The 144,179-nt window shown below is 33.7% G+C and overlaps 9 protein-coding genes across 17 annotated transcripts; 4 read left to right on the top strand and 5 right to left on the bottom strand.

Moving 5' to 3' along the window:
- Nucleotides 1–9,452: 9,452 nt before the first annotated feature.
- LOC129900895 (40S ribosomal protein S2-3-like) lies at nt 9,453–11,468 on the top strand. The gene is made up of 2 exons (XM_055975981.1): nt 9,453–10,254; nt 11,117–11,468. The coding sequence occupies exons 1-2, from the start codon at nt 9,592–9,594 to the stop codon at nt 11,288–11,290; spliced, it is 837 nt and encodes a 278-aa protein (XP_055831956.1). The 5' UTR covers nt 9,453–9,591; the 3' UTR covers nt 11,291–11,468.
- A 10,122-nt stretch (nt 11,469–21,590) lies between these two features.
- LOC129900879 (uncharacterized) lies at nt 21,591–25,104 on the top strand. Its single transcript, XM_055975960.1, has 5 exons — nt 21,591–22,036; nt 22,271–22,781; nt 22,886–23,087; nt 23,759–24,235; nt 24,345–25,104. Exons 1-5 carry the CDS (start codon nt 21,664–21,666, stop codon nt 24,771–24,773), a joined length of 1,992 nt encoding a protein of 663 aa, XP_055831935.1. The 5' UTR covers nt 21,591–21,663; the 3' UTR covers nt 24,774–25,104.
- An 81-nt stretch (nt 25,105–25,185) lies between these two features.
- On the bottom strand, nt 25,186–43,248 carry LOC129900887 (O-fucosyltransferase 38). The gene is made up of 11 exons (XM_055975972.1): nt 42,913–43,248; nt 42,357–42,435; nt 41,874–41,941; nt 34,725–34,813; nt 32,264–32,441; nt 30,056–30,184; nt 29,565–29,701; nt 28,086–28,299; nt 27,794–27,978; nt 26,851–26,943; nt 25,186–25,641 (listed from the first exon to the last, which is right to left on the bottom strand). The coding sequence occupies exons 1-11, from the start codon at nt 43,096–43,098 to the stop codon at nt 25,506–25,508; spliced, it is 1,494 nt and encodes a 497-aa protein (XP_055831947.1). The 5' UTR covers nt 43,099–43,248; the 3' UTR covers nt 25,186–25,505.
- A 29,420-nt stretch (nt 43,249–72,668) lies between these two features.
- Nucleotides 72,669–77,122, bottom strand: LOC129900872 (NADH dehydrogenase [ubiquinone] iron-sulfur protein 5-B). The gene is made up of 2 exons (XM_055975948.1): nt 76,889–77,122; nt 72,669–73,013 (listed from the first exon to the last, which is right to left on the bottom strand). Exons 1-2 carry the CDS (start codon nt 77,036–77,038, stop codon nt 72,915–72,917), a joined length of 249 nt encoding a protein of 82 aa, XP_055831923.1. The 5' UTR covers nt 77,039–77,122; the 3' UTR covers nt 72,669–72,914.
- An 899-nt stretch (nt 77,123–78,021) lies between these two features.
- LOC129885532 (chitinase 2-like) lies at nt 78,022–79,331 on the bottom strand. Its single transcript, XM_055959837.1, has 2 exons — nt 79,072–79,331; nt 78,022–78,571 (listed from the first exon to the last, which is right to left on the bottom strand). The coding sequence occupies exons 1-2, from the start codon at nt 79,329–79,331 to the stop codon at nt 78,022–78,024; spliced, it is 810 nt and encodes a 269-aa protein (XP_055815812.1).
- A 6,195-nt stretch (nt 79,332–85,526) lies between these two features.
- LOC129900859 (guanylate kinase 2, chloroplastic/mitochondrial) lies at nt 85,527–86,998 on the bottom strand. The gene has a single exon (XM_055975941.1). The coding sequence runs from the start codon at nt 86,661–86,663 to the stop codon at nt 85,749–85,751; it is 915 nt and encodes a 304-aa protein (XP_055831916.1). The 5' UTR covers nt 86,664–86,998; the 3' UTR covers nt 85,527–85,748.
- Nucleotides 86,999–89,880: 2,882 nt separating this feature from the next.
- LOC129900847 (phosphatidylinositol 4-kinase beta 1-like) lies at nt 89,881–114,415 on the top strand. 2 transcript variants are annotated; one of them, XM_055975928.1, is made up of 16 exons: nt 89,883–92,063; nt 95,443–95,631; nt 95,727–95,775; nt 99,350–99,482; nt 99,592–100,054; nt 101,116–101,196; nt 101,276–101,398; nt 103,403–103,472; nt 104,908–105,005; nt 105,093–105,197; nt 107,049–107,102; nt 108,928–109,071; nt 109,184–109,237; nt 109,326–109,400; nt 113,455–113,538; nt 113,619–114,415. In XM_055975928.1, the coding sequence occupies exons 1-16, from the start codon at nt 90,483–90,485 to the stop codon at nt 113,718–113,720; spliced, it is 3,405 nt and encodes a 1,134-aa protein (XP_055831903.1). In that variant the 5' UTR covers nt 89,883–90,482; the 3' UTR covers nt 113,721–114,415. The 2 variants fall into 2 exon arrangements, 1 of the variants encoding a protein (XP_055831903.1); XR_008769711.1 differs by lacking the exons at nt 108,928–109,071; nt 109,184–109,237; nt 109,326–109,400; nt 113,455–113,538; nt 113,619–114,415 and having other exon boundaries at nt 89,881–92,063; nt 104,919–105,005; nt 107,049–107,067.
- Nucleotides 114,416–116,304: 1,889 nt separating this feature from the next.
- LOC129900826 (NAC domain-containing protein 82-like) lies at nt 116,305–122,442 on the top strand. Of its 3 annotated transcripts, none has more exons than XM_055975918.1 (7): nt 116,305–116,459; nt 117,241–117,674; nt 118,274–118,551; nt 119,629–120,201; nt 120,795–121,217; nt 121,307–121,415; nt 121,808–122,442. In XM_055975918.1, exons 2-7 carry the CDS (start codon nt 117,524–117,526, stop codon nt 122,425–122,427), a joined length of 2,154 nt encoding a protein of 717 aa, XP_055831893.1. In that variant the 5' UTR covers nt 116,305–116,459; nt 117,241–117,523; the 3' UTR covers nt 122,428–122,442. The 3 variants fall into 3 exon arrangements, with proteins under 3 accessions (XP_055831893.1, XP_055831878.1, XP_055831884.1); XM_055975903.1 differs by having other exon boundaries at nt 120,792–121,217; XM_055975909.1 differs by having other exon boundaries at nt 116,309–116,459; nt 117,261–117,674; nt 120,792–121,217.
- Nucleotides 122,443–129,807: 7,365 nt separating this feature from the next.
- Nucleotides 129,808–139,343, bottom strand: LOC129900797 (pentatricopeptide repeat-containing protein At4g19440, chloroplastic). Of its 6 annotated transcripts, none has more exons than XM_055975858.1 (5): nt 136,477–139,343; nt 135,694–135,796; nt 133,797–133,926; nt 130,396–130,742; nt 129,810–130,199 (listed from the first exon to the last, which is right to left on the bottom strand). In XM_055975858.1, the coding sequence occupies exon 1, from the start codon at nt 139,171–139,173 to the stop codon at nt 136,654–136,656; it is 2,520 nt and encodes an 839-aa protein (XP_055831833.1). In that variant the 5' UTR covers nt 139,174–139,343; the 3' UTR covers nt 129,810–130,199; nt 130,396–130,742; nt 133,797–133,926; nt 135,694–135,796; nt 136,477–136,653. The 6 variants fall into 6 exon arrangements, with proteins under 6 accessions (XP_055831865.1, XP_055831857.1, XP_055831833.1 ...); XM_055975874.1 differs by having other exon boundaries at nt 130,543–130,742; nt 136,623–139,343; XM_055975851.1 differs by having other exon boundaries at nt 129,811–130,199; nt 136,623–139,343.
- Between the last annotated feature and the right edge of the window lie 4,836 nt (nt 139,344–144,179).

Genomic DNA, 144,179 nt, shown 5'->3' with positions numbered 1-144,179 from the left:
TTTTTATAAAAGCTAATTATTTCAAAAATGTTCAAAATTCAAAGAAACTCGATAGCTAATTTGCGTTGTGGAATAAAAGAGAGAGGTGTGTTTCTCAACTAATAAGTGATAGTTTAGGTATGAAACTCACACTTCCAATAATTTAGGTATGAAACTCAAAAAAGAGGGATAATTTAAGTGTGTTTTTGACACTTATCTCTTATTATTACTATTATGTTAGCTAGCATTACTCTATTCTTTAATTTATTATTATTTCATTTAAATTGACAAAAACTCAATATTCACTGGCACTACCATTATTAGGGGAACCACAACTTATAAAGTACCTTTACCCAAATAATTTACAAAAACAAAGTCAATTACTTGTTAATTATTAGATCATAATTCAATTGACTTATAATCAAATATTTAAACTCCAATCCCTTGATTAACTTGATTAAATTTAAGAACAATATTCTTCATTAGGTGATTCACTAAGATGAGTACGTAAGTTTAGTCGACAATTTACTAAGATTTTCCCAATATTCTTATGCAAATATGCAATTGCCTTAACATAAAAAGGTGAAAATTGAAATTCAAAAGTAATCTAATGGAGCTATCAAATTTGTATATGACATAGTTTCATTAATTCAAGACCTACGAGCTAATTGGCAAGTATATAACAAATATGTTTCATACGTTTGTAGTCAAAGTAAAATCACTATTAAAAAAAATTAGATACGAACTTTATCCCTGATTTTTTGATAATTCATTAACAACGAATTCTTTTATTTACCTATAGAATTTGTCGACTAAACGATGTTCTTTTAGTAGTGAATATAGTCCCAAACAAACCGATAAATAAATCTAATTATGAACAAATCTTCATTGTTAATGGAATTCGATATAGTTTGTTCCTTCATTCATTGTTTCTGAAGAACTAAATAATCAAATTCTAGAAGTAAGATGCGAATTAAATACCAAATTAACGCAAAAGATTGCTCAAACTAAATAGACAAACACAAGATTTAATCAATCATATAAAACCATATATTGCTAGTGCAATAAATCAATCAAACTAACACTTCAATTCAAGATAAAACTGAAATAAACTACATAATATAAAATTACTATATCTATTCCTATTCCTATTCGAGCATATATACTCGTAGTACTACGTAGGATTAATAATAAATTCTATAAAATCATATCTAGTAGCATGTAGCTGAAGTAACAGACATAGGATATTTGTAGGTATTGGCATATGTAAAAGAGATGACTTGTCCAGATTTCATTGGCGCGCCATTATTGACAAGGCAATCGTTCACAGCAAGTCTCTTAAAAGTCTGAGGATTTATAAATTTTGTGGTGGCGAATTCACCACAGGAGAGGTGAATGCCACTACAAATTGACTCACACTCGTTAACAATGGTGACACTATACTCTGGAATTCCACCAATTGTCCCTATAGCACCTTGGGTTATTTGGATTCTTGATTTTGGGCATGGTGTGACCATCTTCTCACTTGACATCGATACGCTTTTTTCGTCGTTGACACCTTACATTCCTAGCCTCATTGCATGATTAGTTTGCATCACTGCATATAGTACCATTAAAACATATTAGTTTGGGCACGTCTAGATGATATTTTATTATGTACCTACGTTTTGATAAAAAGAATTAATCTTTATTAAAAAAAAAAGAGAATGAAAAAAAGAGAGTAAATATACCAGAGAATGAAACAAACAGGAAAATCACAAAAACCATGAAAAAGCTCTTCATTGTCAATTCTTAATTATTTGAGAATTGTATTCTTCAATAATAAGAACAGAAAAAAAACACTTTGGTTGAGGGTACGTATAACTTTAATAGGGCTTAATTTATAGTTTTCAATCACCCCACTTAAAAGGTAATTCTCTATAGAAACATTAATTGGTAACTTTTAATAGGAAAATATTCGGTTGGTCAAAATATACTAATAATATAATAAGGAAGTTTTTACTTAAAATTATAAGAAAATTGCAATTGGCACGTAATTGGTAACATTGGAAAAATGGAAAAAGAATCGTCTATATATATAGCAGGTCAAAAAATATTGATATTGTATATAATATAAGGAAATTTTAACTTGTTTATTAATAATGAAGAGGCTCAATTAATCATTAAGAACCAAATAATGTCGTATTTCTTGTATTTCCTTTCTCGTTAAAAAAATTATTCGCACCAGATGTTTATATCAAAATTTACCATAATTAAGTAATTCATGAAGTAAAAATGTATAGTATTAAATAATTATAGTTAAGTGATAATTGTACATATTTAAACATATATCATGCATCAATTAATTTAGATTTAAGTTAAAGCACCTGGGGTGTCAATGTTACGGCTTTGAAAGATTATTTATAAAGTTTATCACCATACCAATTTCCTGGAAATTTTATTTTGTTTTAACAAAAAATAGGGTTTTTAAAAACGTCATATCATCTCAATTTCTCTCCGGTTACATTACGGTTCTGCAAATTTTCAAAACATTTCCATTAGTGGTACGATTTAGGCGATTGTTTGATTCGATACAGAATATGAAAAAAGAAAAAATACATTTTGACTTGTAATCAAACATTTATCATTGCCATATTAATCTTATAATATATACTGGCAAAATTCATCGATAATCTATTAAAATTAACACGATTTTTCACTTAGATACCACAAGTAAACCTGTTACATTTTGAACATTTGTATCACTAGACAGTGTGTCATATGCTGGAAAATCTGGAAAGCTCGGTGCTCAAACTGATATGGTAACGTTAAAGTGTCTTATTCTCAGTTATGGTCTGTACATTTGATTCATCACTTAATTTACCTTCAGACACATGCAGGTTGATATAGGTTGTGTTGCAGTGTGGACTGTTTTACTCTTAATAAGAGATTTCAGGTTTAAACTTTGGATATGGAAAAAAAAAATTGTTGGGAACGCCACCCACGAATGAGTCCTGCACTATGTGATTCAGATTTAATTGGGGCTTCAATGTAGGCTCCAGACATGGAGGAAACCATAAGAAATAATTTTGTATAATATTATTTATTATGTGTATAATATTGTATATCAAGTGTTTAACCATTATTGTAAAAAATAAAATATGAATTTTTTGTATATTATTGTATATCGAATATATAATGTTATATACTGAATTTTGTTTTGGGTTAAAGATTTGTAATGTAAGTTTTGGGGTATATTTTTACGATGTAAGCTAGGTAATGGAATTACTTGGGTGAGTACTTTTTAATAAATAATTACTGATTTTAGCGATACCTTTATTTATTACCATTTATAGCAATACTATGATGAATCTGCTATGTATTAAAAGTGAATTATGCATACAATATAAATGTATATATATAAGTGTTTTAAAATATATTATACTGGTTTGGTAAGAAATTGACACAATGTATTATGAGTGTATTAAAGTGTGTGATAAATGTATTATCCATGAATAAAACTTGTATTAAATGTGTTTTATAAATTGTTTTCGGTAATATGTATTAAAACTGTATTATAAATGTATTATAAGTGTTCAATAAAAAAAATGTTATTGCTATAAATGATAAATATTTTCTTAATATATCATATCTATTTTTCCTTAGGTATTTGTACATTTCCGAAATGTTTCTATTAAAAAAAATGAAGAACTTATATTGTGACTTTCGTTACTTATTCATTTTTTTCTTGATTGTGTAATAATTTTTAAACATAAAAGATCGAATTATAGAGTTAATGCTCATTATTTTTTCCTTTTTTTTATTATTTCTCAATTTCAACCCGCTCTTCTCTTCGCTATATTATACGTTTTGCTCAAATATTTTTCATTGCATTTAGTAAGATCGAATTGAGTCGATCTGATCTTGGGTTTCAGGTCAAGGGTGGAATCGAGTCTTTAGTCACGGTCAGGGCTCAAATCTTAAGTCTCGAGTCTAGTCTTGAATCAAATTTGGGGTCTGAGACATATTTGCATCTCATGTTAGGATTGGATCTCGGATCCCAAGTTTCGAATCAATCTCAAATATCGGGATCAACTTGAATCTCCTCTCAAGGTCAAGTCTTGGATCTTAAGCTAATATCGAGTCTTGGGTCCTCGATTTTGGGTATGCAATTGGAGTTAGACTCGAATATCGGGTATGACTCATGTATTGTGTTAGGGTCAAGTCTCGAGTCGAAGTTGGGTCTCGATGTGGTCGAGTTTAAATTCTTGGGTCCCTAATTGGGATCGGATCTTGATACTTTGGTCGAGGTCGACTCAAAGGTTAAGTCTTAAATCTCGGGTCTGGGTTGATATCGGGTTTTTAAATCGAGTTTGGGTTTAAGGTCTCGGGTCTTGGGTTTTCGATCTTGGGACTTTGGTCAAGGGTCACAAGTTAGGGTCAAGTCAAGGATCACAGGTCTCTTATTTTTTGACTTTTCTTTCAACAAAATTGATCTCTTTTTCATTTATGAATTGCATTAGTATGTCAATATTGTTTAGATTAAGCGGGTCAAATTTGACGGGTTATGATCCAACTCAATTTTTAGCTAAATTTAGTTAAGAGTAAATTTAAGGAAAAATTACCTAAATGTACAGTATTCAAAAAATATTTACCATACAGAGCAACATAATTATTTTAACCATATATAGCAAATTGTTTGAATGAAATTAACTCTCACTCCCTATTTTCTCTTCCCCTGTTTCTCTCCAACTTTCCTACACCAATATTCTCTCCAATCTTCTCACCCATAATTTTCTCCAAAATTAGGGCAATACTTAGCTTCATAGCTTCTTAACCACAACTTTCTACAACATTTGTACTCCAATTTTAGAATTAAGTAACGTGTATTCAATGGAATCTCACTTCTCAGAAGAAAACTTTTTGTTCTCCATAGCCAAAAAGAGGAAGAAGCAAACATGAGCAACAAATAGTATGATATTCAACAATATTCATGTGAAATTTTATCCAAAAATTTTTATTTTTATTACCAATTTTCATTTTTTTGATTGCAGCGATTACTTGTTCAAACTATTGTTAATCGGCGATTTTTCTGTCGACAAATCCTGTCTTCTTCTCAGATTCGTCATATGTTCATCTATATAACTTTGATCTCCTATGTTTACAGTTTAATTCAAGTTTAATGTGTGTGTAATTTCTTTGTTGTTCAACTTTAATTTATTTTTGTGGCCTCACAGATCACTGAAGGATGGTTTTGTTAGCGACATGTTTCATTCGTGTCTAATACTCTCTTAATTCAAGTTTAATTTATTTTTGTGGCTTACAGAGAAGGCTGGTTTCATTAGCTACAGGTTTCAGTCGTCTCTAATTCTCTTTTAATTCAAGTTTAATGTGAGTTTAATTCATTTGTTGTTCAATTTTAATTCATTTTTGTGGTCTACAGATCACTGAAGGATGGTTTTGTTAGATACATGTTTCATTCGTGTCTAATACTCTTCTAATTCAAGTTTAATTCATTTTTGTGGCTTATAGAGAAGGCTGGTTTCATTAGCTACAGGTTTCAATCGTCTCTAATTCTCGTTTAATTCAAGTTTAATGTGAGTTTAATTCCTTTTTTATTCAATTTTAATTCAATTTTGTGGACTCACAGATCACTGAAGGTTGGTTTTGTTAGCTACATATTTTATTCGTGTCTAATTCTATTCTAATTCAAGTTTAATTCATTTTTGTGCTTTACAGAGAAGGCTGGTTTCATTAGCTACAGGTTTCAATCGCCTCTAATTCTCTTTTAATTCAAGTTTAATGTGTGTGTAATTCCTTTGTTGTTCAACTTTAATTAATATAGTGTGGAGAGGCAGGCCACTTTGCTAGGGAATGCACTAGTCAATCCGTAACTGCCTTCATAGTGGTGATCGACTGCCTTTTTCGAGGTTGCTCAACTAACGTTTCCGATTATCCATTCGAGCTGAAACTTTTTGGGCTCTGCAATTTTTGGAGTTGCTGTAATCCTATAAAATTTGGAGCATTTTTTGTGATAGGTGATGCAATTTGTTGAGGGCTGTTGGTTGTTGTTCAGTTTGTGTGTTGCTTATGGCTGTGATATTGTTGCAGTCCTGCAATTTATAGGTACTGCAGTTCTGCCTTTGTACCTGCACAAACAACTAAACCCAAGGAATCCCCAAGATTGTTTGGTATTGTTGAATATTGCAATGCTCCATAATTGCTGGAATTAGTTTAGCTCTGTGAAACCTGCACAAACTAGTAAGCAACCACAAGCAAAAGAGGGTGATGGATTACTGGTACAGATCTGTATTGGATGATGTATTTAATTGCTATGGTTGGATTGTTTGGTGTAGGAGGTTACTTTCAGCAAGGATCCCTGCATTGTGATCCACCATTCCATTTTATGCTCCATGTATTGGAACTGTTGCTGCACAGCCAAACTCAAAACCACACTAAAGGTTAGTTGCTGCTTGCAAGCTGATAGTGCTTTCATGTGCTGCAGTTCAAAGTGTGCCTGCATAATAAGAAAAGAATGAAGTCAGGGGAAAGAAAAGAACTCCAGAAGAAGTCCCATAGATGGTTGAACATGTATGTTGTTCACTCTTGGAGCTATGCTACTTGCTGCAGTTATGGTGTTGCAGTTTCCAGGGGTGCTGCATGTTGCATTTGTTACAACCTCAAGCTTGCTTGTTGAGTGTTCCTGCAAAACTCTGTACCTGTATCTCCAAGACTGTTGCACAACAGCAACATTGGAAAGCCATTGCATTGTGCATGTTTTTCCTTCCAGATTGCAAGATATATTGCAATTTTGAAAGTTTCTTGGTAGTCCAATCAACTTTAGTGTGTATGTAATTCATTTTTGTGTTTTTATAGATCACTGAATGCTTTTTCATTAGCCACACTTTTCATTCGTGTCTAATTCTATTCTAATTCAACTTTAATATGTATGTAATTTATTTTTTATTCAAGTTTAATTCAGTTTTTATTCAAGTTTAATTCATAATGCAGGTTTCAGTTTGATAAAACTACTGAAACACATCACTGAAGACTTTTTCATTACCTACAATTTTCATTCGTGTCTAATTCTCTTCTAATTCAACTTTAGTGTGTATGTAATTCATTTTTGTGTTTCTATATATTACTGAAGGCTTTTTCATTAGTCACACTTTTCATTCGTGTCTAATTCTATTCTAATTCAACTTTAATATGTATGTAATTTATTTTTTATTCAAGTTTAATTCATTTTTCATTCAAATTTAATTCATAATGCAGATTTTAGTTTGATAACACTACTGAAACACTTTAACATTAACGTAGCTATGTATTGCATTATAAAAAAAGAAGATATATTTTACATGAACAAAAAACTATATTAAAATTGTATTTTACGTATACAAAAATTATCTTAAAAAGGATAGCACAAAACAATCTTCAAAACCTAACTTATACATCAGCTATAAACTGTTTTTAGACAACATAGTTTTCATATACATTTTAACTAATATAACTACATTTCTTTATTTATGTGGTCTTTCATCTTTACTTTGAAGGTTACTCTTTTGCTTCTTCACTGCATATTCCCATAGTAGAGCCTCAAACTTCTTTCAGAGACTGTCTGCACTTAGTTGTTGATTTACAATATTCTGGCCATTGCTCACTAACTCCGCAAATGCAGCCACAAAAACTTCACATTCCCTATAAAATTTAAAATATAAAATCATTATAAAAATACTATTGAGTTTAATAAGACAAATACAAAAGATAATATTTATTTGATAAACAATTAAATTTACGATCCTGCATATAAATAATTTCAATCTATCACTATAGATAATTATATCTTAACATGAACCCTAAAATAGGACTTAAAAGATATGTGAGATTTCAAAGAAAGAAGAGTAGCTTTATCAGTGCTAATATTAGCTAGTGAAGAAGAATGGTAATGAAGCATAATGAAAACTGCAAGAGAAAACAGAAGATTGCAAATTCTACCCATCACTGTTTTTATATTGGAATGTCTTTTATATGACAATAATTGATAATACATAGCAATGATCTTAGAAGATCTATTTATTGCTATCAAATCTTCCTTTGGTCTTAAGCTCAACAATAAGATAAATACAAAAGATTAAGGGATTATGAATCTAACGTAAGAAGTGATTTCAAAATAGAGAAACTGAAACCTTTTTTCATTAGCTATAGGTTTCATTCGTCTCTAATTCCCTTCTAATTCAACTTTAATGTGTGTAATACACAATTTCATTCAAGTTTAATTCATTTTTGTGATGTACAGATAACTGAAAACTTTTTTCAATTAACTACAGATTTCATTCATCTCTTATTCTCTTCTAATTCAACTTTAATGTATGTGTAATACATTTTAATTCAAAGTTTAATTCATTTATATTTATTTATTTAAATAAAAAAATTGCAACACAAAAGATCTAACAATTCATGACAAAACTCCCAACAATCACTAATATAATAAACTTGAGCAAATAAATTTAGACTATAATAAAAGTATCAAATACACAAATTTTTCTTCAACATCTAGCACACAAGTTCAAAACAACAACAAACTAAGAAAATACACATAAACAGATTGAAAATGCTATCAGTTAAATAATGTGTTGGTAGAATGACATACCAGATATAAACTCTCCGGTAGAATCGTATTTTTGCACAATCGATTTCGAATTTTTTGATTCTTCTCCTGAGCAACTGTAGGTTTCACTTTCTTTGACTGAAATTGAGGAGGTAATCCTCAAAATCATCATCACTGTCAATAAATTTCTTAGATGCCGATGCAACATCAACTCGTTTTCTTTTCGATTTAGAACTCAATTCATTGGTTTTTTTCTTACTTCTACCCCCTTTTTCTTCACATGTAATGCTTGGAAATTTTGATTAACCTCACCACCAGCTTCTTCTGGAGATTGATTTGCAGAAATTTCCAAAGCAAAATTTGGACCGACATTCACTTCACCACTGCCGGTTGAATCAACAATTCGAATTCTTGGGCTTCTTCTAGGAGATTTCTGACCTTTCATTACAATTATGCACCTAAAACCTATAAATTCCGTCTGAAATAAACAAGAAGATGAAGGAATAATGGAAGAATGAAGAAGAGATGAAGGAAGAAGAGAGAGACGCACAAACCTTAGAGAAACCTTAGAGAGAGAAAACCCTTTCCTCTTTCTTAAATAAAAAGGGAATATAATGTTTCTTTAATTAAAATATTGCTATTAATTGTTAAAAATGGTAATAAAATAAAAGTATATTTAAAAATGATAAATATTTTTTAAAACACAGTCAATTAAGTAATTTTACCTAAATTTAAGCGGACAATGACCCAACTCGATTTTTAATTCAGCCCAATACCTCTAGTTATTTCCATGATATGGGCCTAATTTTATTTATTGTTAATTGATTTCGTATATATTTTGTAAGATCTCTACTGCTACTGATCTGGGCCAAATTAGCCTCTATGGACTGATCTGTTTCCCTGAAGCCCAATTCTACGAAACCCTAACCCTTATAAGCCAACCCCTCATCCTTCATCTTCATACTTCCTGCTCACTCGCTCTCTCTAAACCCTAGCCGTAAACCTAACCCCTGAAACCAGCAACCATGGCGGAGAGAGGAGGAGACCGAGGTGGCTTCGGCCGTGGCTTCGGAGGACGAGGTGGAAGAGGAGACCGCGGTGGACGGGGACGTGGCGGCCGTCGTCCACGTCGTGAAACAGAGGAGGAGAAATGGGTTCCGGTCACAAAGCTAGGAAGGCTCGTGAAAGATGGCAAAATCCGCTCACTTGAGCAAATCTACCTTCACTCACTCCCAATCAAGGAGTTTCAAATCATCGATACCCTCATCGGACCATCTCTCAAGGACGAGGTGATGAAAATCATGCCGGTTCAGAAGCAAACCCGTGCCGGACAGAGAACCAGGTTCAAGGCGTTTGTTGTCGTCGGTGACGGGAATGGTCACGTTGGTTTGGGTGTCAAGTGCTCGAAGGAAGTCGCCACTGCTATTCGTGGAGCAATTATATTGGCTAAGCTATCTGTGATTCCAGTGAGGAGAGGTTACTGGGGTAACAAGATTGGGAAGCCACACACTGTGCCTTGCAAGGTTACAGGGAAATGTGGGTCTGTTACTGTCAGGATGGTGCCTGCTCCTCGTGGTGCTGGTATTGTGGCTGCTCGTGTCCCCAAGAAGGTCCTTCAGTTTGCTGGTATTGAAGATGTCTTCACATCTTCTCGTGGATCCACCAAAACCCTTGGCAACTTCGTTAAGGTTTGATCGATCTTGCAAATATCATTATGATTGTGTGACGATTTTGTTACATATATGGCTTAGTCTGTTGTATGTTTATATGTTGAGTATATCTACTGATACTATAACATAAGAATTGTTTATTGAACATTGTAATTGAACCATAATATGCATTTTGTTTAAAATGAATTTCAACACTGTGCATCAAAGGATGTGGAGATGATTAAATGTGAAGTATGTACGTTGAAATGATTTGTAAATAGCCTTTAACTTTTGTAGTGTACTTTTACATAAAAAAGACCTTTTCGGTATGATTATATATCGATATTATACAAGAAACCATTGTTCATCTTCATGTTTGAACCTAATTAAACTGCTTCCTGCTTTTGAGTCTGCATTGATGGCCAATATGTCAACTTAAAATATGCAATTATTTAGGGTGATCCTTTTATTTGGAGTGTATAGAAATAGCATCTATTGTTAAGTTTTAGTTGCAAAAGTTTGGATGTATTGATAGTAACTGTTAATTTGGGATTGAATGTATGCAATCAAGTTCTTATCAGTTCCTACAATGCTTGTGTTTGTTTTCTTTCTTTCTAGGGTTGGTTACATTCAATTCATATTCATGAATGTAGACGAGCTTCAATGTGTGAAAAGCCCTTTGTTTTTAGGAAATTTGAAAAGAAAGCTAACATGATTCTAGTTAGACTTTTGTTTAGAAGAAGAGACTGTAGTTTAACTGAAGATTCTGCTGTAAACAGCTATTGTTTTTATCCAAATTGGGGATTATGGGTTTTATAGCATATACTTTCATCTCTTGTTCTATATTTTCTCATCTGCAATAATTTATAGCATAAACTTTCATCTCTTACTCTTTATGCAGGCTACCTTTGATTGTTTAATGAAGACTTATGGGTTCCTGACCCCAGACTTCTGGAAAGAGACTCGCTTTACCAAATCTCCATTCCAAGAGTACTTTGATATCTTGGCAAAACCTGCCAATAAGGTTATTGTCTACGCCACTGAGGAGGCAGCTCCTGAGAGAGTTGAGGCTTGATTCATTAGATGTTATGTGCTCGGTTGATTTGTTCTTGAAGTTTTCTTATTATGAAATGTTAGTATTCTAAATTTTGACTTCTGTTCTTGAGAGATATTTTCTGCAGACTTGCAAAAGATAATGTTTCCTTTTTTGTTCTTTTCTTTTCATCAATATATATGAAGTTTCTGCCTGCTTACCTGATCTCTATCATTTGCTGGAACAGTTCTCTTATCAGCTGCAAGGTACTAGCCTATTTTCTACCCTTTGATGGAAAAAGAGATGTTATTTCTTGTTGAAATTATGCTTCCGTCTGCTGTAGATTTTGAAGTCGAAATTTGAAACATGAAAATCTGATCCTATTTCATGGCTAAATAGATATTTGAATATAATTATTTGAAATTTACTTTCAAAATCTATAGCCAAACGCTAACTTCAGTTTTGCAAGGCTTATAATTTCACCTTTCTTGTTCATTGGTAGTAATGTTTGTTTAGTTCAACTGATGTTAAATAAGTTCTTTTGATGTGTTTTTGTTCACTAGCCCAATTACCTTTGATCTGTTTACGTATTTTTTGACCTATGCATCTCTTTTATTTTTTGACATGATAACATGTTTCATTATACCAGAAAAATGATTGCTTTTTTTTTTTGTTGGTTTAAAGGAAACCATCTTATATAAATAATGACGTAGTAAATGGTAGTCCACGACCATGTTAATTCTCTGGGAGAAATGATAAAGATATAGGGAGATAGAGGATCCATTCTTCTTGTTGGAAGGAAAAAGGAAGTCAATTGAGTAAGTAGATACGCAAAGACAATATAAGATTTGTAAGCTATGAATTCTATAACAAATAATCACCCATCAATATAACAGAAAAACTATGTGATTTTAAATTCGGAATGCTATGTCTATTGTACCCTATGCGCATCCTACTAATTTACCTGTTATTATTACTTTATTAAGATCGTAAACATGCACAATGTAATCACTTACTTCAAATACGATCAATGACTATAAAACATCTCATTAAGGATAAATTATGAAATATTTAAAGTTTATTATTATTAAATATAAAAATATAATAATTTTAGAAAACATATATCTATTAATTAAATTCGAAAGTATATCACATGAATTGATTCCGAAGCAAAAACATACAATAGGACCATATAAGATGCAACTTGTAGAATGTTAACATGTGCTTGAAGGACATCCATAACGTATAATGACAATACAAGCCACTAACTTAAATATAGCAAGAATTTTCTCAACTTTTTATACTCATATTTTTGGAACACTATTTATATGCAGTGCCAACCTTAGTGTGCAGCAAAGGCTTTAGGCTTTTTATTTTTGGGGTCTCATTTTTCTAGTAATAATAGATTTATAAATTATTTTTTAAAAAATAAGTATTTTATAGTTAAAAAATGAGTAATTTTTAATATATTTTTTTTTACAAAAATTTAAAATTAATTTGAACAATACAAAGCGTATGAAAAATATTTTTAATTAATATTTTTCATTTAGTGGTAAAAAAAACAAATCACAAGGTGAAGAGATAAACAAACATGTTTTAATCACGAAAATTTCTTAACATAATGTTACTCAGATATTGATAGTTTAGACTAATTTTATAATTACAATTAGGAAAAAGGGATTGATATATCCTTCAACTTTACGATTTGGAACTGATTTCCATAAAACTATTAATTAGGAATTACTAATAAAACAATTTAATTACGAGTGGTAATAGATCTGAATTAAAAAAAAATTCAACTTTAATGAGTTACTATCTTTAATATGTCATTTATTAACTACTGTATTTTTCTCTCTAGTAATTTATAATCCTTACTATATTAGTGTGATTTCTTTTATCATATTAGGCTTAATTTAAGGAAGGAAGATAAGGATAGTTATTCAAGATATCTATTAAATGGGCTAAAATTTAGGAACATTGATGAGCACATTTTATTCTTCTCTCTTTAATTATATACAAAATTACATTATTCTCTCTCCAAATATTTCTTCTTCCTACACAATCTCTCCAAATAAATTTGATATTCAATTTGTTACTCTCTATCGATGAATTAAAACACACACATATATATATATATAATTTTACAATTTTTTAATTATTAGTCAATTTATTTATTTATCAAACGAAAGTTACATGTAAAGGTCGAACTAATTAACAACCTCATATGAGATTAAAAAAGAAGTAAACTAGTCAACCATCATAGATTCATTTAACGGAAAAGGGTCAAAATTACCCCTGAACTTTGAAAAATAGTTTATTCATGCCCTTCGTTATACTTTAGGGCCAATTATACCCTTATTGTTATACTTTGGGCCAAATATGCCCTTGAGTATAACATAGTGCCACGTGTCGGCCTCTCAGTGGCCAACTTATTTTTCCTTTTAAATATGTTTTTTTATTTATTTTTAAATCTATTTTTTATTTGTTTTTAAATCTGTTTTTTAAAATTTATTTTTTTAAATCTATTTTTTAAAATATGTTAATTTTAAAAAACAGATTTTTTTTAAAAAAAGATAAAAAACAGATTTTAAAAAAAAGATTTTTTTAAAAAAAGATAAAACAGATTTTTTTAAAAAAAGATTAAAAAACAGATTTTAAAATAAAAAGATTTTAAATCTGTTTTTAAAATTTATATTTTTAAATCTATTTTTTAAAATATGTTTTTTTATTTGTTTTTAAAATCTTTCTTTTTTTTAAATCTTTTTTTCATCTTTTTAAAAAAAAATCTGTTTTTTTAAAATTAACATATTTAAAAAAATAGATTTAAAAAAATAAATTTTAAAAACATATTTAAAAACAAATAAAAAATAGATTTAAAAACAAATAAAAAAACACATTTAAAAAGGAAAATAATTTGTCCACTGAGAGGCCAACACGTGGCACTCTGTTATACTCAAGGGCATATTTGGCCCAAAGTATAATAAGGGTATAATTGGCCCTAAAGTATAGCGAATGGCATGAATAAACTATTTTTCAAAGTTCAGGGGTAATTTTGACCCTTTTCCGTTCATTTAAAAATAAATAAGTGAATTATTAAAGTAGTATTTTTCTATTTTATAGCCTAATATGAATTATTAAAGTCGTATTTATCTATTTTATAGCCTAATATGAATTATTTAAGTAGTATTTTTCTGATAAAGCTATCACTGATTCATTTAAAGATAAAAAAGTTTATTGAGAAAAAATATTGTAATATACTTGAATTATGTTTTGTTAATATAATCTAAATATTATTATTTTTAAATAAGATGTTATTACGTTGATTTGACCTTTCTTCACTTTTTTCAAAAATTCAATATGCGTCATTGGTTTGGGACAAGGGTTGTTAATGTTGGAGAAGAAAAAAAACGAACATTTTAATGGTGTTGTACAAGTGGATGTGATTTCCACTTTTTTCTTCGGCCTTTTCTTTTCACCAAAATTTGTCCCCCCATTTTATTTTTCAATTTACTATCCTTCTTCATTTGATGTGGTTATAAATAACCATTGTTGTTATTTAATTATAAATATATATAGAATCCTCTCAATTCTCCCTCTTTCTCTTACTATCTCCCTTTCTTATTAATTTGCTAAGTTTAGTTTGTTTCATAACACGTTATCAGCACGAGATTCCATCACTTTGGACTATTTTAAAAAGATAACAAAATAATAAGAATTTTATTTTCTTAAAATGTTGAATATCTCTAGACTTGAATTTGTTGCTCTTGATATATTTGGAAAAGGTTACTCATCATGAACAATAGATGTCGAAATACACTTAGAATCGATGAGTCTGACAGACACCATCAAAGATAACAATATGATATCTAGTCAAGACCGTGCCAAAGCCATGATATTTCTTCACCACCATCTTGACGAGAGGTTAAAATTACAGTACCTCACATTAAAAGACCCCCTTAAAACTGTGGAAGAATCTAAAAGAAAGATATGATCACCTGAAGTTGGTCATCCTTCCACAGACACGTCATGATTGGCTCAATCTGAGATTAGTGGATTTTAAAAATATAACTGAATATAATTCTGCCTTGTTTAGAATTATAACACAGTTAAATTTATGCGGAGAAGAAATCACTGAGCAAGACAAACTTGAAAAAACATACTCCACATTTCCACCCGCGAATATGCTCCTGCAGCAGCAATATCGCTAAAAGGGTTTTAAAAAATATTCTGAATTACTTTCTCACCTTCTTATTGTTGAACGCTATAACGAACTGTTAATGAAAAATTATGATAGTTGGCCCGTTGGTTCTTTGTCACTCTCTCAAGTGAATCAGACAAACTATAATCAACGAGAAAGAGGTCATGACCCAGTTGTGGTCATTGTCGAAGAAGAAATTATAATCATTATGTTCGGCTGACACTGAAAAATGATCAACAATATAAAAAGAAGAGTGAAAAGCAAGATGTTATACCAAAGAAAAATTCAAAAAGTATATGTCATAGATGTGGAGGTATGGGGCATTGGTCACGAACCTGCCTGTCATCAAAACGCCTGGTTCAGCTATATCAGACATCCTTGAAGAGGACAGAAAATAATCCAGAGATAAACTTTATCTCTGAAGATAATATTGAGCCTATGCATCTCGATGTAACTGATTTCTTTAATTTTCCAGAAAAAAATATAAATATTGATAATCCTGATAATATTTAAATAATTTTCTTTTTATTTGTCTGTACTAAATAATATGTTTATAATTTTCTAATTCATGTAAATAAATAAAATTTGTATGATGAGTCATGTTTTAATTATAACGTTTACCTTATTTCTTTTTGAAGAAAAATATGAATATGCCTCAAATTTTATTTGGATCAATAATCATCATGAGGATATTTGTGTAATTGATAGTGGAACGACTCATGCTATTTTTAAAGACGAGAAATATTTTTTCTACTTGCTTAGAAGAAAAACAAATGTTACTACAATTTCTGGTAATTCAAAAATTATTGAAGGCTCCGAAAGAGCTACTATATTTCTACCTAAGGGGACAAAGATTGTAATAGAAGATGCACCGTTCTCTTCTAAATCCCCAAGAAACTTGTTAAGTTTTAAAGATATTCGCAGAAATGGATAACATGTTGAGTTTGAGACACTAAATGAAATGAATACTGAATACCTTGATATAACCAAGAGTGTCTCAGGCCAGAAATATATTTTGAAAAAATTACCAACTTTGTCGTCCGGACTATATTATGCAAAAATTAATGTAATTGAAGCACATTTGATCGTAAACTAGAAGTTTACTGATCTAAATACATTTGTGCTATGGCATGATCGAATAGGTCATCCTCGATCAATAACCTGAAGATTCTGATGAATTTTCATGAGCTGTTTGTTATCAAGGCAAATTAATTGCTAGACCATCAACCCTGGAGGTTGGCATCGAATCTCCTAGCTTTTTAGAGCGTATACATGGGGATATATGTGGACCTATTCATCCACTTAGTGAATTGTTTAAATATTTTATGGTTCTAATAGATGCATCATCAAGATGATCTCATGTGTACCTGTTATCATCTTGCAACCTGACGTTTGCGAAGTTGTTGGCACAAATAATAAGATTAAGGGCGCAATTTGCAAATTATCCAATTAAGGCTATTCCCTTGATAATGCTGGAGAATTTACATCTCAAGCCTTTGATGATTATTGCTTATCAATTGGAATAAAAATTGAACATCCTGTTGCTTATGTTCATACTCAAAATGGCCTCACAAAGTCATTTATTAAGCACCTACAATTGATAACAAGACCTCTACTTATGAAAATAAAATTGCCGATTACTGTTTGGGGTCATGCTATCTTACATGCAGCAATACTTGTACGTCTTAGACCGATGAATTATAATAAAGACTCTCTGTCACAATTAGTATTTGATCATGAACCAAATATAGCTCATATACGAATTTTTGATTGTGCGGTATATGTGCTTGTAGTACCACTGCAACATACAAAGATGGGCCCTCAACGAAGGTTGGGCATATATGTTGTTTCAAGAAGCGCAAATCTTCTATGTATCATGTTGCCGCCAATGGTCTAGCTGAAGCATTCAATAAGACTCTATGCAATATATTGAAGAAAGTCGTCCATAAGTCCAAGCGAGACTGGCATGAAAGAATGGAAGAAGCTTTGTGGGCATATGGGACGACATACCGCACACCAACTCAAGCAACCCCATATATATTCACTTACTTTCAGAGTTGAAGCAGTCCTACCACTTGAGTGTGAAAGACCTTCCTTAAGACTCACCATCCAAGAAAGGCTCTCTGAAGAAGATAATGCTCAACTACGTCTTGCCAAGCTAGAAGCACTTGATGAAAAGAGGTTGGAAGCTCAACAAAAGCTTGAATATTATCAAGACCGTTTGTCTCGTGCTTTCAACAAAAAGGTTCATTTGAGGTTCTTCCAAGTTGGAGACCAAGTCTTTGAAGTAAGGAGGCCTATTATCACTTCACACAAGTCTGGGGGCAAATTCACCTCGAAGTGCAATGGACCATATGTCGTACAAAATACATATTCAAATGGCGCTTACAAGCTTGTCAATGCTGATGGCATGAGGAACGGTCCTATTAATGCAAAATTCTTGAAGAGGTACCACCCTTTGAAGTGAGATGACACTCCTTAAGGTACGAGTATAAATTGCATGTTACTCTTGGCCGGCAAGAGTATAAACTGTTCACGGCACCCTAAAAAAATATCCGCTAGGTTAAAAATCTCAAAAGAGATGGCCTAGGCAAAAGTTAGGACACAATAAAAAATACTCTCCCAGAACTACATTGTGACTTGATCCTCTTCACTGAGGTACGTAATATCTAAGAATTACATTCTAGGTTCAGTTGCATGAATATCAAAAAATCACATGTTCCCACATTATTCGTGATAGTTAAGACTATGAGTACTCTCTAAAACTTCAGACTTGCACCAAATAATGGTGACTCAATGGAGGCAAATCCCTAAGAAATATGAGATTCCCCAAAAAAATTTAAAGTCTTCAAATCAACTAAGTATGTGAGTTAGTCTTCAAATTTTTCAAGTTTGAAAGTTGGAGCTTCAAACTCTTCAAGTTTGCAAGTCGAAATCTCAAATCAACCAAGTTTGCAAGTTGAATTCTTCAAAACCACTAAGTGTGCGAACTTCAAGAAAATCTTCAATGTTTACAAGTTGAAGTCTTTAAATCCTCCAAATCTGCGAGTCGAAGTTTTCAAGTTGAAGTTTTAGATTTACCATGTCTGCAAGTCAAATTCTTTAAAGTTGTTGAGTCTGAAAGTTGAGTATTTAAGCTTATACCTTCAAATTATCTTTCTTAGAGTAGGAACAAGTATCCATCCTTTTGCGTCATAAGAATACCATAAAATTACCTTTCTTAGGGTGGGGATGAGTATTCATCCCCTTTGCGCCATACGAATTATCTCTAAATTTTCATGCCTTAAGGTGGACAAAATTTGTCCTTTTACACCTTAAGCCAGTCTTTTCATGGGTTTATCCTTAAAAGAATCTCTGAATCTCCATGTCCTAAGGTGGACAATTTTTTTCCCTTTGCACCTTAACCTGGCCTTTCACGGATTTATCCTTAAAAGGGATCTCTAAATTTCCATGCCTTAAAGTGGACAAAAATTGTCCCTTTGCACCTTAAGCTGGCCTTTTCCCGAATTTATTATTAAAAAGATCTCTAAATTCCCATGCCTTAAGGTAAACAAAATTTGCCCCTTCACACCTTATGGTCAAGTATTCAGGATCTCATAAAACCTTAAATTTGTGATCTCAAGGCAGGGACGTTAAACACACCCCTTCACACCTTATGCTCAAATATTTGGGATCTCATAAAGCCTCAAAATTTGTGATTTCAAGGCGGAGACGTTAAACACATCCCTTCACACCTTATGCTCAAGTATTTGGGATCGCATAAAGACTCAAAATTTGTGATTTCAAGACGAGAACGTTAAACACATCCCTTCACATCTTAAGATCAAATTCTTGTGTCATGATAAAATTCTCCATTGTGTAGCCTCCACAAAAATATAATTATTGCTTTCATTGTTCTAAAAAAAAATGGCACAAAAGAAAAGAACCAATATAAAACATAATATATAGTGAGAGAGATGTTGAGGCGGCAGGAGTCAAAAAGATTGGGCATTAATGGCTAGTGAAGAAAAAGAAGTCAACCATTTCCTTTTTTTTTAAAATAATGCACGTTATTGCAAACAAATAATAATAATAATATAATTCAAAGTTCAAATATATCCCCATAATATACATTGGTCCCCTCTTTTTTTTTTTTTTTAACATTGTTGCAATTAAGGTATCAAATTAATACTTCAAGCTTAGTCTTCAAACGATGAAATATCTCAACAAGACTTCAAGTAGGAGGTATTTGTAATCATTTAAAATTTATCAAATATATATTTATATATGATTCGAATTATATTAAATTTAAAATATATTAGTTCAAATAAATATTGAGGATTAATATAATTGAATTAATTATTTAATTCAATAAATATAGATTTAATTAAAGTCCAACTCCATTGGGCTAATCCATTAATTTGGGCAACAAATGATGAGCCCACTTTACTAAACCCAATGTCATTTCATTCTAGAGGCCTAGTTTGGTATCACATGGCAAATGACGTGGCATGTCAAGTCAAACAAAGAAGCTAATAGGATCATGACATGTGTCAAAATGACATGGCATGCCTAGTCAAATCAAAGGCCAATAAAAATGTGTCACATGTCCAAGTGATGTATTCCGACCAATCAAATATTGTCATATCACTTAAATCTGATGGACCTAAGAAAGCCTGCTACTCTGTCATGTCACTCAAATCTGATTGGCTGGAGGAAAGCATATTCTCATCACAACTCCTCTATTTTACAACTATAATAGGGGTCCTCCTAAATCAGAAAAGACACCAGAATTCTAACAAGAAGCTAGAGAAAGCTCGTGGATCAAACACCATAGATTTCTCTACAAGCTACAAGTTCAAGAATTTTAGATCAAGTTCATCAAGTTCAAGAACAACTCAAGATCAAGACCACTAGATTCAAGAAGAAGCTCAAAATCCCTTGAATTGAAGTATAAGTCAAGATTAAATCCATCAAGTTCCACAAGATTCAAGATCAAGCTTATAATGCCCTTGAATTTATATTCGAAAAGACGAATCAGAAGATTAACAGAAATTGTAACGCTCATATCTTGAAATCAAATAGTACATTTATTGCGATATTTTTCAGTCTTGATTATTATTTTCTCGACTCGAATTTTATTGTCTACAACTTCAATTACTTTTATTATTTTTCTTCTAATTATGACTTCCACTTTGTTGGTTTTTAATCCATTATTACGCGTTGCGGCTAATTTGAGGCGCCATCCATTTGACCAAAATGGACGTTGGAAAAAAAAATTAACTTCTTCATCCCATAGATGTATATACTCTCATTGAAATATATATTTTTTACATAATTTATAATATTTTAAATTACTTGTAATTGGAAGTGAAGTCACATTGTATATATTTTCCACAAAATACATACTAAAAAAATCCACAGAATACACACTAAAAAAACATTTTGAGAATTGTAAATGATCACGACGAGGTCATTTTCTCCACAAAAAAAAAAGAAAAAAGAATTACACTAAAGGTTAAGTAAACTTTGTCCCTGTTAATTGTAATTGACCAATCAAAATTTTGTTGCTAGATTGAATTAAACAATACATGGTCAAAATTTTCGTACTAGTTTAAAAAATACTCTTACTTAGGGTGTGTTTGGTATGAAGAAAAATAGTTAATATTTCATGTTTGGTTGGTCAAAAGTTTTGGAAAATATGTTCCTGAAAAATTAGAAAAATGAATTTCCTAATAGAAGTAGAGAAAACAAATTTCATAAGTAACATCCTAAATTCATTGTCTCCCGGCGGCCACCCCTGAATCCCCCCCCCCCCGATCCCCATCCCCATCCCATTCCACCTCAGAGAAAATTGCTAGATCACATATAAATACTCTTAAAATATAATTACCGAACGTAAAAAAAAAATCACTTATATTTCAAAAATTATTTTCTTTCGTACCAAACGCATCCTTAATATATATATACACATATAATTTTAAATATTTTGCAGAATATAAAGTAACGTTTATATCCCCTAGTTTATCTCCTCAATCATCATTATCCCGCTAATTTTAATTGACCAACACAAATTAAATTATCTCCTCATCATAATTTCTCCTATAAATACCCTCCACTTTCCATCATCTCAAACACACACTAAATTATTATCCATTTTTATAATAATTATTCCTACCTCTAAAACCTTAGCCTATATTTCTTTTTTCTCCTCTTTAATTTTCTGTGTGCTTTTAACATGGATTTGGGGCAACTAATATTGAGGGAAACTCAAATAATAGACCACAATAATAAGGGAAAAAAGTACACTAGTATTGGAAGTAATATTAGTTCTAATTATAATAATTCTAGTGCTACTTCTTCAATTGCTTCACATGAAGATTTGAGGAGTAGAATTGAATCATTTCATTTGTTAGAAAAGTCTAATATTTCTAAGAGTGAATCTGCTGAAAAGAAACTTTCATGGCTGCGTTCTCAGATTATTGGTGAGAATGCCGATTTCGATACGCCATTTGGGAAACGTAGGCTAACTTATGCTGATCATACTGCCTCTGGAAGATGTCTTCACTACATCGAAAACTATATCATCAATAACGTCCTTCCTTTCTATGGTACGTTCGTTTTCCTTAATTTTATACTCTCACCGTTTCAAAAAAAAATGACGTATTTTCCTTTTTCGTCTATTTCAAAAAGAATAATTTTTTTTTTCTTTTTTTGACAACACTTTAATTTCAGTTTTCACGTGACATGTTTAAGACGACAAGATTAAAGGGCATTTTGAAATATTTGACATAACTTTAATTTAGGACCACAAGATTGAAAAGTCTTTCTTTTATTTGATACAGGTAATAGTCATACCAGTGATAGTCACGTGGGATACCAAACAACAAAAATAGTGCATGAAGCAGCAGCTTACGTGAAGAAATGCTTAGGAGGAGGAGAAGAAGATGCAATTATATTTTGTGGTTCTGGTTCTACTGCTGCCATTAAAAGGCTCCAAGAAATCATGGCCATTTCTGTCCCTTCAGTCCTAAGAGAAAAAGTACTCACAAAATGCTTTCGTAACGAAACCAAAGAGAGATGGGTTGTCTTTGTTGGACCTTATGAACATCACTCAAACATCCTTTCATGGAGACAAAGTTTAGCTGAGGTTGTGGAAATTGGATTAGACGAAAATGGCCTTGTCGACATGGAAGCTTTAAGGGTTCAGCTTGAGTTCTACAAGTCTACGAATAGACCAATGTTGGGTTCATTCTCAGCTTGTAGTAATGTTACTGGGACTTATTCTGATACAAGAGCCATCGCTCGTCTTCTTCATAAAAATGGAGCATTTGCTTGCTTTGACTTTGCAGCAAGGTATGCTAATTGAGTTTGACTTCTATATACTGATAATACTGAGTATATCAAGAAAATATATGACTAATTTTGTGTATCATTTTTAATTTGTTGTGATGTTGTAGTGCTCCATATGCAAAAATAGAGATGAGATCAGGAGAAATAGATGGATATGATGCTGTTTTTATTAGTCCTCATAAGTTTCTTGGAGGTCCAGGCACACCTGGAATTCTTGTAATGAATAAAGCACTCTATAGATTGAGGACTTCACCTCCATCTACTTGTGGGGGTGGTACTGTTGATTTTGTCAACCCCTTCAATGAAAAGGTAATGAATTTTGGATTTATAATGGAAGTATTTGTGTTGTCCTTTCTTTCCTATTCATCTTTGCTGTATTTGTGTCAATTGTGAAACTTTGTACTTTGCGCAATTTGTCCAAAGAGCTTGATGGATGACTTTGACTGCCATTTATTGATGTCACGGGGTTCTTGTCATTTTCCTTTTTTTAAAACCAACACATACTTGGGACAGATGATAAGCAGCCTAAATAAGTCAACAAAGAATTCAGACAGGCAAAATTCTTGTACTTACAATAATTTTTTTGATTCGACTTTAGATTTAGTGGCACCGTGACATGACTTCCAACAACCAAGTAAGCGCATGCTCTCTCTCTTCTTCCATTACAAGTCTAGATATTTAAAGGATAAATAAGTCATACACCAACATATCCGAAGAGTAAGATCTATGCAGACCTTACCCCTACCTTTGCGAGATAAAGAGATGGTTTCTAATAGACTCATAAAAGGATAAATACGTCATTTTAAAATAAATATTGGTTCAAGAAATTATAATTAAGTTTCTTTTGACTATAGTTGAGAAATTCAACTGCTTTTTAAAAGTTTCCATCCTTGTGTGTTTTAATTTTCTTTTAATCTTCTGCTTGGCTCTCATGATAATTCTGAAGCTAAAAGATTCTTGAAATATAATAAAATTACCAGGACACACTCTATGTGGAGAACATTGAAGAAAGGGAAGATGCTGGAACACCACCAATCATTCAGAAAGTGAGAACAGCACTTGCATTTTGGGTGAAAGAGTTCATAAGTCACAAAGTAATTGAAAGAATGGAGCACACCTACATTGAACTTGCACTACAAAGGCTTCTACCCAATCCTAACATATGGGTTTTGGGAAATGTAACAGCCAAGAGACAAGCTGTGCTTTCTTTTCTTATTTATACTACAACTTACTCTTCATCAAGAGATGACAATAGTGAAGACAATGAGTTTTACTTATGGAGAGAGACAGGGAACAAGAAAGATAAGCCCCTTCACGGTCCTTTTGTCGCTAAGCTGCTTAATGACCTATTTGGCATTCAAGCTAGAGGAGGGTGTGCTTGTGCAGGACCCTATGGGCATATCTTACTCAAGGTTGATGAACCTCGCTCTCTTGCGTTCAAAGATGCAATTGAGATGGTGAGTCTCCACATAATGTGGTTCACTAATTATGTTTTCTACATTCCATCCATGTTGGCAGTATAAATATTATTTGATAGTCTGACATGAGTTGTCTGTCTTTTAACAGGGCTATAGTGGAGTGAAGCCTGGATGGACAAGGGTCAGTTTCCCCTACTACATGTCCAAGGAAGAATTTGAGTTCATTCTAGCAGCATTGGAATTCATAGCCATTTACGGACAAAGGTTCCTTCCTATGTACCATTTCAATTGGAAGAGTGGTGCTTGGACTTTCCAGAAAAAAGCTTTCAAGGAGGCACTCATGGGAAGAGATCACAATTGCAATTTTTGTGGCTCACCAATGAAGGGGTTTAACCTAGGTTGCCACGACACTAAAGGGAACAACCATGGAGAAGGCGCTACAAAAGAAGGCCTCATTTGCAAGTATGTAAAGTACCTTGAGACAGCCAAGCGCATTGCTAGCGCCCTTCCCAAATTCCCAGCTCAACGGTCCATACCTGAACAAATAAACCCTAACCTAGTACCCTTCAGAGTCTGAAGATTGAACTTACACTTTTGGAAAGAGAATGCTCGTTCTCATTCTCCAATATGATCGTGCAGTTGTCTAATCTTTGGTTGGGCAAATACAAGGATTATTATATGTAATAAACTAGAAGGATATGATGTCATGAGTATACTACAATATTTTCTTTTTTCTTATGATTGTTATGAAATTCATGTTTAATCCATTAGAAACGGTATGTTCATTCTCATTGTTGGGAAAGATCATGCCATAAACTAGAAGGATATGATGGCATGAATATTGTATTAAACTAGGAAGAAGAGACTGGGGCTAACGCTCTCTTTTTTGTATCTTCTTGATGCCTTTAATGAATCATCCTCATAAATAAAAAAATTTAAAAAACTAGGAAGAAGAGATGATTTTGAAGATTTAGGTACCCCAGAAGCAATTTACCAGGACAATAAACAGGTTTGCTCATTAATTCCAATATACCATCATTTGTTTACAAAGATGAGTAATGAAAAAAGAATTGGTGGAAGAGAAACCGAGGAGTGGGTGAAAGATGGACAAGAGAATCATAATGCATATGTACCAAGATACTTAATCACTAGTTTAAAGAAAACAAAAGTTAGCTAAATTGGCCAACAAATAATTAGGAACAGAGAAACTGAAACCAAATAAGATGGTAGAAAATATATGATTTCAGAAATTTAGATGACTGAGAACAATAGAGACCTGCTGGCTGGAAGCTGACAAGCAGTACCCCTTTTATTTTCTTACTCTGGTTCTTGAACTGCATATACACTCTGGATAAGGATTTTGGTAAAATGACTCTTCTAGTCTTGACCTTGCTCGACCTTTGACACCCGTGGGAGCACCAGCTCTTTTTCTTGGAGCACCTTGCCTATAAATTGCAATATGCGTAATGATTTAATTAAAGGTCTGGAATTTATCAGTTATCAAGCAAACTTCAACATGGTTATAATTGTTGAGGCTTTACAATTCCCTCCAAAACAGTTTACAATAGGTTGTTTTTTACCAGTGACATATTCCCTCTATTCCATATTAAGTGAATTTGTGAGGCAATGCACACCCATTAAGAAAAACATTTCAGGACATAATTTAAACCATATTTTTCACTATTGCCTTTTGTTTTTTCCCAAGTAGTGCAATTTAATTCCTTGAAAATATAAACTTCATTAAAGGAAAAGGCAAATATGGAAAAAATTTCAAACATTTATCTTGAACTTTGAATAATTCAATTATTTTGAACAATGAAAAAATCCCCAAAAATTCACTTAATATTGAATAGAGGGAGTAACTTTCTAGAAACAGGTTGAAAAAAAAATTTAAATCAAGAAAGTTTTTGAAATGAGTATTGAACATTTTTCTTTGGAAATACTTTGACAAGATTTCTAGCTTTAGATTTAGATTTCTGCTGCCTGAATCAGAATGATCTAATATGTACTACCAGAATGCGAAGAAAATGTGGCATGACAAAATGTGAAAGAATATAGTATCCAAACCAAAATCTTAAAGAATAGGTAAATAATCCAAAATCATTTACAGATTTAAACATGTACTTAAGATTACTTATTTATTTTTAGATTTTCTTGTTTTACTCTCGACTAAATTTTAAGGATCTCACTAAGATTCAACAGCTGAAAGAGTGGACTTGGAATGAGAGACAAGTTCAAGAAAATAAGAATGGGGGTTTGAAACAGAGAGAGTAAGCTCAACAGACTGAGATGCTGGCATAAAGCTGGAGTTGGTAGCTCCAAAGCAATAAAACAAATATATAATAAACACTGACCAGAATGCAAAGAAAATGATTATGAGAAAGGACCAATACGTGATACTGTGAGAAAGAATCCCAGTTCTTTTTGTGTGTGTGTGCTGGGGGTGACCATATGACCCCCTTTAGAAGCCATGTACAATCGATGTGGGAGGTGATATATATCCAACATAAAATGGTTCGGTTCCTGCCAGTTATTACTCCTAGGGCTTATTGTTGCACCAAAGTAAGAAAACAGAGAGAATAAGCTTTCAACAGAAACAATTACGTCAGCAAGTGCAGCCGATAATGTGAGTAGCCATTACATATGTATATCACCTGTTCTTATGCAAATGCCTGACAAGATGTGAAAATGATGCTCCATCAAGCTGACCAACTTCCAGCTTATCAAATATTTCAACTAGGCCTTTCCTGCATGATTTAGCAAATAACTATGTTGCTATTAATATGTCGATGAAGAAGCCAAGGCCACAAAACTTAATCTACATTGCGCAATTTTAACCGTTCTAAAGACTTCTATATGACTCTTCCCTATGAGAATATTGAACTGTTTTCCAAACAACAGAAGGGGATCCAGAATTTAAGCTTAATGGGTTCAATATTTAAGGATTTTCAATTGAGCCCATCATTTGTTTAAGGTTATGGGTTCATGTCTACTATTTGTTGCAATTTTCATAAATTTTTACGCATAAATTTATATTCTGCATTGAAAGAACTGGATTCATATGAACCCGGTACTAATAGTCTCCATCCGCTTCTGCCAAACAGCACTTCTAACATGCCAGTCACGGTGGGGCCAACTTTCATGTTGTCATAGCACTTCCTCATTTCTAGGTGAACCTTTCAGCTATTTCTACCCCGTGTATTCATAGCCTCTTTGTGAAGCATTAAAATATGAAGGATAGTTGATTTGTGCTCTAAATGAAGGCGATTGTAACATCTCAAAAGAAAAATACCAAGCTTAGATTGAAAATTGACACTTCTAAAATTGAAAAAATCATGCTGAAAATTTTACCTCAAACCACACTCACTGAAACTCCATACCAACCAGAAGCAACTATGAACAATGACATACCCAATGTAATCCCATAAGTGGGATCTGGGAGGGTAGAGTGTACACAAACCTTAACCTTACCTCGGCTCAAGGAATTTTTTAAAAAAAATTTAAGCAGGTCGAAAAAAGAATTAACGGGAATGAACGGGAATGAAGAAGTTGGCAAATAAGAAACAACTTCGAAATTTTCATTAATTGCTTGAGTACCTGTCCGGAGTGATTGTTTTCCGATGGCCTAAGAATCTGCGGTGCCCCTCAACTGCTCTTGCCATATTACCTGAGTGTGATGGAATGAAAACATCACTCTCTACAGAGATTAGATAATCGAGTGCTGCAGTTTGTGAGGCATGATCTGCAAACCCTCTCAGTTCTTCTGGAGTTGCCAGCATTTCCTGACATAAATAAGACATTTGGTTTGGTAGGTAAAATACGCTATTGTTGTGAAGGAAATTAACTTCGAGCTGCAAGACAGACAGAATGATCAGGTGTAGGTACAAACCTTGAAAACAACATTTGGAAAGTGAGATTTGAGCTCTGAGAGACGAGTGTTACCACCATAAATTCCTCCGGCAGCAATATAAATCAATGTTGACGGAGGATAACCAAGAGCTTGAAGAAATAATCCAACCTCCTTTGGAGTGAGAGGGCAGAAACCACCAATTCTCTGTTCGGTTGAGTTGATAACCTTAATCTTCCAATGATTTGTATTCTCTCTAGTTAAGGATGAGTAACATTAGATATTTTACAACATATTTGGTATTACTCTAAAGATCATTGCAACAATAGAAGAAAAGTGAAAAGATCTAAGAAGAGTCTGCCCTATTACTAGAAATCATGGTATCAGATGAAATTGGAGCAGTTCTTTAATAACAACATACCCAGTATAGTCCCACAAATGGGGTCTGGGGAGGTTAGAGTGTATGCAGACCTTACCCCTACCTTGGCAAGTAGAGAGGTTGTTTCTAATAGACCCTCAGCTCAAAGAAAGCAAAAACACAACATATATCAAGACTTAGCAACAACAGCAGGATAGTAAGAAAATAGAGGCATAAGAGACAATAAATAGTAATAGAAAACTATGAATGAGAAATAAGGAAATAGTAGAATAATAAAAATGCCGAAAATAATACTAATACTACTAGCAGGAGAGACAGACGCGAAACTATTTACTACTAGCCGAACCCTCGACCTCCACACCCTCCTATCAAGGTTCATGTCTTCAGTAAGCTAAAGGTTAGTTATGTCTGATCACCTCTTTGCAATACTTCTTTGGCTACCTCTACCTCTCCTCGAGGCTCAAGCCCTCCAGCGTCAGCCTCTCACACCACACCTCCTTACTGGGACATTTTTGCATCTCCTCTTGACATGCCCGAATCATCTCAGTTTCGCCTCCCGCATCAAGTCCGCCATGGAAGCCACTTCCACCTTGGCAAGAATAACTTCATTTCTGACCATGTCTCTCCTAGTAAGCCCACACATTCATCTAAACATCCTCATTTCCACAACTTTCATCTTCTAAACATAAACACTCACCCACCCACCCCTATACAACAAAGCCGGTCTAACAACTACTCTATAGAACTTACCTTTAAGTCTTAAGTGACACCTTCTTATCACATAAGACACCAGATGCTTTAATGTTTTAAGAATACATAGATGACATCTTGACATGCATAGATTAGTATGTATTTCAAGGGTCTTTGTGTATGAATAAGTTGTACAGAAGAAGGGATTCTGAAGTTTCAGAACTCAATTTGAAGGCTCTAAATATCAGCCTGTATAAACTTGTGATCAAAGAATTTTTGGCCATTCCTAAATAACCTACAGACCATGAATGAGACAATAATTTCTCATTAGGCTCAGAAAAATAAATAGACTGAAGGTGGATTATCACTCCTTTATGCAGATAATACAGTGAGCACAATTGAAGACATATATAGCAAAATCGTGACAATATGATAGTGATGATGAGAGAGACCTCATCACCCAAAGCTCCTCTGCCTCTGCATCAGTAAGACCATAAGTACAACCAGTAAAAGACAGCATGTCCTTCTCATATCTCAAATGGAGTGCAACGTATCTTTTTGCTCTGGTTCGCAGCTTCTCCACGAGCTTCTGTGGTATCATCATCATGTTAGTAACAAACCCTAATTAATGAGAAATTATAGGTCTACTTTGCAAATGAGATCCAAAACATAAAATGATGTAGATGAACTTGTACTGCATAAACTGACATGGGAATCCTACACCTAATACATAATATTTATTTCATAATTTGAATGTCATTCTTAAACAAGGAAACTTGGACACCAGAAGATTAAGTGAAATGCCATAGCCAGCAAAAAAGATTCAGTGTAGTGTGACAATCCAAAAGGGAAGCTCAAAACTCCATAAGAGTCACTGGTGTTATCAGAATTACTAGTCCCGAATTGTTAACATATTTGTCAGATGATGGTGCCTAGTTCTAACCTTTCCAAGTCTCTCAATAGGAGGAGAGAAGCGGAGAGCATTATACAGAACACGGCATCTTAATCTCTGAATATCAAGAGGCAGTTCGTTGTTCGCAAGGCGAGAATCAGATTTAGCAACATGAATTACCTGCAATAATATGCAATAAGCCAACTTTCAATTTCAGACATATAATTTAGTAGATAAGGCAAGAGAAAAATGGGATCAAGTCCCACAAACAAAAGGAAATAGAAATAAAGCATCCCTTCTCATAATAGATTTTACTGATAATATCAACATCATAAACTGATAAAGTTAATAAAATGATAAATTAAATCCCCTTCAAGATTTCATATTTGGGATTAAATGTTATCTCTGCTTAAGTAGTTAAGAAATTTTAAAGGTCCTTAATAACTGACTAATGAAAAGAAAGATCAAAATTTTGTGGCTAATAAATTCCAATAGTGAATTATACCTTCCATGAATCCACGTACAACAAGGCTTCAACTGATTAATATTTGCAAGTTTTTGGTAGTAACTCATTGATATGTTTGCACCAGCTTGAGTCGAGCATTGGAGTGATACAATACACTTCAAGATTTTTAATTTATTTTCTGCTAATAGTTAGTGAAGATGTCCCTTATTCTCCACCAAATCGAGTAACATAATGAAAGTTACTTATCATATTACTTACAACTTTCATGTATTCAGAGTAGATTCACGAATGGCCACTCGAACTTTTATTTTATTGCACCAAAGTCACCAAACTATTTTTTGTACAAAAAAATCACTCAAGCAGTTGGTTAGGTGAAACACCCACTAAAGCAACTCTTTCCTGTTATCTACAGTATGACCCAACAGCAAAATGCCACTGTAGGAGAAGTTTGGATTGATAATGGCTGGAACCTGAGCTTCAGAAGACCCCTTAATGATTGGGAGATAGATAACTTGGCAGAATTCTACAACATCTCAATTTATTCAAGAGCCTTTCTGCCTCTGAAGACAGTATTGTATGCAGGTGGATAAAATAGGGAGATTCTCAGTCAAGTCAGCCTACAAGGAGTTTAATCACTCCAACAACCAGCTTAGTTGTTGGCCCTGGAAACTAATCTGGAAAGTTCAGAATTCCTCTCAAGGTTGCTAGTTTCACTTGGTTCGTGGCCAGGAAAGAAGTCCTAACTCATGAAAATCTGGCAAAAAAGGGCTTCCACCTATGCTCTAGATGTTATATGTACAGAGACAATCAACCATCTTTTTTTGCATTGCCAAGTTAACTGAACAACTTTGGAGGATTTTCCTTAATTTAAAGGGAATCATGTGGGTGATGCCAAGAGATACAGTTGGAGTGCTGGAACGGATACAGCATTCACTCAAAACAGAAAGAAAGATGGAAGATTGTCCCTACTTGCATTTGGTGGACAGTGCGGAAAGAGAGAAATCAAATGTGTCTTGAAGACAATACTAGCTCTATCCAGAAACTGAAGATGAAGCATTTAGCCCTTTCTTATTTTTGGTGTAAACATGAATATATGGAAGTTATAGAATCCTTAGTTGATGTTCTAGGATATCTGTAAGTAGTTTTCAGTTCAGAGCATCTTCCTATATTCCCTTTTTTAATTATGGATAGCTGCAGTTTTTATGTTGCAGCAAATAGTTATACAAAAAAAAAAAAAAAGATCACTCAACTTTGCTCAAGTATGACAAAAAGTCACTAAACTATTTTGCTTAACCAAAAAATCACTGAACTTTGACCAAGTATTACAGAAAGTCACTAAATGTAACCAAAAAGTCATTCAACTTTACCTAATTATCATATAAAATGTCTCTTTTGTTTTCTCCTAATGATTTTTTTGTGATACTTGGGCAAAGTTGAGACTTTTTTGTTACAAAAAATAGTTTAGTGAGTTTCGTGATACTTAAGTAAAGTTGAGTGATTTTTTTGTTACAAAATATAGTATAGTGATTTTAGTTTAATAATGAGAAAGTTGGGTGACCATTTATAAAATTAACCCTCAAATAAACATCAGAGGGTTTGTTGTGCAGATGCTGTTTGAAAAGAGAGAAATATTTTGAATGGTTGAGACCACCATGAACACTATTAACACGTTGTGCATAGATATATAATACAGTTCAACTTTCCATGACGGCAACATTTGGGGTCCATTGCAAGAGAGAGGTTAAGCTAATCTACCTTTAAAAAAAAGGTGATAGAAAGAAGATTTTACATGCCTGATGCTCCTTCCACAATTGAGTCATTTCTTCATAGTAACCCACTCCTGACCATGACGTAAAGTGCTTCCTAGCTCGAGGTAAAGATTCTATTTCTTTGGGAAGCTCTTTAATAATCATGAGGTCTCCTCGTAATGCTTTGATGAAATGGTTCTCATCAAATATATCTGAAAATGTACTGTACATTAGCCCATTAGAACAAACAAGAGTAAGTATGTTTAGATAAAGTTAAACTTTTTTTAAAAACGGAAGTTGGTAGAGATTAAAGCACTCATCAGACATTTTACAAGAAACAAGAAAAAAAGTCACAATCTCAACTTGTAAAGAAATGGATCTTGGGTCTAACTCAATCTCAAAAGCTAGTTCATGAGGGGAGGAATGCCCAAGTTCATATAAGGAGACCAGACATCTGGAGCGTGGCAATTTAATTTGTGGGCGGGTACGGCAGGTGTTTTAGGGTTGAGGAGGTTAGACGTGCTATTAGCAGGATGAGGAAGGGTAGAGCAACCGGGCCCGATGAGATTTCGATGGACTTTTAAAAGAGCACTAATAAGGCAGATTTGGAGTGGTTGACTAAGTTGTTTAATGTTATTTTGAAGACTGCTAAGATGCCTGATGAATGGAGATGGAGTACTATGATTTCATTGTACAAGAACAAGGGTGATATCCAAAACTGAAATAATTACAAGGATATCAAATTGATAAGCCACACTATGAAGATTTGGGAGAGAGTGGTGGAGATGAGGGTATAGAGAGGAGTGTCAACCTCAGAGAACCAGTTCAGATTCATGTCGGGGCACTGAAGCAATCTATCTTATGCAGAGACTGGTGGAGAAATTTAGAGAAAGAAAAAGGAATCTCCATATGATATTCATTGACCTTGAAAAGGCTTGTGACAAAGTTCTGAGGGATGTTCTCTGGAGGTGTCTGGAGGCTAAAGGTATCCCGATGGTGTATATTAGGGCGATAAAGGACATGTATGTTGGAGCCAAGACTCGGGTTAGGACGGTGGGAGGTGACTCAGAGCATTTTCCTGTTGAGATGGGACTACATCAAGGATCTGTGTTGAGTCTTTTTCTTTTTGCCTTAGTGATGGATGAGCTGACACAGTTTATTCAGGAGGAGGCTCCATGGTGTATGCTATGTGCAGACGACATAATTTTGATTGATGAGACTCGGAACAGAGTTAATGATTGGTTGGAGGTTAGGATACAAACGCTGGAGTCCAAAGGGTTCAGATTGAGCAGGACCAAAACAGAATACTTGGAGTGCAAATTTAGTATTGCGATGGAGGAAGAGGGCATGGAAGTGAGGTTTGCCACTCAACCTATCCCCAAGACAGAAAGCTTTAAATATCTTGGATCCATCATCCAGAGTAGTGGGGACATCGATGATGATGTCACACAACACATTGGGGAAGCGTAGATGAAATGGAGGCTTGCCTCTGGAGTCCAGTGTGATAAGAAAGTACCACATAAACTTAAAGGTAAGTTCTACAAAATGGTGGTTAGACCAACGTTGTTATATGGAGTGGAGTACTGCCAATAAAGAACTCTCATGTTCAGAAAATGCATGTTGCAGAGATGAGGATGCTGAGATGGATGTGTGGCCACACTAAGAGTGATAACATCAGGAATAAGGTTATTCAGGAGAAGGTGGAAGTGGCATTTGTGGCAGACAATATGAGAGAAGCGAGACTAAGATGGTTTGGGCATGAGCAGAAGAGAGGTATCGACGCCCCAGTTAGGAGGTGCGAACAGTTGGATTTGGGGGTTATGCGGAGGGGTAGGGGTAGACCGAAAAAGTATTAGAGAGAGGTGATTAGACAAGATATGGCGCTACTCCATATCACCAAGGACATGACCTTAGATAGAAAGGAGTGGAGGTCGCAAATTAGGGTAGAAGGCTAGTAGGGATAGAATGGTTTCTTACCGTGTGTCGGTTTAGGGGGTCGTAGGTCTAGGAGTGCTTTTATAGTTGTGTTGTTATTGCCTTTGATTATCACATTACTTTGCTATCGTTATTGTTCTTGTCTTGTAAAATTTGCATCGCTTTTTATTTTTTGTGTCATTATACTATATATATTGTTTCTCTCTTACTTGGAACTTGGGACTTAGGACTGTGACTTTTGAGCCGAGGGTCTTTCGAAAACAGCCCCTCTATCTCCATGAGGTAGTGGCAAGGTCTGCGTACATCCTACCCTCCACAGATCCCACTTGTGGGATTTCACTAGGTATGTTGTTGTTGTTGTTGTTGAACATTGGGTGTGATGGGTACTGCTCTGACACCGTGTAAAGAAATGAATATTGGAACCTAAAAATCTAGCTCATGTGAAGAGGATTGCCCAAGTCCACATAAGGAGACCACCCATCTAAGCAATACATTACATACATAAACACATTTCTGAAAGAATGATAAGCCATGTGAGTTGTAAGATATACACTACAGAACAAAATATGACCTTGAATCTTGCCAGAATGAACGCTTGTCCAATTGAGGAATTACCAAAGTTGCATTCATCACATGTGCCACTGCCACCATGTCAGCTATCTGTAAGCAAAAAGAAGCAAAATAACAAATTAAGACTGAAGGGGAAAGTACTTCATTAACTAATAAATATGTGGACATATTTGCTTAAAGACCATAATGACATTTCAATAATGAGACGTCACTACATCCAACAACATGATGATTCATGAGTCAGCACTTCAAGCAGTCATGGCATAATCATCTTTGATCTTACCAACGAAAAACCAAATTAGCAAAGCTTAGAAGCTTACTAAAATTAGCTCTTAGTAATTCAGCTATGACTACATCTTCAATAAAGTGTAAATCTTATATCATTTTCCAGTTGTACTTCTTCAATAAAAACTAGATTCTCTTGCCAATCATGCTACCCTTTTGTCTTATTTTTTAGTTCAGCTATTTTGCCAAAAACAGATAGACTTTTTTTGATAATTAGTACTATGGTATTCCTCAGCAATTAGGGACTGCTAGGCACCCTCAATTACTGTGCTCCTAGGAAATCAACCCAACTCTTCTATTTCCTCCATACAATTTTCTTTAACCAAAAAAATAAAGTCACTAAGCAATTCCATTTGACATCATGGATGGACTTAATCTTATCTTCAAAACATCTTTCATTCCTCTCTTTCCATATTGTTTACCAATGCATGAAGAAGGTATTATCCTCCATTTTTTCCTGGCTCTTGCCTCCCCCTCTTCTAATCCAACAGCTCATCAGGTCAGCTGTATGCTTCGGCATTGTCCATACAGTTTGCGCAAGACTGAAAAACAAATCCCACAATTGGGCAGTGAACTTGCAATGCAAAAAAAGATGGTTATTTGTCTCCCCAATTTCATTGCACAAAAAACATCTTGTCACCACTACTCTCTCCTTCTTTTGTAGAACTTCATGAGTAAGACATGCCCTCTTTACTACTAGCCCGGTGAAACATTTCACCTTGGTAGGTGCAATGCTTTTCTATACATTCCTCCATATCCTCAGACCTTCCTCTTGCATTACACTATTTTCCCACTTGTATAATCTGTTTGCTGAAAATCTTCCATCCACAGAATGTTTCCATATTAGGCGATCAGATAAAATTGTGGTACCACAGAAGGTATCCACTTCGTTAAGAAACTAGCAGCCCTCTCCACTTCCAGTCATTGAGGTGTCTTCTAAAGTTGAAATTCCATCCATGATTGGATCAGCATTCAGAGATTGTTACTTCAAGATTGATGCATAGCACCATAAGGTCAGGATAAATCTCTTGTAGAGGTATTTGACCTATCCAGGTATCCTTACAGAACCTGGTTTTTAAGCCATTCCCCATTTTTATTCAGGAATGTTCCAGCAGTTTTCTCCATAAGGCTCTGATTTCCCTCCACACAGCCATCCCATAAGTACAGATTACCTCTATGGAGCACTATGGACTTATTTGACCAAACTTATGTATGATTGCTTCGTTCCAGAGAGCTTTTTCACCTTCACCAAATCTCCACAACCACTTCATCAGAAGGCATCTATTTTGGATCTTCAAATTTCTGATTCCCAAACCTCCCCGACTTTTGCTTAACTAAGCCACCTCCTATTTCACCAGATTGTAACCCCCTTCCTTATTGCATTTGTCAATCTATTCAGTTTTTTCACCACACTAGCAGGAATGGGTAACAGAGACATCACAAAGGTGGGTAAGGAGTCCAACACTGAGTTTCTTAGTGTTACCCTCCCTTCCAACTTGGCCATTGCTTTAATTCTTGTGAAGTAAACCACTCTAGTGCTTCTCCATTTAAGCTTCGGCTGAAAAGTCGCATCAGTATTGCCTCATTCTTTCCAACTCCCATGAGTTGGTCACAGTAAGCCCTTAAATGAGCCAGGAACCTCCGCTAAAGGTATTAAATTTTGGCACCTTAGATCCTTCCAGATGGCCGCACAGATCTTTGTAACTTAAATCGACAATATCTGGGGAATAGTGAAACTCCTTCATCACCTTGGTGACCTTTTCTTTGATGTCACGCTCATTCTTCTCATTCCTGGCCCTCCACGCCTTTTCCTCGTAGTGACTGGGTTCAGGATGTGCGGTGAAGGAAGGATAAGACTGGTAATATAGGAACGTGGAAAGCAATTTTTAGTGGTAATGTTCGGGTGGCAAGAGGGTTTTACATGCTTGGGGTAGGAGTTTGATATGTGGGAGGGAGAGTTTGGGAATTGTTAGTATTTGGATATTGGGTAGGTAGAGGTAGGGTTTGATATAAGGAGCTAGCGTGATATAGGTTAGGGGTAGTTAGGTCGATGGTGGGAGGTATTGGAATTGAAGCGATGGGTGGAATATTTGGGAAGTGTTCTGATGTTGGTAGATTATGTAGATGGAAATGGAATGGAGGCCTCTCGTCGCCTTAAGTGGGAGGATTAGCCGCAATGGCCAGGTTGGTCAAATCCCTAATTTTTTGCATCTCACTCCTCATCTATACTATCATCTCTACAATTTGTTGTGCCAGTTACGCAATCAACTCGTTTTGTTCAGTTATGAGGGGATCCCTCGCGGTTATCTCGGTCAAACCGATGTCCTCATCATTTCTAGTCATTTTTCCCTTTCCTTTAAACAGACTTTGGTCGAGGAAGGAATCTTTGCTTGCTTTTGACCTTGTGAAATAGGGATGCTTGGACAATTTTTCAACATAGATTAGTTTCTATAATTACCTGGTAAATGAAAAACAACTCAAAAAGGTAACTATGTTCGACCCGGTTTATAACAGATAATGCAAAATATCAACCAGGAAATAAACACATAGGTGTCACTTGCTTTAAAGACAAGCTAATCCATTGGTGAAACAAAGATGAAACGGACAGAATTTTTTGTTGATTTGGGATTTGTATATCACGAAGGTTGACTTGCGTTGGGCCCTGGTCTTCTTGCATCTTCAACTATTGCATTCCCAAAATCCGTTGATGTAGTCATTATGCAATTCCCAGTCTCCTTGTATACTGGGGAAAACAAAGTTTTCAAAGATAGGGGTCGGGCTTTGGATAGACTGCCTACGTATCTCATCATAATTCGAACATACAAGGACTGATCTTTGATTTTTTCATTCATTCATTCAATACACAAGGGACAAAGTTCCATAAACTGAAACTTGTGCATCTCCCGAGGCTTCTTCTTAATGTTGGTTGGCTCTTCTCTTGATCTTCTGCTCTTCAGGGGTAACACGATGGAAACTCAAGATGGACCTTCCCAATGCTGACAAGGTGCTCCAAGTCGAGCTTGAACATGCAATATTTATCAATATCATGGCCTTTTGTGCCATGGTAAAGGCAAATCCCATCGCCGTCGGACCAAGCAGAGGAGGCTTTTTGTTTCTTCCTTTCCATCAAGATCAATATCTTGGCTTGAACCAACTTCGAGTAAATATCAAGATACAACTTTGTAATAGTGGTGAAGTCGTGCAATGAATTAGAATATCCTTAGTGACAAGAGGGCCTGGCTTGATCTGATCGCATGCGACAATAGTACGGAGACTCCACATGTGGTTGATTTGCCCTTTTTTACCATCCCATAAATTATGGTCCTCAATTCTACTCAATTATCGGTATTGTGGCCTCACTAGTTCTTATGCTAAGCACACTTTTTTTGTTTGTTTTCAGGATCAATGCTAGAACCTATTCCCTTAACGGAATGAAGAATTCCCATGGCTAGCAGAGCTTGGTAGATAGTGGAGCAAAGGATAGCTCTAGGGCTTAGAGCATAATTCCAAAAGTGGACTTTGAAAGATTCATCTTCGGCCCCATTCTGCGGGGCGCTTTGCTCAACAATCTCTTGATCATGTTCTTTCTCTGTCTCGTTCCATTTGGCCACAATCTCATCTATCTCTTCCACTGAATTAACAACAGAGGAATATCCCGAGAGCAAGCTCTTGGATATAGTCTTTTGCCACTTTAGGACTCCTCGCTCAAAGCTCTAACTATCATTTTGTCAACTTTGACTAGCATCTCTCTTGTGGCAGCAATCTTTGCTTCCACCTCATCAATCTTGATGAGTATGGCTTCTTTAGCCTGTTCCACCTTTCTGGTTTTCTGCTTAACCTCAGCGATCTCCCGATTGACCCTCTCCATTCTTCTCAATAGAGCCTCTCCAATTTCCTCAATTGTTGCATTCAAATCTCTCTCCATTTCAGGCGGCAAGTTCAACGTTTCCTGAAATGGAAGAGTAAGGCTTAGGAGTTTAAAAGAGTGGATGGATTTTCTGAGAGACTCAGGCAAGACTCGAGGATATTTGGTCGGACTTTGTTATTATCGGTTTATATATGCTTAAAAAGCTCTTAAAATAAGAGTGGAATAACTCTGAATAAAATAACGTATAATCACACAATACAATTATATCAAGTAGCACATAAATAGTTTATACTACACCCTACACTTGTAACCTTTTTGTGCCAAAGGTGGGCTTAGCGAATTGAAGGATGTATATATTTTTAAGCCAATCCATTATCCCCAAGAATATGCTTCCATTGATTAAATAAAAGATATGGGTTTTTTACATGATATAGCAAATGGGGATACAATTTAGTGAATGGGAAGAATACAGTGAAAAAGCAATCCCACGTAGGGGACAATAAATAGGCTTTAAATCATGATCATCACTTCATCAGTTCTTGCTCTCATGGCAGTGAATATTTCCCTGCTAAATGAAGTATCTACTCATCACCAAGTGAGCCCCGACTAGTCGACCCTTGTCTTCGAACCCAATCTTCTCTATGGTTTGAACATGCCGCTCCATGCGATCATCCCATTTAGTTATGTATTGCCTCGCACTTCTTAACTCTTGCCTAAGGTAGTTTATGATTCATGCATCATCCAAGTGTTGACATTGGTGTACCAACTCATTTTCTTGGTACTTATTTTGAAGCCAAAAGAGTAGGAATTAATGCTAGGACTCAACATCTTTGATGCAAGTGGGCACATTTGCCTAGGCTTGATAGTTCTGGCGAGGTCCTTTTTCAACCATTCTTTGTACATTCCACTGTATTTGGCATTGAACCTTTTTTGGACCGTATTACCACCTATCTTTTGAGTTTTCCACTCTCAAACAATCATTCTGGCAAATGCTACTCGGACATCCTCGTGGTCTGTTATGAACTTTTTCATCCCTCATGTTTTAAGGATAACTTGCTTGATCCCCTAATTGTCTAAGGATCGGGCACATACATAAGGTCGGGTTCCAATGAACACCAAGAAAGGGAGTTTATTGCCTTGAATTACGGTGTCACCCAAGATAAGATCGTCGATTGACCATTGTATGTTTTCATCTCTCAATCCATTGAATGTCTTGAATAAGAATTCTTGGGTATGCCTCGGCTTAAATTTTCTTAGGTACAACCACATATCATGAGAAGCAAATTGATCCGATCGAATTTTAGAATCTAGCTCTTTGGAATCATGAGTTTTCCACAAGTGTTTTATAATCCACCATTGGAGTATTAAATTGCAACCCTGCAATTTCGCATGAGAATCAATGAGTCAATTGGGCTCCATCTCCCGTTTGCATATCTCATGTTGGGCGTTAAAGTCCAATACATGTCTTTTGTGTCTGCCTTAAACAGTGCGAAAATGGAAGCTAAATATGTCCAAAGGCCAAAATTACATCAGCAGGAGCAAAAAATGGGCCAGGGCCCGTAATATTTCACGGCGGCAATAATAGAAAATTTAGAACAGATTTCCTTTTTCTTTGAGGCTAAGCCTGAAGATCATCTCGTAGTAGCAAAGATTGGGTCTCAGGAGCCCAATTTAAATTTAAATTTAAATTTCTCTTCTTCCTGATTTCATTGTATTGTATACTACCATTTCATTCTAACTTATGTGAATCCCCATTGAGTTGCTATGTTTTTTTATGTTTCCTCGTAACTTTATTCTTCTTAATTACTGAAGTTTTAAATTAATTCAGATTGTCTTGAGAGTTTCAAAAGAGTTCTTTTCAACCAATCCAAAAGAGCTTTTCTTTTCAACAAAATGTCAAAAAGAGCTTTTCCTTTCACTTATTAAAAATTCAAGAAGTTCTTCAATCAATTAAGTCAGTCAAATCATTGTTTAGTTAAATCGACGGATAACCGTGTGTTAATGGGTATTTCGAGTGCTTAAAACCTTCTCGAAATGTTAATAAGAACCCTTACTCAATCTTCGAAATTTGAAAAGATTTTTATGTTTGAATCTTTTTAAAAAAATTAAAGGTTTTCTTAATTTTCTTTAAAAATTAAGTGGCAACTCTGTTTTCAAAATAACTTGTTTTTTTTTGGCCAAGTTAGGGTTTTGAGGCTTTGAAGTTAGCTTTCAAAATTAACATCTAATTTTCTATGATGCCACAGAAACTGGAATGTTTATTTAACTTTCCATGAATAGAGGAGGAAATCAAGCTAATAAAATTGGGCGAGGTCAATCTTAACCACTAGACAGTAGATATGGTCCACATCCGCCATTTCTCTCCAAGACTATGCCCAGCTTACAATCACGCTTCATTCTGTTCTTGCTGGGAACAACGCTTTAGGTGTTTTAGAAATCTAACTCTCATCTCATATGACATGTTATTATTATTTTATGTGATAAAAAATATAAATGAGAAAAGTGCTTTTCTGTATCCCAAATATGTCTCAAATTTAAAGAATCTTCACAATGCTAGTGTATCATTAATCTATTTCCTTGCAGCAACACAACTTCGTAAGAGACTGCTTTTCTTGTTAACTTCCCCTCACCCCCCCCCCCCCTTTATCTATGAATGCTATTTCTTAACATAGAATTCATTCCAAACAGCGTATAGACTTTAAGGACCCACTTTTAATTTGTTTTACTTTAATATCTATTTCTAAGCTGAAGGTTTTAAAATGGCTCATCTTCAATCATGTCAACTTTTAAATGATACCCTAGGAATATGCAAGTAGAATTGTATACTACATGCCCACTAGCATTTCCATGTTTGAGCTGATCCATACGTTTAGCTCGTCTAACCATACCACGAATAGCAAGAAAGCAATTCCTTTGAAGTTTGTGGTTTAAAAACAAGAATGGTTATGTAGCATACAGAAAATGGAAATCAGAAATCTAAGGAAAGATCAAACTTACACCCGTCCTCATTTGATTTAATCCACCATTACTTTTTACAGTCAAGTAGCGATTCCATCCTAGAGCGGCTGGACAAGAAGGAAAAATTCTGCATAAGACTTTCCGCGTAAAAAGTTGCAGCATACAAAAGGTTCATATTGTGCATGAGTTGGTACATGTCAAAGAGATTGAGAGAGAGAAAACAGAAAAGGCATATTTTTTCTTTTTTAATGACTGAGAAATCAGTTGTTTCAGCTTTCAACCAACACAGGCATGAACCGATAGAACCATAAGAGAAGACATAAAGAAAATTGTTTTTAAAATAACAATGAATGCACACCCCACCCCCCACCCCTAAAATCTCAAATTGAAATCTTGAAAATCGAGTATTTCCCTTGTACAACATAAAAACCTATCAGTGCTCCCAAAAGGCAATGGAGATGTCTTTTCCATATTAACTTGCAGGTAGCAAAAGAAGCACAAGCTATAGTAGTAGAGTTTAACCTTTGTATTTTGCAGTTGGCTTGATACATGGATGTAAACCATCGCTCTTTGAAGTTTCCCAGACAGAATTGTCTTCATTCTGCAAAAATCAATAGAAGACGATCTCACTAACAGGAATCACTTAGTGTTTTTATCTCTACTGGGAATTGAACCTAAGACCTCATGATGCTCAACCCACTTCATTAACCACTAGGCCCATAGCAGAGCTAGCAAGAGTCGAGGGGTTCATCCGACCCCCCCTGCGGAAAATTACACCTTTTTATACATGGTTAAAGTAATTTTTTTCGTATATCTAGTAGGTGCTCAACCCGCTCTTAGTGAAAATTCTGACTGCGCTAGTGACTAACCACACCCTTGGGTGCAATAAGAAGGTAAATTCGCAGAAAGTTACAACTTATCCAGAAACTCTCTAGGCAACATACAAAGTTCAGCACAATCCATCAAATTCACAAACACCCATCAACAAATTATGCAAGATAAGCTAAACAAAACAATAGAAACACCCAAAAAATGAAAACTTTAAGCAATTTCAACAGAAAAATAAATAAATACCAACCTCTTCGGATTCAGGCTCTTTCTTCTCCGATGCTAAGACGTGCTTTTGTTCATCTTCTACGATATCTTTACTGTAGTAAAAGAATACGAACATTGAGAAAACAAAAAGGAGGAAAATGTAGAGAGTGATTGAGAAATTGGATGTTCTTCTTGTCGTCCTGTACTGAATATGGCCTCTGTTCCCCATTTCTTCTAATCTTTTCCAAATTTTTACAATTTTTGTTGCTTCAGAGTTCAGAGTGTCGAATTTTGGGAGAATTTGTTGGTTTGGAACTCAGATTCAGTGTTCATAGTTGGAAGACAAAGATCACATGATACTTTAAATTTGAGAAAATGGCATTTCACAACCCCTAGAGTTTTAGATTAGTACTTATATGGGTCGGATCTTTTACACCTTGTCCATCTTAGTTCTTCATTTTGGCTTATTGGCACTTATGCCCTTATTTTGTACTCCCTCCGTGTCAATTTGTTTGTCCTATTTTCGATGCCGTTTGGTCCCAAATAATTTTTGAAAAAAAATAAAAACTAGTGTTTGGCCATATAATTTCTCATTACTTGGCAAATATATTTGACAAATATTTCAAGTTTCCAAATTATAGAAAAAACTAAAACTTGGTTCAAGTTCTAATATTTAGGAAGTCTTAAAATTTTAAAAATTACTCCAAACGTTTATATTTTTATAAAAACACTCATCATTTATTAATTCAACTAATATTTATCTACTAACTTACTCTATTAACATAGTGAACCAACACCATTAAATAGCATCTTTATTTATTAATAAATTACTAGACTAGTCCCTCCTACAATTTGTTTTTAATGTCATTAATGTATTTTTATTGCCCATATTGTTATTTTATTGTTATTGATTATTATTATCAACTATGTTCTGAGGTATTTTTTTAACGGAACATGTTCATTATAAAATGATAATACAAACTTTGTGGGTATTTTTAATAATTTTTAAAACTTACTGGTATAAAATAATATTTTTTAAAACAGTCAAATATTCTTGAAAATTTTATGGTCAAACGCATGATGAAACTTCACCCAAAAATAACTTGCCAGGAATGTTTGGGAATTTGGGGTCAAACGCTAGCTTCGTTTTTGGTCGATTTAAAAAAGAATGATCTTTTTTTCATTTTTAACAATTACTTTCTAATTTTAATCTTAATATGGCATGTTTAAAAGTGCAAAATTAAACCACATTTTGGTACATTTGATATACTTAATTTAAGATTATAACTTATAAGATTTAAAAATCTTTTTAAATTTTTTTAAATTTTATGTCAAGTCGAAATAGAAGGAAGTATTGATCTTTAACTTATGCCACTTGTAATAAAAATACTCTTTTGCGAGGCATAAGTCATAACTATATATTTTTTTATCATAATAATCCTCAAATTATGTTCCCATGTTACTTCAATTTTTAAAGAATTTATGCTCCACTAAACATAAGATCGACTTCTAAAACCTACTGGTTATTGTACTAAGGGGTCGTTTGGTTACTGGATAAGCGCCAAGTTATTCAGAAATAAAATATTGTATAAGTTTTACCATGTTTGTTAGCATTTTTATATCATATATAAAATTCAATTCACATAATACAATGTTTGGTTGACATATTAGAATGCCACATAATTAATTCATGTATAACTTATAAGTCAATTTATGTATTATTTTATGAGGGCTAGAAGGTGAAATAACTTATACCTGAAGAACTAATACATTAATAAAAAAAGATAAAATGACTAAATTACCTTTATCACTCCCAATTAAATATACCTCTTTTTTCAAGGATACAACCAGATTAACTATTTACTTCTTCTTTTTCTTTTTTTTCTAGATCTAGAATTTCTTCATCTTCTTAGAGGCAAATATTGAAAAGTTGTTCAATTTATTATTATTTTGAAAAACTAAGTAGACATTCAAAGAGGATAGTGTCTATTGTTGAGGATAACACTGATGCCACATGAAGTCATTATCTGGAAACTTCCACTGGTTCTTGCCATGAGTTTTGTAAAGCATTAGTATGAAGTAAATTCATGGCATCCTTTATCAAAAAGAAAGAGCAAACTTCTTATAAGACCTCGTGAGTCGGAAAGTTAGAATCAAGGAGAAAAGTCTCAAAATTTCAAACTCATCCGTATGAACGAGTCCCTCTACGACTCATAGAACTTTCCACGGCTCATAAGGTTGGGTCGAAGAATGACCTTTCGAGCAAGAGTTGAAGTTTTCCTCAAGAGAGGTACTACGACCTTCCAAGATGAGTCGTCCTCGAGAAAACGGGTCATAGAAACCCCTCGTCAACCAGAATTCATATGTTTTGTTCAAAGTTTCCCAAAGGCCAAGATGATGACTTGACAAGACGGATCGTAGAAATAATGACGGGTCGTGAGAACCACCCATCCTAAAACTTCAGAGACTAGTATATTTGAAGGTTTTCAGACCTGCAGGATGATCCTTGAGAACGGACCGTTCCTGAGACGACGGGTAGTAAACAATGGTCGTTCATAAACTTCAGAGACTATGTTTTTAGGCCCTTAACTCAAACCTACAAGACGAGTCATTTAGACAACTCGTCGTTGCCAAGACGGTCCGTATATTAAGGTCTGTAGGGTCAATTTTCCATATTTAATGAAGGGCAATTGTATCTTTTTCAAAGTTTGGTTCAATGAACCTAGACACTTTTATGGCCAAGTTCCAAGTTTTTAAATACTCTATTCTTCAAAATCCCCTCCTATCCAATTTAGTCTCTTAAAATTCCTAAGGTAAGAACTCACAAGGTCTTTCAAGGATTCTCTCCAAATTCAAGCAAGGGTTTTCATATTTCATCAAGGTTCTTCTTCAATTCCTAGTGAATTCAAGCAAGATATGTGCAAATTGATTCATGAGTTCCTTTCACCCATGAAGTCCTGTGATGACCTTGAGAGTTATTTTTTAAAAATTTGAGTGAAATTACCATTTTACCCCATTTATTAGTGTCCCGGGTATTATTTGATTGGTTTGTGTAGTTGAAAGTGTCAAAATCTTAATGGTTTGTAAATTGTGCAAATTTTTGAGTTTTATAGAGTTAAGGGGTGAAAAAGCAATTTTTGGAACCAACCAGAGCTACAGGTCTCGGAACGGAATTTCGTCAATTCTAGCAGCTTTGAAATGTGGAAATTGGTCTATCAAAATTTACGAAATTAGTTTTGGAGTTGTAACAAAAAGTTGAGGTCTTAAGTTGAGAATTTAGGGAATTTTAGGCCAAGGTTTGACTTTGGTCAACTTTTAAAGTTTTGATACTCAGAATGGAATTCCGACGACTCCGTTGGATTTGGGGGATGGTTTTGGTCTAGTAGAAGTGTTGACTTAATTTTTAGAAGTCCCGAGCCCATTTTGGTATTTTGAAGGCCTAGTTGGTTTAGTTGCGACTTTTTAAGTTTCGGATCAAGGAGACCTCGAATTTGAATCTTGATGGTCCCATCAGCTCTGGAATGGCCAAATGAGGCTAGTAGCATTGTCTTCTTAACTATCGAGGCAATCGATACGAATTTGGGTCATTTGGCGCTTTTGACTTTGAAAGTTAGCCTATAGTTGACTTTGGTCAACATCCTTGAAAAATGTACTTGGATAAAAATTCTGACAGCGAGGTTAGTTTCAAAATATTGATTTTGGTCTAGAACGGCCCTTTGTTTGCTTCTCCAAGTTTTTGATCTAATCCCGAGGCCCATTGTGGAATTTGCCTTAAAATGACACTTTGATGTAGGATTTACTTTATATTAAATGATCTCGTATGATACTCCATTGAGTCTGTAATATCGAATTTAGTGAAATAGCATATCTGGTTTATTTTTATCGGGTTCTGAACGAATTCCGACGATCCGTTCGGAGACTTTAAATAATGCAAAACCAGAAAAATTTAGTGCAAAAGTGCAGATTTTGCACCAGATTTTTTAGAATTTTCTCTCAACTTGAAACCTCATTTCTTGAGTTTTTCAAGTCCAAATCTAGTGATTCAAGAGTCTATCTTTAAGAGATTTTCACGAAGAATCCATTGGTGAGCACAGAATCTTGATTAGAAGCCTTGTTTTAGATAAGATTTGATGTTTTAGATGTTCTCTCGACCATTTTCGGATTCAGATTTTTGTAAACTTTAGAAGATGATTTCTTGGTCATCTTAGATTTGAATTCAGTGATTCAAAGCTATAAATTGTGTAGTTTTTCTATAGAAATACAGTGGTCTAATCGGAAAGTGATGGAGAAGATTTGTTTGAGGTAAGATTCGCATTATAGTAGCTGCCCTTCCTATTTTCGAATTATATTTTTAATGAATTTTGAGATTTGATATCTTGAGCAATTTGGGTCTGTTTTCAGCGATTCTTGAGGCTAAATTGCTAAGTTTTTTTGTAAGGATCGTTGTGGTGTAATCAGTTTTAGCTGTAGAGACTTCATTTCTGGTAAATCATTGTTCAAAGTTGTTGTCTTTTTCCATTTTCAAAATGAAATTGTGGTGATTTTTGGAGGATTGTTTCTTGGTCATCTTATCTCCATTTTTAATAATTCTTCGGTCTAAATTATGAGTTTTCCGTAAGGACATCATGGTGAGATTATCCTTTACCAATTTCTGCAATTATTATCTTCCAAAACATCTTTAAATCAAGATTTCAAAGGTGGGTTGAGATTTTCTTCCAAGTTAAAAAATTATATTTTCATGATTTGGAATTCGATTCTTGCTCTCTTTTAATGAATTTTTTAGCCACGAACTCTACTCGGTGTGTAGAACATAATTTTCAAATAAAATTCCATATTTGACCCTTTTTAAAAATAATTAATTTTTGGACCATTTTACCCCTGATTCCGAAACCTATCAATATGTGTGTCATTGGACTCCTTGTGATGTGTATGTTTTATTGTTGATAGTGGTTTGTCACTCTGGGTGTTGAATTCGAGAGTTGTTTATTCGGTGGAGGTGCTCGAGTTCGGTTTCGACAATTAAGGTATGTTTGGCTATCCTTCTTTGAGACTGAGATGGGGTAATTAGTCATTCATATGTTATAGACTTTAGGATGGATTGTAGTATGAGTTGAGAATGTTATATATATATTGATGCTCATGTGGGGGCTTATTTACTAATGTATTATCGTATGGAGGCTTATTTATATTATATAGCCTGTGTGGGGCCTTATTTGTTATCCTATTTGCTTTGAGAGCATGTGATTAATGATTTGCCTGTGAGAAAGGCTTAAGAATATTATTTGACTTGTGATATCTGCCTGATGGGTTGAATTGGGGATTTTGAGCATGCCTAAGTATTGAAATATTGTTGATAAAGGGATGAACACTTGTATTAAAATACTTCCTTCCCATTGCTATTTATTGAGGGTGAGTATCAGGTGTAGGTTAAGTTTTGAGAACTTTGAGCCTTGTACTATATGTTGAGTTAAATATTGCTTCCATGCCATATGTGTTTTGATGCATTCATCCTCATTCATCATATCATGAAACATGGGATGTTGAGAAATATGAAAATTCTTTTTGAGAAAGAAAAATGAAATACCTTTAAACCTTTGTATCTTAAGTCCCTGACCGAGGCAGTTTTACGACAAAATAGTGAATGCATTGTGATCCCTTGACCACGAGGAGGTGGCAAGGATAATGAGATATGGTGATTGAGGTATATGGTCTGCGAGATCCCTATAGATCCTGCTTGGTAGCACAGCTCGACAAGTGTATACGACAGGTTGTGCGACAGTCTTGATTCCATCATACCACTACATCATTGCATCATCGTATTGTATTATATTGCATTGATATCTATACTGCTTGAATTATATGGTTAATTGCGATTATGAGCTGTTATTATGGGTTTACTTTATTCGCGCCATTATATATATAAACTAGCGGCACCAATGCCAAAATAAGATTTTTTTTGTATACAGGTAGAAGCGTTCCTTAGTTTATTTCATTAGTTTGATTAATTCCTTATACTCAGTCGGCTAAAACCTACTGAGTACATGTGAATTGTACTCACTCCTACTTCTGTGTCCCTTTTTGATGTAGATACTAGTCAAGGTACCTCACATGGCAGTTGATATTCTAGCAAATTATGTATTCTCAGATTAGTGGTGAGTTCCGGTCCCAGAATTTGGATCGTCACTAGTCTATCTTTATTTCTCAGTCTTTTATTTCATTCAGAGACTTATGTTGTATCTTCTGACTCAAACCTTGAATTAGATGCTCTTTATACTTATAACACCAGGTTTTGGATAATTTCTTCATTATCTTTCTTTTTATTTAAATCGTGGTATGACTTTCTCTTTGGGAGTCTCGTATGAGTTTTACTTTTAGGTTTACATAAAAGGTTGGATTTTGGGAGTTGTGCCATCATAACCTCATTTTTTAAATCGTGACAAGTCCCAAGGTTTTTCTCAAAGTTTTTTTTCAATTTATATTGATTATGAACCCTAGTTTTGATGCGTTACATTGGACTCATTTAATTCCATTTTTAGATGTTATCAATGATCATTATATACATATTTTCATATGAATTGCATGATTTTGAGTTGATTTATGAATGCCCATGCATGAGGCTATTTCCAAGTTAAGATTATAAAGTTAAAGATGATTTTCATGAATAAATTATGAGTTCAATGATCTTCAAGTAAAGTTTTCATGGGTTAAAGTTGAAATTATGATCTTATGATGGAAGTTATAATGATGATCAAAGTTAAAGATGGTTTTATGAGTTAATCATGAGTTAAATGATTTATAAATATAGTTTTCAACGAGTTACAACTGAGATCATGATTTTGAAGTTAAAGTTGAGATAATGATCAGAGTTAAGATCATTAGATGTTTAAAGATGGTGATAAGGACAATTCTCATCAAAGTTATATTTTTTTATGAATCACCAAGCTAGATGAGCTATTCCTAAATATTTTAAAGATGGATTGATAGGCAGTTACTATCATTCCTTACTATGTCATGAGTATATTTTATAAGTTTTTGTTGGAATATTGACTAAGCACCGAGAAGACTTCAAGATGGGGTTTGGTCGAATAACGCAGTTGGTTATCCAAGGGAATCCTATTAGCAATCTAAAGTCCCAAATTATGTTGCCCACGTAGGTTGTCTTCATGGTCTAGCTAGTGGATCCACATAGCCAGTTTAGTTGAGTTATCTTTGGATTATGCCCTAGCAAGGTAGCCTCCCCTGTTTTGATGTAAGAGTCATCAACCTGTCTCAATGCAGGAGTCATTAGATTTCATATAGTAGCTCGCATGGTCTTAAGTATCAGTTAAAGGTCCTATCCCACATAAGTTCAAGTTAAGCTTTAAGATGTCAAGTTATTAGTTGAAAGTTGAAGTTTTATGATATGCATTGACCAAGAGTTTCTTATGTTTCAAATTGCTTTTAAGTTATACTCATGCTCATTATGATTGGTCATGCATCTTAAGGCATATTGATCATGTTCTCTTACTTGTCACGTATACCTCACATACTTAGTACATTCAAATATACTAACGCATAATTTACCTACATTATCTCATAATATATGGACGGACGACACACTCGACTACCCCGCTCGTGGCTAAAGTTTTCTTTAGATTTTGACAAAGTTGGTGAGTCCTTATTCTACCGAGTATAAGACCTTTATTCATGTTTCTATTGCTTAGACCCCCGTCGAAGGTTAAACTAGAGGCATGTCTAGACGATTATTGGTGTTGTCCGGTTTGGACTTTTATAGAGTTGGGTTTTCCTAAGTCCCTTAACCCACTTATGATTACTTTCACTTATCTTTATATTGTTCTTTACCTTATGTATGCAATAAATGCTAAGACGGCTTATGGTCGGGGTCCCTTGCATTTCGATCACTTTGTTATGACTAGGCCCTAGGTAGAGTCATAAAAAATTTGGTATCAGAGCAAAAGGTTTAGAAGAATCCTAGGGAGTCTAACATGCCACGTTAAGTAGAGTCTTATTCATTGGTGTGAAGCACGCCACATCCATGAATATGAGGCTATGAAATATTTTAGAAAAAGTATCACTTCTTTTATGATCTATGTCGTGCGATAGAGTGGTTAAGTCTTTTCCATCTAATGCTTATTCTTTGAAATTTTCAGAAAATGCCTCCAAGAAGATAAGTTCCTCAAGCTATTGATCCTCTGAATGATCAAGTTTTCAATGCTGAGTTTCGTGTAGCTTTTCAAATACTTGCTCAGGACATTACGGCTCAAGTGAATCATGAGGTAGTTGCTCCTGTGAATCCAAATGTTAGTATGGTGGAAACGAGAGTTCGTGACTTTATGAGGATGATTCCTCTGGAGTTTTGGGACTCTAAAGTTGATGAGGATCCCCAAGAGTTTTTGAATAGCTTCCATAAGATTGTTGAGATCATGGGGCTAGCCCGATTGAAAGAAAGGAGTTGGCTATGTACCGATTGAGAGGTGTTGCACAAATTTGGTTTGATCAATGAAAAAGTGAGAGACCTAGAGAGGCGGAGCCCGTGACTTGGGATGAGTTCAAAGGGGTATTTCTTGATCGTTTCTTCCCACTAGGGTTGAGGAAGGCTAAGGTGCAAGAGTTCATTAACCTCAAGCAATGTGGTATGAATGTGAGGGAGTATGCCCTCAAGTTTTCTCAATTGTCAAAATATGCTCCATTCATGGTCGCCGACTCAAGATCTTGTATGAGCAAGTTTGTATCGAGTGTGTCGGATATGGTTGCAATGGAGTGCAAAACGGCTATGTTAATTCGAGAGATGTATATATCTAGACTCATGACCTATGCCGAGTAAGTAGAAAATGAGAAGTTAAAGTTGAAGAATAAAGAGTCTAAAAGGCCAAAGACCGATGATAGTGAATTCTCTCGTGCTAAATCCGAAAGTGGTAAACGTTCTAGTTTTTGCCAAAGGTACTCTGGCCAAGGGTTTTCTAATGCTACTACTCTAAGGTTTGACAAAGATAGGGTGCCCAACCCTAAACCTTAAGGAGGTGCTCCTATTAGCTAAGCTACTCCCGCATGCAAGAAGTGTGGTAGGAACCACAAGGGTGAATGCCTAGCCAGGTCAAATATGTGCTACCGGTGCGGTAAGCCAGGTCATCATGCTAAGAAATGTAAAGGTAATGATGTTCATCCCCAAGGCCAAGTTGCTCAAGGTGTCCAAGTGCAACAAAAGGGTGGTCAACGCAATAATAGGTTCTATGCTTTCCATGGTAGGCAAGAGGTGGAGGAATCGCCCGATGTTGTTACATATATGTTACGGGTCTTTCACTATGATATTTATGCTTTGCTAGATCCGGATATAAATTTATCTTTTATTTCCCCTTATGCGGCTATAAGATTTGATGTTAGTCTCAAGACATTGTTAGAGACTTTCTCCATTTATACTCTCGTAAGTGAGTCGTTTGTGGCTAAAAATATCTATAGAGGTTGTTCGATTACGGTTTTCCATAAAGTTACCTTATGTGATCTAGTTGAGCTTAAGATGAACGATTTTGATATCATTCTTGGGATGAATTGGCTATATGCATGTTATGCTTCTATTAATTGTAGAACTTGAGTGGTTAAGTTTCAATCCCCAAATGAGCTGGTCCTAGAACGGAAGGGTAGTAACTCCTTGTTAAAGGGTTAATTTATTTCATTCCTTAAGGCTCATAAGATGATTTCCAAGGGTTGTATTTATCATCTTATGATGGTTAGAGTTGAGAATTCTGAAGCCCCTATCTTAGAGTCAGTTCCTATTGTAAATGAGTTTAAAGATGTGCTTCTCGATGAATTACCCGGTTTCCCTATTGAAAGGGAGATTGATTTTGGTATAGACCTTCTTTTGGATACTTAACCTATTTTTATTCCTCCTTACTAGATGGCTCCGACAGAATTAAAGGAATTGAAGGATCAATTTAAAGACTTATTGGACAAAGGATTCATTTGGCCAAGTATTTCTCCATGGGGTGCTCCCGTATTATTTGTTAGAAAGAAGGATGGTTCACTAAGTATGTGCATTGATTACCAGCAATTGAATAAGGTAACCATCAAGAATAAGTACCCAATTCCGAGGATAGATGACTTGTTTGATCAATTAAAAGGGGCAAGTTACTTCTCTAAAATAGATCTTCGTTATGGTTATCACCAATTGAGGGTGATAGAGTGTGACATTCATAAAATGGCTTTTCAGAAAAGGTATGGCCATTATGAGTTTCTAGTCATGTCATTTGGATTGACCAATGCTCCTACGGCTTTCATGGACTTATTGAATAGGGTATTTGAGCAATACCTAGATATGTTTGTAATCGTATTCATTGACGACATTTTGGTTTACTCTTGAAATGAGGAGGAGCATACAAATCACTTGAGGATTGTATTGCAAACTCTAAGAGACAAACAATTATTTGCAAAGCTCAACACATGTGAGTTTTGGTTAAGGGAGGTGACTTTCCTTGATCACATTGTGTCTGGTGAAGGGATTATGGTTGATCCCAAGAAAACCGAAGCGGTTAAGAATTGGATCAGACCATTATCTTCATTGGATATTAGGAGTTTCTTGGGCTTAGCCGGATACTATAGGAGATTTGCTGAAGAATTTTCATCGATCTCATCTCGTCACCTTTGACCAAGTTGACTCAAAATAAGGTGAAGTTCCAATGATCGAAAGCATGTGAAAAGAGTTTCTAAGAGTTGAAGGATCGTCTTACTACAGCTCATATCTTGACCTCGTCGGAAGGTTCTGATGGTTTTATGGTATATTGTGATGCTTCAAGGGTTGGTCTTGGTTATGTATTGATACAACATGGTAAGGTAATAGCCTATGCTTCTAGGCAACTTAAGGTGCATGAACGGAACTATCCAACTCATGATCTTGAACTAGCTGCGGTTGTGTTTGCTTTGAAGATTTGGAGACACTATCTTTATGGTGACCATGTGGATATGTTCACCGACCAAAAGAGTCTACAATACATGTGTTATACCCCATTTTAACTCGAGGTCAAACGGTGTACAACATATTGATGATTCCTAAATTATTAAATTTTAAGGAGTCGCCAAGCTGTTATACCCCATTTTAACTCGAGGTCAAACGGGGTATAACAGCTTGGCGACTCCGCTGGGGAGATGGGAGGGGACAAGAATGGTTAGTTAATTTAAAAAATATTTTCTGAAAAAAAAAGAAAAGGGGGATGGAGGGGACAAGCATGGGTTAATTAATTTAAAGTGTTTTCTAGAAAAAAGAAAAAGGGGGATGGGAAGGGGCATGCGCGGATATACATATATATATATATATATATATATATATATATGGGGACGCGTGGTATAAATTAATATTATTTATTTTTATTTCATTAATTATTTATTTTAAAAATAAAATCATATTTGAATATATATATTTTGGAAAAGAGATATAATATTAATATGGGTATATGTGCAGGGGACAAGCGTGGAATAAAAAATGGTATAGAGATATGGGAAGGGGGACAAAGCATGTGTATAATAATATATATTTTATTTATATTTTTTATTTTAAAAAAATCGGATGAATTATTTATTATATATATTTTTTATTTTTATTTTTTAAAAAAAAATAAAAATTCGGATGAAAGAATACATATTTTTTATTTTTTATACATATTTTTTTATTTTTTAAATATTAATTCGGGTGAATAAATATATATATATATTTAAAATGGACAAAGAATGATGGGCGGGGCATTCGTGGATTAAAATAATATTAATGTTTTAATTTTTATTAAAAAGATAAATAAAAAATAATAATAAAAAAAATCGGATGAATAAAATATATATATATATATATTAAAATGGTACAAAAGTGCGGCGAAAAATATATATATATATATATATTATTATATTCATTTTTTAAAATTATTTGGATGAAAAGAAAACAATTATATATTTTATTATTATTTAATTTTATTATTATTTATTTTTTAAATAGGGGACAACGGGTGATGGGCATTATTAATATAGTATTAATATATGTATGGGTAGTAAATTAAAATATTTTTTTTTATTGTTATTATTATTATTATTATTTTTTACGGAATATTAACATTATTTAATTATTTATTTATTTATTATTATTTTAAAAGAGGGACAAAAAGGTGTGCAGAATATTATTATTTTATTTTTAATTATTTTTATTTTCGGATGAATAAATAATATATATATTTTTTAATTTCTTTATTTATTATTATTATTATTATTATTTATTTATTGATTTATTTATTTTTATTTTTTGACGAGGAGATGGCATATATATTATTTGCGTGTTGTAGTATTAATGGAAGAATAAAAATAATAGAAAAATTGTTAATTCAATATTAATTATTTGTTATTTAGGAGAAGTAATGAAAACGCAAAATTAATTGGTGAAATTGGTTATCAAATTAGACGAATTAATTTACGATCTTCTTAATTTTAACAAAAGTAAAATGATTAACCTTATTGTAACTAATTATTAATTTACGAAATAATTAATTATGGTAAATAATAATTTTCTTTTTATAAGTCAAATTTAAATATTACTAAGAGATAATGACTATATAACAAAAAAATGCATGTGTTATGAAGATAACAAATTATTTAAAATACACTTGAAAATATGCATGATTTTATAAAAGCCAATTATTTTAATTTAATTAAAATTGAAGAAGTCTAAAATTAAAATAAGATGAGTATGCATTAATTAATTAACAAACCTCTCATTTTTTACAAAGTAAATAATTAACTTCAGTTTAAATAAATTAACTTGAAATATGAGTCTATTAATTAAAATCCAACTAATTAACAGAGCTATTTATTTTAAAAATAAAAATCTTTTGAAACAATTTTTTTGAATAAATAATAAAATATATTCTATTCAAGAATTATTTTATAAATATATATATATATAGAGAGAGAGAGAGAAATTAATTTAAAATGATGATACCATATATGTATATTTCGTTTTTTTTATTATTATTATTATTATTTAATTTTATATATATATTTTATTATTATTGTATTATTATTATTTTTTGTAAAAATTACGTTGTTGAGGGTAAAAATTGGGTGTCAACAGCTGTCCCTCTTTGACCGAAGACGATGAAAGAGTTTTTGGGCAAAGAAGTTGACATTATAGCCAATTTTGTTCCGGCCATCAATGTTGAAATGAAGTTTATGAAAAATGAAGCGAACCAAAAGGGAGCGTATTGACAATATAAAGAGATAAAGTGGAATTAAAAACCTGAACTCGACAAGGGGCGAGAATATTGAAAAGAACGAAGTAAAGCCTAACCCAAAGAAATCGTCCCAATAACGAATAATGGCGAGACTGGATTTTAAAACCTGAATTATGGAAGTAGGTTGAGTAGAGTTCGAGAGTAGATTCATGACCATTGTTGGTGAGTTTGACTTTCCAACAAACATCCCCCGTTCACTGCTTAGAAACAATTCCACGTTATGCTGCGATTTCTGCAAAACTTAAACTTGATAAGACAATTAGTAAATATTAAATATAAAGCAATGTGCAATAAGCTTATGGGAATGACACCTCTAGGGTGCGAGTATATATAATGCGGCCTTGCAAACCGTAATGATTAAATAAAGCCTATGAAAATAGGGTTAGCCGATGACTCATGAGAATGATGCCTTTCAGCAATGATTAATGAAATGAGGCTTTAACCCAAATAATTTATGAAGATTGCAACTTCTCAAGTCAATGATTAATGAAAATGATGTCTTTGCAAATATTGCAACTTTTGCAAGCGTTTTATGCAATTGTATTTAAAGCATTTGTGCAAAGCAGTAAAAAAAATAATTGAGAGCCATTTAGAGCGCAATAAAGCATTTGAATATATCGAAAAGCATTAGTGCAGTGCATTTGAGAGTATTTGTGCAGTGCGTTTGAATATATAAGAAAGCATTAGTGCGATACATTTGAATATATAAGAAGCATTTGTGCAGCACATTTGAATATATCGAAAGCATTTGTGCAGCACGTTTGAATATATCGAAAGCATTTGTGCAGTGCATTTGAATATATCGAAAGCATTTGTGCAGTGTATTCGATAATATTTGAAAGCATTTGTGCAGTGTATTCGATAATATTTGAGAGCATTTGTGCAGTGCGTTTGAATATATAAGAAAGCATTAGTACGGTGCATTTGAATATATAAGAAGCATTAGTGCGGTGCATTTGAATATATCGAAAGCATTTGTGTAGCACGTTTGAATATATCGAAAGCATTTGTGCAGTGAATTTGATAATGTTTGAAAGCATTAATGCGGTATATTTGATAATGTTTGAAAGCATTTGTGTAGTGCATTTGATAATGTTTAAAAGCATTTGTGTAGTGCATTTGATAATATTTAAAAGCATTTGTGCGGTGCGTTTGAATATATCGAAAATATTTGTGCAATGCATTTGAATATATTGTAAGCATTTGTGCAGTGCATTTGAATATAGTGGAAAGCATTAGTGCAGTGCATTTGATAATAGTGGAAAGCATTTGTGCAGTGCATTTGATAATAGTGGAAAGCATTTGTGCGGTGCGTTTGATAATAATTGAAAGCATTTGTGCGGTGCGTTTGATAATAATTGAAAGCATTTGTGCAGTGCGTTTGATAATAATTGAAAGCATTTGTGCAGTGCATTTGATAATAATTGAAAGTATTTGTGCAGTGCATTTGATAATAATTGAAAGCATTTGTGCAGTGCATTTGATTAATAATTGAAAGCATTTGTGGAGTGCATTAGAAAGCATTGAAAGCATTTGTGCAATGCATTTGATAATATTTGAAAGCATTTGTGCAGTGCATTTGATAATATTTGAAAGCATTTGTGCAGTGCATTTGATAATATTTGAAAGCATTTGTGCAGTGCATTTGATAATAATTGAAAGCATTTGTGCAGTGCATTAGAAAGCATTTGTGCAGTGCATTTGAATATATCAGGAAGTATTAGTGCAGTGTATTTGAATATATTAGAAAGCATTAGTGCAGTGTATTTGAATATATTAGAAAGCATTAGTGCAGTGCATTTGAATATATTGGAAAATATTAGTGTAGTGCATTTGATAATAATTGAAAGCATTTATGCAGTACATTTGATAATAATTGAAAGCATTTATGCAGTGCATTTGATAATAATTGAAAGCATTTATGCAGTGCATTTGAATATATTAGAAAAGCATTTGGGCATGCATTTGAAGAAATTTCAAGATATTATGCACTGCAATACCCGCATTAGAAAGGTGAGCACCTATGGAATGTAATGCAATACCCGTATTAGAAAGGTGAGTGCCTATGAAATATGCTGCAATACCCGCATTAGAAAAGTGAGCGACTATAAAATGTACTGCAATACCCGCATTAGAAGATGGGTGCTTATGAAAAGTGCTGCAATACCCGCATTAGAAGGTGGGTGCCTATGAAATGTGCTGCAATATCCGCATTAGAAGGTGGGTGCCTATGAAATGTGCTGCAATACCCGCATTAGAAGGTGGGTGCCTATGAAATGTGCTGCAATACCCGCATTAGAAGGTGGGTGCCTATGAAATGTGCTACAATACCCGCATTAGAAGGTGGGTGCCTATAGAATGTGCTGCAATACCCGCATTAGAAGGTGGGTGCCTATAGAATGTGCTGCAATACCCGCATTAAAAGGTGGGTGCCTATGAAATGTGTTGCAATGCCCGCATTAGAAGGTGGGTGCCTATGAAATGTGATGCAATGCCCACATTAGAAGGTGGGTGCCTATGAAATGTGCTGCAATATATGTTGTATCCTATTAGAGGGTGGATGAACTCATATCCTATTTTATGGTGGATGAACCCATATCCTATTAGAGAGTGGATAAACTCATATCCTATTTTAGGGTGGACGAACTCAATATGTCCCATTTTAGGGTGGACTAACCCAATATATGATGCAAACTTGTAAATATGAATTTTGGTGCAATGCATTGAGATTGGTGCAATTTATTTGTAGTAGAAAACATTGATAATCTAATATGGAAGGCATGTTGCAATGTCTTTGCAGTACTTAATATTCAAAATGCAGTGCAAAGCTCGGTGTACTGTCTTCATGAAAGCAAAATTCATAATATAGTATTTGCAAGCTTGATGCAATGCCTTGTAGTAGCAATTATCCCACGTATAATGCCTCTTGTATTAGCAAACATTAATAGTGCAGTGTAGCATTAACGAAAATTCCTAATATGCTGCTCATAATTTAGGAACCTTCCACCTTGGTGACATTGATTTCCAAGAAATTCCTATGCTCAAAGAAAATTGTGAATTTCATATTTCATTCTTGATGATATTGCACCATTTGAATCTTGCGAATTCTGGTTTGATGTTGGGCCTCATGGTGCTGTCATTCAAGAATAAATAAAAAATAGCTTTTGCATTATTCAAAGAAAATTTGTTAGTATAAAATAAAATGGTTGCCTTGCATTGAACTACGAAGTTTTGGCTTTGAATCTGCATTTCTTGTTGCTATGGCTTTGAAGCAATTATGGCATGAATATGGCTCGTAATCATAACCTTTGTATTTTCGAAGGATTATAGGTCCTCTGCAAAGCTGTCCCAGTTTTGCTTTTGGGGAAAGTGAATTTTTTATTTTATCTAGACCGAACCCAACATGGGCGCCTACGTATCCCGCTATCAATGGGAATCAGGTCACACGTAGTTCATTAAAAGCCTAGAAAGGATAGAAAAGAGTAGGTAGAAGATGAGAGAGAAGGCATGGTTAAACAAATATTTTGAGTTGAGCCGGAAGCCTTAGTGGTGGTAGTAAGAAGGCTAAAGGTATTTGTCAGATTGACTAATACATTTCTTCGAATCACATTCTTCTCGTTATCATCATTTTGTGCTTACACTAATCCCATATTGTTGTTGAATGCTTTCAATTCTTCTGTCATTATATTTTCCCTTAATGCAGATTTGCAGCCAAAACAATATTCAATGATAGACAAAAATAAAATAAAATTTTAGAAACGAAATAAAGTGTTAGCGCATGAGAATATACAAATGAAGATAAAGTAAAAAAAATCATGATTTCGTAGAATAAGAGCTCTAGACTAGAGAAAATGATCTAAGGTTAGAACGAAGTTACGAGAAAGGTTGACTTATGTCAAATAAAATGAAATATTTGGGTAAACACAGAGAAAGTATGCAGCAGGTCATGAATAGAGCAATTAAGAGTGTGATTAACAGCTAATTAATGAATCTAGTCCAATAAGGAAGGTTTTAATAGAAAATATGTCAATCAAGCGCACAAGGATTGGACTTGCTAAATTGAAGGATTGCGAAAAAAAATAATCTATTTTAGTACGGGCGTATTAAAATTATCGAGGATGGAAACAATGTCAATTGTAGATCTATGATATTCTCCTCGACTTGCATGCCAAAACTTGAATTAGCAGGTGCATAAAAAAAATCTTGAAAACCCATTAGAAGAAAAACACAAGTATTTGAATTAAGCTAGTGAAGCAACAAATGGCGTGAATATCACTAATAAGTTGCAAGAATGCAAAACCTCCATCACGTAGATTAAGTGCTAAATTATTTCTACGAAGTATGGAACTAAAAAAATATTTTGTTGTTAAAAATAAAATTATATCCATAATAATCTAGAAAGGTAAAATTTGGCACGAGACTAGAAAAATTAGTAGTGAATCGATGTGCAAAAATATCACACCTAATGATTAACAATTAAGCCCATTTCAAAAGACTAAGGAAAAATAATTTAAAAGCAAGTTGCGGACAGGCATTGAAAGGGTCAAAGGAAGTAATTTTAAGATAATGATAAATTAAAATTAAAGGAAGAAAATCTTAATTGAGGACGCTAAGAGTTCGCACGAGTTTAAAATAATTATGATCTTAAACGATGCTCTAGACTCGTTAAACATGCGGCAAACATGAAAATAATAATAATTATAAAGATGACATAAAATTTATAATAGGTAATCAAATAATTTTCTCTTCTGTAAAAAAAAATAAAGATGATGTTAGTAATAATCAATTAAATTGATGTTGCAAAATAAAAAAAAATCATATAAGTCACATCGAAAGCAAGCATGCAAATGTTTATAAAGCACATAACACAAGTATAATGCGTCCTAATATAGGTGACCTCTTTATGCCAGAGGTAGGTCTAACGCGTATTTGAAAAATAAATGTGCCATAATATGTCATTCCATTGCTCTTTAATTAATTAAACAAATCTATCCCCAAAATTAAATACAAAAATAGAATTAAGCTTTATTACATGCCAACAATAATAATAAAATTCTCCATCGCATCTAAAAATCTTCATTCCATTTACATGTTCATGGTTCAATCTCCACAAGATAAAAGCTTATGATCTTCATAGCTATCTGCTTCACAAAAGGATTAGTAATACCCTCCCTCTTAAAGTTTAATTAATTTGATAAATGGTCCATATTCTGGCACAACTATTTTTCAAATAATGCACATACAAATGATAAAATTACTTGGGATCGTGAACCCACTTGAACATTAGGATAAAATTGACTAATGGACTTAATATACCAAGGATATTAAGCCTCCTATGTTAAATGATGCATGTCCTAAAAATGTGTTGGTTTAGCTCTATTCTGGGTGAATTAAGAATGGGTTTACTAGATACAAGGTTCCCGAGCGGACAACTCGAGTGAGAAAGCTACGCGACCACACGGAAAAAGATCCGGACACTCCGCGCATATGCCAACTCTCCTAAATTTTGGATTTTGAAGAAAAATTTGTGGGTGCGCAAAACACACCTCACGTGTACGTGTGATCGTGTCAATTTTCCAGAATTGGAGGAAGTATGAACGAAATGACAATTTATATAAAGCAATAACAAATAAACAATTTATATAAAGCAATAACAAATAAGTAATTTATATAAAACAATAATAAATAAATTATATCACATGAGCAAGATAAACACAGATTAAGCAATTTAAATAAAATAAGCAAATAAGCAAATAAAAATAAATTATTAACCTAAGTCAGTTGTGGTTTAGACCTTAAGATCCCCAGCGGAGTCGCCAAGCTGTTATACCCCGTTTGACCTCGAGTTAAAATGGGGTATAACAGCTTGGCGACTCCTTAAAATTTAATAATTTAGGAATCATCAATATGTTGTACACCGTTTGATGATTCCTAAATTATTAAATTTTAAGGAGTCGCCAAGCTGTTATACCCCATTTTAACTCGAGGTCAAACGGGGTATAACAGCTTGGCGACTCCGCTGGGCAGATGGGAGGGGACAAGAATGGTTAGTTAATTTAAAAAATATTTTCTGAAAAAAAAAGAAAAGGGGGATGGAGGGGACAAGCATGGGTTAGTTAATTTAAAGTGTTTTCTAGAAAAAAGAAAAAGGGGGATGGGAAGGGGCATGCGCGGATATACATATATATATATATATATATATATATATATATATATATATATATGGGGACGCGTGGTATAAATTAATATTATTTATTTTTATTTCATTAATTATTTATTTTAAAAATAAAATCAGATTTGAATATATATATTTTGGAAAAGAGATATAATATTAATATGGGTATATGTGCAGGGGACAAGCGTGGAATAAAAAATGGTATAGGGATATGGGAAGGGGGACAAAGCATGTGTATAATAATATATATTTTATTTATATTTTATATTTTAAAAAAATCGGATGAATTATTTATTATATATATTTTTCATTTTTATTTTTTTTTTTAAAAAAAAAAATCGGATGAAAGAATACATATTTTTTATTTTTTATACATATTTTTTTATTTTTTAAATATTAATTCGGGTGAATATATATATATATATATTTAAAATGGACAAAGAATGATGGGCGGGGCACGCGTGGATTAAAATAATATTAATGTTTTAATTTTTATTAAAAAGATAAATAAAAAATAATAATAAAAAAAATCGGATGAATAAAATATATATATATATATATATATTAAAATGGTACAAAAGTGCGGCGGAAAATATATATATATATATATATATTATTATATTCATTTTTTAAAATTATTTGGATGAAAAGAAAACAATTATATATTTTATTATTATTTAATGTTTATTATTATTTATTTTTTAAATAGGGGACAACGGGTGATGGGCATTATTAATATAGTATTAATATATGTATGGGTAGTAAATTAAAATATATTTTTTTCTTGTTATTATTATTATTATTATTTTTTTATTATTATTATTATTATTTTTTTACGGAAGATTAACATTATTTAATTATTTATTTATTTATTATTATTTTAAAAGAGGGACAAAAAGGTGTGCAGAATATTATTATTTTATTTTTAATTATTTTTATTTTCGGATGAATAAATAATATATATTTTTTAATTTCTTTATTTATTATTATTATTATTTATTTATTGATTTATTTATTTTTATTTTTTGACGAGGAGATGACATATATATTATTTGCGTGTTGTAGTATTAATGGAAGAATAAAAATAATAAAAAAAATTGTTAATTCAATATTAATTATTTGTTATTTAGCAGAAGTAATGAAAACGCAAAATTAATTGGTGAAATTGGTTATCAAATTAGACGAATTAATTTACGATCTTCTTAATTTTAACAAAAGTAAAATGATTAACCTTATTGTAACTAATTATTAATTTACGAAATAATTAATTATGGTAAATAATAATTTTCTTTTTATAAGTCAAATTTAAATATTACTAAGAGATAATGACTATATAACAAAAAAATGCATGTGTTATGAAGATAACAAATTATTTAAAATACACTTGAAAATATGCATGGTTTTATAAAAGCCAATTATTTTAATTTAATTAAAATTGAAGAAGTCTAAAATTAAAATAAGATGAGTATGCATTAATTAATTAACAAACCTCTCATTTTTTACAAAGTAAATAATTAACTTCAGTTTAAATAAATTAACTTGAAATATGAGTCTATTAATTAAAATCCAACTAATTAACAGAGCTATTTATTTTAAAAATAAAAATCTTTTAAAACAATTTTTTTGAATAAATAATAAAATATATTCTATTCAAGAATTATTTTATAAATATATATATATATAGAGAGAGAGAGAGAAATTAATTTAAAATGATGATACCATATATGTATATTTCGTTTTTTTTTTTTATTATTATTATTATTTAATTTTATATATATATTTTATTATTATTGTATTATTATTATTTTTTGTAAAAATTACGTTGTTGAGGGTAAAAATTGGGTGTCAACAACATGTTTAAGCAAAAAGATTTGAACCTTCAACATGGGAGATGGCTTATGGTCGGGGTCCTTCGCATCCCGATCGTTGTGTTACGAGTAGGCCCTAGGTCGGGTCGTGACATATGTACAGCTAGATTGATAAGATATCAAAAAGTTATTTCATCCATAATAGGTGAATATGTTTCTTCACAGTTGACCCCAGATCTTTGAGAGAATTCTTGTGCAATAAGGCGTGCCTTATATCTTACAATTTTATTTCTTTTTCGCACAAAAACCTATTTATAGCCAACTGGTTTTACACCTTCAGGGGTTTGGACTACAAGTCCAAAAACCTCACTTTTAGCAAGTGAGTCTAATTCTGATTAAATTACTTTTTGCCATTCTGGACAATCACATCTACGTCGATATTTTTCGATGGATTTAGGCTCAAGACTTTCACTATCTTGCATGAGATTAAGTGCAACATTATATGCAAAAATATTATCCATCATAATTTTTTATAGATCTAAATTTATCTCATTACCGATAAAACTTATTGAAAGTTCTTCATTCACTTGAGTCTCGAGTTCACTGATTTCTTCAAGAATATCGAGATTACTCAAATCTTGACCTTCTTCAAGAGGTTCTTTTGTAGTATCATCTTTATTATTCCCCATGCTTCTCTTTCTAGGATTTTTATCCTTTGAACTTAATGGTCTACTACGCTTCAGGCGTGTTTGGAATTCAGAAGCTATGATACTAGTAGATGGTTTTTTGGAACATCAATCCGGATAGGTACATTCACTACACGGATATGTGAATTAGTTATCCGTTTTAAATTAGTAAATGCATTTGACATTTGATTTGTTATTTTCTGTAAGTGGATGATCTTCTGGACCATCTGCCCACATGTATGGGTAAGTGGATCAAAATGAGATAGTGATGAAACTTTTCATGCAATTTCTCTTTTGGGATCCTTTTTCTCTCCCCCTAATTGTGAGAAAGTTGCTTCATCAAACCGACAATTTGCAAATCGAGCAGTAAATAAGCCTTTTATCAACGGTTCAAAGTAGCGAATTATGGAGGGTGAGTCAAACCCAACATATATGCCCAACCTTCGTTAAGGGGCCATATTTGTACATTGTGGTGGTGCTATAGGCACGTACACTACATAACCAAAAATTTGCATGACCAAATACTAATTGTGATGGAGAGTATTTATTATAATTTGTCGGTCTGAGACGTACAAGTGCTGCTGCATGTAAGATAGCATGACCCCAAATAATAATCGGTAATTTTATTTTCATAAGTAGAGGTCTTGCTATCAATTATAGGCGCTTAATAAATGATTTTACAAGGCCATTTTAAGTATGAACATGAGCAACATGATGTTCAATTTTTATCCCAATTAATATGCAATAATCATAAAAAATTTGGGATGTAAATTCTCTATCATTATCAAGGCGAATAGCTTTAATTGGATAATCTGGGAATTGCGCCCTCAATCTTATTATTTGTGCCAACAACTTCGCAAACGCCAGGTTGCGAGATGATAAGAGGCACACATGAGACCATCTTGATGATGCATCTATTAAGACCATAAAATATCTAAACAATCCACTAAGTGGATGATTAAGTCTACATATATCCCCATGTATACGCTCTAAAAAGTCAAGAGATTCGATACCAACCTTTAGGGTTGATGGTCTAGCAATTAATTTGTCTTGATAACAAGCAACACATGAAAATTCATCATTCGTAAGAATCTTCAGGTTCTTTAGCGGATGTCCACTTGAATTTTCAAGAATTTGTCTCATCATTATTGATCCAAGATGACCTATTCGATTATGACATATCACAAATGTATTTAGATCAGTAAATTTCTGGTTTACGATCAAATGTGCTTCAATTGCACTAATTTTTGCATAATATAGGCCAGACAACAACGTTGGTAATTTTTTCAAAATATATTTCTGGCCTGAGACACTCTTGGTTATACCAAGGTATTCAGTATTCATTTTATTTAGTGTCTCAACATGATATCCATTTCTGCGGATATCTTTAAAACTTAACAAGTTACTTGGAGATTTAGAAGAGAATAGTGCAGCTTCTATAATAATTTTTGTCCCCTTAGGCAGAAATATAGTAGCTCTTCCGTAGTCTTCAATAATTTTTGAATTATTAGAAATTGTAGTAACATTTGCTTTTCTTCTAAGCAAGTAGGAAAAATATTTCTCGTCTTTAAAAATAGCATGAGTCGTTCCACTATCAATTACACAAATATCCTCGTGATTGATTATTGATCCAAACAAAATTTGAGGCATATTCATATTTTTCTTCAAAAAAAAATAAGGTAAACGTTATAATTAAAACATGGCTCATCATACAAATTTTATTTATTTACATGAATTAGAAAAATATAAACATATTATTTAGTACAGACAAATAAAAAAAATTATTTAAATATTATCAGGATTATCAATATTCATATTTCCTTCTGGGGAAATTGAACAAATCAGCTACATTCAGATGAATAGGCTCAATATTATATTCAGAGATAAAGTTTGTCTCTAGATTATTTTTTGCCCTATTAAAGGATGCCTGATATAGCTGAACTAGACGTTTTGATTACCGGCAGGTCCGTGACCAGTGCCCCATACCTCCACATCTACGACATATACTTTCTAAATTTTTCTTTGGTATAGTTTCTTGCTTTTCATTCTTATTTTTATATTGCTGATTATTTCTTGGTGCCAGCCTAGTATCATGATTGTAATTTCTTCTTCGATCACGACCACGACTGGGGTCATGACCTCTTTCTCGTTGATTATAGTTTGTCTGATTCACTTCAGGAAGAGTCGAAGAACCAACGGGCCGACTATCATGATTTTTCATTAACAGTTCGTTGTGGCGTTCAGCAATAAAAAGGTGAGAAAGTAATTCAGAATATTTTTTAAAAATCCTTTACGCGATATTGCTGCTGCAAGAGCATATTCGCAGGTGAAAATGTGTAGTATGTTTTTTCAAGTTTATCTTACTTAGTGATTTTTTCTCCGCATAAATTTAACTGTGCTATAATTCTAAACATGACAGAATTATATTCAGTTATATTTTAAAAATTCATTAATCTCAGATTGAGTCAATGATGAAGTGTATGTGGAAGGATGACCAACTTCAGGTGCTCATATCTTTCATTTAGATTCTTCCACAGTTTAAGGGGATCTTTTAATGTGAGATACTGTAATTTTAACCTCTCGTCAAGATGGTGGCGGAGAAATATCACGGCTTTGGCACGGTCTTGACTAGATGTCATATTATTATTTTTGATGGTGTCTGTCAGATCCATCGATTCTAGGTGTATTTCGGCATCTAGTGCCCATGATGAGTAGCCTTTTCCAGTTATATTAAGAGCAATAAATTCAAGTTTAAAGGTATTTGACATCTTAAAAAAATAAAATTTTTACTCTTTTGTTACCTTTTTAAAATAGCTCAAAGTGATGGAGGCTCATGCTGATAACATGTTATAAAACAAACTAACTTATCAAATTAATAAGAAGGAGAGATAGTAAGAGAAAGAAAGAGAGTTGAGAGAATCTGTATTGGTATGTTTTGTATTGCAGCAGTGCCTTTTTATAGGCAAATTTTGGAGAAAAAAAATGGTGAGCTACAGTACAAAATGCGTGAGTCTACAGTGAAAATACTATTTATCTACTGTGAAAATACTATTCACTACAGTGAAAGTAGGTCACATGAACATCCACTTTTTGACTTCTTTCTGCAACAAATCATACATTGTATCTTTTATTATATATACAAAGATTTTACAGGAATTATGATAATATTTAAATTTGGATAAAGAATTTTTTTAAAAATACATAATTAAATAAAATGAGAAAAAAGCTCAAAAAAGGTGAAAAAAGCTAAATGTAAATGAAGATTATAGAGAGGTGCCACATCACCTTATCTATATTTCTTCTTTATATATATATATATATATATATATATATATATATATATAGATTCTTAATAAATTTATTTTTTTTTCTTTATTTTCTTTCTTCGAATCATAAAATGATAATATATTAAGTATTTTTCTCTTTATTATTTGATTTACTTACAATGAGTAATTATCCATGATTTACACCTCTTTAATTTTTACTTTTGATAATATTTATAACCCCCATAATTCTCATGTCCATAACCTTCAAATTTTAATTTGTAAATTTATGATGTCCTATGGTATTCCTCTATTTGCCTATATAAATTCATATTTAGTTTCATGAAGATTCATATTCAAGATTATATTTTCTCTTCTTCATCACATTGGTTTGTGAATTAACTAATATTTAACAAAAAAGAAGTATATGAAGGTAAAAAATATTTCATTTTCAAGTCTTTCTTTACATTTTCTCTATTTTGCTTATATTAATTCATATTTAGTTTCATGAAGATTCACATTCAAAATTATTTTTTTCTCTTCTTCATCATATTGATTTGTGAATTAATTAACATATATATAAAAAAAGAAGTACATGAAGGTAAGAAATATTTCATTCTTTATTCTCTCTTTTTATTTTTTATGTACTTCCATATTTTCTTAATATTTTATTAATTTATGTATTATCAGAATATAGTGGTGGATCTTGCAAAAGAATATGATTGAAGAATTGTTAACTTAATGTCTTTTTTTTTCATTTGTTTTTTTTTATTTTGTCGTTTACATTATTTTAAAGAATCACATCTAATATATATGTGTCTCGCTGATTTTCTACCTTTTACTTTTTAATCTTAGATAACTTAATGATCCGAAAAATTAGAGTATTTTAATATAATAACTTTGCAGGGGCTTACTTTTGATATGTGCTTTTAATAGAGGAATATCCACGATAAAAAATTATATTTATATAAAATATAAAATTAGATAAAAGAAAAATGACGTAAACACATTTCTTTAGCCAAGGATCCTATTTATCTCTTTTGTTAATTTTTTGAATTTTTATCTCAATTTTTTGGTCAATAATTCAATATTGTATTCACAAATTAATGAAAAACAGTCTCATCAAAAGTTGTTACCACTACAATCTTTCATAATCCACATTTATGAACCATTATAACTTTCATAATCATTCATATTTATGAATGATAAAGAATTTCTAAGATCTTTACTAATATAATGGAGTTATAAACAATTCATATTATATATATATAGACATACATATATGCAGAATATGAAGTAAAGGTATGTATTTTGTTGTTTTTTAATTCTTTATTTCCTATTTAAATACCTTTCTTTTTCTCTGTTTCATATTCATTAGTGATAATGCGTGAAGATTAATAGGAAGTTCATTTTATTGATGATGTAGATTTATCTTTTGCTTTGTAATTGTAGGGAATTTTAGATTTATTCATTATATTGCAATATTATTTTGACTTAGACTTTGTTTTTCAAGACATAAAAAGGGTTAGTCAAAATCCGGTGAAGTTTATAATTATTAGATTATATTCATTAATTGTCAAGTTTTGAATATATGTTTCTTTGATGCTATAGTTCTAATCAGTGGCGGAGCCACCTTGTGTCGAGGGTTCATCCAACCCTCTTTGGCAGAAAATTATACTATTTATACATGGTTAAAATAATTTTTTATGTATTTAAAGTAGATTTTGAACCCCCTTCGATTAGCTTGTGTGTCTATTTATTTAGATTTTGAACCCTCTTATTTAAAATGCTGGCTCCGCCACTGGTTCTAATCCATTGAATCCAGATGGAACATCTACTCAACCTCAAAATTCTTATCCTAAGAATCAAGCAGAACTAAACAAAGAAACAAAATATAACTAAATACTTATCATATTTATTGATAGTAAGCAAGACGTTGAAATCGGCACGAGAAACTTCAATTCTTAGACTATATATAGAATTTGTATTTGACATATATAGTCTAGAAATGATATTATAGAGCAAATAATTTTTTTTCTCATTTGGGGAGATTTTCTCTAAAAAATGATTCATTTATGTGTTATAATAAGATCACTAAAAAACACTCATTTAACCCTATTAATTATATTAAATATGCAATGTTAAGATATTAAAAGGTCATTTCTTTAAATTTCATGTAAAATTTAATAATCTTTATTTTCATTACTTCCACAACTTTTTATCATCATAACATCTAAAATAATTAATAGTCATATATTCATGACATTATTTGCTATTTTATATTGTAGTCCTTTAAAAAAAAATAGAGACATTAATGATTATAGTAGTCTTTTAAGTTGTTGTGTATCTGGTAGATGCTTATTATATTCATACTTTAGTTGACTTAAAGAATAAGATGAAGGCTTTAAATGGTGATCGGCTTATGAAAATGGATGTCGACGAGATCTTAGAAATCGTTCATTGATTTCATATCTTTTAATGATTATGATCGTTAAAATGATTTTGCATTAGTAACTTTTTTCTCTTTATTATATATTTTATATGAATTTCTGATTGTCGTAAATCTATAATTTATTTTGATTCAAAATATCAAGTCATGACTTTGTTGAAAGTCTTCTAACTAATCAAATATTTATAGATAGATAGAGATAGAGAGAAAGAGATGGTAATATTTTATCGTCTTTTCTAACCACGCGCGGACAAATTCCCTAATTCCATTTATAATCTAATATATTCTATAACCATGAGTTTGCTTTTCAATATTTTTGGTTATTAACAAATGCTATATAGTGAAATAGTGATACTCTGTCTTCATGTTACATTTTGTGAATTGAACATATTTTAAAATAGTTTAAAATAAAATTTAATACATATACAATGCTCAAAATATTCATCGCAAGGTTTGGGTCCGTGCTAGTACGGGCAAGCCATCACTAGTTGTTAAGACCCACGCAATTTTTTTTAAAAAAATCCAAATGTTGAAAATTAAAAAAGATAACCAAAGTAGATAACATATACTAGAGTGTTAAGTTACATAGATATAATCCTAAAATTCTTGAAACGTTATGAAGTTTATGTCAATCATAGTCTTGACGACGATTATAAGGTGAACTACATACTTTCACTCCTTTGCCATAGGAGGATGAAAATTCAGAACCTATTTGAACCACAAAGAGATAAGATTAATACAAATAACTCACCTTTCTAGAATGTAAATAAAATAGAATTAGCAGAATTTTTAATTTCATTTTATCTAATTTTTCAAATGGTAGATGTTAACTCGATTAACGTTTAAAATTTGATATGACATGGAAGAAATTATTCCATTTTATAAAACGGAAGAAAAACTTTTACTTTATAAAGTGAAAAAATTTATTCCATTTTATAAGAAAATTTTCACTTTACCAAAAAATTTGCATTGTGGGGTCTTATCATGTGTAAAAAAGGAAGAAATTACGGAATTGACTATATGAATCATCACTATCTATAGTCGAAGGTAAGTAGATATTTTTGTCGTAGGTCAATAATCGGTTGGAATTGGGGGTTTTGGGGTGAAGTGTGTGTGGGGGGGTGTTGCTAAAAAGATGCTTTATTTATTAAAGAATTGCATATAAAAAAAATTCCAACACAAAAAGCAAGAACATATAATATTTCACACATATAACAAAACGGACAATTTTACAGACATATTACATTATTATAGATACCTTTCTCAGCCTTTCGAATAAGATGGAGTGATGAGTATTTAGTATTTATAGGGACAAGGTACATAGCATCTAACAATAAAAAGTCTTGCCCAAACCAATGTCAACTTGTAAACCTTAACACTAATCTTCCTCTTTAAAAATTCCTCACCTACTCCAAAAGATACAGACATGGCCATCTTACTAACATTTTTAAAGAACTTCTTCAACAAATCTTTGTAACTCATGTTCCTTTTGGTAAAATGGTAGCTATTGAGAAATGCCCTTCTGGACTGTGAATATTCATGATCTCCAATATTATAGTAAACTCCATTGATTGATCTAAAGCTTTCACTCTTCACAAAATTGGAAGGGAAAATTGGACAGACTCTTGTAGTATGGATTGAATTGCAAGTGCTCGTCCAATCAGCCATAATGTTCATGCATGGAAAGGAGTACACTGTGTGTGTGCGCTTTAATTTGTTTGCATTTATAGTTTGTATATAAGTAAAATGATTACAACATCATGTGAGAGTTTCTTGAGTAGTTGAACTAAGCTAGTTGTTGTATACTATGTTTGGTAGTTTTTGTTGCACCCATTAATTTTCTACCAATAACTTGAAGTTTAGACTAATAAATAACCACTAATTATATTAAACTTAGAGTCAATATTCATTTTCTTTAGGTAAAAGGGTACATCATTCTATATTGTATCAGGTTATCTACATATAACAATTTATGGATTTATCAAAATAGGTAAAAAGAATGAGATTTTTGGCAACTGAGGATGTTACAGATCATTTAGCAAAATTTTAGCTCTTTTCATTCTATTCACGATGCAGACTTCCAGATTGGATCGTCGCGAATTTCATATTATACATGATATACTTGATGAAAATGAAAGTTCAATTTAAGTGTCCCAGAGTTTCAAGAAAGAACTGATATCATTAGTTCAGTGCCAATGGTAAGAAGCAAATGTGCCCTTAAACATATGTTGCATATCACAAGCAAAACAAAGGACACATGAGAAAGAAACTGAACAGAGTCATTTCAATGATCCAGCTCACATCAAATGCAATTGATTTAATTCTTTATTTCAAAATTCAAAACGACATACAGTTTACTTCCATGTCTTTTGGTTGATAAAACCATGATTGATTAAGAATAAAGGTCAGTGATGACCACCACCATCTCCACCTTCCTTTTTCTTTTGGGAAGCAGCTCTTAACTGGCGCTGCTCCTCTTTGTAGATTCGGTTCCTACGTTGATACTGCAGTAAAAGAAACAACCCTGTAACTAAAGAGTATAATGAAAAGTACCAGAACGGTTTATGAATATATTTGAGCCATCAATTTCTAATGTTTTTGACCTAGAGAATTCCACAGAATTTTACCACATCAAAAATGACAACATGGATTGAATAAGTCAGTAATTGACGGCTTGAACAAGAGGGAAAGTGAAGACGAAGATGACCATATATCCATTTTTTTAATTAGTAGGGGAGAAGCATATTTCTTTTTCCCGATTTTTCCTTTGTGACTATAGCAGGTGGGGCAGTAACAGAGTAGAGAAAGAACTGTCAACTGTACAAGACATTGACAGTAGCCAACAGTAACGGAGTTCTACACAGTCTGTCCCAGAAAAATAATGAGCTTAAGGGCACCGGTACACCATATGAGCCCTACAAGTTCATGCACCTCAAGGATTCAATATCTCTTAATCTTCAGTTGTTACATAGTTCGAAGTGCCTAAGCTCTGCAATTTTTAGGTAGTTTGATCTATCGTTAGATAAATTTAACATAAAAATAGGAAAAAAGCATTCCTTAGAGTTAGGAAAATTTAGGGATTTCCTGATTCTACAACAAAGGTTATAGGGCCAATTTGGGCTTATTTTGTTGTTAAATCAGAAGAGAAATCAATCAAATTTAATGAATTCTAATCAATCAAAAAGTATGGTCCTGGACATGACCAATAACATTAACATAAGCAGAACAAGTAGGATAGTATATTGGTAATCTAGGAATATAAGTAGAATTAAGAGGTGCAGAGGATCCAACAAGCTTTATCTACAAATCGTGAAGACCGAAAACCAAAGTAACATACGGAGTTTGAAATGTGTCAGTAGATTAGTAGTCCAAGAATCTAGGAAGAGCACGAAAGCATCCAAATAAGATGCAAAGAAGGGGACTAGGAAACACAGACACAATACCTAATTTAACATATTGAAGTTCAGAAGACACACACATGCCGGAAAATGTCTGACATAGTTGTTTCCTTTTTATATTTTATTCTTTCAACGGGCAAGGACTATTCTTGGATAGCAAAAGGACTTTGCTCCAAATTCAACCTAATTGGAAGGAACATAGGCACTAGACAGATAACAACGATCACAATTTTCCCCAAATATAATTTCACAAAATGTTACGACATGCAAGTCCATATACGTGAAGCATTTTCTAGTTGCATCATCTGATTCATGGAAATGCATTAGTGCCTAAAACATCATAACTAGTCAAAAGAAGAGGATTCTACAAATTCATGCCTCTGAATGACAAAGACAAGAGCAGAGAGAAGTATTGCCCATTGAAATTAATGATTAAGACGAGCAGAGGAGGATTGTATAAACAGGGAGGACAGACATCTATAAACAGCTTTTGCAGCTTCTTTCCTACTACTTCACCAATTTCTAATCTAATTTCTCGATCAGCTGATGAGGTTTCTACATCTTCTCAGGACCATAAAACACCTAGCCTCAAGCCCCCAACTTATGAGAAAAATCTTGGCAGTAGCTTGAGGCACTCCCAAGAGAAAAAATAATAATGCTTCTAAGAAGAGTATATAGTAATGCTGATCAATTAATGAAAGAGCCAAAATCAAATAAGAGGAGAAAATAGCTGTACAAATGAAGATTCGGCTTTTTCTGGGACTCTATTAAAAAATTAGCTGTTGTAATGTTTCCTAAAGATATAGTACAAGAGTCAATGCACACAAGGTGCTTAACTAAAGATGTTCCATTTCAGTCCTTGTAAATCAACTACTCTCATTTCCTACTTATAGCAATGCCTTTGCTTTCATGGCTTCTCTAACAAACACTTGACCCTAAATTTTAATTTTAATTTTCGATAAGAGTGAGAGACCCTAACTAAGACGAATCAAAGAGGTATGTGTATGTCCAGGTATAACTTTTTGATCAAAAAAAAGTCCAGGTATAACTCCAAAATAGACAAAGAATGGAAAACCACATTGTTCTACAAAGAATGAGAAAAGATCTCTAATCTAAGGAATTTAAAGGTCTTTTGAGACAACTTCCCTCCATTGATATAGGCCTATCTCGTCTTATTTTAAGACCCCCCCCCCCAAATAGAGCTTAAAGGGAACCAGTGAAACTACTCCATTATAACTAATTCAAAGTAACAGCAATACCGATATAAACCAAGTAAAAGGTCAATTGACATTTGGACATGATTTGGTTGAAATTTGAAAGGGAAAGAAGAGCAAGTTGAAAATGAAAAAGGATATTTGGAAGTTGAAGTAGTGTTTGGACATGAAATTCACTTGGAAAAAAGTTGATGTATTGTAACTAAATCATTATATTACTCGAAATACTCTCCTCAAACTTCGAATTCTCTATTTCAACTTTGAAATGATGAACAGACTGATAAACAGACATTTATTTTAAATAATATTTGAACATTTGAAATCATTTCCATGCATACTTGGTATGTCAGACATGATAGCTGGTGACTTGACATCAGCCATATGCATAGTTGGTCAATTTTCCAATAGGTTGACTTATAAATACCCACTTTCTCCATTCCCCCATAAGATTCATCAGATGTAATATTTTTTTCAACATATAATCATAATCTTTATAGATATCTTTATTCATTGGTATTCCAAGATAGAGTGCAGTACAAGTATAAATGGACTACTATATCTGGAGGTCCTCCACGATACATGGCCAAGCAATCTTTTCTTATTTTATGTCTATGTGTGCTACTTGAACTATCTTTCTGATGTATTGTTTCTAATCTTGTATGATCTTGCAGACTGCATATCCATCTTAACATCAACATTTCTATGTTACTTGTTTTATTGATATGTTGAGACTTAGAGGACCAATATTCACTACCATAAAAGATATAAATTGCTAGTCTCACAACCATTCCATAGAAGTTTCCCTTAGCTTTATCAGATATCTTCCTATCACATACTAATCATGTAGCACCTCCTCCACTTCAACCATCCTATTTTCATTATATGTGCTACATCTTCATCTATCTTGTCATCACATGTAAGACTAGACTCAAATATCTAAATTGTTTGCATTTAGGAAATATAGTCTCGCCCAATCCCACTTTACTTTTGTTCTTCTTATGGGGACAAACTTAACAGACTTGTCAGCATGTATACTACTATTGTACTTCTACAAACCTTACAATCCGAAATTGTTTCTCCCTAGTTCCATCTATTCATTAACATTGTCACTTACATCGTCAATTAACAAAATGCGCCAATTCATCAATAAGTAGAGTGAACTAGTAAGATCTCAAGACAGATTTCCAGTGTAAACACACAGTTACGCATAAGTCCTCTTTATCTGCTCCTACAGCCCCACATTTATAACCACACCAAATTCAGCTAACCATATACATCTAAAGTTATTGGAGGAAATGACAAAATCTATACTTCGAGGGAATTTAAATCTGAGAAGCTTTTATTGGAAATTCCACAGAATATGATGTTTAATCTCTTCAGATATTTACACACCAACCAATTCAGCTTATAAATTATCAAATCTCTTTAAAAAGAAAAACTAACTTATCCTAAATACAGCTGACTGCTGAGGACAAAATGCCTAAAGGAACTGCTGACTTATTTAAATCTATACTTCGAGGGAATAGAAATCTGAGAAACTTTTATTGGAAACTCCAGAGAATAGAATGTTCAATCTCTTCAAATATTTGCATACCGATTCAGCTAATAAAATATCAAATCTCTAAAAAACCCTAACTATCCTAACTACAGCTGATGACAAATTGCCTAAAGGAACTACTGACTAGTTTCAATCTTCAGGATAAGAGCGATTTTAAGCAAAGGTGAAAATATTCAAAAGATCGGAATCAAATGAATCGAAATGCATACCTCTTTGGAATGATGAAGACACTCGAAGTAGTCTTCTCTAAGAAGTGTACAGTCTTTGGGCTCCCTGCATCGAGACATACACTCACTGAAATCCATCCAGAAATCATAACATCGTCCTTTGTTCCCTGTAATTCCCCATCCAGACGCCATTGGAGTAAACTCTTTCTTCCTCTGCTATGGAAATTGGCGAATTGCGATCAGAATTGGATGTTCGTTTGTTAAGAGGTATAGCGGATCCAAATTTGGGCCAAGACCCCAGCATTTTCTACAAATTCAGGCCCAAATGTTTGTACAAAAGGGAAGTTTCACTCATTTGACTGATCGGCCAAAATAATTACATTTGTTGGTCAAATATATTTTAAAGAATTATTCTATTATGTATATTTGTATATATTATAAATTAATATACCTAACTATTAGTTTGGTGGACATATATACAATGTAAAAGTTCCTTGTTAAAATTTGATAAATAGCCCTTTTTTTATACTTGTAAATTGATTTTTGTCATACAGTTATAAATTTTAGATATTGTCAGGGAGGTTTACGTATAAAAATTGAAGCTCCAAAATAAATAATTATTTTTAATGACATAGTTAAAAAGTAGCTAGCTCACACTATTAAACAAATGTAAAAAATAGTCTGGATAGTATTTTAATGATCCCTTTATTCTAATTTTCTAGATATTTTGATTATTTTATTAGGAATTAGGACGTTGTAATTTAAAATATGTAAAGAAATATTATTGTCCAAGTGGGAGGGACTGATCTTTTCGACTTCATAGGAGCAAGTCACTGAGAAATAGAGGTTTCTGTTATGAATTTTCTAAAAAAACTAATGTTCACTCCCAAGTTTTTAATAGTTATAATCAAACTCATTTTCACTTAATTTTAATTGACCTAATCAAAGTCACTTTTTTTCTTAATTCAAAATTTGGGAGGTAGTTTGAGTTAAATTCTCTCTCAAAACATACATAAAAATATATAAAGATCGACTAACAATATTTATATTTCAAAATGTAAATCAGAATCATATCAAGTACAAGCCCACACTTTTAAAGTGGGACTATTGAAATCTTCTTATTATTTTCGCTTCAATATTACAAACTACACAACAATAAATCACGTTAATATATTTCATACACCAGTAGAATTTAATAAAAATGCTTGTATTTTTCTTTCATAGTAATAATTATCCTCAGCAGAAGCATCAGCAGAGTATATCATTGCACCATTAACATGAAATCCATTACCTTCCAATAATTTCAAAGCATCAAAAAATGCATCACCTTGAATTCCTCTTCCATCCACTTCATAGCTAGGAATTACTTTCTCCTTATCAAATTGTTCACTCCTTAGAACAAAAGCCTTCAAATAACCTCTTGGTGTAACAACTTTATCTGTATAAAATTGATGATTTACATAGTCAATTGAATCTCCATAGTTCTTGTATAACTCTATGTATGGCAAAATTGTTCTATAATATGGTGCAATAGTTGCAATAGATATAACACTTTGGTTCTTCAATAGAGTGATTAACTCCCCTATGCAATAAGCAAAAGTTTCATTGTGCTTTGGGAATCTCTCATAGTCAATATCAATGCCATCAAGGTGATAGGTGTTGACAATTGATTTGAGGGAAGTGAATGCATTTGATAGCCATTGTTGAGTGTCGGCTGGCTTGTACCTGTCCAGAAATAATATAATAAAAAGTATGTTTGAGTCTGTTGATTTAATGTAGCGAATAAGCATCAAGTACTGATAAATACCTTCAGATGTCGAAGCTAATTTTAAAAACAAATAACTATGTGATTGATAGAAGTGTCGAATCAAATGATAAGCAATTAGAGTATTAAATAAAAAGTATTTATGTATTTAAAGGACCAATGAAGGAATTAAATAGAATAGAAAAATAAATAAAAGTAGTATGTTTTAGGAATTAGATAATGAATAATATATTATAACTTAAATCATAAAAGATTTGGCCAATCCAAAAGTGTTTAAAAGTTATAAAATCATAAAAATTCATACTGATTTTATCTTATAAGCACTTTTAGTGTTTATCAAACACGTATAAATAACTCAAAAAATATTTATAAGCTAGTTTAACCTACTTATAAACTTAATCAAACATATTAATAATTTGTACTTTTAATAAAGTAAGACGGTCACATAATGCAACAATACCAGTTAAGGACTTTTGACCCTAAACTCCAACCAGAAAGGCTAGCCAAGACTTTGACATTAGGGTATTTGGATTTAATTGATGCAACTAAGTTTGGGGTAAGTGTTGATGCCCAATAAGGTGAGAATTTGCCATTTTGTGGGTTCCCTAAAGGATCAGCATCAATAGCAAAGCTGAGAATGAAATGGAAGTCAATTCCCTCATCTATTGGAACATCATCAAATGCTATTGGTTTGCCTGTTGCTCCAATATACTCCATCATTACCTTCCCATCTGAAAATTAAAAAAAAAAAAAAAAGCTAAAATTTGAGAAAAGGTTACAAAAAGGATTTTTTTTATATTATCAAGTTAATTAAAAGATTCAAACGATATTTTTAGTGATGGGTGGGTGAATAACACGTAAAACCTTGTCTTTGGGAGAAGAATAACAACTGGAACGGCTATAAATACTCATGGCTGATTAGCTCATTGGTAAGACAATAGCTTAACAAGTCACTGAAAGGAACATAGGAGTTTATCACTAGGTATTTGACCAAATAGGATCGTCGAGTTCCTATCGAACATATCACTAAAATACCCCTAGAGGGGGTACAAATTGAATAGTTTCATTTTTATATAATTTTCTAATTGTTTCAAAGTATTATAAGTTAAATTAATTAAATTCATTTTTTCTTGTTCTATCCCAGAATATTCATTCACCTGAAACGAATAAGTAATTATTTATAATAAGTGAAATTAATTACTGAAAAAATAGGCACATACAAAATAATTGGGAACTATGATATTGCTGTACTATCAGTGTATTTTATTTTATTTGCTTATAAACAATTATTGCCTGATTGTTTTCATGACCTTAATGTGATGATATAAAAATATTAATTATATACTTTAATACGAAGAAATTAATAAACTTTTCTGATAAAGATTTAATGTAAATACATTAACAATTTTTTTTTTATAGTATTTTTGTATTTGAACCGATTATAACATGTTATTCTTTTTATTTCTACATTATCAATATATAGGCTTGTCATAACATACATTATTTCCGTCTCATTGAAATCATCAATTCCAAAAACTAAAAGAAAAAATATAACAATCGCACACCAAATTTATAACTCATGTATAATATACATATATTAGTGATCATTAGGTAGAATATGTTGTTTTTGGTTTAAGCATATAAAGAAGAACAAAATTCAGAATAAAAAATTACAAATTTTGTGCATTAGTATAAGACGTAAATTACTATATAATTATGACATAAATTTAGCTTGAGAAAAAAAATATACAAAATTAAAGAAGAACAAATAGAAAAAGAGGCAATTCATGACTTACCACAGAACTGTTGAAAGCTGAATAATAAAGCAGTGAGATGAAGGAAAATGAAGAGAATTTTAGCCATACTTAATTGACTTATGTTCATTCAAATAAAAGGAATTTTGAATTTAACCCTTCCTCTTTTTATATTATAGACTCATAAATTAAAAATAAAAATAAAAGCCGGCTAATATCTTTCTACATACTTTAAAATTTTGTCATCAAAAAATACTTTAGTTTAAGTCTAACAATGTGAAGCTGAAAAAGCTCCTTGTTACAAGGCAACTATGCCAATTGCCGGTTTTGGAAATCACAAGAAGTCTTCTGGAAAAAAAAACTATCATTTTAAATTTTGTAAAAAGAAAAAATCCCTTATGCTCGACGTCAAGAGATTATTGTTACCATATGAAAGAATTATATTAAAGAATAACTAATTATATTACTGTTGATCACTTGTGAATCTTTATAAAATAATAGTAGTTGAAAGTTTGTAATCACCAATATTTAGTTATAAAAATAGCATGGCCGAGATGTGTAAATATCTTCAGATATTATGATATTTTGTTTATGAATTATAGTTTGCTCACTTGTAAAATTGTATAACAATTGAATTATTATTTTTATTATTTTCACAACTTGTGATTTTGTTGTCTATGAAAAAAAGCACAACTTAAAAACTGTCAACATTGTAACTTGTATGTACATTTTAATGCAATTATTTATAATTTCATAATGCAAATAAAGTAAAAAATGCATTGAGAACTCATTTGTTTTCATTAAAATTAAGATGCCTACCTGAATTTGAATGCGTAAGATGTTCTCTATATATCTGAACACTGAAAAATTAAAATTATTTATTTTTTAAAAGATTTAAATGTGTACGACCAAGAGAATTATAAAATACAAAATTTAAAAGTTTAGTACTTTTTTTTTTGATTTCCCACCCGATGTTCAGAGCCTCAACTAAATTCAGATCACGCACTGCAGGGCCCATTCGGAGGTGGCACTCGAGACTTCTGATTAAGGGTGAAACAGTTCCACCACTGTACCACAATCCATGTTGGTAAAAATTTAGTACTTAAATATTATGTCAATAATATATTTGAGAAGAAATTAACATAACGCAATAAGACCAGCAAATTGATAAAATATGTAATATCTAATACATTTTTATAACAATTTAATGTATTTAAGAGTGAAAGATCAAAACACATTAAATTATCCTTTTTTTTTGGTTTCTTACTCATCTTCCCCTCGTATATGATTGTGTTTTTATACACCCACCAAAGCTTTTAAACGAAAACTATTAATATCCTATCAAAATGCATATGAAATAAGATAACAAAACACTAAAGAATAAGAACACTAAAATCATTAAAAGTCAAATATAATTTGACATAATTTCATCCATGATTTTTCTTTATCAGATCCAAAGTCTAACAAAGGTATAAGATTTGATGCTCTATTATTTTTCAAAAGAGAACAAATAGTAATTAAAAAAAAGTTGTGAAAGAAATCAACGTTCGTGGTATAAGATCTATGAAAGAAATCATTTTTAAGAATTTGTGGAAGAAGATGTCTGTATTTTTCTTTAAGGTGTTTTAATATACAACTTAATAGTTAAAAATTTTAATGTTAAGGTCTAAATATTGTTAAGATAGGTTCTTAGATCAGACCGAATCACATCTTATAAGAGCCAATACGTGGTAAAATTTAACAAAAAATTTGGTCAAGATCTTTGAATATGAATCTAGACCCGACATATAAGAGGCGGTTTGCCTCATTTTGGAGTAAGGTAACTGTTAGACATTTATGATCGATCGCGGTAAGCTGCACCAAATAATCAATTTAAAGAAATTTAGTACCTCGACAGTTACGTATCCATGCATGTTAACATTTTAACGAGTAGATAATGAACATTATGAGAGCAGAATACCACGCAAGACTTTACTTAGAGTTAAATTATAAATATACCCCTTCTACTCACTTGTAATCCATCTTATTTTCGTTGCAAGTACTACATAAGCTCTCAATTTTCAATAAAACGTTCAAGCTCTAATTTTCCCGATGAGATTGTTGTTGGTGAAATTACAAGATTACAAATTATAATTGAAAAATAAAATGAAGAAAATAAATTTTCTTCTTGGCTGAGGCGCGGATATTTCGCTCTCTTTAAGGAGATTCAAGCTCACTGCAACAAATCTTTTCACTGGTCCATCAGTAATCCTCTTAACTTGTCCCCTCCAGGATACAACAACCTTATCACAAAATGTAACTCAACAAACTCTGGATAAGAGTTGAGTTTAAAGCTCCACAAAAAAGAACATCTCCCTTCAATTAATAAGAACTCTCTTTTTTGACAAACTTAATACACTCAATGTTTTCTTGCATTTCAAACCAAAGAAGACCTCTCTATTTATAGGAGAGGAAATCATTCAAATATGAAAAAAAAAATGGAATGCCATCATTATCATTTAGTGCACCATTATGATTTAGTGCACCACTTATTAGAGATAATTAGGTTAGAAAATACATAATGAAATGAATAATTTTGCACTAACTAAAGATGATAATGAAATACATTTTTATGTACTAAAGAAAAATAAAATAAAAATGACATTAAATGTCATCAATGGACAATTGCTAAAATTACAATTTAATAAAAGGTTAAAATGCCACACTAACGGATTGCATGATAGTTTCGCTGGAGACAATTTAATAAGATATTTTTTTACACTTGTTGCTTTACGGTTCTTACTTAATAATTATTTCAATTATCAGTCATTAGGCATCAAAAAACTAATATTTTTTCATTATAAATTATGTACCCTTTACATTTAAATATAAATTTAATGGTTATCCTAAATTATATATTTAAGGAAAAACTGATATTGACTTTCATTAAACACCGGAAAACTAGTAACTTATGTGTCTTTTTGAACAAGAATGTGGAGCACAAACACATAGAACTTTTTGTTTTTCATTTGCAAATATAGATTTCAAATTTGTATAATAATTTACTACTCATAAAGTTGACCTTAAACCATAACGAAGCTTCCCCTGCACATGCGCATCTAATAATTCATAATAACAGATTTTTTATTTTTCTTTGGTTTTCCACCGGTGTCCAGAGCAGTGAAGCCTCAAGTAAATCTGAATCGCGCACTGCAGGGTCCATTTGGGGTGACCTTCCTTTTTAGCGAAGGTTCCCATCAAACATCTGAAATATTCTTCCTTAATTGTCCCAAGCTAGAAGAATATATTGTTTGGTTTCCCGAGCTAGAAGAATATGATTCTTGCTCAAAGGTAGTGAATATCATAAATAAATTCTCATAAAGATAAAGTTTTATCTAGGCATGAATTTGAAATATTCTTTTATGAAGGTAGTGAATATCATAAATAAATTCTCATAAAGATAAAGTTTTATCTGGACATGAATTTGAGATATTTTTTTATGAAGGTAGTGACTATCATAAATAAATTCTCATAAAGATAAAGTTTTATCTAGGCATGAATTTGAAATACTCTTTTATGCCATAACAAAAGGCGATACAACCAATGGAGTTGTAAGGTCAACAACTATTTTCATTCACTTGATCTTCAAAAAGGAAAATCAAAATATTACCATTTGTTTGATGCTCTGCTAAACAACATGTACACTAAGAAACAATGCTAAAGGCTAAAAGATTTTTTTAAAAAATTATTGTTGTGGCTGAGGCAGCTTGAATGCACCTCAACTAATTTCATGCTCTACATACCACCTTGCACCAACAAGCAACATGTATCAAATACCTCTGTTCACCAAAGCTATAATAGATGGGAACTTGAGACCTCATGATTCTCATTTCTCAACTTAATTCATTGACCACTAGACCACGACCTTGAATGCAAAAAGGCTGTGCTCACCCACCCTGGCCGATGGGCAAGGCTAACTATACTAATAGCATGGAGCAAACAAAATTAAAATGCTAGTAAATTAATACAAATCCCTATCTTCAAGGCAACATTATCCCACAGAGACAAATTGGAAGCAATCACAAAGCTTCTAACAACTCAACAAACACCCAGTTGAGTGAAAAGTTGCATATTAAAAGGTTCATACGCCCAGATATAACTAGAACCATTCAGCAACTACAGGACGATAACAAGATTTCTTCTGATCATAAAGTTCTAATAAACTCTGTGGACCGCTTCAGTAGCAGCAAACTAGATATTTTATGTATATATTTTCTAAAATTGGTATAATAGTAACTGATGGCACCCATGCTAAAAGAAAGCTAAATGGTGCACTTGATTGAATGTTTGAGTTGTATGCCAAGATGATGACTATTCTCTAGTTTAGTCTCCCATCTTTCTTTCTAATGCTAAATCAGACAACAATACCTCTTCTCATGGTGTCTGGAATATTGCGATAATTGTGTCTTGCTTTTCATCCATGCTGAGAAGACTACTGAACGAGGGAGTCTCATGCATACACTGAATGATAATATGAATTATCTTTCTTTTCCAACAATTGCATGAAAAGAACAGATTAAATTTTAACAGAGTTGTTCTGGATCAGATGAATAGACAGAGAAAGAGGATCATCTTCTATCTCTATGCAGAACAATGATTAATGGACTCAACGGAATTGGTAACACATAACATACTACTCAAAATGAACATTAATTAGATACATCAAGTTCCAGACAGAGCACAATGGAATAGAGATGCAAACCACCGATGGAATTATTAACATAGGCAACAATTGCCTTTCGTTCCACACATTATCTCAATCAAGATGGTAATATGTTTGGCTTAATAATACAAGAGAAAAGCAACCTCTTGACACTAACAAATTGCATCTTCAACACTCCATTACCAGTTCATGATGAGGCAGTAGGTACAGTAACCATAGGAAAAACTGATAACCCTAAAAGAAAAAACAAGGCACTGGTAGAATTGCTAGTTTCCCTCTGATCTGAAGGATAACATCAGTAGTATGATGAGAATTAGGTATGATGTGCCACCCATGTTGAGCCTAAACTTATATGGGCTTTACTATGCCAATCAAGAAAGCTTTGTTAAAAAAAAAACAAAGTTCCCCCCTCTCCTTCATGACAAAATCTGACTACCTCCAAAGAAAAAGCATAACAAATTTCCAACAAGTATCAAATCATAACGAAAAAGAAAACCATAAGAAGCAACTATGTCATCTATCAAAGGCAAGAAGCAACATTTCGTCTACTTCAACCAACCAAGAGCTCGACAGGGTTAACACAAGTAGGATTTTTTTTTTGCATAAATAGAATATAAAAAAACATTAAGAGTGTTAGCTCAACTTAATCAAAAACAGATCAAAGACTCAAAACCAGACACTCTAAATTGTCACTGTTCTTTGCCTCACTTTAGCTTTCTCAGCATCAATAATAGACTGCACCAACTTAACAGAATTCTCCAACTCCCCTTCTCTATTCACTACCACATAATCAAACTCCCCCATATGCCTCACTTCTTCCCGGGCCGTGGCAATTCTCACAAGCAAAGTCTCTTTAGTCTCAGTCTTCCTGTCAATCAACCTACTAACCAGTGCATCTTCACTCTCCGCCACCAAGAATACAAATACAGCAGAATTTTTCAAAATACTCCTCAGTGTTGCTGCACCTTGTATATCAACTCTCAATACTATATCCAATCCTTTGGCCATATGATCCCTAATTTGTTGTTTTGGTATACCCTTATAATCCCCATACACCAAAGCATACTCCAACAACTCATGTCTCTCAATCATTGATAAAAACTCTTCTTTACTCGTAAAAAAGTAATCTTTACCATCAACCTCACCCGGCCTTTTTCCTCGGGTCGTCGCAGTAACAACAAAATGAATATTCTCCCTAACTTCTCTAAGCCTTTTGATCACAGCATCTTTACCAACCCCACTTGGACCACTAACCACAATGATCAAAGGATGGGGCTCCGGTGCCAATGACTCTGAACTAAACGGAGACCCCACCGCAGCCTCAAGGGCTCGATACAATTCCGCCTTATCGGCAGTTTCTGGGGGTGGTATAGGCACATGGGTGGGTCTTCTTCCTTCTGCCATAGCAGGAAATGATGAGACAAAACGTTTGGACACCCGAATAGGCCTTTGAACCCGGTTTTTCAAGATTCTTTGAGTAGAGAGAAATTGTGGATTAGGGTCGAAAACAGCAAAAGGGTTTGTGAGATTTCGATAGAGGAGAAATGGGTTGCGGTTAGAATTTGCTAGAGAGGTGTAGAGCCTGCGAAATTGCATCGAGTTTATAGGGGGAGGAGAGAGAGAGAGGGGGGAGAGAATATGCTGTGAATTTGGGGGCGTTACTATATAAATGTAGGCTTGAATTATACGAAAATTGATAGAGAATCCGAAGTAATGAGAATCTTCAACTGTCTGGGAGAAGAGAATTCCAGTCTAGGGTTTATCTAAAATCCCAATTCCTCTCTTATACAGCAATCTTGAATGGCTTTGTTTCGTTTCGGGTCAGGGCATGTTATCTTCGCCGGTTTTCTCAAGCATTTTTCAGGCCACTTCTTAAATTGTGTTTCTTATCTTTTAAAAATTAGGGCAAATGGGCAAATATGCCTTCTCAATTTTGCAATTTAGAATAACTATATCCTCATTAAAAATGATGCATACATAGCGTTATTGTTAGTTTTGTCAACAGACATAACAATGAGCTCGTCTAAACATGTTGTATAACGCACTAAATTAATGCGCTATTATAAGTTTTTATCAACTTTATTTTTGCACGTCATTTTATTTGTCTTTTTATTGATTCTGTACTTATATAAGATTTTTGAATATTTATTTTCAGACTAAATATAAGCGTCCATGTTAGCACGGGTCCAATACATGTTAGTTCCTCTATTTCAATTTATGTGACGCATATAAAATTTAGAGAGTCAGCAAAATTTTTATATGTTTTTAAAATATTTTTAGTTATTAGTTATTGTGATTATAGTACATTTTTAACATAATTTTTAAATAATATATATTACTCACTTTGTCCTAATTTATATGGCACAGATTAAATTTTCTGAGTTCCAAATTATTTATAAATATTTCAAATATTCAAATTGTAAATTATTGTGATTTATAATATTTTTTACATTAATTTAAAACAATATGTTACTTCCTCCATCCAATTTATGTAGCACTAATAAAATTTCAAATATCAATCAAATATTAATAATCATGATTTATACTTTTTTTTACTTAATTTTTAAATATATGAGAGATTAAAACAGATAAAATACAAAAATTACATAACTATGTCCACTAAAAACAAGCACGTTGACCAATAGGTACCTGATTTTAAACTCTTATTTACAGTAGTAAAAGTAATAAAGTAACGTGTAAATAAATTAACAAACACCCTATTTTTTTCTTAATTTTGTATTTATTTATTTGCATGATTGGACATTTTGAACAGACTATATCATCTCAAGGAGGATACAATGAACCTATTAATATTACTCAAATTATTAGGCTTATTTGTTTTTAGCTAATATCGATGCCAATTATGAAACAAAGTCAACACGTTAACGTTATAGCAATTGAAGTTTTACTGTTTTGTTATTCCATGCATAGTGACCTAATGCAATATGTTGCATGACAATTGTTTGCTAAAATTTAACTATTACAAAAGTTATAAACACAATGCTACTGATAATTTGTAACAAAAATACATTCTCTCTGACGTAAGACAAGTTGTCTACGTCTTAGAAACGAAAATTAGTCGATTTAGAAAATTAATATTACATATATGAACGTAAGAGTTTTAAAAAATCCTTCATGAATGATGTATTTTACCTTATTTCATCTCCCCCATTCAAATAATAATTTAGATATTTTAATTTTTTTAAAAGAAATTCTACCTTGCCCCACCTAATCCTCCGCTTTTAATTTTTTTCTCGTTTTGTGTTAGATATTTATATACATATAATTTTAAGAAATTATTTTTCACTTGCTGCAAGACCTCTCTTAAAATAAATTTTTTATTTCTGTTATATTTGGTACGCAAGTAAGAATTTTTTTTCCCTAAAATATATGTACATATCTAACACAAAACGAAAAAATATAAAAAAAATATAAATTAAGAGCGGAGGGCTAGATAGGGGGTGTATAATTTTATTTTTTTAAAAATAAAAATAATAACATTTTTTAAGAATGAATGGAGGAGGTGAAATATGATTTTTTAAAAAATATTTAATAAAAGATTTTTAAAAAAAATAAACAAATAAAAGGACGGGGATTTTGTGTGGGGGTGGGGGGTGGGGGAGGGGGAGAGGTGGTGGAGTACGCGAGCAAAATATTTTAAAAATAATTTTTTTTTAAAAAGTAATTTCTTTTATAAAAAAATAATTTCTTTTTGGGGGATAGAAATACTTTAGTCTTTAACTTTTAACTAATATTAAATTTAATTTTTGTCAAGATGAAATATTTTATCCACATGCCAACGTTTTTAAAAAAAAATAGAGAGACTGTATAACACACCACTGATGTGTGTTTTTCCATCTAATAAATGATAGTTTAGGTATGAAACTCATAATTTCAATAATTTATCTATGAACCTCAAAAAAAGGGGATAATTTAGATGTATTTTTGACATTTATCTCTTTATTTTTTGAACTCGTCCGCCTTATTGATTTTGTAATCTTTTCACAAATTCTTTTTTAGTTTTATTTCTATTTTATAAGAATTTTTTATATATAAAAATTTGAAACTAATACAATTTTTGTTGACACTCTTATTTTTTTTTTTAATTCAAATTTCAAAAGGCTACATTAATTCATTTCCTAATTATTATTTCTTATAAAAAATCAAGTGTCTGTTCGATCATGGATAATTTTTGCTTTATTTTTCAAAAAATTGTTTGAACATAGAACTATTAATACAATATTTTAAAATTTCACTTGAAGTTGAATTCAAAAATTTTCTCAAACTTGGAAACTCCAAAAAATTATTTTCCAGTTTTTATTCTAAATCTTTCACAAAAGTTCAAAAATAACTCTAATTTGTGTTTATATTTGAACACAATTTTTAAATATCATTTCAACTTTTTTTTATTTTATAATTTTTATGTTCAAACGTCCCTTAATAAAAAATCTTTTTTTTTGTTGATTTTGCATCGATTGTTCGAATCTGCATTAAAGCCCCAATTAAATTTGAATCATATAGTATAAAATTTATTTAAATATAGCACTATTAATAATATTTTTTTTATATTTAGGACTTGAAGCCTAGGTCAAAGCCAATCGTGAATTTTGCGTACCCTGAGCTGCGTATTCAATTCGCATCAAAAAAGTGAGAAGGATTTGCGGAGAACTAGTAAGAATTGTGCCTGCCATCCAATTCGTGACGTAATTTCTTCCTTCACCATCAGAAAGATGGACAGATACGAGAGAAGTATTACGATGAAGTACCACGAGTGCATCCACGTTCGTGCTGATAGAAAGTCTTACGATTTCATAATTCACTACTAATTAATCAATTCTTATTTTGAATTTCTCTTTAGCTATATTGCTCTCTTTTCCCGTCATTCAAGTACCTTCGCTCGCACTATTCACTAGAGGTTGAAAGTTGAAACTTCACCCAATACCCTCAGCGCACGTTAGCACCAACCCTGCCTTCTTCCACACCCAATTTTTATAATACGCCTCTGATCACCTCCCCCACCTCGCTCTCCCCCCTACCCAACCTCCGCCCTTGGGTTGGTTTCGCCGACGACCGCAGAGCTTCATCGAGGTGATACGACGTCGTTCCACCGTCGTCGTCGGATATCTTCGTCGGATCCCTTTCATTTCTAAAGAAAAAAATTCAAAATATCTATCTCTACTTCTTCTCAAAGAAGTTTCGTTGATTTTCTCTTTAGTGATTTGATCGGAATTTAGTTAATTCAGTAGCTTGAAGGTCTTTGAATTTTCACTGATTGAAGTTACTACGATTTCGAATTTTGAATTGGTTACTGTATATAGTAAGTGCATATGATTTAAAGGAGCTGTTGATTGGAAAGAAATATCTAGGGTTAGGGTTTGAGTTTTAGGGTTTTATGTTTGTTATGATGATCTGACAATGGTGAGGTTATTGGGATTGACGAGAGGAGAGCCGGCCGAGTCACCTCGGGAGGTAACTCGGACAATCCCAACAAGTGAGGATATTGGAGAGAGTGGTTGGCTTATTAGATTCTTTGATTCTTCATTCTTTTGTGAGTGGATCGCTGTCAGCTACCTTTACAAGCATGATCATCCTGGTGTTAGGGACTATTTGTGTAATAGAATGTACACACTGCCACTTTCTGGCATTGAGAGTTACTTGTTTCAGATATCCTATATGATGGTTCATAAACCGAGCCCCTCATTGGATAAGTTTGTGATCGATGTGTGTTCGAAATCATTACATATTGCCCTAAAAGTGCACTGGTTTTTGATGGCTGAGTTGGAAGATACAGATGATAATGAGGGGATAAGTAGGCTTCAGGAGAAGTGTCAGATTGCTGCCACTTTGATGGGCGAGTGGCCACCTTTGATAAAACCCCCAAACAGTTCATGTAATCCTTTGGGCAAGAATCAGATGCTTAATAAATTATTGTCTTCAAAACAGAAGCTATTATCCTTGACATCTTCACCACCATCTGTACAGCGATCACCGTCATTTTCAGCCTCTTCAGGGAGTTCATTGCCACAGGATGATGGTCTTGGAAGTAAAATATCGTCTCCTGAGGAGAATAAGATTTTTAAGAAGTTGATTCCGGGTCCAAAAGTAAGAGATGCATTGCTCTTCAGGAAATCCGTGGAGAAGGACGATGAAGAACCAGAAAAAGATAGTTTTTTAAAGAGACTTTTGAGGGATAGTAGGGATGAAGATGTGAGGAAATCAGCAGAAAAGGGTGATGCAGAACCGGAGAGGGATGGTTTTTTTAAGAGGTTCTTAAGAGAGAGTCGGGATGATGATAGTAGGAAATCAGTGGACAAAGAGGAAGAGGAGTCAGAAAAAGATGGATTTTTTCGCAGACTTCTTAGTAATAGTAAAGATGATTATGCTAGGAAATCTGTGGATAAAGATGCAGAGGAATCAGAGAAGGATGGTTTCTTCAGGAGGCTTTTGAGTACCAATAGGGATGATGATGAGGATGTGCACTCGAGTACAGATGGATTTTTCAAACGTATGTTTCGTGATAATAAAAATGATTTGGAGGATAAAGTAGGTGGGAAACCTGTTGAAGATGATGAAAAAGATGGTTTTTTCCGGAAGTTTTTAAAGGACAAATTTGAGGATAAGAAGGATGTAAGAGAAAGAAACGAAACAGCTGAAAAATCAACAAGGAGTTCTGAATATGATGAAAAGGAAGGGTTCTTCAAAAAGTTTTTTAAGGAAAAATTCGAGGATAAGAAAGATGGTAATGACAGGACTGATGACGATCTCAGGAGGCATGCAAATGGTGAGGAAGAAGAGCCTTCAGATTTTCCATTGTTTCGTCGACTCTTTCGAGTGCATCCAGAGGATTCAAAAGTGTCATCATCAAATGAAAGCAGTAATGGTGGCAATTTTCTTGAGAGCAGTCCTGGAACTGAGAACTTTTTCCGCAAGCTGTTTAAGGACCGTGATCGTTCAGTTGAAGATTCAGAGCTTTTTGGTTCAAAGGGGAACAAAGAGGTAAGTACAGTAGAATCTCTTGCACTTTTTGTCAGTTGCTGATAACTCCCTCAGTAACTAAATCAAGGAAAGGACTAAGTTTGTATATTTTTTGTAATACCATATGAAATCTGTTTACTCACTTGACAAGGCTTGGCATCTCAGTTATCACCCCCTCATGTATCCTCAAGAATAGAATTATTTCAAGTCTGGTATATCCGTGCATTCCCTCGTGTTTTTTGTGAATTTTATCATTAAAGACTAAATGCGTCTCATAGATGTATTTCATAGGGAAATTCTGTCCTTGGTTTTTTGCTCCAAGTTTTAGTGTGGTATTGTTATAGGCTAAACTTTCATTGGACTTGATCACCTCACTAACTTTATGGCACTTGATGTTAAGACTATATAGAATCCGTTCCACTGTCAACACACCAAATGGTTGGTGGTTTTGAGGATATAACAACAAACAAAAGTCTTTTCATAAAGGTTCTTGTTTTGGATATTTTTCCAGGGTGTATGGTGTTCATTTGCATGTTTCCTGAAATTCAATTGTGCTATTTTGTTGTCGTATTTTCTTGCATCCGTACTTCAATAACTTCTCTTTGGAGCCAAGGGTCTATCAGGAACAACCTCCCTACCCCCAAAAAAGGTAGGGGTAAGGTCTGCGTACATCCTACCCTTCCCAGAACCCACTTGTGGGATTACATTGGGTATGTTGAGTTTCAAAGTTATTTAGTGATATAACTGACAATACATCATAAAAAAGTAAGGATGGAACTAATTTTACCTGTCCCCTTGACCCAACCACATACTAATTCTCTATCTTGAGAATCTATGCCTGGTTTTGCTTGAATCATTTTATCACCTTAAAAAACAAACCATAATTCTGCCTTGACATGATAAATGGTGTTGCCCACCTGCAAAGTGTAGTTGTCCTGCAGCCCTGAAGTAGAATTTTTTAATGTTATATACAAATTATTGTTATGATATTATTAGCCTATTTGGATTGACTTATTTTTAAGCAGCTTATAAGTTGAAAACTGCTTATAAGTTAAAAAAAAAGTAGGTGCAGGCCAACCTTTTTTTTTGACTTATAAGCTGTTTTCAACTTATAAACTGCTTAAAATAAGTTCATCCAAATAAATCCAACTATTTATTGAGGCTTATTATAAGCACAAAATGATTTTAAGTTGGCCAGCCAAACACTCAAAAAAAGCTGAAAACAGTTTATAAGCAGCTTATAAGCCAATCCAAACGGCCTCTATGCCTTGTATGCTCCTGCTATTAATTTCAACATGTAGGCCATTACTTCCCAAACTGCAGATCTGTTGATGTTTTTATGACTGGAGAGATATGACGTTCCTTGTCATATCCTGTTAGCTAAACACCATGGTTTTGGTCAATCAAGAAGCGGGGGAAAGACAAAGGGAGTTAGCATGGAGAATTGCAGGTTTTCTTTAATATCTCATGGAAGTTACTAAGAACTGTGGAGGAGGCAATTGAAGTTGGAGATTTCAGAGGGTGGGTAGAAAAGGGAGTTAGTATGGAGAATTATACCGTTGTGCATCTTCTGGCTAATTTGGAATGGAAGAAATAAGAGAATGTTCCAGAATATAAAAAAGAATCTTGCTATTTCATGGATTCTTTTGGATTAATGTGAAAAACCCTAGTTTTTTAATTGATATAATGATTAGGATAGTTTTGTGAGGATGGATAAGCTAGATATTTATAATACAAATTTGTGTGATATTAATGAAATTTGATTTATCAAAAAAGTAGTTAAAAATATAGTTCCCTTCTAACCAATAGGAAGTATAGAAAGTGAAGTACATGTACTATTCATGCACATTTTGCATTTAAACCAAAAAGTAAAAAAGATATAAGTACTTAAATTTTAGTGTACAGCTTCAATTTTGTCTTCAAATCATCTTAGGTTCCTCCCCTTCCAGCCTCCCCCACAATGGCATAAAGCAATGGGACCCCTCAACGTTTATTCAGTGTGCACCTGGACTATTCCTTAGTCATGAATACCCAAGAATTGTTGTTTAAAACTTTAATAGCCTTAATCGCTGGATGTTGTTGTGGAAAAGAACGTGGATACACCCTGTTTTAGGCGCGTAGGAGTAGAAAAAGAAAAAAATCAGCTTCCAAGTGAATTTTCACATGGTCATATACAATCATCTTTTGTTCTAATAGTGTATTTCTTCTTGCTTCTTAGTATTCAATTTATATTTCCCCCAACTGTGTATTCCTTTTTATTAGTTCTTTAGATGCAATGACTATTTTTTTCTTCTTTTGTTGGGCCCAAATCTATAAAAAAAACTCGGCTAAAGCTCCACTATTTTTAGCCAAATCAAAAAGTTTTTAGCCTTAATGATGGAGTTCTAGCCATGTTTAGCTACAAAGTTGGCCCAAATAAGATGATTCCAAAAATTAATGAATTTAAAAAGGTAATAAAATATATTTTGTTAAAAAATGCACGTGGAAAAAAATCCACGTGGCAGCCCGTGACTCTCACTTACCTCAGGTGAGATTGGTTATGGAGGTCGAGGCTATCAACTAGCCCGGCATAGGGGGGTAGTTTGGACAAAAAATAGTGTGCACTGAGTAAATGGTGTCAAGTACAGGAGGAGTCTGGAGGTATTATGCACCCACACTATCTACTGCTTTCTCTGATCATCTTCCTTGCTTTCCCATGCAAAAGAACATTGTGGAGTGTAACAGGCATTGCCTACTTAACAGTTAGCACCAAAAATGTATATAAACAAGCTTTACAATTGCTAACAGAAGACGACTGCAAAAACTAGTGATTGTGTCTTCAATATTCATTTCACATGTATAACACCTGTTGCAATTCACCATACCCCTCCTCTGCGGGATAAACCAAGCCAGATAGGCTTCTTATGTTCCAATCCAACAGTGGAAGCAACATTGAGAGTTTTGCTTTTCCTGAATCTTCCTAGGCCACTGTGTGATAGTGCTACCAGATATAGACATTCCATTATAATTTTTCTCTCATGACCTTACTGTAATACTGCTACCAGATATAGACATTCCATTTAGTTTTTCTTTCATGACCTTACACACATCAATGGTGGCTAAATTATCACTACTGTTGAGCTTTGTAGAAAGTCATTTGAATGCCATGGTTCTTTAGTTGTAATAATCTACAGTGCTTTGAGTTATAATGCATGATGGAAATGCGATGCAGTTGTTTGATTATGGATGCACATATATTTCATGTGAGGCTCTTTGCACCAGCCTCCTCTTCAATCATGCAGAAACTAGTTGTAATTGAGGAGTTGATATATTTAGTATGATGGTACCTTATCATAAAGAAAACATATATATAGTATGCTGGTAATTGTAACTTAATTCTAAAGTAATGTTTATTCCGCAGAAACGACCTGGCTCCCCAAAGCAGCACGAGAGGTTAAATGCAAAACCTCCACTTCCAGATAACGGGTTGTCACAATTTCGGAAAGGGGCATATCACCAATCACTTGATTTTGTGCAGTCACTGAGCGATACTTCTTATGGATTAGTAGATGTGTTTCCGGTTGAGGATCGCAAAAGTGCTCTTTTTGAGGTGGCTCTACTTTTAACTTGTTATATTCACATTTCCTTTGGTATGATACCTTTGTTAACACTTCCCCTCACTGACATTCACTTTTCTGCTTCTAGTCGTTAGTGGAGATCAATGCACATCTAGTGGATGCTCAAAACAGCGGAGGTACACGTGTACTGAAAATTTAATGCATGAGTCAATTGTTTGCATTTCCTTATAGGGTACAATACAAATGTTTTATTGTTGATTTCTTCTGTCTATTACCTCAGTTGCCCTTTTGAACTTGAGAGGTTTCTGAGATGGATTTCCACTTAAAGGCATAAAAAAATTGAGGAATACTTCCTGCAGATGTTATTGTTTTATCATATATTGGAAGAGCAGTCAGTTTTAACAAGGTTCTTTTATGCAACTGTTGGGATTTGTCGTCTTGTAGCTTCCAAGTCATTGTCTTGCTTCATTCCTCTGTTATGTGTTGAGAATGGTTAGTTTGTCCATAAGGTGCATTTCCTTATTGCACAATCATTTCTGTTTGGTCTAAAGAGAGGTTTGAGAGATTAAAACTCGCTGCAAGTGTGATCTGCTACCACAGTGAAGTATTTATGTTTTTTTTTGAGAAAGTTAACATTTTATCGATTAGTAGTAATTACATCAGGAATTTACAGTAAGCAAAACCAAAGATATCTATCACCTATATTCCTCCTAAACTATCTAGAAAGTGAGTAATATCCTCCACCTTTTTGGGGAGGACATAGTTACACCAAAAATAAAAGTTTATAAGACAATTCAACGTCAAACTTTGGAAAGGGATGCTCTTGTTTTGTAAACATCTTTGATTCCTTTCCTTCCATATTGTCCACCAGATGGAAACAGGGACAATCTTCCTTCTCTCTTTGTGGCCTGACATATTTCCTTCTCTATTCCAGCATGTTAGAGCTTCTGAGGTATGCCTTGGCATGGACCAACTGAGACCCCTCAAGTTAAAAAACACCTGCCACAGTTTCTCTGTCACTCTACTATGGATGAAGAGATGGTTTGTTGTATCTATTTCTCTTTCACAAAAAAAAAACACCTGGAACATAATTGCCTTCCTCTTTTCATTAGATTGTCCTGAGTTAGTACTGCTTGCCTGGCTACCAACCAGGTGAAACAAGCCACCTTGTGAGGTACTCTAACTTTCCATATCATCTTCCAAGGCCATGGTAAGAGCATTGCAGCTGTCCTGTCAAGGTGTCTTTAGGCTGATTTTACTGTGAACTTCCATTATTGGCCCTCAACCAGTGTAGATTATCTTCATTAAAGTGAAGGTTATTGGCCTGCTCCAGAGAATTGTAGAAATCTGTTAGGTTGTCAATCTCCCAGTCATTCAGCATTCTCCTGAAAGAGAGGTTCCATCCTTGGTTGTCCCTGACATCAGCTACAGTTGCCTCCTTCTGTTGGTTCAGATTGTAGATCACAGGATACAACTGTTTTAAGGGGTATTGACCAACCCACACATCATTTCAGAATGATGTCCTTCTTCTGAAGTATTTATGTTGTTAACAAGCCTCTTCTTTTGGCATCACAAATGCTTCAAGGAACTTAGTTTTAAAATAAGAAAATTAACTTTCATGGATAACTTTCATAATTTCTCAGTTTCTTTTTCTCTTTTAATGTCTTTTTATTTTCTATTTAACTTTTTCATCTTGAATTAATTCCTACTTTTTGGGAAAACAAGAGATGTCTTTTTGTTCATTGGTTTATTCTACTTTCCTTTCTGCACAGGCAGGTAGGCGGTTTCTCTGAACAGTGGTCCCACTCCACTCAAGTGGATGATTAAGTCGTAAGAGTGGGACTACACGTTCGTTTTCGTAAAAAATATTGAACTCGCCCCTGTCCTCTCCTTTTCCTACTCTCCCTTTGTTAAATGTGAAGCATCCATTGGAGTGTGTAAACTTATTATTTGGTGCAAAGCAATTATTTGGCTACAATTGCTTCTGTTGGTGTAAATCAGTTAGACCAACTTTTTTATTCACTTAAGAACTTTCCTATTTGAGGAACTTGTTTCCTGTCGTGTCCGCTTTCTTTCTAGTGTTCTATTAGACAATTCATTCATTGTCTGATACATCGTCCTTCCCTTAATAGTTCACCCCTTTGAATTGTGTGGAAGTCAAGGAATGTAAGCTAAATGGTTCTTTATAACAAAGTTTGATACACGTGCTCAAATTCTCAAAACGTGTGCAATAGGGCTGTTAGTTCAGATAAGGTCACCTTTTAGCAATAAGAAACTGCAAATTTGTTTCAAAAAGGCTGATTTGATTAGAAAAGCAGAGAGGTTGGATATAGTGGGTGCGAGGAAAGGTAGAGGTAGGCCGAAAAAGTACTGGGGATAGGTTATTATACAGGATATGGCGCGACTTCATCTTACTGAGGACATGACCTTAGGTAAGAGGGTGTGGAGGTCGCAAATTAGGGTAGAAGGTTAGTAGTTAGTGCAGTGTTCTCTTGCTTCCCGAAGGGTTTAGGCTTAGTGGTGTTTGTTAGTATTAACATTATTCTTGTAGTGTCGTGTTTTTGCTTTCTATCACCATCTGTTTTTATGGTGTTTCGGTTATTGCACTGTTTTTTTGTTGTTACTGTTTCCGTATTAGTTGCTATATTTTCTTCACTGTCATTTTTCCTTTTCATACATACTTTGATTTGTTGTGCTCTAGCCGAGGGTTTTCCGGAAACAGCCCCTCTACCTCCACGAGGTAGTGGTAAGGTCTGCGCATGCTCTACCCTCCCGAGTACCCACTTGTGGGATTTCACTGGGTATGTTGTTGTTTGTTGATTTGATTAACTTTCTGCTGAACTTCAGATTGATATATATGTCTTTTGGATATAAACATTATAAATTTTGAAACTATATAGAACTCTATTTTTGACCACCAATCCTTTACCTAGAAATAATTAGCTCATGAGGTCAAAGCACGTGGAGGGAACTTGTCTATAGACTTACATACGCAGCCTCTTGGAATTTTTATGGAGTTAGCGAAGAATAGAACACAATGGAAGTGAAAGATCTACATAGTCATTTGGTTGGGATTAAGACTTAAACCTGTTGAGCCACTTACGTTAGGTTTCTATTTGCCCGGATTTGTTTTTAGAGAATTGTATGTCAACTGAAAATGTTATAAACTTCCTAGTGTCTGAGAGCCCTAATATATACTATTGAGTGTCAGAATGAATATGGTTGAAATGGAGTGGTGTGGATTTGAGAACTCATATAGCCTAGGTCAACCCTAACTAGTTTAGATGGAGGCATCGTTGTTGTATAAGGTCAAAGCAGTTTTATTGACCTTGTGTATTGCTGGTGGGTCAAAAAACAGTGGGAAATCAGGAGTATTGGTCTTATTATTTGGAGATAGAATGTCTTACCATTTAAATTGGCCGCGTAAATTCAGGCAGATTGAGTGTGAAGGTTGATCAAGTATAATGAGATGGAGAATCTACCTGTAAAAGCACGTAAAAATAATCAGGTTCTGAAGACATAAAACAGATAGGCAAAGTCTTTGATTTGGCAGCGAGTCTCGTATATTAAGATTGTACGATATAATGTAATGTGGGCTATGACAGCTTTGGTACTTTTATATTTCAGTTCATGTGGATGCAGATTTGTGCCAAAATATATCCCCTCTGCAGCTCTCAGTTCAATCAAGATATATTCCCTTTGCAGCTTTAGGTTCAATTCTGTTGTCTTAATTTCTTGGATATGCTACAGGAGTGTGCTTTCCTATGGGAAAGGGGATGTATCGTGTTCTTCATATACCTGAAGATGAAGCTGTTCTCTTAAATTCAAGAGAAAAGGCTCCTTATTTGATATGTGTTGAAGTTTTAAAATGTGAAAGCCCCAAGTAAGTTGATAGCATTTACGACCCAAAGACACTTACTTTTAACAGGCTTGTTTCTGTTTACCACTGCCTTATTTTTGTTCTTTCCTTTTCACTTTCATGCAAATGACAGTTCAAAAGACACATCCAACTCTCAAAAGCTATCTAAGGGAGGGATCCCTCTGGCAAATGGAGATGTTTTATTGCCAAAGCCTCCTCCTTGGGCTTATCCTCTGTGGACAGGACAGGATAACCACAATGACAGAATGTCAAGGTCTGCATCTCAGGCCATAGACCAAGCAATGGCTCAATTATGGGATGCTAAAGTGAAATTTGTGCGAGTGAATTTTTCTGTAGAGATGCAATCAGAGTCTGCAATAGATCATTGCAGCCTTGATTCTGCTTCAGAAAGTTATAGTAAATGCAGAGAGGCCCCATCTATTCCATTGAAGTCAGATGATATTGATTCGGAATGGGTACAGGTTGTCTTGACTGTAGATCCTGGTGTTAGGATGGAGGATATAGTGGACCAAGAACCACCAAGAAAGAAAGAGCATCGAAGGGTTCCCAGTACAGTAGCTATCGAGGAAGTTAAGGTAACCTTCATCTCTGCTGCATACGTGAACATTCTTTTACACTCCTTGAGTGAAATTTCTGTATACTTCTTGGATCTTCATGAGATGCAGTACCACCTTTTGGATAAGATCAAGTGTAATATCTGATCTTCGTGAGTTACGTGAATGTCTTTCTTCATTTGTCTTTTCATCAGTTTTTTCTGGTCTAGCTTCTATGACCAATTGTCCTTCATATTTATCCATCAAGACATCAAAGATGTATGTTTAAGTCACCGGGACTTTTTTGAGTTGTGTCGAATAGAGTATTACCCAAACCTCAATTGTGGGATTTCACTGGGTATGTTGTTGTTGTTGTTGTCGTCGTCAAATAGAGTATTAGATGAATGCAGTTTTCATTTAATTGTTATGTCTAGATATGCTTGCTGTTTTGAACTATTAAGAGGGGATCAGGTGAACATCCACTCCAGAATTTGGACATCTGTTTTGGTAGTAGGATCACAATGCTAAGCAGTTGCATTTTCTTAGAAATCTAGGGTTAGTGGAGATAATGGATAATATCGTGCTTGTTGGGAGCCATTAGATAAGGATAAACCATGCTCCCAAAATCATAGAGCTTGGAGTTCTGATTCATTGTTGCAAATTTGTGTTAGTTTTACTGCTCCGGTGAGAGCTGAAACTGGATTTTTTATGAAATTGAGGAGCTTTTTATGTTGAATGTATTAGTTCAACATTATCTTCTCCTATGCTTTTTTTTAGTGGAGATATTAATGTCATGTAGTGCTGGATGAGCGGATTTTAGGTGTCGATGCACTGTTATTCTTTGTCAAGCAAAAGATAGGTCATAATCTTCTGTCATGTTAGGCATCTCGTTAAGTTTGAGATCTCATGTGATGTCTTCTAACTCCCTCCTGGGATTTTCTTTTGAAAGATGATTACCATTGTTTCTTTGATATGTTCATCTTTTGGGAGAGATGGTGCTCTATAATTATCACCATTTCATGATATTTTTGTTCATGAGTCCTACTTGTTCCTTTGATACTTCTCCATACATGAAGAAATCACAAACATGGTTCTCTTTACAGTTAGCTGCATTAAAAGGAGAAGCACCTCCTGGACTCCCTTTGAAAGGTGCTGGTCAGGATTCATCTGATGCCCAACCTAAGGTAGAGATGTTGTCAGATGTTTTTCCTCTGCTAAATAGAATCTATAATTACATGTGCATGATAATCTCATTGAAAACAGGTCACAAATGGTGGTCTTCCCAAGGTTAGTGATGCACTTTCTGGAGAACTCTGGGAAGTCAAGAAGGAAAGAATACGCAAATGCTCTGGTTATGGGAAATTACCTGGGTGGGACTTGAGATCCGTGAGTCCCACCATCTAATTTTTGTTGTTGTCTCCTTGATATTGTCTTCGTAATTTTTGATAAGTTAGTATGACATGTGTGCTTGCTTATGTATAAAGAGAGAGGTTGATCCTTGGTATAATTGTTAGTTTCTCTCCTTCATGCTCGTAATTGGCTGCCAAGGATTAGGACATGCAGACATACACATATAAATCTACTTATGATATATATTATATACATATTCCCTGTTAAAAAAAATCGACATATTGTGCACATAATGGGTTTCATCTCCTTCTAGCGATCTTTTTATTGGTAAATGTAACTCATTGATATTCAGCTACACGTATTACATAATTTGAAATAGCCAGGTTGCACTAAAAACAATGAAGATGTATATCTATGCTTGATGCTAATTACAGATTCCATTTGCCTCGAAAACTCGTGTTCCTTTCCTTCCTAACAATCCATATTACTGATCGTCCAAGTTAACCTGTCTTTCGCAATGCTTTCAAGTGCTGGCATTGCAATAGCTCCTTTGTTGTCTTTGGCATGGTCCAAGCAACTCCCAGAATGTTAAAAAAGAAGCTCCAGATCTGGGAGGTGAAAGAGCAATGAAGAAAAAAAATGCTTGCCATCCTTATTTTGTTTCTAACAAAGGCAGCACCTGCTGCAGATGTTTATTCCCATTTTTCTGTAGATTCTTGTGCAAAAGGTTGGCTTCTTTGGCTACCAACCAGGCACATCATTCAACTTCCAGTGGTGCTCTGTTTCCCCTGATGCATTACCAAGACCAGTTATCAGCAACAGTGGGCCTTGGCTGCTGGTAGCAAGATTTGACAGTAAACATTCCTTTAGCATTGCATTTCCACTGCATAGTATATGTCCTGCAAAGTGAGAGGATCTTATGAAATCTGAGAAGCAATGGACATACACTGTCCATTTCCCAGTCATTGGTATTGTGCCTAGACTTGATGTTTCAGCCCTGTTCAGTCCAGTAGAGCTTCAGAATTTCGTGCCACTGTGGACAAAGATGGTACTGTTCCTTTTGGGGTTACTGGTCAAGCCGAATGTCTAGCCAGAATCTGCATTTTCCTGCCCTCTCCAAATACTATTGAGGTCTTGGATTGGAAGAAGTCCCAGTGTGCTCTTATGTCTCCAGAGGCCACATGTTGTGGTTGCTACTTAATTCAAGAGTTGAGAAGCCATATTTGGTTACAATAACCTTCCTCCATTAAGCCCCTCTCCTCAATTGTTAAATCTCCAAAGCCATGTATGCTGCAAACTGGTACTTTGAGCTCTCAAGTCTTTGATACCCAGACTTCCTGTTCTCTTTTCAGTTGAGACGGTTCCTGTTCTACCAAATTAAATGTCTTGTTTTCCCTCTTGCCTTGTCATAGGAATCTCTTTGCTATTATTCATCCTTTTGCCACCCGAGTCGGCAGAGGGAACAAAGATATGGTAGGGGTGGGGTGGGGTTAAGGGTCCAGCACACTGTTGGTTAGTACTAACCTACCTCCAAACGATATATTTCTTATAATAACAAAGAAGTCCAGTAAGATCTTAGCCTTGCTAAATCATAAAACCTGAAGCAACATGTTTCCCAAGTCCAAAAATACTTGTGCTCTATCTTTATATAGTCCTTTCAAGTCAGGTTGAGTACACATTTGAATTTTTACTCAGGTGTAAGGGAGAGAACTCATATAATTAGGCTGAGTATTCTTGTCAAATTCCCATGAGAACCTCAAAATTTTAAAGCATTTCCGCATAATTTTTTGTTTTCCCTTGTGTCCTCTTATCTTTGTTATTTTTTCATTCCTTTTGTCACTAAAAAACATGGATAAAGTGAGACAATATTATGTTGATAATTGATTGTTTAAAGAAATTTCTGAGTCCACAGTTTTCTCCATTATCTTTGTTGCTTCCTTTTTATTTGATACTGTGGGGGATGTACAATTGTTTCTCAATATCATATTATGTTTTTCTTTGAATAGCGGCTAACATGCTTAATTTCTGGCTTTCGTATAGTTCATTGTGAAGAGTGGTGATGATTGCAGACAGGAGCATCTTGCTGTACAACTTATCTCCCACTTCTATGGTAGGTATCTTGGATTCAAAGATCCTCTATTGTTGTAACTATTGGTACCCTTTATAGGTTAACTTATGTTTGTAGCTATTTTATTTTGCGGTACCTTTTTGTTTTTAGATAGCTTTCGCTTATTTGCTAGGAACTCTTTGCTTCAATTTTTTTTTTGTCTATATGAACCCAATGCAACTTTTGGATGAAGGATGTGTAAGGAGGATCTGATATATGACTGGGGGGTGGGGGTAGCTCATTATAAATGTTCCCCGACTCAGAGCATATGCGCCCAGTTGTCATGTAACTCATTTCTGCTTTCTTAATCTTTTTTTGTGCTACAGCATTTGAATAGGGGTTTTAACTTGACTTTGTTCAAAATGTTATTATGAATTGTGTTCGGTATCTTATGCAGAATGCTTTTTGTGGTAATATCTTTTTGCTTTTGCTCTAAAATATATTCAGTATGAAGACCTTAAAATTAGAATGTTAAAATGCATTTGGATGCAGGAAATTTTCAAAAAGAAATCAATTTGATAAAAACAAGAACTCAAGGTAATATAGGCAAAGTTCTTACATATGGTCACGAAACAGATGTAGAACAGGGCAAAATAAATATGGTAATCTAGTAATAGAAAGAACTAATTCATAAAACAAACTTAAGAAAGGAAATATTTTGAGAAATTTGATGACGACTACAAACTTTGCCTAGAGAAATGAATGAGGAATTCAAGTAAATCAAATCTTGCTCATGAAACATATATAGTACTGTATTATACAAGTACTGAAACATTTGGTTAGCAGAGCCATATGTGCGAGTAACATTTGTTTCTACATTGTGCTTAAGCAAGTGATTTTTGAAAGAGGAGGTCAGGTTATTTGAGGGCAACTAGGTGATCTTTTATCATATTGAGGTTTTCTCTATTTTCTTTAAGTAACGTGATTTGCACTCTAGGGTGTGCGCTAGCTGTAAATGAGCTGGTCAAAAACGATGGGAGGTAGGTTTCAAATCCCAACAGGAAAAAATTGCTGGATGATTTCTGTCAATCTGCCTCTGTTTGGTGAGAAAAATTACCAAATACTTATATTGGTGATAAGTAGTATTGGAGAACATGGACAGATAAAAATGAAACAATACAATGATTGTCATCATTAATGAATGAAATTCAGAAAATGATTATGGGAGTTGTTTGTTCAGTATTTTTACGTTTTTACTAGCTCACCGGAAGGCTTCTGTTCTTTCCCAATATACTTGCGAAAAAGAACAGTATTTTCTACTGAAAGAGTGATCTCTTTTTTTTTCCCCATCCTCCTGCATTTGTTAGGTCTATAGCTAGCGTTTCATTCCTAGATATGCCAATATCAGTGGATATTCATGTTTTTACTGTTGACCTTGAATATTGTTTTATGCTCTCAAGTTACTCGCTCATATTGTTTGAGTATTTTGAAATGGTAGATATCTTCCAGGAAGCTGGTCTGCCGCTTTGGTTGCGTCCTTACGAAGTCTTAGTTACATCCTCTTTTACTGCACTAATTGAAACAATTCCAGATACGGTAAATTATTGTTTTTTTCTTGATAACCTGAGTGTTCTTTATTTGTTGTGAATATTCGTGACAGCAGTTTTAATCATTGTTCTGCAGGCCTCAATTCATTCTATTAAAAGTAGATTTCCTAACATAACAAGTCTACGTGAATTTTATGTTGCCAAGTATCAGGAGAATTCTCCAACCTTTAAGCTTGCCCAGGTAAAAATCGTAATGAGAAAAGTTTGTAGCCTTTATGATTTACTACTGTCTTGAATTTCTCAAGGGTGCCTTCGTTTGATACTTTCCCCGTTTTTATTGGAGGTAATTGTAGTAAAACAACCCACTAAGTGCTTATGTTTTGTGTTTGATCTTTTAGATAATTATCTTCCGTGTCTAATCAAAGCATGATTAGAGCTTGTTGGAAGCCTTACTGAACCAAGAAAAAAAGGGAAAAGTTATTTTTGTAGTGATGGTAGTGTTTGGGCCAGATTGCACGCAACTTGAATATTCCACTGGGTGCTTGCTACCTCGAACCAACATAGGTACCGAGTAACTCTGTCCACCAAAGCTTAGGCAGATGGGAATAGATCACCTCGTGGTTATTTTTGCCTCTGCTTGGATTTGAACTTGAGACCTCATGGGTCTGCTCACACTTCATTCATCACTAGGGCTTACCCTTGGGTGCAGGAAAAAAAGGGATAAGTATGATTCAAAGTATTTACACTTGTTCAATATGGAAGTATGATAGCAAACACTAACTGAAGTGGTGGAAATAAATAGGGAAGGGGTACATGATGACCCCATTGTACATGATATAACTCAAGCCAAAGGCTATTAGAAGATGGTTAAAGTGTTTTTTCACCTACACTAGCCTTTGCAATTGTCGAAATTTCCACTATTATGAGTCTTGCCAACATTGTGCCTTATCATATTGGAGAAGAAGGAAATCATAATAGTCCTTGCTTATTCCTCTTTTTTGATCTTTTCCACTTTTATCCTCTTATTCTTTATTAATTCATCACTTTCTCCACCTAGTTCCCCTTGGCAGTCCTTACTCCCTCTCCATTTAATTTATGCCACCTTCCTCTACCTTATTGTATTGACCTTCTTGCCGACCTTTGCACTGGGCCTCTCCTTTCCCTTCTTGCATTGTCACCCCTCTCATGTAGGAATGTTAAGGTATTGCGCCGAGGTGAGCACAAGCTGGTCTGGACACCACGGTCATTAAAAAAAAGGAATGTTGAGGTATTGCTACTCAATAGCAGACGGCCCTACTTTTAATTTGGGTTGGGTCTAGTATAGTCATTGTGGGATATTGAATATTGAATATAATTATGTTTATTACAAAATTAATTTTGTATATGAGAATTGTGCACGTTACTTCCAAGTTCCAACAAGGGTGTGCTTTGTTTCTCGTTTCTTGGCCTCCGGGAGGCTTATTACTTTTTTGCTTCTGGCTCTAAATGATATTGGAATACCAGAAGTGTCGAAGTTTGGGGAACTCCTGTGCACTTCACTCTGAAACATAATGAAATTGCGTATATGATGAGGGAAACACTCTTATCCACTAGTTGTAATTTATGTTCCTTATTTTTTGAACAATTGTTTTGGGTAACAAGTGTTGAGAAAAAAATTATGGACTGATGTGCTCTAGTCAATGACTGCAATTAGTTTTACTAAATTAAGTGGGTGTTTGGATTGGCTTATTTTAAGTAGCTTTTGGCTTTTAAGCTCTTTTTATTTTTGGAAGTGTTTGGGAAAGACAAAAAGTTCTTTTAAACAATTTTTTTAGGCTGAAAAAGTACAAAACTAAGCTAAAAGCCAAAAGTTGGGTATTCCCTTGTTGAGCCTTTCATTTTCAATGGGATTTTCTCTTGGGAAATTGTTTGGATGATAATGCTAACAATTTTAACTTGCTTCATTGTATAATTCTAGTTGAATAGTTAAGGCTCTCTCTCTTATCTTTTGCTTAGCTCGCATTTCAATTTCCTTTTCGTAATTTTACTTGGGCTTGGGACTTCTAAAATAAAAAGACTCATTTTTGTCCTCCTTTATTTTTCTTACATGCAGAGAAATTTTGTTGAAAGCATGGCTGGATATTCTCTGGTTTGCTACCTTTTGCAGGTGAACTGAGTGACTTCTGTATAATTTATGATTGCATAAAGAAGCATAAAACAGATATCACATATTTCTGTTGTCAGCAGATGCTTCTTTCTCTAATATGTATGACCAAAATAGATCCATTTTACATGGGCTACATGCTAGCCATATCCTTTGATTATTTATTGCACATCTTAGTCTCTTCTTGTTCCCCAATACCCATAAAAATTGAAAAGAAGAGATGAAAATTGGAAAAAGTTGAGTTTGAAAGAAGAAAAAACTAAATGTTTATGCCAACACTTGTCTTAAAAATGATTGGATTTTTCTGATGAAGTAATTCTTGAATTGATCAAATGGGAACTCCTGGTATTCAAGTAGTAAAACAAAAAGTTGAGAACCTATACAAAACTATGGTTCCTTACATAAAGTCAGAAAGTACCAGACATCTAAGCTAGCAGGAATTACGTGGGTGCGCTGAATATTTACGAAGAAACATAGACTACCCCTCCATCTGTACAATAGTAATTTCTACTGCTCTCCTCCCCAAGGCTCTCTTGTATACCTCTCTGCACTACCACATTAGTGCAAAGGAGATAATTCCTTTCTTTGCTTCTTCTCTCTCCCTTGAAGGCCTAGCTCAACAACATATCTTTGATGGTGGCTGGCATTGACCAATGTACTAAACAGGTTCAGTACAGTCCACCATATCTTTTACGATGGTTGTCATTGTCTGTAACTTCCATTGTAATTCAAAGACGAAAATGGAACTGCTGATCAGACAATAAAGTTTGCTCTTTGCACCGAATGCAAGAAATAGAGCTAAAAAGCATTGGGCAAAATTTAGTTCTTAGGGCTGGAATGGAAGAGCTAGAACACAATCAAATAGCAGAAGATGGAGAAGCAGGCAGATTATGGCTTTGCAAAGCCAGAACCAGTTAGGTTTCTTCTTCAAGTTGTAAATTTGTCATAAAGACTCATCCCTATCACATTTACAATTATACTACATTGGACTCTCCATTAAGAAGATGAGAATGTTTCATGTAGTATGTGTCACAATGGTAGATAAAGTGGTGCCATTGTTATTCAAGGATAAGGAGTATGACATGTCGCGATGTGTAGAGAAATGCTAAATGTTTGTTTTACATGGGTACATGGCGGCATGGCCCAAAAGTTGGTTTTCCTGTTTCCCAAGGAGAGGTCTTCATGGATTCCCTCTCTAGTTCAGATCCAATCAATCAACTAATTGTGATTTATGACAATCATAATGGTGAGCCATCTGAAAAGAAAGGAATCTCAGGACTCAGATGTGAAGGCAAAAGATAGAATTCACAAACTAAAGTCCGATGTCTTATCTATCCCTCTTAGCGTCGGGTGCAGCATGCAGAATGTATATAGTGTGTATATCCAGCTTTTAGATTTCCTCAGTTACCTCTCACATTAGATTAGTCGGAACTGATTGTTTCTAAGGTTCCTGGATATGGAAATAGATACACATGTAAGGATATCATAATGTAACTCATAACATAATCATTGTGCTCTTTTTGTTTCAATAAGCTGTTCACTTAACTATAAAGAAAAGTAATAGCTCTATGCTATTTGTGATGTAAGGACATGAGTTTGTGCAGTGAGTTATTTTGTACTCCCGTTTGACACACTCACTCAAATGTTCACAATCACTCTGTCAAATGTTTGTTGTGTCAAGGGTTCCAGAAATATTTTTGCATGATTAAAATCTGCTCTTATTTTCTTTGATTTTTCTTAATGTGGCTACTATGAATATCTCCAATATTAGCTTTCCTAGTACAGTAGGTATTGCAATGATTAACAGTCTCTTTGCTTCTGTTGCTAGATAAAGGATCGACACAACGGAAATCTTCTATTGGATGAAGAAGGACATATCATACACATTGACTTTGGTTTCATGCTATCTAATTCACCTGGAGGTGTAAATTTTGAAAGTGCACCATTTAAACTGACCCGCGAACTCCTTGAGGTATGTGCTGCTGAAGAATCTTGTGTCTAACTTTTTATTTCTACCCATTATTTTATATTCTGGAGGTGTTTGATACAGTTTCTCAGCATATATTGTGGTTGATTTGTGCTAGATCATGGATTCTGATGCTGAGGGAGTTCCAAGCGAGTTCTTTGATTATTTCAAAGTAATATTTTGTTTACTGAGATGAATTTTGTATCTGGACTTCTTTTTGTACTTTTCGTGCTTTAAGCCTTTCCTTTTCTTTTCTTCAGGTTCTATGCATCCAAGGATTTCTCACATGTCGGAAGCACGCTGAGCGTATAATTCTTCTTGTTGAGATGCTACAGGTAGACCCTGATACACAGTTCACATTGCTAATTTCATATATATTTAACACTACATAAAACCTTTGTTTCTGATAGATGAATCTAACTATCCAACAGAGGGTGGAACGGGCAATTGGGGAATTTTGTAAAAGTAGGAAAGGATTAGAAATGTCCTGTAGTTCTAATGCTGCAAACTTCCCATTTTTTCAGTATATTAGACATTCATATTTGGCAGGCTGAGCCTTTACCAAGGAAGACAGTTCTCCAACTTTAATCTTTTTAATATCTAAAATACCATCAATGATGCACCTATCAAAAAAAGAACTGTCAAAGATGCAGTACAAAATATGGAACTGCTCCTCGATGTCCCAAATTAAATATACTTTGACTTGTCATGGGTATCAAGAGAAGATCTGAAGATGTTAGTTACTTCTTATTATGGGGTATGTGTTGGGAGCATCACTTTTGTCGTCTTCTAATTTGTAAAGATCATATAACTGTCCAAAGCAGAATCAAGAAACTAAAAATATAGCCTTGTAAGTTTTTATTCAACTCGTGTGTCCCAATTGTGTCTCACAAATTGGCAGTAGAAGAGAAAAAAATAATCTCACATTCATGTTGAATTTTTTTTTACCTCAGAGAGAATTTAATACTGCTAGAGTTGGTCTATTGGGAAAAGACCAAGGATCTAGAACAAAGAATGTATTTTTTTCCTAAATAGAATTGATTGAAATTTACTGGGGAGAAAGAAGGATCTCCACATGGTATTCACTAACTTAGAGAAAGCATATGATGGAATGCAAAGCCTTTTGATGGTGCTTGAAAAGAAAGAAATCCAGATAAGTGTAGTATAGGATATGTAAGAGGGATAATTCACAATTGTGCCAACAGAGGGAGGAGATTTAGAGACAGTTCCTGTAACTGTTGCTTTAGATCAAGGATCTGCCTAAGCATGTGCTTGTTTATATTGGTTATGAATGAGCTAACCAATAGTATATAGGATGACGTTTCATGGCATTCTATTTGCAGAAAAAAGTATGTTCAGTTTTAGGATAGGTTCATTAATTAAGTCAATACATAGCACTGCAAGTGTAGTTATAATTATAAGAAAACGGCAAAGTCAGGTTGGATGAGATTTTGGTGTCAAAACACGGAAAAATCATATATCCAGATTTAGTCTTCCAGAAGAAGTGTCATAAACAAAATAAGATGGCTGAATTGGAGGAGTGTCATAATAGGCTACATGATGCCTAACAAAGTGGAAGGCAAATTGTATGGAACCGTACTATGACGTACTATGAGCCATGGATCTGATTTTTAGAAGAGCTCTAAATGATTGGGAAATTGAGAGTTTTAACAGAATGTTGCAGTTACTTGGATGTTTTGGTGGTACATCCGATTGCCCTGATAGACTTAGATGGAAAATGAATAACAAAGGGACTTTTTCAGTAAAATCTGTTTACTGGGACCTGAATTAGAGAGGCCCTATTTAGGTTAATTGGCCTTGGAAACAAGTTTGGAAAGTTAAAATTCCAATGAAGGTGTCTTGTTTTGTTTGGTTGGTGATTAGGAAAGCATGCCTAACTCAAGTCAACTTACAAAGAAGAGGTCTTCAGATTTGTTCAAGATGTCTTTTATGTGACCAGGAGGTTGAGAGCAATGAACACCTCTTTGATCCTATGGTGTAAGTCTATGGAGGTCTATCAGATTCTTTTGGCCTTTTTTGAGAAATAACACAACTGTGAGGGTAGGCAATGGAAGTAAGACCTCCTTTTGGGTGGACAAATGGCTGGGACAAGCTAGTTTAAAAAACCTTTTCCCTGAGATGTATGTTTTGGCAGTACATCAGCAAATGGGTTTAGCTGACAGTTGGACACAACAAGGATGGAACATCTAGTTTAGAAGGAATTTTAATGTCTGGGAAATCGAAACCGTGACAGCTTTTTTCAGAGCTTTGGAAGAGTTCAAAGGGACAAAGGATGAGGCTGATAGACTATGGTGGAGCAAAGATAGCAAAGGCATGTTTAAGGTAAACTCAGCATACAAGTTTTTGAACAAAGGTGGACAGCAACCAACACAATGGCCATGGAAACAGATCTGGAAAACAAAATTACCCTTCAAGGTGGCATGTTTTACTTGGCTATTGGCAAGAGAAGCAGTCCTGACACAAGAAAATCTCAAGAAGAGGAAGTTCTCTATGTGCTCTAGATGTTATTTGTGTGGAGAAGAGGTTGAGACAATCAGCCATCTGTTTTTACAGTGCAGGATAACAACCCAACTTTGGAGGATTTTTATCAACCTCAGGGGTGTTGTTTGGACTATGCCTAACAGAATCACCCACCTTCTCTACACTTGGGAAGAGGTAGGTGTGGGAGCTTCAGGCAGAGACAGATGGAGGATTGTCCCAGCTTGTATCTGGTGGCCAATATGGAGAGATAGAAATGCTAGATGTTTTGAGAGCAAAAGTTGTGATCTTCAGAAGATCAAATTGAATTGTATCAGACTTTTTTGTTTCTGGTGCAAGCAGATGTACCTAGAGGATACTGAGTCAATTATTGAGATTCTTGGCTCTTGTTCGATTTTAGATTCAGATATCCTGTTTTGTTGATAAGTTGTAATTATGGTTTTGAGTACAACCCATGTACTGGTTTTATCAATACATACAAATGTTACCTTTCTCAAAAAAAATAAAAATGGGTAATACCTAGCTCTACTCTGGGGCTTCTGAGCAGCTGGTGGAGTGTAGGGTACAGAGGAGGGGAGGAGGATTGGTGGAAGATCATCCCTGCTTGCAGCTGGTGGAGTGTTGGGTACAAAGGAGGGGAGGAGGATTGGTGGAAGATCATCCCTGCTTGCAGCTGGTGGAGTGTAGAGTACAGAGGAGGGGAGGAGGATTGGTGGAAGATCATCCCGGCTTGCATCTGGTGGAGTGTGTGGAAGAAAGGAATTCCAGTTTTTTTGAAGACACTAGCAGTTCTATCCATAAAATTAGGTTAAATTGTCTTAGTCTGTTTTTTTTTTGGGGGGTAAACAAAGTATATGGGGGGAAGTAGGTGACTTAACTGATTTAATTGGCAATGTATAAGAATGTAGGTTTTTGGACAGTGGTCTTTTGTACCTTTTGGTTGTTTTTGTAAAGATCTAAACTTAGCACTTATTTTGGGATGTCTAAGTTTTGTTTAATAGAAATACAATTGTTACCTTCCTCAAAAAAAAAAGTAACCTGAGTCATCTAAACCTTTAAACTTGTTCAGTACCATTATAAATTTTTGGGTATGAGTAGTTCAGGACCATTATAAGCTCCATTAAAAACCTTACGCAGCTGATGACAGACAAGGAATGCTCTAAAATCCTCTCGCGTGTGTAACTCGGTTGGATTTATACATGGGTTGAGGAGGTTGAGGTTCCCTTTCAGGTCATTTTCTTCTTTTCCTTAACCTCTTCTTTTATCTCTTTTGGATTGTGGAGTATCATAAAGGAAAACAATTGAATCCAAAGTTAAACAGACAGATCCATCATAAGATAAAAGCAAAATCATCACAGAGAATCTCTTAAGCATCATACCCAAGTGAGATTAATAGTCTGTTTAACCGAACATCTAGGAAACCAAAAGCTCTTATTTTTTTATTTTTTTTAAAAGTGCTTATTTTAGAAGTTAAACAGGCTTATATAGAATGAAAGAAGAAACTCTATGAGTGATCTTGCATGTCATAATGAATCTCTAGCTTCTTCCCGATCTTATCTTCAGGATTAGTACTGGAAATGACAGTTGAATGATATTTGTAAAGGTTGGATGAACGATAGTCTAAGGGTCCTTCTGAGATGAGCTAATTTTCTTGTTTACCATTTTGGCACGGTCATGTTGTATCCCTAGATTGTCTTGGGCCATGTTGTTTCCCTAGATTGGCTTACACAACTTGTATTCCTGTTCTCAATCTGATTTAGCTCGACTATTTTATCATGTGATTGAGTTACTAAGCATACTTTTTTAGTCAAACAAGTTTTCGTCTTTATTGAATTTATATACTGATCTTCTAATAATACAGAATTTATTTCACTTCTATCTTTATATCAGGATTCTGGTTACCCTTGTTTCAAGGGTGGTCCCCGAACAATTCAGAACCTAAGAAAGAGATTTCATCTTAGTTTAACAGAAGAGGTTTGTTACTGATCCTGAACTTCATTAATTCTTTATTTTTATCTTCTACGTAGTCATGATGTCCTGTTTGTCCTTGCCAGCAATGTGTTTCCTTGGTACTTTCTTTGATTAGCAGTAGCTTGGATGCGTGGCGTACTCGCCAATATGATTACTATCAGAGGGTCTTAAATGGGATATTATAAGGTAAAAATGAGTTATCCACATCGAAAGGTGACTATACCTGTGAAGTGAGCCAGTCACTAACTTGTTTGCTGAGAGGGGCTTGGTTGGGGAAGAGCAATTCACTATATGGATGTGTTCGTCTAATTCAGTCGAGGTTAAAGGATTGCTTTCCTTGCAGTTTGCTTCTCTTTATGAGGAATTTGTAGTTGTACCTGCGAATGTTGTATTGAAATGTACCAGGTGCAAGCTCTCTTCAAGAAGAGCTTTAATTTCTAGTGTCACTCGATTTTCAAGATTATTGGACAAAGGCCTGGGTTGTCTCAAGATTCAGTAAAGAGATTTTGTCGAGTATACCCACCCTTGGGTACATACTGTACAGAGCTATATGTAAGAGATGCAACAGTGGTGGCTAGCTGACAGAACCCGAGAGACGGCTGTTGGGACTGTTTGAATTGAATCATGAGTTTGCTAATAGCTTGTTGTGCAACATGATATTTGGTTTGTACAATAGCCTCTTTGCTTTGCTTTTGTTTTCACTCTTCATTCTTCATTTTTTTGCCTTTTATTGTGTCAAAAGCATTACTTAGATAGCAGTAGGAAAGTTGCAGCCTGCTATTTCTTGATTTTCAAGTTTTTGATTCTCTGTGTTCACCAGGAGATATCTGAAACAGCAGAGTTGTAATGGATAATATTTTTTGTCGACCACATCTTTTCATAGTGCAATTTGTGCAATGAAATACCCCCCCCCCCCTGTTTTTTACTGCAATCTTTGATTGACAAACGCTCATGATATTTTTGTTTCAATGTTAAGGATATAAAGTAAAGATCTTATATGTCAGGTTACTAAAAGCCCCAACAGTAATTGACTAAACTATTGGAGTTCTACCTGAGCCGAACGTCTATCAGAAACAATTTTTTTTATTCCACAAAAGTAGGGATAAGTCTTACATTTGATCCTTCTTAAATTCCACTTGTGATATAACACTGAGTAATGAGTATATTATTTTTGGTTTTCGTATTCGAGTTCTAATATTATTATTTAACTATATAAATGGAATATTCTAGAGTAAGAGAACTAACAACCAATACAGAATTTCGATTTAATGCACACTGGTACTAATAGGCATAATATATAAATTTGCCTTTTAACTTGGCTTCAAATCATATTTATTCCTTTCAACTTTGAGTGTGCATAAGTAGACACTTAAACTTGTATAAAATTGAACAAAAATACACACATCCTATGTGGCATCCTACATGGCAATTTGAATCCTACGTGGTGTCCTACATGTATTATGCCACATAGGACTAATGTGTCTACTAATTCAACTTTATATAAGTTTAAGTGTCTATTTGTATACACCTAAAGTTGAAAGGCATAAATATGAAATGAGGCTAAGTTAAAGGATAAATTTATATATTATGCCGTACTAATATCATCAAATAGTGATGGTAAGTATTGTTGAAGTATTTTCATTTCAATTTGAACGATAAATATTCCGCTGTATTTTTATTTTGGCATTTGAATTTCTTCATATTAAAAAAAAGGATGAAGGACTAATTTTTGCTTTTGAACTATTTGAAATATAACGATTTTATCATATGTTTCAGTTTTGGTGCAAAAATATCTTTATGGTTGAAAAACAGTTTGCTCTTACCTTGTCATGGCTATGTGACAAACCTTTTGAGAATACTTTAAAAATCAAATTATTCTGTGTAGATTGACTGAGAGCATCGTTAATACTTATAATTCATATAATTGTTTAGAGAACATCGTCGATTAATACTTATAATTCATACCATTAATTAGAAAACATCGATTAAAACTTATAATTCGGACAATTGATTAGTGAACATAAAAGATTATATTATTGTGGATTGGTGACATAATGGGAGATGATGATGAGTGATGAAGTAACACAACTATGTCAATGCTTATGTGTCTTTGACCAGGTCATATAAGTGTGTATGATAAAAATAAAAAATAATATATATCCTAAAAAATTTAAAAGATCTAGCTAAAGTTAAATACAAACAATTTAGAATAAACATATACTTACATGATAATCTCAACTAGGTATGAAAAGAATAAGATAAACACGATTTTTTATTTTTTTTTAACGAAGTAAAGAAAGTATTTTTAATAAAACTTCACATAAAAGAAAATAAAAGAATTTGAAGTTTGATAACAAGAAAATATATTATAACACAATTGCAAGATATACATATTAAAGAAAAGAAAACTACACGATTACTCTTTCCGTCCACTTTTACTTATTCACAAAACTTAAAATAGATAAAATCAAGATAAAATTTATCATTTAGTTTCGAATTTACTCTTATTATTATTTATAATTATTTTTTTATTAAGGTGATACAATAAATTTATAATTTTATTTATTAATTTTTAAGGAGTGTCCTAAGTTAATACTGAATAAGTAAAAATGAACGTAAAGAGTATTACATAATTAAAGTTAAATTTTACGAGGACCAAAAATTATAGAAATGTTAATGTTGATTAAGTTTATTCTTTTCCACAAAATACCCTCATATAGAGTATGAATGGAGTGAACCAATCAAAAGCTATAGATTACCAAAGAAGACTCTTTGCTTAAAAACTCTCTGCCTATATAAACCCTACTAACAGCTCGATTTCGATTCACTTTCATCCCCCCTTTCAGCTCTCATCCGCCTTCCCCTTATCTCCCCCCACCACACCACCGTCATTTTTCGCCTTCTCCGCTTCCGTCCCTTTCTGGGTAAGCTACTTTTCCACTGTTCTTGATTTCATTATATTATGTTCTGATGATTATGTAGTCAAAGATTGTTCTTTTTTCCTTTTATTGTGTTTGTTTTTGAAATTTGTATGTGGGTTTCTAAGGGTTTGATTGATCATTGTGATTCTTTCCTGTGTTGCTCATATCTGTGTTTTTGTTGTTATATTGAACTGGTTTCTTTTCTTCCTCTTATTGTGTTATTGTTTAAATCTGTATTTAGGGTTTTTGATTCTACTTGTTGATCACTTTGATTGTGATTTAGTCAACTGATTTTGCTCTTCTTTGATGGTTATTTAGTCAAATTTTATTCTTTTTAAAGAAATTTGTATTGATACATTGAACTGATTTATTTTGTACCTTTTATTGCTTGCTTTATTATCAAGGCCTGTATTTAGGGTTTTTGATTCTACTGGTGGTTGATCACTGTGATTGTAATTTGGTCAATTGATTCTGGCCTTCTTTAATGGTTATTTAGTCAAATTTTGTTCTTTCTTTCGGAAATTTGAATTGATTTACATTGAACTGATATATTTTGTACCGATATAATTTGTACCTTTTATTGCTTTATTGTCAAGGTCAGTGTTTAGTGTTTTTGATTCTACTGGTGGTTGATTACTGCGATTGATTATTGTCAAGGTCTTTGTTATTTGTGTTGATTATGTGGAGATGTTTACTTTGCACACAGTGATCAACTAGTGGAGCTTCTTTTGAATTGGTATTATTAGGTCTTGATACTTGAGACTGATGATTTCATGAATAACAGGTTTTTGAATTGTGCACCAGATGTCTGTTGGCTCTAGCAAGAAGCATCAGTTCTTTGTTTGGAGTGCATTCCTTTTCATGAACCACAGAAAGTTGTGGTGCTCAGGGAAGATATTGTTTCGGCATTGGACTTGACAACAGTTGAATTTTTTTTGTTTTTTGTTTTTGGGGGTGGGTGGGAGGCTCTAGTGTTATGTGCAAATAGCTCTTTTAGTCTAGATTTTGTCAGCGCGCCCTTTTGGGCTGCTTTGCATTTATTTTTATTTTTATTTTGGGTCATTTCAATGGCAAGGCTTCCACCTGGGTTTCGTTTTCACCCTACTGATGTTGAGCTGATTATGTACTATCTCAAACGAAAGATCACGGGGAAAAAACTTCATTTTGAAGGCATAACGGAACTCAACATCTACAAGTTCTCCCCATGGGACCTTCCAGGTATCAGTCTACAGTTCATATGGGGAAGTTTGTTGAAAATTTCATTTTGCTAAGCTTGGTTTTACTAGAAATATAGGAACCCCTTACCTCTGGCACACATTTCCTTCAAAGTTCTATATGCAGTTGGTATAATGTGTACTTCCACCAAAAGCTTACCCTTTCTTGTTTTCTTTTTATAAGGAAAAGCAACAATTTTACTTGTAAAGGTCCTAGAGGAATCCATACATGATACAGTGGCACACATTCTATCGATGTTCTCCTTCTGAAAATCGTGTACATATGTGCCAAGTTGTCTGTTTTAAAAACATGCTTTGAGATCGGAATAACAATCAGTTTGTTAATGAATTTTCTACTTATGCCTCATTCTGATTTACGAAATCCCGGATTTCTAAAATTGACATTTGGAATTCATAGTTATTAAATTCTTATCTTTTTCCTCTGTTTTCAATTATCAAAGTTGTAAATTCTTTCAGTAGAGATCTCTAGCATTTAAACAGTACCTTTTTAGTGTGCTGAAGTGTAGTATTTTTTGCTTCAAGTCAGGGGGATTCTACTTGTTTTTATTCAACTTTGTGTAATGTTTTAATATCTTCTGCCAGACAAATGTTGCTATATAAGTAAAGATCTAGAGTGGTACTTCTTTTGCCCGAGGGAGAGAAAGTATGCAAGTGGAGCCAGAATGAATCGCGCTACTGAAATTGGATACTGGAAAGCCACTGGGAAAGATAGATCCGTTACTTACGACGAGAAAATTGTTGGATCAGTTAAAACACTTGTTTTTCACCTAGGTCATCCCCCGCGTGGGCAGAGAACTGATTGGGTGATTCACGAATACAAGTTTGAAGATAAAGAATCAATTGATGCAGGATTTGCTCAGGTACTTCTATCCTACCTTGGCTAAACATAGCCAATGATAGTCCCTTGCGAGTTTTATCTCTCCCCTTTTTTCTGTTTGCACTTGTTTTACGGCAATGGGATCTAGTTTTCATACGTGAGAACCTGATTAGAACTTTATGGCACCATCATAGTTTCCATAAATGAAGAATCTTGATTAGAATATCGTGCTTATGTGTCGTGTTTTCTCATTCTTGGGACTAATATTCTGGAGATAATATTAAGATGATACTTTCCCTAATATGTAGTCCCCTACTATCTCCTCTAGGTTTTCTTAATTTTGAATTTTTCTCAGATCTTTGATCTTCCTTGAATGTGGAAGTGTACCGAGAAAAACTCTCCAACATTGTTTTGGGAGTTAGCTTCTTAAAGATTGCATCTATTTCTCATTGATCCTTCACTTGGTGATCATGACTTACAATGTCTATGGCACTATGCTTGCAGGATTGATTTGGATTAGAAAAAAACAATGAGTTCGTAGTTAGGTCCTTAGTTCAGCATTACCAAGTCTTTCTCCTCATAATTTTTGAAACCTTTAGTTGCTTTTTTCTTGATCATTTCTCAAGTTTTGTCATGTCACATGGTGCCTATGCTTGAACGATATATTTGGAATTGGGAAAAGCTATGTAACAAAGGTGAAAACATCTAATAAACAGAAAAGCTATTGCATATTGTTCTCTTGTTGGTGGTTTGTCCCCACATCAAGTATTCTGTTTTCGTCATCAATTTCTTCAACCTATGTTAAGAAAGACAAGACTGATAATTGCACCCAAGGATGTGGCCTAGTGGTTAATGAAGTCTCTAGAGAAACTTGCTTTCTCAGTTTTTAATCCCTACGGAGACAAAATACCAGATTATTTTTTCCTATCTGCCTATGCCATGGTGGGCACTTGTGCTGGTGGGGACTTGGTGGAATAGTAGAGGTGCACGCAAGCAAGGCCTGAAACGACCTTCATAAAAAAAAAGACATCAATAATTCTTGTTCCTTAAATTCTCTAGTGTAATTATTGGCCAATCTTTGTTGTTTTGTCCTATTGTTCATCAAATACTTGTTTTGTAGGATTCACATGTGCTTTGTAAAGTATTCCAGAAGACTGGGCCAGGTCCAAAAAATGGTGCACAGTACGGAGCACCTTTTAAGGAGGAAGATTGGGAAGATGACAAGATTCCTGCTGAACCTTGTACATCAGATGTTTTTCCAGCTCCACCTGAAAGGCCTGATAATCAGAACAACTCAAATATAACCAGAGTGGTTGACCCTGGAAGCACATCTGACTGGCCTTCAAGTGAACAGCATCTATCTCCTATTCGGCCTTCTATTCAAAAAATGCCTTTGGATGAGCCAGATGGTGAGGTGTTACCTGGTGAACCGAACCCATCCAATGTATCTTCTATCAATTGGATGCCTGGTAGATCGACATCATCCAATATTTTTTCTTCTCTGCCTATACTGCCTGTGGAGCAGAGTTGTTCAGTTGGTACCAGCATGGGCAACCCTGGTCCAGGTCCATCTAATGGTCAGATTTGTACTAATGAGATGGCTCTTGATGAGCAAGATGACGAGATCATTGGTCTATTAGCCCAATTCACAGAAGATACTACTGTACTTTCTGGTGGCAGTGAAACTAATCAGGTGAGTACACTGTAGTGTTTATACATCTATTGAGATAAGCTTTGACATTCAAGTGCATGTTTGTAATATAAATTTCATTTTAGTGGACGTTCAACTCCGGGAAAAGTGAAAAAATTTCATGGATAAACACCTCCTAATGTTTTGCTAATGCCTTACCTTGTTGTCTATTCTACTGTTTGCACTCCTCTTCTCTCTGTTTTGCTTAAATCAGAGCTTGACTAAGTACAGTTAAATGAAAGTTGCTTGTTGTTGGTGATTGGTTTGTGACAATATCAAAGCTTGATGCTTTTTGGACTATTCTTGGTATGGCTGTTTTTAAGTTAAATGACGAGGATAAGGGTTTTCAACAAGGTTCTGCAGATAGTCATAACTCATCTATTATACGGCTTGATCAGAGTTCAGGGAAAAGAAAATTGTGTTAATTATGTATCTATAGGGTTCAGGGATTATAGATTTAGGATTGCCTGTTTTGTTTCAGTTGCTTGCTTTTTACTTCTTGAAGATATTATACCATAGCAAATTGTACGACATTTATTGTATATTTGGAACTTGTTTAATTATATTGTTATTGATTAAGATTCCTCATCTAGCAGAAGCTAGAGAACTTTAACCAAGATGTAAATGCTCTACCTGCTGCTTTTACTGATGGGAATGATATATTCTACGGCCTTGGAGACATCGAATTCTGGGCAGGAGTAGGTCATCCGGAACCTAATCTCTCTGCAAGTGATGGAGCTAATTATAGTCTTAACCCTGTGATCCTGCCGCAAGATGCTCCACAAGATTCCGCCTATATGGAGCTCAAGGATCTTGATATCCCTTTAAATCACTCTGGTCAAACCATTGGAACTGGACAATTAGTGCCGGGCCATTTCTGTACTCCATATAACTCCAACAATGGCACGCAGCAGCTTTGTTTTGGAAGCAATTCCTTGGACATAGTTCAAGATTTCGGCGAACATCATCTCCCAATGCTTCCTGAAAGTTACACTCAACAAGGGAATCATTCTGACATGGTGAGACCTTGTTCTTTTTTTTTGTGTTGAATGGAAATTTTCTTTCTTTGGTTTTCCATATCTTTACTAATTGATTAACTCAACTGCAGGTTTACAATTTTCAGAATAGTCAGGGTTATAATGCTGCGACTAACTTCATTGTTAGCTCTTACAAGCAACCAGAGGAGATTAGACTCAATACCCAAAACCTGGAAAGAGGTAGATCTCATTTTTCTGATGACAATTCTGCTTGGTGGTACAAGCATTCATGTTAGATCTGTTTGTCCACACAAATGCGATTGTGGACAACAAAAATGAGATCTAGGATATAAATATTGTGACTAGTTGTCAGATCATGTAATTTTATATAGCTATGTGGCCTGTCTTGGCTGTTAGAGAGTGGGGGGAAAGATTCCTTTTCTCTGTATTTTCTGTTTTAGGTGATTTGGTCTTCTTACAATGTAGCCACTGTGCAGCATCTATGACGAGGTTACATAAACCTCTAATTTATGGTCAGTGGGGCTGCAGGTACTCGCTGCAGTCTTTGATGTGTTCTCGATTGTTTTACATGGCATCTCATTTTCTTGTTTGTTTTGTTAACTTGTCTTCAGGGGTGCAGCAACGAAAGTTGTATTTGAGCATGTTTGCTCTTTGTGATGGTTCCTTCATACTTGTCAAGGCTGAGGTGACTCTTGGGGTTGATGGATGCACTGACGACGCCTTGTCAGTTGTACTGGGAGATCAAAGAAAGTTATATTCGAGCATATTTGCTCTTTGCGGTGACTCCTTCATACTTGTCAAGGCTGAGGTGATTCTTGGGGTTGGTGGATGCACTGACGACGCCTTGTCAGTAATACTGGGAAAGCAAAGAAAGTTGTATTCGAGCATATTTGCTCTTTGTGGTGGCTCCTTCGTACTTGTCAAGGCTGAGGTGACTCTTGGGGTTGGTGGATGCACTAACGAAGCCTTGTCAGTTATACTGGGAAATCCTTCTAATACTTTTACCTTTGTGTCAAATGTTGATAAGGCAGATTTTTCTAAGGAAATGCATGAGGTCTTCTGTCTCGGGTTTAGTTTGGCTTTCATTTGCTTTTCTCATTTGGAGATGTTATGGTTCATTTCATTATGGGAGTTGTATCAATTTATAGTCTTTAAGATATTGCTAAACCAACTTCAATTTAATTCAAGTGGAACATCTTTTCATCTTCATTTCTATCTATGCGTGCATTAAATTTAGTAACACCGTCGCAAATGGTTGAAAATGCATTACAGAGGCAAGATGTCTAATCCAATTTTCCTTTCTGGTGTTCAGGTAAGCTGTCATCTTTCTTTTAATCAAAAACATTGTTGAACTACTTTCATCAACAAAATCTCTACCCTTGAACCTAAGGTGTTTCTATCTCTATTTCTCTGTCCATAATTTTTGATCGTTATAACAAGAAAGAATATTTAGGTACAGATTCTCTTTCTTTGGTGTCGAATTTTGTTTGATTCTGATAGACTTGATTCTCACCCATACATATTTGGGTGTTTGTGTGGCATATGGTTGTAAAATCTCTGATATACTCAAGCCAGATGACATGGACACATTCAGCATATATAATGCTAAGATTTCTAAAGATTTAGGTGCCATTTGAGTTTTCTTTGGAGTTCATGATAAGTCCACTGCATGTTTTGATCCCAGGTAGTTTGATGTGGTGTTGTTTTTGTAAGCATAGTAGTAATTAACTTCTTTGGCCTTTAGCAGATGCACATTCCACAGAGGGCTGCCCTTCTGACTCCTCATGAGTTTGACATAAGCTACACATACAATCTGGTATTCCTAGTACAGGCATCGATAAGATCATAGAATGATATGATGTTATCTACTATTTTTATACCAAGAATGCAATCAGCTTGAGCTTCACAGACAGTAGTTGCCATGGTATGTTGTTTCATTGCAACCAGTAGTATCTTGGATATAGGCTTATATAGAATAGTCTTGCATGCAATTGGTCCATTTATTGTTTCACTTATTGAATTGCCATTTTTAGGCAACAAAGTTTTAACAGTACAATTGGTGACCTTGTGTGTTTCAACTTTAATTATAATCCGGGTGATTTTCCATCTCCATTCTCCAATACATTGGCCCATCTTCATTCTAGGGTTTCTCGGAAACAGTCTCTCTACTTCACAAGATAGGTGTAAGGTTTGCGTTATTGCGTACTCTTCACCTTCTCTAGACCCCATTTTTGAGACTATATTAGGTATCTTGTGGTGATATACATGGCCAACCAAATATTTCCTTTCTTCACATCAGCATATAGTGCCAACTTTTGATAGGGAGAGAGTGTAGGGGCCTTCCTCATAATTCTTATGTTTATAGCAGGTAATGTCTTAGTAGAAGTTACCATCAAAACTGTATAGCTGTGATCCCCTAGCTTAGAATAAGAGTCCTACATCGGCAAAACAAAAGAGAAATGTTGGATATATAGGTACGCAGGACTTCACCTTAGTGATGTGTTTTAAAGTCGTATGGGTCTAGACCCAGTGCGGACAATATCAATAGGGGACAATCTCTTACTTCTCTAATAACTCTAGGATCATCCAACTGCACTCCAATTATGGAAAGCAAGCTCTATAAGAGAGAAATAGTTCTTATCGGAGTCACCTAGCTGCATCCATTTAACCCTGAATTTGTATTTCACTAGTCGAGGGTGTATTAGAAACAACTTATCTATCTCATAAAGGTAGAGGTAAGGTTAGCCTACGACCTATCCTCCCCAGATGCTACTTATGAAATTACACCGTGTCTTGTTGTGCTCTCCTTAATCAAAAACCATTGTTTGAGATTCTGCAATGTTGATCTAACATTTCTGGAAATCTCTCTAATGATTCAAAATCACTAAAGGGATTCTGACATTCCAATTAGAAGGTTTAATTGAAATCCTCTTTTGATGACACATAATAGGTTTATCTTGAAAATTATTTTTCAAAAAATGTTTTAATTAGGAAGATATTTTCTTGGATCACTTTTCAATAAGTGATATTATTATTGAAGAATAAAACATTTTCAACAATTTGAAGTAGTGAAGCACTAATAAATGATTTCATCAAGGAAACTATTATATTTTGGAAAATATTTTCAACATACCAAATATAGAATAGAATTTTCTTTTATAAGAAAGATGACAATACTTGCAAAATATAGAATAGAAATCAATACTCTAGTTCACAAGAACCAAGTAGATACGGATGGGTTGGGGTGAATTCAAAAATGTCAAAATGAATTGAGTTAATAAATGAGCAGATGATTGACTCGCTTAAATATTATGTATACTGAAATGGGGTAAAAATCAGGAATTAACTCAATCGATCAAATTTATACTAAGTTTCAAATTCTATGTTTGTTTTCTTACAATTTGCTTGAGCACCTAATTAAAATAAAATTCTTATATTATGACTATATATAACATAATATTAAAAAATGTCTTTCAAAAATATTTAGACAAAAAATTCTCATGAATCAATTTGAATTTGCATATCAACCAAGTTTTAAAATGAGTTGAATTAAGTGAGTCAAAATAGATTGAATCAACCCATTTAAATCTAAACGGGTTGAACTGATCATAATTTTATGAATTGATTTTACCACCCTACATATGTATATTAAACAAAAATTAGTAAATAATGAATACTATTATTTTATATCTTAAATTGAAATATGTACAAAAATTCATAAATTTTAAGGAGGCATTGGGCCATGAATTTTTTTCTTTTCTGGAGGTCTGCTCTGCAAAGCACGATGACATAAAATTTCAGAATTCAAATTTTTTAAGAATTTAAAAAAATAATAAAAAACTATTTTATTTTCACTCCATATCACTCATAAAAAGTCAAAAACAATTCTAATTTATATTCATGATCAATTCTCAAATATTATTCTTTATTTTGAAAATAATTTTTTTTTTCACCAAACGTCCACGTTTTATACACTAGCCAGTTATGTCAAACTTCCCCTAGCATTCCAAAATAACCAAACACATGAAATAATAATATTATAAGTTGTAATACCAAAATAAGTCACGTACACGTTAGGTTTGAAAAATCATACGTCTTCATTGTTGCTCTACTATGGGTTGAACAAAAATCCAATAATTGTTTGTCAATTGTCACATCGGATCGGGTCAAACTAAAATTCTACCAAACAAGACCTACAAACTTTCTTATTATTCCACCAACTAAACCGACATCCTCATTTTGTTACTACTCTGTGTGGTCGTTTGATACGCATGATAAAATAAAATAAAATATTCTATGAGATTTTTTTTATATTAAACATAGTTATTTTATTATTTTCTATTAAAATAATAGGATAAAATAGATTTGAAATTATTTAATACTCCAAATTGAATATCGAATATTATTAGACATAAGTGTATGAATCACTTAGACATAAGTTAGTTAATTTATATATAAATTTATTTGTTAAATACAAATATTGAATAAATCCGTTTTCTCCGTAGTGGAGAAGCCATATTGTGGTTAGGAGATTTGGATACATCAATATTGACGAAAAATTATACTATTTATATATAATTAAAATAATTCTTTATGTATAACTAATAGATGTCGAATCCCTTTTGGATAATTCGTGTGTCTATTTCTTTATATTTTAAACTTTCTTATTAAAAATTCTGACTTTCGTCACTACACTACACGTGTCCATTATCAGATCCTGTCCGTCCATGTTGTCCAATTAAGGTTAAAACATCGTGTAGTTATGTTATTGGTTAATGTAAATTGCAATGAACACGTAAGCACTTATTATTATTTCTACTTTTAGAAAATAACAATTAGATTTATTTATAGAACTTTCTATAACTGAACATAGGATTAGGTAAATAAATACAGCAACACACACGTGTCCAATAATAGCCGTCATTAATTTCCACGTACACCCTAAAATGTGGAAGATTTGTTTTGCCACGTTGCATTATATTGTGTTCTAGTTTATTCAAGCCTCATATTTTTTTTATTATAAAAAATATGTATAATTTTTTATTATTATTTTGAATTACAAGTGATACCCTCTTAATTTGTAGAACTTCAAATTTTACTTTCTTGTTTCAGAAATTACGCTAACATCCCATATTTTTACGTACATGTGTATTACCACTTCGAAATGAATTCAACGTAAAAGTACACTTTTTCTATGTTAATTTATGTGAAGATATTTAATCGAAATACTCTCAATGTCTTATTTTAAATTTGTGTCAAAACCTGTTAATTAGAATATCCGATATGTATATATAACTATATAAGGTTTTGATTAACATTTCACATTAATTATCTTCTTCCATTCCTTCGTCCATCGCAAAACCATCCAACCCCTACTCTCATATCTATCATGTTCTCATCGTTAATATATCTTTCATTTTAATTTATTTGTTTTATCTTTTTTTAGACCATTTTTAAAAGAATGTTTTTTTTAAAACAATTGTTAATTCAATTTTTCATATGATATGTCTAAAACCACAAAATTAAAGGGTACGTACATATTTTTATCAGACAAATAAATATACAGGAAATTGTTGTAATTTAAGATTCTATAGGGGGAACTTATGTAATAATTACAAACAAGAAGCCTCATTAATATAAAACATCATTTTCTAAAGATTTATACGAATCAATGTGTTTTCTTTTTCTTAACTAAATTATTCCACCGCCCCCCCCCCCCAACCCCCACGCCACCCCTCACCCCCGTCGTTTGATTGCTTGTGTGGGAAATTACTAGAACTATATAAAGGTGCCTATGAAATCATGAAAAGCAATATCATCAAATCTTTCAACAGAAAAAAAAAACTTTAGAATATATATTTTCTTGTGGACAAACAATATTGGACCATACTAAATATTCTGTTTGTTCTATCTATATATTTATCTAACAACAAAATCATATAGAGCAACAACAAAATGGGAGAATCATCAATGGTTCCATTAAACAGAACATCATCAATTGAGAATGAACCTAGAACTCTCAGTCTCAACCAAATTCAGTTTGCTAGAGTAAGTTCAATCTCTTCCCTTTCTTCTTGCCGTTAACGATATTCAAGATTTAATATATATATGTATATATATTAATGCTAATATTTGATCCAATATTAGCATATTATAAAGGACGTTTAATTGATGACCCCTCGATCGGCGTTACACAATTTTGTCCTCGTACCTTAGTTCATTTTTTTTCTAAGCAAGGGAAATCAAAAATTTTCGTTGAGAATTAGTTCTAGATTTAAAAACGTTCAACTCACCATCCTTCGACCTATATAGTTTCATTTGTTTTTTTGGATAAAAAAAGAAACTTATTTTCTTCTTTCTTTTACAAAATTGATGAATTATACTTTTATATTTATCACTTTATTTGCCACCTATATATTAATTAATTCCTTTCATCTGAACAAATTAAGTCTAAATGATTCTAATTAATTCCTTGCATCTTAACAATTTAAGTCTTTTAATTAATGGTTATTGCTTTTTGAATTGCAGGATACAGCACTTTACGTTATTAATACAAGAGGCTTAGAAGAAGCTATGAGAATTTTTACTGAGGTAATTATTTGCAATAAATTTTAAAAGTGATAATAACTAAATTGTAATTACGGAAAAATGAAGAAATAAAAATATTTTATTGATAAATAATGTAGGTATAAATTGATTTGTTTTGTTGATTCTTTTTTCTGGATTTCTTCATTCATTTGATAGTCGTTACTGGCATATTTTTTGAACTAAGATGATTTGAATTTAAATACCATCGTGATTTGAGGGCTAACTTTTCGAACCAGCTAAGATAATTTGAACTTAAATTTTATGAAAAGATTTGTAGATTTTTTTTGAAGTATTTAATTATTAAGAAGAGTTTTTGATACATGAATTTGTGGAAATTTTTTTTATGAAAATATAATACCCTTTATATAGGTATAAATTACGATTTAGGATAGAGTAGCCTTTGAGAAAAAATAAGACTCATCTAATGAAGTCCTACGAAATTTCTGTCTACTATTGCTCAAAAATGTTACAAAATTACTCTTGTCGTTAAAGGTAACGACTGTTGAAACAAATAAAATTACAAGAAGTATATTCGTAGGTAACGTGATGAAAAAGGTAATTAAAAATCTTTGATAGTATAAATAATTTTGTTTTTGTATTTGTATGGGTTAAAAACTTAAATTTATGTGTAAAAAAGAAAAAGTTATAGAAGTATAATAGTTGTGAATACCAAACTTTGGTATACGTGTAATATTTTTATTTTAAATTAATTAGTGGTAGTGGATTGTGCAATTGTCTTTGTTTATTTACGTAGTGTACTTGCATGGCGCAATTGGATTGCCTGGGTATTATTAATTAGTAGTACCTTTGTGTTTAGGTGGGGATGTACCATTATAGGTACGCGGGTTTAATTGAATTTATAATTTTTTATATGAATTTTGAACTCATATATTCAAGAATATAATGGATTTTTAATATTTTTAAAAATTAAAAATTAAGTTATGAAATTTAAATTTTGAATCTGTCGTTTTATATTATTAGGTCGTTTTTGTATAATCGTCTGACTTTTTATTTTAATTTTGTGTTAACAGGGATTGGAACCAGTTTCTCATTGTGTACATGACAAAGAGGAAAATGTTATGATGATGGAATATGCTGAGAAATTGGAGAGTTCATCAAATCCTTTAAGGATTAATCCAGAAATTAGAGAAATTGCTACTGCTCCTTTCTAGTTTTTTCTTCTTTTTTTTTAAAAAAATAAAGAAAAGTATTTCGGTATATGAAACATTCTGCATGTGGGTAGATGAAGATGGCCTACCAACAATGTGAGAATTAGTTTCAAACTGTAATTTATAGGTGAAACAATTTTACCTGTTTTAAGCCTTTTGTTCTACTCCTTTTCAGTGTATAAATTAACTTAGTTTTTAGAATTTGCGATATGTATCACAAGAAGAAAAAAAATGTGTAGGAATGAGTGGCTTTTGTTCTAGAGGGTTTTGGGAGTTCTTTCATTTTTTTCTACCCTATTTTTTTTCTCATTACAAAGTATATATTCAATGCTTGATATAGTATAATATAGAAGATGTCGAGTTATTTATACTCCTTTCGTGTATTTTTACTTGTACATTATATTAAAAATAGATGTCTAACAATACATTTCTAATTTATGAAAAATCAAAAGATGATTTTAATTTAATTTTTAATTTATTCTTATAATTAATGAGTAGTTATTTTTTTATTAGTATTTATTATATTCAAAGAGCGATATGATAAATTACTCTTCTATTTATAATTTTTATTTTTTGGCCTTGAATCGGGTCAGCTGGAACAAGTTGTTCCAGCTTCTTAAAAATTATGAAAAGTCAATAATAAACAAACTATTTGGACAAAGGGGTAGTAACATTGGGGGTCATTCAGCTGAAAATAGTTATGTTGATATTATAATGAAGAAACTTTAATATGATTGAGGATTATATAATAATAATAGTAATAATAAAATTATTTAATGTATATTTATACCTGATATTGACTATGTATTCATGTACTCTGTTTGGCTTTGCTCAGTCTAATTTTTTTAGATTGCAAGTATCAGAGTTTGGATCTATCGTTAATTTCATCACTTGTTTCGTCGATCAATAGTATATTGTCTGCAAATAACATACATTATAGTACTACTTTTTTGAATATATCGCGTTAATTTATTCAATATCACGGCAAATAAAAATAGATTGAGAAATGAGAGGTGATTCCAAGTGCAATTTCTTCTGTTAATGTGGTAAGATATAATAAACTGAAAAGCCTCTCTTTCTTGCAAGATCATCAATGAAACTGTTGTGTGCTGGCAATTCAGTCTATTAAAACCCTCCATTGAATGAGACCTTTCATGTCATGCTCCCTTCAACACATAAGTAACATGGCAATCCTGACTAATATTGATCAAGTGATTATACTATTGATGCATCATGTGTTGAGAGCCTGCAAAAATGACATCCTCTCATGGTATTAGGGGACAAATATCCAAACTTCCTCAGCTTATATCTAGAAGATTACTCTTAATGTAATTGTAAAAAAAAAAAAACAAGGACAGCAAGATGGGATGGTTCGTCGATGGAAAAACAAAGAATATGCAAAAAGGAGGAACTGATGGCTAACTACATTGGAAATGCATTACCTATAGCTGTGGAAGAACCAAGAAGCAAGTGTGAACGAACTGAAGCAGACATCAATAGCAGATAGATGTGCAGAACATACACGACGCAATCTCTTAGGTGACTAATACAGCACAATTCTTTGGTTTAATTGAACGAATTTATAGTACCATTTGATGCTCTCCACAAGATAGTCCTAGGCCAAGGTGGCCCTGCCATTTTTGTCTTATCTGCACGAACATTCCCCATGGCTGAAGTAGGTTTTGGCTTTTTAAGTGCAGTTCCAGACACAATCTGCTCGGCATGGAGTTGGTTAGAGCAACCAAAGGTGACTGCTCAGGGGCCAGGGCAATCTTGGATATCTGGTATCCTGTGGCAGGAGATGTTTGAGGCATTAGGAGCAGATCACACAATGTTTTTTCAACCTATGACAATCTACAACATGACATCTAGAGATTTAGGTAGTTGCTTGTCTAAGTAAGAAAAACTATTTTAAAAAATAGTTTGCACTACAAACAAAAGTATATCAGAAGCAATGCTTGAGGAATATACAAACCTCTGGAAAAAAAAAAGACTTGCTATTTTCCTTCCAATACCAACCAACAAGGATGTGAAGATAACACCAAATAATTATCAAGAGAAATTTGTGGGTTCCTAACATTTTTCAGTGAAATTTTGATTACAAATCTCAATTGAGTTTCAATTTGCAAGACCTATCTTTACTTTCAGACCATGAGATCATGGTTGCACTACTTCTAAATTTTCATTAGTCTACAAATCAAAATCAAATCACTTTTTAATCAAAGTGGATACACAGAATAGTCTTTCATCCAAAAGCATCATAACCTTTATATCTTTTTTTCCTGATAATTAGAGAATTTGTTGATACTTCACCAAGGTGGTATGAGAAGTTTATAAATGTATCATAATACTAGGACTCCCGAAAATCTAGCCAACCCTCCACAAGTTGGCATTTCTATTTTACACCAAAAAAACAAAAGCAAAAGAAAGCAAAGGGAAATCTTCTCTTTCTTGGGGAGAAATCCTTTGATTGTGTATTGAATACAGATCCATGTAAACAAAAAAATCACAAAGCGAACATTTGACCCTCAACATCGGGCTCTTAATCCGATTGATCCCTTGAAAGGTTCTCCGGTTTCTTGCTTCATGAGACAAGAAAATAAAAAGGAGCGGACTTCCACATTAATAATCTCCGCCTCATCATTGTTTTCGCTACTGTTCTAGGAAGTGCCAATGTATAATGTCACATACATCAATAACCCATAGTTCTGATGCAAAATTATCATGCAATAAAAGGTGGTGCTCATCCTCTCCGTGCTTCTTGCACATGCACCACCACCAACATGCAACAATGCATCTTCTCCTTATTAAGTTATCTGCCCCTTGCAAACACACCAACTGCAGAAAGCTAGTTTGTGTGGTGCTCTAGATGTCCAAAGAGATTTCTACATAAGATTCGGTCCCCCCCCCCCCAAACTGAGAAACCATCTACAATAGGACTCAGTGTTCTGGAGTGAGGTCATTCCAAATCATGCAATCTGCCCACTTTTCAATGCACTGTGCAACTATATAAAATTTCTGAAAGAAAGATTCACCTCCTCATATTTTCAATCTTCTAGTAGTCTTCTAAAATATGTCTTGCGATGTCCATCTTCCATCTCGCTTTAGAACCTCTACTTTTGTGATCCTTTTATTGTTGGCCAGTCAGAAAATATCCAGGGAACTCATCATTTAATGTGTTTTCTCCACATCATACATCTTCTATTAAGTCAGAGTTAAACTCTCAGAAAACTGTGATCGCTATGCACTCATATCAATTGATAGAGCAAATCCAACTACAAAAACTCAATATAAGCTTGCGGATAATCAGATTGAATGTGTAAATTCCAAGAATAGCTCTATTAAAGTTATTCACCAAGAAAAAATATACCATGATTAGGATAGAAGGTTAGTAGATAACCGAGTGATTTCTCTCTTCCATTGGAGTACCTTATTTGCTCCCTCTTTTCATTTTCAGTATCATTATTATTTATTCATGTTTATTACTATTGTTGTTTCTTTTGCTTTGGTTATCATTACTATTTTTGCGATCAATATTTTTCTTTTTAGTATTTTCATGATTTTATCATAACTTCTTACACTCTTGTATTTTTCAAGCCTATTTTAAAAACGCTTTTCTTGAGCCAAGGGTCTACCGGGAACAACCTCAGACAGGGTCTACTGGGTATGTTCCGTAGTTTTCTCAAAAAAAAAAAAAAGAATACCATAACTAGATAAAGAACTACTTCTGAATAACCAAATGATATTCATTTTATTAAGAGTAGTGATACAGAATTACAGATAACTAAAATAGAAAGAAAAGGATTAAAAAAATATCATGTTCATATTTTGCCAAAATCAATCATTAAATCAAGAAGAATAAATCCAAAATTAGTTCCTCTTAGACTACTTTTACAATAGCGGTCAATTTTCTGCAATCACCCTCTTTTATCTGGATTTGGGACCAGCTATATACTTCTCTAAGATCAATAATCTAGTAAAACCCCAGTGACCATGTAACAAACTGCTAAGCTGCATTACTATAAAAACATTGATGTCCATCAAAATTTAAAGGTTTCTATTTTAGGTCTTCGTTTTTTGATAGGTCATACTAGGAGCCTGTTTGGATTGGCTTTAAGTTGGTCAAAACCAACTTAAAGCCCCTTTTTAGCTTTTGAACGTGTTTGCCTAATGCTAACTTTAAGCCATAAAGTTCTTAAAGTTAGTCAAAAATGAAAAGTTAGGATTTCTAACTTTTTTTTCTTAGTGCTTAAAGCTATTTTGTTTGACTATGAAAATTACTTTTATATCTCTTATATTTTAACTAAATTCCCAAACTATCCTTTTTATTCTTTTAACCCTAAAATTCAAACACTTATTTTCAACATAAGCACTTTTATCCAAACACTCAACTTCTTATTTATAAAAATAACTTTCAGCACTTCAAAGTTCTAAAAGCACTTCATACCTAAAAGTTACTTTTTTTAAGCCCATCCAAACGGGCTCTAGGTGTTTCTTTTCCTCTTAAAACTATGCATGTTACAGTTTTCAACTGCAAATGTGGAGCAATAATTTATGGTCTATTATCATTTATCAAGACAATCTAAATGAATAGTCAGTCATATCAAGAACAATCCCAAAACTCGTTTGGGACTGAGGTGAAGTTAGTTGGTACATAGATTCACTGATTGATCAAGATCATCTATATATCAAAATGGTCAACAAATATGGACATGACTAAATAAAGGAGCACATTTAGATGCTAAAGATCAAGGAGACTCAGCCATTTTAGGAGCTTGTGATAAGAGATAAAAAGTGTAGAAAGCCTTTCCAAGAGTTACAAGGTTATATTGTGAGCAAGTACCAAAAATCTTCCTGATGGAGATTGTTTAGTTACGCTGGTCACCCACCCAACAAGTAGAGGTGCTAGGAGTATTCGGAACCAAAGTAATCTCCAATATTGGAACTGCTTGGACAAAATCTGCGCTCTGCAACTAAACAATTAAACCCATATTAAAGGAAATGTGCTTTCTTAAAAGCGAACTGAACTAAAATTAAATACATTAAAAGATTATAATGTGTAGTTGCAATAAAATACTGCCAAAATGCACGAGTAATTACTGTTCCAATACTAGTTAAATTCATGAAATAAACAATCAATCTAGCCCTAAAGTTGTCTACACTTAAAAACCTCTGACTGGTCTTTTCATGGGATATAACTAAAGAAAATGTTAAATGGCACAACTCATTTTGGTCAGTAGACCTTTGTGCAGTTCAATTTTCTTAAATGTGCTCCAAATATGTATTCTTTTCTCCAGCAGTGATGCTTACGAACTATTAAGTCCAAATAATTTAACTAAAAATTCAATATTTGAATAATAAAGGAGTTCTGCTGAAAAAAATTGTCATCTTTAAGGAATGATTCTGTAGCTTTCAAATTCTTTGTTCCTTATATGTTAACTGTAGCTCTGAATGTTTTTTGATAACCGTTGTGTTCAGGTCAGCTTGCGCGCTCTTCAACTAATTCCACGGGGTAGCCGCTACCTTGCTATTGCTACCTTCCACCAGCACAAGTAGCTTTCCAATCTTAAATCGCTTATGAATCTTAATGATGTTTTTTTTAACAAAACTATCATTCATATTAAGGATCTACAGTTAGATGAAAAAAGGCTCACAACCTCTTGCAAATCAACTATATTGAAATAGTCTAATTGAAAGCAAAATATAATTGGCTACTTGGCTACAATTTAAGAATGTCCTGTATTTTGAAAATTCTACGCCACCACAGTCAATTTGTCCTAAATTTCATTACTTGACCTTTTCCATACCACTGTATAACTGATAGATTAAAAGAGCTCAAGAATCCTTAACCCAGCTTGGGTATTCACAGCACCTGGAACAGACCTATGAGCTGAAACTACCTTCCTTTCATAACCTAAAATATACCCATCTTCACCCCTGTTTAAATCTATATATGCTTCCATTTGTGGCTAAGTTGCGCGGACTCTTCACTTTTGATGCCGCACCTATGTCGGATTCTCCAAAAATACACTACTTTTGGAGAAACCCACACGGGTCCTTTGACATTTTTGAAGAGTCTGAGCAACATAGATTTGTGGAGCTGCTAATTAGTTCAAATCAACTCCTAAAAACTCCTTATATTAAGCTTCTTTATTGCACTGTATTTTATTTCAAGCTAGCAGAGGAAGAGTCCTGTGCTTTCCTATAACACATCCTTCATCTAATTTATTGCACATCTAAGAAAATCAACTTTTCTCTAAGCAATTTGGTCATCAAAGTGAAAAAGCAGAATTTCAGTAATTGAAGGACATCTTCTTTCTTTCCAATAAAAAACCAAAAGATAGCTTTGAAAAGCTGCTCCATAAATTTATTGCACATAATCTATCAGAAATTTCCAGTCTAGCAGAAATTTGTCCAAGCTACAAATAGTTTAAGAATAGTAAACATGGAATGCTTCCTCTGTTTATTTAGCTTAACTCTTTTTTGAAATAAGCTAAAAAAACAGAGGAAGCATTCCATGTTTACTCTTAACTCTTGAATGGGTTAAACTGGCTCAATAAGCGAGGAGGACCAGTTAGAATCAGTTCTGTTAGAAAGTCATTTTTTTCCTAGATAGGTAAGGAAATGAGCTAAATTAGGAAAATCTGGAAAATTGACATAAACAAACACAAAATTGAGGAGGTGCCACAGAAAAAAAAAAGAAATACACTACATGTTTCAGAAAACCATTCAAACATTACCATAAAACCTTCCACCAGCTGCTTGATCCTTGATCTTCCCCAGCATTAGCAACTAACTCAAAGCACAAGGGAGAAATCTGGACCCACAATAACGACCCAATTTCTACAAATTAAAAGAAGAGGCAAATAAAGAAAATCTATCAGTACATGTTAGCTCCAAGAGGGAATGAGAGTGATATAAACATTGAAAAATTTCAAGAGAAAGTCTAATACAGATAAGTCACGAGGACATGAAACAATGGGACATTTAGGACTGAAACTGTGAAACAAATTGTGAAGCCCCGTAAAATCTCATACAACTTTATAAAACTATATGGCATGCAAATTATTAATTTGGCCATCGTTTTACATGCCAAGACTAACCACAGACAAGGAAAATATTGCACCAGCATGATATTATATGTATGTGCAGGTTTGAGGCGTGACACAAATCTATCAGCACAGAAGTTCCGAGACAACTGCTTAATATTGAGGACAATGCAAGAGCACTAAATCACTATCCTTATAAACGGATCAGAAAGAAAACAGGAAAAAGATTTAAAAAGACATAGTTGTCTTATGTATATTGAAAAAGTAAAATCAGATGATCAAAGATGAATACAAGGCCATGCAAGAAGATGACACAAGAAGTTCAAAAAAGCAACAACGGATCTACCTCTTGAAATCACATATAAGAGTTTTAGCATTTTGACAAAACCCCTTTTTTCCAAAAACAAGAAGGAACCAGCAAAAGCAAGCTACAATTGAGAAACACTCATTAAGTTTCAAAGATGATAATCTAACCCAATGTGCAGACGTGTGCCTTTGGCATGACTCCATTGTATCATTGGAAAATCACACAGATATGGGTGTTTTTTAAATATCCAACTTTGCTCAAGCAAGTATATAGCTGCATTGCGTTAAAAACGTGAGGTAGCAAATAGTCCAACCTGATGAGTGTGAACTTTGTGCCAGGTCAGTTCATTCTTGGTTAGCACTTTCTGATCTCTGGGGAAGCAAATTCACTAAAGAAGTATATGTAACTTCATCTAAACCAACTCCTGTATGGGAAATATTATCTAAAAGTGAAAATGCTTCTTCTATTTCCCCTTCCTTTAAAAAACCCTTTGTTAAAACGTTATAGGTGACAGAATCAGGAATATTTCCCTTCTGTACCATCTCAGCGAAATACTCCTTAGCTTCTTTAATTTTACCAGCTTGGCAATATCCATCAATAATGACTGTATAAGTTATTTTATTAGGTTGTATATTGTGTGATGACATTTCCTGCAAAATGCTCCTCGCTTTATCCATCTGACCTAACTTACAATAACCACCAATCAATGCAGTATAACAAACAACATCAGGTGGAACTCCCTCCTTACGCATTCCATCAATAAGGTTCTCAGCATCCTCAGTAAGCCCGATATTACTCATGCCATGTATAAGAGAGGAATAAGTGACTACATTTGGTAGAACACCTCTGCTTCTCATGTCATCGCGAAGTTTAAGGGCTTCTTTCACATTTCCATTTCTACAAAAAGCTCCAATAAGAGTGTTATAAACAATTAAATTTGGGGCTAAGCCTTGTCTGAGCATCTCATGGAAAAGGTCTCTGCCCTTTTCAAGTTTGTCAGTTTTGCACAAACCATTAATTAAGGCCCCATAGGTATAAATATCGCAGACAAGTCCCTTGCTTCGACATTCATCCCAAAGCAACAGAGCTTCATCTATTTTACCTTTCTCACCAAGCCCATGTAGCAGCACATTGTAAGTTGAAACGTCAGGTGCAATTCCTTGCTTCACCATTTCTTCTCTCAACATAAAGGCGCCATCCAAGTTTCCCTCTTTGCAGAATGCACATATAAGAGTGTTATAAGTCATGCTATCTATTTGAATACCATTATCTAGCATTGCTTTCAGTAGCCGAACAGCCTCTTGTATGTTACCAGCTTCACAAAGCCCATGAATTAGAGCATTTGAGGTCACTGTATTGGCAGTGAACCCTTTCATTAGTAGCATATGCCAAAGCTCAACTGCTTCTGAATGTTTTCCTTCCTTGCAAAGCCCACTAATTAATGTGGTCAGCAACCCATCATTTGGCCTCAAACGCCTTAATAGCATTTCCTTAGCAAACCGTAGTGCAGCAACAAACCTAGAATTCGTACACAGTACAAGGATAACATTACTGAATGAACCAGGATTTACACTCAATCCATGTAATAACATCTCCTCTAAGAGTTCTTCAGCTTGACTAGCTTGATTTACCTTGCAGAAACCTTTGATCAGTGAATTGCAAGTAACTGAGTTGGGGAGAATTCCTTTTGTTAGCATTCCATCCCTTACCTTTAGAGCTTTCTGAATATCTCCTGCTGAGCAATAACCATTAATGATGGTATTATACAACACCTCGTTCGGAACAAGCCCCTTGTTTGACATTTCTTTCAACACACAATCAGCTTCATCAAATTTCTCGAGTTTCATCAGACAATTAATAAGCATGCCATATGTGACAATACTTGGGTTTACACCATTTAATATCATTTTTTCCTTTAGAAGAAACGCATCTTCTAAATTACAATTCTTGCAAAGCCCATGAATAAGGTTATTATAAGTGACAACATTTGGCACAGTATCCATGTTTTCCATCTTCCGAAATAACTCCTTTGCCTCGTCCACCTTCCCTCCTTTACAGAAAGCATTGATCGCGGTGCTAAACAAGTAAACATCTGGTTTAACACCATCCTTCAGAATCCCAAAAACCTCATAACTCTTCCAAAGCTCATTCTCTTTGACAAGAGAACTCAACAGAAAGTTGCAAGTTTTCAAAGAGGGATACAACCCCCTACTTGCCAACGACCTGAACACATCCAATGCAGAATCAAACCCAACATTTTTGAATTGGGTACAACACAAATGAAGCAAAAGATCAAAAGTCCTAACAGCAACACCAAAATCCGACACTCTACTTAACTCTGCTAATCCAACGGCAACCTCTACATGCTTTCGTTGGGAGTTATCAAACAATGCAGGTAGTTTCCCATCAATTAACCTTATCAAAAGCAACCTAGCTGGAACATCGTGATTCGAACCAACAAGCAAACGAAGCAAAGTACAATAAGATCTAACACTAAAACTAAAACCACAAGAACCAGACGCTACGTGGAAGAATTTCAAAACATTCAATGGTTTCAAAGACGAATGAATTTCCAAGAAAATAGCATCAAACTGCTGAGGAGTCAAAAGGGTCAGTAAATCTTTAATCTTTAACGAATCTACAGGTGGGTTTGAAAGAACTGAAGTAACCCACTTCCGCAAATTCAAATCTAATCCCTTTTGCTGTTTCTTTTCTGAGCTGGGGTTAGGATTATTTGATGGGGTTTTCTGTAATGCCTCACTGATTTGATCTGAAGAAGCAGTATAAATCACACAAGTTAAAGGACGTTTGATATGTGAAAATATAGCTATGGTTTTGGGAATTTTCAATCTTCTTACTTCCATCTATCAATACTATCTATGTATAAAAATTGTGTACGCATGTGTAACAGAAGAGAAATGGGGTTATGATGGAGATGGAAGTAGAAATGGTGGCGATGAAGCCATGTGTGTAGGGAAGAAGAAAGGCCACGCAGAGAGTTTTACTCACAGGGTTTTTGCCTAAGTAGTTTTGATCGGAGATCGCAGACTCTGTGGAGATTTTGGGCCAGATGAAAGAAAAGTCAAACTAGGCCCAATATTGAGGTTGTTTTGGGCTAAGAATATATATTGGGCCAATAAAAGTTTTGGTCTTTAGAGGAGAAATCGGGCTGATAGTCTCAATTCGAACTTAAACTTCAAAGTTTTCTCCCATGACATCATTGAGTTTCTTTTTGGGAAATTTTCAGATATGGTAAACCTTTTAAGTATAATTACTCCATATATGTATAGTTTTCCTAATTACTTATAATGGCAAACATAAATTTTGCTATTATACAAATGTTGTAGCCAATTATACAATCGTTATACCCACGAATTATTTATATACCGTAATATACAAATATTGGTATACATATGTATTTGCATATCTGGCAAGCAAGATTGAGAGAGAGGAGGAGAGGTGATAAATATTGAGAGATGGAGGAGAGAGGAGAGCAAGAGGCGAATTGTATATGTATATCTGTCAAAAAATTGTATATATATAACTGGTATACATATGTATTTGTATATCTAGCACGCGAGGTTGAGAGAGAGGAGGAGAGAGGCGATCGAGATTGAGATAGGTAGGAGAGAGGCGAATTTTATATGTATATCTATCGAATTGTATATGTATATTTTTCAGAAAAATTGTATAATGATAACTGATATACATATATATTGTATATCTGACAGCGAGATTTGCCATACCGAGTAAATATGTTTGCTGCGAGTCGTAATTATTTTAAATTATACTCATACCACGTAATATAGTAGAAAGATTTACTATAGCGCGTAATTTTCCCCAAGTCTCATGAAAAACATCGTATAGTTATGTTTGATAAGTATAATGTATAAGTTTGTATGGTTAGATGATTGTTCCTTACAAGTTTAACCAGCTTTGAACAACTTTAAAGCTATTGCGGCTTCTTTTTCTTCTTTGATTGACTTACAATGATAAAAGCAAAACAATGAAAAGCAAAGAACTAAAAAAGGAGCTTGACGAATATCATGTTATTGTATAGTGTAAGAATTGAATTAGATATATGGGCGAATCATAAAATGACACGTGAAATGTAGGACATGTCAAGTTTGACGCAACAATAATATACATTGGGTATTTCACTTATCACGATCGGAAAAAGTGGTCAATTGTATTTGTAAATGAGCTAGATCCACGATATTTGAGTTTGATATCACGCTATGAAGAGGTGAAAAGATCATTAATTTTTTTCCTCAAGCGTTACAAGATTTGCACGTAGAAAACGTACAATTTCGTGGATGTGCATTTTCACCCGTTGCTTGTTCTCTCCAAGCTCTAGAAGAGATGTTTCATGTCATTTTTCAAGAAGAGTACGTCGGGCAAAGGGCTTTGATGATGTGATGGCGATGGTATGGTAGTCAAGCTTGAATCTTCTTTTCTTTTGTATAGTGGCGTGGTGGACTATTATGTTTAAAGAATCCTCTCTTGTACTTCTTATTTGTGATTTATAGCCAAACAATAGAATGTTGTTGAATAACAACGATATAAAAATAATAATCGACGATAAGGCCATAAAATAAATTAAATGAACTCTGACAACATGAAACGACAAATATAACCCCAACCCAACAAATTCATTCATAAGAACTAAAAAAGTATATTATCCAAGATGAATTTACAAAAATAAAAACAGAAATTATCACAATGTCGTACAATAAAGGCAAAACAAGCAAAACCAGTATAAATAATAAATATTTTGCTAAAATACATGCTAAGGTTCTAAAATTAAAAACAAAAATTTTATGGCATTAGGGTTTATCAAGAATGGAGCACTGAAAAAATAAAAAATTTCTCAATTCAAGAGAATATGAAAATTTTAACGGCAATGACCGCAAACAACTAACTACAAATTTGTTGATAAAATAACGAAATACGACGAAGTTTGAATCGAACAACAACGATTGGAGAGCTTGAGAAAGATGAGGGTGAAAATAGTTTGATTGAGCAACAACTAAAAAGAAATGAGTTTGATCGAGCAACAATCGAAAAAATGAATTTAAATATATTATAATAAACTTAAAATTTAAGCCCTAAACTTCTAAAATTATGAAACGAACCCCGAGGAACACTTAAAAAACTGTTAAGCATTTATTGAGCTGAAAATAAAAAGAAAAAATAAAGACGATATATTCTATCAATTGAAAAGTCATTTCAGTCGATCCTTCTCAACTTACTATGATTAATTTACTAAGTATTACATAATAATTTACTAGCCATTGAGCCAACACATATCATTTGGTATAATACTAATGCAAATAAGTTAAAACATTACTTATGAAAGTTACTTTCCAAAAGGTTATTATAATCTAAGCATATGGAGTATTTATTTTTTCAAAAACTCATCCAAGCTAACATTTTTTTGAAGAGAATGTTCCTCTTGGGACATTTAAACGTGACTTATTTTCATTGATGAAAAATAATAGATATTTCATAAATTTATGAAGATGCGCACAAGTAATTCATGACTCTATAATTATAAAATAAAACTCAATAACCAGGTATCCAAAACCAGCTCGAATCTCTACCAAAAGCTTCGAATTTTAATTTGAATTCTGAACGTGAAGAGGGCGCCGGAGCTCCGGCGAGCCAACTGGTTCAAGGTATAGTTCAACAGGTTCGTGACAGTGTTGAGAAGCTTCCTAGCTATGTGGCAAGCTTTGAATCACTACCAATCGAGTCAAATTTGAAAAGTCGTCAAGACGACAACCACAGTGGGGTCGCCGGAGTTCCGGCGAGACAAATGATGAGGGGCCAATATCAAAATGTTCCTAAGGCTGTTGTGAGGCTTCCTACACAAACTACAGACCCCAAATTAGCTCCGAAAAGTTCAAATCCAAAAAGTCGTCAAGACTTGCTTGAGGAAGATAGTCACAGTGATGTTAGAACTGAGGAGATTACATTGGCAAATTATCAATCTCAGTACCTTGCCAATGGTATTCAATCCCAAAATAATCAAACGAATCAAATGCCAAAAGGATTGAACCACCCCCACAGCAGCAGCTCAACCACAGGAACACAAGGTAAGTCCTCTCACTCTCTTGAACTCAATATGCAGGGTCAGTATATGCAAATACAGTCTAAGCATATTGAGAATCCTAATAATCTTGTGCAATGTTTGAATAATAATGTGGTGCCTAATGTTAATGAGTCTATCCATCACATTGGTAAGCATAGTGCAAATGGGCATCCCTCTAATCCTATAATTGTTGATGCTAACTTGTTGAACTCCAGGGGAGTCTGTGCACTCCCTGGTACTGCTCCTAGTATGGTCATGCAGGATACTGAGCATACTAATCCACAGCCTAATACCAACTCTCAAAACAGGGCCAACAACATGATTCAAAATAGCTTCCCTAAAGTCTCCTCCAATTTTGATAGGCTTAACCCCAATAACCAGGGCCCCAAACCTGTTAGTAACCAGCCCCAGCCAATAGAAAGCATCACTAAAAATCCCCCAAAGAACCAGTTCCCTAATAGAAAGGAACAGGTCCCTCAGCCAGCCCCATATACAGTCATCCAAACCTTTGCTTCCAAACTGAGGCTGAACCAAGCAAAAAATGATATCCCTCTTAATTTGTCTGCTCCTATTTACACCACCAGACAAGGCCTACCAGCTGTCATTTATGACAAAGAGGATTTCATGGTGAAATTGGCTGAAAAGTGTAAATATACCCTTGTTGGAAAATTCAGCAACACTATGCCTAAGGTGGAGCTAATAAGGAGAAGCTTCATTCTCCAAACTCAATTGGTAGGGGGTGTTAAAATTGCCCATTTCAATGCCAGACATGTGTATATTGACTTGGACAATGAATTGGACTACACAACTGTATGGACCAAGCAAAGAATGACCATTGAAGGCCAATCCATGAGGATACAAACATGGACTCCAACTTTTAGGCCTGAGGAGGAGACTCCCATTGTCCCAGTCTGGGTTGCCCTTCCTGAACTCCCCTGGCACTGTTATGATAAGGAGTTCCTGACCACTCTCCTTGCTCCTGTGGGGAAAGTACTCTTCATGGATGCAGCCTCTATTCAGAAGACTAGGGGAAGTACTGCTAAGGTAAGAGTGCAGGTCAACCTTACACAAGAAAGACCCCATCATGTATGGCTTGGGCATGACAAAAGTGATCCTACAATAGGAAGATGGCAGGAACTTTTATATGAGAGTGTACCTGAGTACTGCATGTATTGCAAGCATCAGGGGCACAAGGTGCATGTGTGTAATATCAAGAGAAGAGATGAAGAACAAATGAAAAAGAAAAGTTCTGAAAATACAACAAAAAATACAAGTCAAACTTAGGGAGAGAGCAAAGAGCACAACCAACCTCAACCTGACAACTTACAGGTGCACCAAAATCCTTTGACATCCAATATACCACAACAGTCACAGAACAATAAGACTAGCAAGGAGGACAATGCTTGGCAAACTCAGAGAAGGAAACAGAACAAAGGACACATTAATGGCCAGCTGAACCAAGAAATAAGAGCTGCAGGAGTATTAACCAAAGGTAAGTATGTTGCAGTGCAGCAAAGCAAAGTAAATCCAGGTAAAACTACTACTTCTATCTCTATTCCAAATATTCATGTTGATCTTGCTATGCAAGACCAACCCACTAACCAAATTGCAGGGAACACACACATTCAAAAGAACTCAATAGTGAGGAGTTCATCAACAATGCAGGAAAGCACTCTAAATCAGAGACAAGGTATTGACTTATCTCTCCCACAAACCCCATCCCCCCATATTGAATGCACAAGTACTATCTTAACAGGTATTGCTCAAGGGAACAAT

The sequence above is a fragment of the Solanum dulcamara genome, chromosome 1 (assembly GCF_947179165.1).
Source record: "Solanum dulcamara chromosome 1, daSolDulc1.2, whole genome shotgun sequence".
NCBI classification, from domain to species: domain Eukaryota; kingdom Viridiplantae; phylum Streptophyta; class Magnoliopsida; order Solanales; family Solanaceae; genus Solanum; species Solanum dulcamara.
This window is presented reverse-complemented; position numbering and strand designations above follow the sequence as displayed.

What these genes read in the sequence shown, in the direction of transcription:
- LOC129900826 (XM_055975903.1), top strand. Translation starts at nt 117,524, where the DNA reads ATGGCAAGGCTTCCACCTGGGTTTCGTTTTCACCCTACTGATGTTGAG. An exon ending in TTGATGCAGGATTTGCTCAG is followed by an intron (nt 118,552 to 119,628) that starts GTACTTCTATCC and finishes CTTGTTTTGTAG; the next exon opens with GATTCACATGTGCTTTGTAA. An exon ending in TACCCAAAACCTGGAAAGAG is followed by an intron (nt 121,416 to 121,807) that starts GTAGATCTCATT and finishes ACTTGTCTTCAG; the next exon opens with GGGTGCAGCAACGAAAGTTG.
- LOC129900859 (XM_055975941.1), bottom strand. Translation starts at nt 86,663, where the DNA reads ATGCAATTTCGCAGGCTCTACACCTCTCTAGCAAATTCTAACCGCAAC.
- LOC129900847 (XM_055975928.1), top strand. Translation starts at nt 90,483, where the DNA reads ATGGTGAGGTTATTGGGATTGACGAGAGGAGAGCCGGCCGAGTCACCT. An exon ending in CTGGGTGGGACTTGAGATCC is followed by an intron (nt 101,399 to 103,402) that starts GTGAGTCCCACC and finishes GCTTTCGTATAG; the next exon opens with TTCATTGTGAAGAGTGGTGA. An exon ending in TGACCCGCGAACTCCTTGAG is followed by an intron (nt 109,072 to 109,183) that starts GTATGTGCTGCT and finishes GATTTGTGCTAG; the next exon opens with ATCATGGATTCTGATGCTGA.
- LOC129900879 (XM_055975960.1), top strand. Translation starts at nt 21,664, where the DNA reads ATGGATTTGGGGCAACTAATATTGAGGGAAACTCAAATAATAGACCAC. An exon ending in TCAACCCCTTCAATGAAAAG is followed by an intron (nt 23,088 to 23,758) that starts GTAATGAATTTT and finishes TAAAATTACCAG; the next exon opens with GACACACTCTATGTGGAGAA. An exon ending in TCAAAGATGCAATTGAGATG is followed by an intron (nt 24,236 to 24,344) that starts GTGAGTCTCCAC and finishes GTCTTTTAACAG; the next exon opens with GGCTATAGTGGAGTGAAGCC.
- LOC129900887 (XM_055975972.1), bottom strand. Translation starts at nt 43,098, where the DNA reads ATGGGGAACAGAGGCCATATTCAGTACAGGACGACAAGAAGAACATCC. An exon ending in GCCAACTGCAAAATACAAAG is followed by an intron (nt 41,942 to 42,356) that starts GTTAAACTCTAC and finishes CTTCTTGTCCAG; the next exon opens with CCGCTCTAGGATGGAATCGC. An exon ending in AAAACAATCACTCCGGACAG is followed by an intron (nt 26,944 to 27,793) that starts GTACTCAAGCAA and finishes TAAATCATGCAG; the next exon opens with GAAAGGCCTAGTTGAAATAT.
- LOC129885532 (XM_055959837.1), bottom strand. Translation starts at nt 79,331, where the DNA reads ATGATGGAGTATATTGGAGCAACAGGCAAACCAATAGCATTTGATGAT. An exon ending in GGGTCAAAAGTCCTTAACTG is followed by an intron (nt 78,572 to 79,071) that starts GTATTGTTGCAT and finishes ATTTCTGGACAG; the next exon opens with GTACAAGCCAGCCGACACTC.
- LOC129900797 (XM_055975890.1), bottom strand. Translation starts at nt 139,173, where the DNA reads ATGGAAGTAAGAAGATTGAAAATTCCCAAAACCATAGCTATATTTTCA.
- LOC129900895 (XM_055975981.1), top strand. Translation starts at nt 9,592, where the DNA reads ATGGCGGAGAGAGGAGGAGACCGAGGTGGCTTCGGCCGTGGCTTCGGA. An exon ending in CCCTTGGCAACTTCGTTAAG is followed by an intron (nt 10,255 to 11,116) that starts GTTTGATCGATC and finishes CTCTTTATGCAG; the next exon opens with GCTACCTTTGATTGTTTAAT.
- LOC129900872 (XM_055975948.1), bottom strand. Translation starts at nt 77,038, where the DNA reads ATGGCGTCTGGATGGGGAATTACAGGGAACAAAGGACGATGTTATGAT. An exon ending in GTCTTCATCATTCCAAAGAG is followed by an intron (nt 73,014 to 76,888) that starts GTATGCATTTCG and finishes CTTTTACTGCAG; the next exon opens with TATCAACGTAGGAACCGAAT.